The sequence below is a fragment of the Condylostylus longicornis genome, unplaced genomic scaffold (assembly GCF_029603195.1).
Source record: "Condylostylus longicornis isolate FDR11 unplaced genomic scaffold, ASM2960319v2 ptg000055l, whole genome shotgun sequence".
NCBI lineage: Eukaryota > Metazoa > Arthropoda > Insecta > Diptera > Dolichopodidae > Condylostylus > Condylostylus longicornis.
In genome coordinates, this window is record NW_026578024.1 from 11160370 (window position 1) to 11304548 (window position 144179).

Genomic DNA, 144179 nt, shown 5'->3' on the forward strand with positions numbered 1-144179 from the left:
ATGCAAAAAATAAAAAAAAAATTTATATATTGTAGTCTTCGTATTTATTTCTATATTATTATAATAAAAAAAACAACGATATCAATTATATTATTCGCCGAAAACAAATCTTCGAAAAAAATTAAGTAGTAAAATCTTCGTAGCGTCGAATTATTTAAAAATTAAACAAGTTTTTCAGATGAGTTATCCTTCGAAATGAAAAAAAATCAAAAAATAATTTATTTATTATAGTATTCTTATTTATTTCTATATTAATATATTAAAAAAACCACGATATCAATTATATTATTCGCCGAAAAAAAATCTTCGAAAAAAATTAAGTAGTAAAATCTTCGTTTTAGCGTCGAATTAGTAAAAAATTAAACAAGTTATTCAGATGAGTTATTCTTCGAAATGCAAAAAATAAAAAAAAAATTTATATATTGTAGTCTTCGTATTTATTTCTATATTATTATAATAAAAAAAACAACGATATCAATTATATTATTCGCCGAAAACAAATCTTCGAAAAAAATTAAGTAGTAAAATCTTCGTAGCGTCGAATTATTTAAAAATTAAACAAGTTATTCAGATGAGTTATTCTTCGAAATGCAAAAATTCAAAAAAAAGTTATTATAGTCCTCGTATTTATTTCTATATTATTATATTAAAAAAACTACGATATAAATTATATTAATCGCCTAAAACAAATCTTCGAAAAAAATTAAGTAGTAAAATCTTCGTTCTAGCGTCGAATTAGTAAAAAATTCAACAAGTTATTCAGATGAGTTATTCTTCGAAATGCAAAAATTCAAAAAAAAGTTATTTATTATAGTCTTCGTATTTATTTGTATATTATTATATTAAAACAAGTAAAAACGTTTCAGTCAGTATAAACCGATTGAATTATACCCTGCACCTTTCGTTATTGTGTAGCAATTACTCGAACACGTGAAGACATTCTATAGAAACTTCACGGATATGTCTGACCTATTATTGGACATCCGACTGTCAAGTTTCATGAATCTGACTTTATAATTTTTCCAAATATTTAAAATTAGCTTTTACAGTTGTATGGCAGGTACCTGAACCTGTCAAGCAATTCCATCAAAACTTCATATATCTGATCTACAATCGGACACACAACTGCCAAGTTTCATGAATCTGGCTTTATTATTTTTTCAAATATTTAAAATTAACTTCTGGAGTTATATGGCAGGTACCCGAACCTGTCAAGCAATTCTTCTAAAACTTCAGAAATATATTTGGCCTATAATTGGACACATGACTGCCAAGTTTCATGAATCTGACTTTATTATTTTGCCGAATATAAAAAATTTGCTGTTGAAGTTGTATGGCAAGTACCCGAACCTGTTAAGCAATTCCACTAAAACTTCACAAATATATCTGATCTATAATCGGACACACAACTGCCAAGTTTCATGAATATGACTTTATTATTTTTCCAAATATTAAGAATAAGCTTTTAGACTTGTATGGGAGCTACTCGAACCTGCCAAGCAATCCCACCAAAACTTTAGAAATATATCTGACCTATAATTGGACACACGACTGCCAAGTCTCATGAATCTGACTTTATTATTTTTCGAAATATTAAGAATAAGCTTTTGGACTTGTATGGGAGCTACTCGAACCTGCCAAGCAATCCCACCAAAACTTCAGAAATATATCTGACCTATAACTCGACATACAACTGCCAAGTTTCATGAATCTGACTTTATTATTTTTCCAAATATTTAAAATAAGCTTTTAGACTTGCATGACAAGTACCCGAACCTGTCAAGCAATTCCACTAAAACTTCACAAATATGTCTGATCTACAATCGGACACACAACTGCCAAGTTTCATGAATCTGACTTTATTATTTTTCCAAATATTTAAAATTAGCTTCTGGAGTTGTATGGCAGGTACCCGAACCTGTCAAGCAATTCTTCTAAAACTTCAGAAATATATTTGACCTATAATTGGACACATGACTGCCAAGTTTCATGAATCTGACTTTATTATTTTGCCGAATATAAAAAATTTGCTGTTGGAGTTGTATGGCAGCCACCCGAACCGGTGCAGCTATCCCATTATAATTTTTAGAGCATGTGTAAAATGTAATTGGACACATGTGTACAAAATTTTATATTTATAGCTTTATTAGTTTTCGAAATATTTAAAACAAACTCTTTGAGTTGTATGGTAGCTACCCGAACCCGTTGTCCGAAATAGTCCAATAACAATAGGGTTCGTCCTTGGCACAAAAGAAAAAACTTGTGAAAGTTTGGTGTCGATAGCATTATTCGTTTTTGAGTTATCGTGCGATCGGACGGACGGACGGACGGACGGACGGACATGTCTAAATCGACGCAGAATTTTACGCTGAGCAAGAATATATATATATGTCCATACCGCAGATGACTCCTTCAAGTAGTGACAAACTCCATACCAAAGTTAATATACCCTTCACGAAGTGCAGGGTATAAAAACTACGATATCAATTATATTATTCGCCGAAAACAAATCTTCGAAAAAAATTAAGTAGTAAAATCTTCGTTCTAGCGTCGAATTAGTAAAAAATTAAACAAGTTATTCAGATGAATTATTCTTCGAAATGCAAAAAAAAAACAAAAAAGTTATTTATTATAGTCCTCGCATTTATTTCTATATTATTATATTAAAAAAAACTACAACATTAATTATATTATTCGCCGAAAACAAATCTTCGAAAAAAATTAAGTAGTAAAATCTTCGTTCTAGCGTCGAATTAGTAAAAAATTAAACAAGTTATTCAGATGAGTTATTCTTCGAAATGCAAAAAATCAAAAAAAAATTATTTATTATAGTCTTCGTATTTATTTCTATATTATTATATTAAAAAATCTACGATATAAATTATATTATTCGTCGAAAACAAATCTTCGAAAAAAATTAAGTAGTAAAATCTTCGTTCTAGCGTCGAATTAGTAAAAAATTAAACAAGTTTTTCAGATGAGTTATTCTTCGAAATGCAAAAAATCAAAAAAAAATTATTTATTATAGTCTTCGTATTTATTTCTATATTATTATATTAAAAAAACTACGATATCAATTATATTATTCGCCGAAAACAAATCTTCGAAAAAAATTAAGTAGTAAAATCTTCGTTCTAGCGTCGAATTAGTAAAAAATTAAACAAGTTTTTCAGATGAGTTATTCTTCGAAATGCCAAAAAATCAAAAAAAAAAAGTTATTTATTATAGTCCTCGTATTTACTTCGATATTCTTTTATTCAAAAAATCTATGATATCAATTATATTATTCGCCGAAAATAAATCTTCGAAAAAAATTAGGTAGTAAAATCTTCGTTCTAGCGTCGAATTAGTAAAAAATTAAACAAGTTATTCAGATGAGTTATTCTTCGAAATGCAAATAATCAAAAAAAAAAGTTATTTATTATAGTCCTCGTATTTACTTCGATATTCTTTTATTCAAAAAATCTACGATATCAATTATATTATTCGTCGAAAATAAATCTTCGAAAAAAATTAAGTAGTAAAATCTTCGTTCTAGCGTCGAATTAGTAAAAAAGTAAACAAGTTATTCAGATCAGTTATTCCTGGAAGTGCAAAAAATCAAAAAAAAAAATTATTTATTATAGTCCTCGTATTTACTTCGATATTCTTTTATTCAAAAAATCTACGATATCAATTATATTATTCGCCGAAAACAAATCTTCGAAAAAAATTAAGTAGTAAAATCTTCGTTCTAGCGTCGAATTAGTAAAAAATTAAACAAGTTATTCAGATGAGTTATTCTTCGAAATGCAAAAAATCAAAAAAAAAGTTATTTATTATAGTCCTCGTATTTACTTCGATATTCTTTTATTCAAAAAATCTACGATATCAATTATATTATTCGTCGAAAACAAATCTTCGAAAAAAATTAAGTAGTAAAATCTTCGTTCTAGCGTCGAATTAGTAAAAATTGAAATAAGTTATTCAGATGAGTTATTCTTCGAAATGCAAAAAATCAAAAAAAAATTATTTATTATAGTCTTCGTATTTATTTGTATATTATTATATTAAAAAAACTACGATATCAATTATATTATTCGCCGAAAACAAATCTTCGAAAAAAATTAAGTAGTAAAATCTTCGTTCTAGCGTCGAATTAGTAAAAAATTCAACAAGTTATTCAGATGAGTTATTCTTCGAAATGCAAAAATTCAAAAAAAAGTTATTTATTATAGTCTTCGTATTTATTTCTATATTATTATATTAAAAAAAACTACGATATCAATTATATTATTCGCCGAAAACAAATCTTCGAAAAAAATTAAGTAGTAAAATCTTCGTTCTAGCGTCGAATTAGTAAAAAATTAAACAAGTTATTCAGATGAGTTATTCTTCGAAATGCAAAAATTCAAAAAAAAGTTATTTATTATAGTTTTCGTATTTATTTCTATATTATTATATTAAAAAAACTACGATATCAATTATATTATTCGCCGAAAACAAATCTTCGAAAAAAATTAAGTAGTCAAATCTTCGTTCTAGCGTCGAATTAGTAAAAAATTAAACAAGTTATTCAGATGAGTTATTCTTCGAAATGCAAAAATTCAAAAAAAAGTTATTTATTATAGTCTTCGTATTTATTTCTATATTATTATATTAAAAAAACTACGATATAAATTATATTAATCGCCGAAAATAAATCTTCGAAAAAAATTAAGTAGTCAAATCTTCGTTCTAGTGTCGAATTAGTAAAAAATTAAACACGTTATTCAGATGAGTTATTCTTCGAAATGCAAAAAAAAACAAAAAAGTTATTTATTATAGTCCTCGTATTTATTTCTATATTATTATATTAAAAAAACCACGATATCAATTATATTATTCGCCGAAAATAAATCTTCGAAAAAAATTAAGTAGTAAAATCTTCGTTCTAGCGTCGAATTAATAAAAAAATTAAACAAGTTATTCAGATGAGTTATTCTTCAAAATGCAAAAATTCAAAAAAAAAGTTATTTATTATAGTATTTATTTCTATATTATTATATTAAAAAAAACTACGATATCTATTATATTATTCACCGAAAACAAATCTTCGAAAAAAATTAAGTAGTAAAATCTTCGTTCTAGTGTCGAATTAGTAAAAAATTAAACAAGTTATTCAGATGAGTTATTCTTCGAAATGCAAAAAAACAAAAAAAAATTTATTTATTATAGTCTTCGTATTTATTTCTATATTATTATATTAAAAAAACTACGATATCAATTATATTATTCGCCGAAAACAAATCTTCGAAAAAAATTAAGTAGTAAAATCTTCGTTCTAGCGTCGAATTAGTAAAAAATTAAACAAGTTATTCAGATGAGTTATTCTTCGAAATGCAAAAAATCAAAAAAAAAAGTTATTTATTTTTTATTTAGTCCTCGTATTTACTTCGATATTCTTTTATTCAAAAAATCTACGATACCAATTATATTATTCGCCGAAAATAAATCTTCGAAAAAAATTAAGTAGTAAAATCTTCGTTCTAGCGTCGAATTAGTAAAAAATTAAACAAGTTTTTCAGATGAGTTATTCTTCGAAATGCCAAAAATCAAAGAAAATTTATTTATTATAGTCTTCGTATTTATTTCTATATTATTATATTAAAAAAACTACGATATCAATTATATTATTCGCCGAAAACAAATCTTCGAAAAAAATTAAGTAGTAAAATCTTCGTTCTAGCGTCGAATTAGTAAAAAAGTAAACATGTTATTCAGATGAGTTATTCTTCAAAATGCAAAAATTCAAAAAAAAGTTATTTATTATAGTATTTATTTCTATATTATTATATTAAAAAAAACTACGATATCTATTATATTATTCACCGAAAACAAATCTTCGAAAAAAATTAAGTAGTAAAATCTTCGTTCTAGCGTCGAATTAGTAAAAAAGTAAACATGTTATTCAGATCAGTTATTCCTCGAAGTGCAAAAAATCAAAAAAAAAAATTATTTATTATAGTCCTCGTATTTACTTCGATATTCTTTTATTCAAAAAATCTACGATATCAATTATATTATTCGCCGAAAATAAATCTTCGAAAAAAATTAAGTAGTAAAATCTTCGTTCTAGCGTCGAATTAGTAAAAAATTAAACAAGTTTTTCAGATGAGTTATTCTTCGAAATGCCAAAAATCAAAGAAAATTTATTTATTATAGTCTTCGTATTTATTTCTATATTATTATATTAAAAAAACTACGATATCAATTATATTATTCGCCGAAAACAAATCTTCGAAAAAAATTAAGTAGTAAAATCTTCGTTCTAGCGTCGAATTAGTAAAAAAGTAAACATGTTATTCAGATGAGTTATTCTTCAAAATGCAAAAATTCAAAAAAAAGTTATTTATTATAGTATTTATTTCTATATTATTATATTAAAAAAAACTACGATATCAATTATATTATTCGCCGAAAATAAATCTTCGAAAAAAATTAAGTAGTAAAATCTTCGTTCTATCGTCGAATTAATAAAAAAATTAAACAAGTTATTCAGATGAGTTATTCTTCGAAATGCCAAAAAATCAAAAAAAAAAGTTATTTATTATAGTCCCCGTATTTACTTCGATATTCTTTTATTCGAAAAATCTACGATATCAATTATATTATTCGTCGAAAACAAATCTTCGAAAAAAATTAAGTAGTAAAATGTTCGTTCTAGCGTCGAATTAGTAAAAAAGTAAACAAGTTATTCAGATCAGTTATTCCTCGAAATGCAAAAAATCAAAAAAAAAGTTATTTATTATAGTCCTCGTATTTACTTCGATATTCTTTTATTCAAAAAATCTACGATATCAATTATATTATTCGCCGAAAATAAATCTTCGAAAAAAATTAAGTAGTAAAATCTTCGTTCTAGCGTCGAATTAGTAAAAAATTAAACAAATTATTCAGATGAGTTATTCTTCGAAATGCCAAAAAATCAAAAAAAAAAGTTATTTATTATAGTCCTCGTATTTACTTCGATATTCTTTTATTCAAAAAATCTACGATATCAATTATATTATTCGCCGAAAATAAATCTTCGAAAAAAATTAAGTAGTAAAATCTTCGTTCTAGCGTCGAATTAGTAAAAAATTAAACAAATTATTCAGATGAGTTATTCTTCGAAATGCCAAAAAATCAAAAAAAAAAGTTATTTATTATAGTCCTCGTATTTACTTCGATATTCTTTTATTCAAAAAATCTACGATATCAATTATATTATTCGCCGAAAACAAATCTTCGAAAAAAATTAAGTAGTAAAATCTTCATTCTAGCGTCGAATTAGTAAAAAATTAAACAAGTTATTCAGATGAGTTATTCTTCGAAATGCAAAAAATCAAAAAAAAAGTTATTTATTATAGTCCTCGTATTTACTTCGATATTCTTTTATTCAAAAAATCTACGATATCAATTATATTATTCGTCGAAAACAAATCTTCGAAAAAAATTAAGTAGTAAAATCTTCGTTCTAGCGTCGAATTAGTCAAAATTTAAATAAGTTATTCAGATGAGTTACTCTTCGTAATACAAAAAATCAAAAAAAAAAATTATTTATTATAGTCTTCGTATTTATTTGTATATTATTATATTAAAAAAACTACGATATCAATTATATTATTCGCCGAAAACAAATCTTCGAAAAAAATTAAGTAGTAAAATCTTCGTTCTAGCGTCGAATTAGTAAAAAATTCAACAAGTTATTCAGATGAGTTATTCTTCGAAATGCAAAAATCAAAGAAAATTTATTTATTATAGTCTTCGTATTTATTTCTATATTATTATATTAAAAAAACTACGATATCAATTATATTATTCGCCGAAAACAAATCTTCGAAAAAAATTAAGTAGTAAAATCTTCGTTCTAGCGTCGAATTAGTAAAAAAGTAAACATGTTATTCAGATGAGTTATTCTTCAAAATGCAAAAATTCAAAAAAAAGTTATTTATTATAGTATTTATTTCTATATTATTATATTAAAAAAAACTACGATATCAATTATATTATTCGCCGAAAATAAATCTTCGAAAAAAATTAAGTAGTAAAATCTTCGTTCTATCGTCGAATTAATAAAAAAATTAAACAAGTTATTCAGATGAGTTATTCTTCGAAATGCAAAAAATCAAAAAAAAAGTTATTTATTATAGTCCTCGTATTTACTTCGATATTCTTTTAGTCAAAAAATCTACGATATCAATTATATTATTCGCCGAAAATAAATCTTCGAAAAAAATTAAGTAGTAAAATCTTCGTTCTAGCGTCGAATTAGTAAAAAATTAAACAAATTATTCAGATGAGTTATTCTTCGAAATGCCAAAAAATCAAAAAAAAAAGTTATTTATTATAGTCCTCGTATTTACTTCGATATTCTTTTATTCGAAAAATCTACGATATCAATTATATTATTCGTCGAAAACAAATCTTCGAAAAAAATTAAGTAGTAAAATGTTCGTTCTAGCGTCGAATTAGTAAAAAAGTAAACAAGTTATTCAGATCAGTTATTCCTCGAAATGCAAAAAATCAAAAAAAAAGTTATTTATTATAGTCCTCGTATTTACTTCGATATTCTTTTATTCAAAAAATCTACGATATCAATTATATTATTCGTCGAAAACAAATCTTCGAAAAAAATTAAGTAGTAAAATCTTCGTTCTAGCGTCGAATTAGTCAAAATTTAAATAAGTTATTCAGATGAGTTACTCTTCGAAATACAAAAAAATCAAAAAAAAAAGTTATTTATTATAGTCCTCGTATTTACTTCGATATTCTTTTATTCAAAAAATCTACGATATCAATTATATTATTCGCCGAAAATAAATCTTCGAAAAAAATTAAGTAGTAAAATCTTCGTTCTAGCGTCGAATTAGTAAAAAATTAAACAAATTATTCAGATGAGTTATTCTTCGAAATGCCAAAAAATCAAAAAAAAAAGTTATTTATTATAGTCCTCGTATTTACTTCGATATTCTTTTATTCAAAAAATCTACGATATCAATTATATTATTCGCCGAAAATAAATCTTCGAAAAAAATTAAGTAGTAAAATCTTCGTTCTAGCGTCGAATTAGTAAAAAATTAAACAAATTATTCAGATGAGTTATTCTTCGAAATGCCAAAAAATCAAAAAAAAAAGTTATTTATTATAGTCCTCGAATTTACTTCGATATTCTTTTATTCAAAAAATCTACGATATCAATTATATTATTCGCCGAAAACAAATCTTCGAAAAAAATTAAGTAGTAAAATCTTCATTCTAGCGTCGAATTAGTAAAAAATTAAACAAGTTATTCAGATGAGTTATTCTTCGAAATGCAAAAAATCAAAAAAAAGTTATTTATTATAGTCCTCGTATTTACTTCGATATTCTTTTATTCAAAAAATCTACGATATCAATTATATTATTCGTCGAAAACAAATCTTCGAAAAAAATTAAGTAGTAAAATCTTCGTTCTAGCGTCGAATTAGTCAAAATTTAAATAAGTTATTCAGATGAGTTACTCTTCGTAATACAAAAAATCAAAAAAAAAAATTATTTATTATAGTCTTCGTATTTATTTGTATATTATTATATTAAAAAAACTACGATATCAATTATATTATTCGCCGAAAACAAATCTTCGAAAAAAATTAAGTAGTAAAATCTTCGTTCTAGCGTCGAATTAGTAAAAAATTCAACAAGTTATTCAGATGAGTTATTCTTCGAAATGCAAAAATTCAAAAAAAAGTTATTTATTATAGTCTTCGTATTTATTTCTATATTATTATATTAAAAAAAACTACGATATCAATTATATTATTCGCCGAAAACAAATCTTCGAAAAAAATTAAGTAGTAAAATCTTCGTTCTAGCGTCGAATTAGTAAAAAATTAAACAAGTTATTCAGATGAGTTATTCTTCGAAATGCAAAAAAACAAAAAAAAATTTATTTATTATAGTCTTCGTATTTATTTCTATATTATTATATTAAAAAAACTACGATATCAATTATATTATTCGCCGAAAACAAATCTTCGAAAAAAATTAAGTAGTAAAATCTTCGTTCTAGCGTCGAATTAGTAAAAAATTAAACAAGTTATTCAGATGAGTTATTCTTCGAAATGCAAAAAATCAAAAAAAATTTATTTATTATAGTCTTCGTATTTATTTCTATATTATTATATTAAAAAAACTACGATATAAATTATATTAATCGCCGAAAATAAATCTTCGAAAAAAATTAAGTAGTCAAATCTTCGTTCTAGCGTCGAATTAGTAAAAAATTAAACAAGTTATTCAGATGAGTTATTCTTCGAAATGCAAAAAATCAAAAAAAATTTATTTATTATAGTCTTCGTATTTATTTCTATATTATTATATTAAAAAAACTACGATATAAATTATATTATTCGTCGAAAACAAATCTTCGAAAAAAATTAAGTAGTAAAATCTTCGTTCTAGCGTCGAATTAGTCAAAATTTAAATAAGTTATTCAGATGAGTTACTCTTCGAAATACAAAAAATCAAAAAAAAAAATTATTTATTATAGTCTTCGTATTTATTTGTATATTATTATATTAAAAAAACTACGATATCAATTATATTATTCGCCGAAAACAAATCTTCGAAAAAAATTAAGTAGTAAAATCTTCGTTCTAGCGTCGAATTAGTAAAAAATTCAACAAGTTATTCAGATGAGTTATTCTTCGAAATGCAAAAATTCAAAAAAAAGTTATTTATTATAGTCTTCGTATTTATTTCTATATTATTATATTAAAAAAACCACGATATCAATTATATTATTCGCCGAAAATAAATCTTCGAAAAAAATTAAGTAGTAAAATCTTCGTTCTAGCGTCGAATTAATAAAAAAATTAAACAAGTTATTCAGATGAGTTATTCTTCAAAATGCAAAAATTCAAAAAAAAGTTATTTATTATAGTCTTCGTATTTATTTCTATATTATTATATTAAAAAAACTACGATATCAATTATATTATTCGCCGAAAACAAATCTTCGAAAAAAATTAAGTAGTAAAATCTTCGTTCTAGCGTCGAATTAGTAAAAAATTCAACAAGTTATTCAGATGAGTTATTCTTCAAAATGCAAAAATTCAAAAAAAAGTTATTTATTATAGTCTTCGTATTTATTTCTATATTATTATATTAAAAAAACCACGATATCAATTATATTATTCGCCGAAAATAAATCTTCGAAAAAAATTAAGTAGTAAAATCTTCGTTCTAGCGTCGAATTAGTAAAAAATTAAACAAGTTATTCAGATGAGTTATTCTTCGAAATGCAAAAAATCAAAAAAAAATTTATTATAGTCTTCGTATTTATTTCTATATTATTATATTAAAAAAACTACGATATAAATTATATTAATCGCCGAAAATAAATCTTCGAAAAAAATTAAGTAGTCAAATCTTCGTTCTAGCGTCGAATTAGTAAAAAATTAAACACGTTATTCAGATGAGTTATTCTTCGAAATGCAAAAAAAACAAAAAAGTTATTTATTATAGTCCTCGTATTTATTTCTATATTATTATATTAAAAAAACCACGATATCAATTATATTATTCGCCGAAGATAAATCTTCGAAAAAAATTAAGTAGTAAAATCTTCGTTCTAGCGTCGAATTAATAAAAAAATTAAACAAGTTATTCAGATGAGTTATTCTTCAAAATGCAAAAATTCAAAAAAAAGTTATTTATTATAGTATTTATTTCTATATTATTATATTAAAAAAAACTACGATATCTATTATATTATTCACCGAAAACAAATCTTCGAAAAAAATTAAGTAGTAAAATCTTCGTTCTAGCGTCGAATTAGTAAAAAATTAAACAAGTTATTCAGATGAGTTATTCTTCGAAATGCAAAAAAACAAAAAAAATTTATTTATTATAGTCTTCGTATTTATTTCTATATTATTATATTAAAAAAACTACGATATCAATTATATTATTCGCCGAAAACAAATCTTCGAAAAAAATTAAGTAGTAAAATCTTCGTTCTAGCGTCGAATTAGTAAAAAATTAAACAAGTTATTCAGATGAGTTATTCTTCGAAATGCAAAAAATCAAAAAAAAGTTATTTATTATAGTCTTCGTATTTATTTCTATATTATTATATTAAAAAAACCACGATATCAATTATATTATTCGCCGAAAATAAATCTTCGAAAAAACTTAAGTAGTAAAATCTTCGTTCTAGCGTCGAATTAGTAAAAAATTAAACAAGTTATTCTTCGAAATGCAAAAAATCAAAAAAAAAGTTATTTATTATAGTCCTCGTATTTACTTCGATATTCTTTTATTCAAAAAATCTACGATATCAATTATATTATTCGCCGAAAATAAATCTTCGAAAAAAATTAAGTAGTAAAATCTTCGTTCTAGCGTCGAATTAGTAAAAAATTAAACAAATTATTCAGATGAGTTATTCTTCGAAATGCAAAAAATCAAAAAAAAAAGTTATTTATTATAGTCCTCGTATTTACTTCGATATTCTTTTATTCAAAAAATCTACGATATCAATTATATTATTCGCCGAAAATAAATCTTCGAAAAAAATTAAGTAGTAAAATCTTCGTTCTAGCGTCGAATTAGTAAAAAATTAAACAAGTTATTCAGATGAGTTATTCTTCGAAATGCAAAAAATCAAAAAAAAAAGTTATTTATTATAGTCCTCGTATTTACTTCGGTATTCTTTTATTCAAAAAATCTACGATATCAATTATATTATTCGCCGAAAACAAATCTTCGAAAAAAATTAAGTAGTAAAATCTTCGTTCTAGCGTCGAATTAGTAAAAAATTAAACAAGTTATTCAGATGAGTTATTCTTCGAAATGCAAAAAATCAAAAAAAAAGTTATTTATTATAGTCCTCGTATTTACTTCGATATTCTTTTATTCAAAAAATCTACGATATCAATTATATTATTCGCCGAAAATAAATCTTCGAAAAAAATTAAGTAGTAAAATCTTCGTTCTAGCGTCGAATTAGTAAAAAATTAAACAAGTTATTCAGATGAGTTATTCTTCGAAGTGCAAAAAATCAAAAAAAAAAATTATTTATTATAGTCCTCGTATTTACTTCGATATTCTTTTATTCAAAAAATCTACGATATCAATTATATTATTCGCCGAAAACAAATCTTCGAAAAAAATTAAGAAGTAAAATCTTCGTTCTAGCGTCGAATTAGTAAAAAATTAAACAAGTTATTCAGATGAGTTATTCTTCGAAATGCAAAAAATCAAAAAAAAAGTTATTTATTATAGTCCTCGTATTTACTTCGATATTCTTTTATTCAAAAAATCTACGATATCAATTATATTATTCGTCGAAAACAAATCTTCGAAAAAAATTAAGTAGTAAAATCTTCGTTCTAGCGTCGAATTAGTAAAAAATTAAACAAGTTATTCAGATGAGTTATTCTTCGAAATGCAAAAAATCAAAAAAAAAGTTATTTATTATAGTCCTCGTATTTACTTCGATATTCTTTTATTCAAAAAATCTACGATATCAATTATATTATTCGTCGAAAACAAATCTTCGAAAAAAATTAAGTAGTAAAATCTTCGTTCTAGCGTCGAATTAGTAAAAAGGTAAACAAGTTATTCAGATCAGTTATTCCTCGAAGTGCAAAAAATCAAAAAAAAAAATTATTTATTATAGTCCTCGTATTTACTTCGATATTCTTTTATTCAAAAAATCTACGATATCAATTATATTATTCGCCGAAAACAAATCTTCGAAAAAAATTAAGTAGTAAAATCTTCATTCTAGCGTCGAATTAGTAAAAAATTAAACAAGTTATTCAGATGAGTTATTCTTCGAAATGCAAAAAATCAAAAAAAAAGTTATTTATTATAGTCCTCGTATTTACTTCGATATTCTTTTATTCAAAAAATCTACGATATCAATTATATTATTCGTCGAAAACAAATCTTCGAAAAAAATTAAGTAGTAAAATCTTCGTTCTAGCGTCGAATTAGTCAAAATTTAAATAAGTTATTCAGATGAGTTACTCTTCGAAATACAAAAAATCAAAAAAAAAATGTTATTTATTATAGTCCTCCTATTTATTTGTATATTCTTATATTCAAAAAATCTACGATATCAATTATATTATTCGTCGAAAACAAATCTTCGAAAAAAATTAAGTAGTAAAATCTTCGTTCTAGCGTCGAATTAGTAAAAAATTAAACAAGTTATTCAGATGAGTTATTCTTCGAAATGCAAAAAATCAAAAAAAAGTTATTTATTATAGTCCTCGTATTTACTTCGATATTCTTTTATTCAAAAAATCTACGATATCAATTATATTATTCGTCGAAAACAAATCTTCGAAAAAAATTAAGTAGTAAAATCTTCGTTCTAGCGTCGAATTAGTAAAAAGGTAAACAAGTTATTCAGATCAGTTATTCCTCGAAGTGCAAAAAATCAAAAAAAAAAGTTATTTATTATAGTCCTCGTATTTACTTCGATATTCTTTTATTCAAAAAATCTACGATATCAATTATATTATTCGCCGAGAACAAATCTTCGAAAAAAATTAAGTAGTAAAATCTTCATTCTAGCGTCGAATTAGTAAAAAATTAAACAAGTTATTCAGATGAGTTATTCTTCGAAATGCAAAAAATCAAAAAAAAAGTTATTTATTATAGTCCTCGTATTTACTTCGATATTCTTTTATTCAAAAAATCTACGATATCAATTATATTATTCGCCGAAAACAAATCTTCGAAAAAAATTAAGTAGTAAAATCTTCGTTCTAGCGTCGAATTAGTAAAAAATTAAACAAGTTATTCAGATGAGTTATTCTTCGAAATGCAAAAAATCAAAAAAAAAGTTATTTATTATAGTCCTCGTATTTACTTCGATATTCTTTTATTCAAAAAATCTACGATATCAATTATATTATTCGCCGAAAATAAATCTTCGAAAAAAATTAGGTAGTCAAATTTTCGTTCTAGCGTCGAATTAGTAAAAATTGAAATAAGTTATTCAGATGAGTTATTCTTCGAAATGCAAAAAATTAAAAAAAAAAAATTATTTATTATAGTCTTCGTATTTATTTCTATATTATTATGTTAAAAAAACTACGATATTAATTATATTATTCACCGAAAACAAATCTTCGAAAAAAATTAGGTAGTCAAATCTTCGTTCTAGCGTCGAATTAGTAAAAATTGAAATAAGTTATTCAGATGAGTTATTCTTCGAAATGAAAAAAAACAAAAAAAAAAATTTGTTTATTATAGTCTTCGTATTTATTTCTATATTATTATATTAAAAAAAGTACGATATAAATTATATTATTCGCCGAAAATAAATCTTCGAAAAAAATTAAGTAGTCAAATCTTCGTTCTAGCGTCGAATTAGTAAAAATTGAAATAAGTTATTCAGATGAGTTATTCTTCGAAATGAAAAAAATCAAAAAAAAAAAAATATTTATTATAGTCCTCGTATTTACTTCGATATTCTTTTATTCTAAAAATTTACGATATCAATTATATTATTCGCCGAAAACAAATCTTCGAAAAAAATTAGGTAGTCAAATCTTCGTTCTAGCGTCGAATTAGTAAAAATTGAAATAAGTTATTCAGATGAGTTATTGTTCGAAATGCAAAATATCAAAAAAAAAAATTATTTATTATAGTCTTCGTATTTATTTCTATATTATTATATTAAAAAAACTACGATATCAATTATATTATTCGCCGAAAACAAATCTTCGAAAGAAATTAAGTAGTAAAATCTTCGTTCTAGCGTCGAATTAGTAAAAATTGAAATAAGTTATTCAGATGAGTTATTCTTCGAAATGAAAAAAATCAAAAAAAAAATTTGTTTATTATAGTCTTCGTATTTATTTCTATATTATTATATTAAAAAAAGTACGATATAAATTATATTATTCGCCGAAAATAAATCTTCGAAAAAAATTAAGTAGTCAAATCTTCGTTCTAGCGTCGAATTAGTAAAAATTGAAATAAGTTATTCAGATGAGTTATTCTTCGAAATGAAAAAAATCAAAAAAAAAATTTGTTTATTATAGTCTTTGTATTTATTTCTATATTATTATATTAAAAAAAGTACGATATAAATTATATTATTCGCCGAAAATAAATCTTCGAAAAAAATTAAGTAGTCAAATCTTCGTTCTAGCGTCGAATTAGTAAAAATTGAAATAAGTTATTCAGATGAGTTATTCTTCGAAATGAAAAAAATCAAAAAAAAAATTTGTTTATTATAGTCTTTGTATTTATTTCTATATTATTATATTAAAAAAAGTACGATATACTCGTAAATTATATTATTCGCCGAAAATAAATCTTCGAAAAAAATTAAGTAGTCAAATCTTCGTTCTAGCGTCGAATTAGTAAAAATTGAAATAAGTTATTCAGATGAGTTATTCTTCGAAATGAAAAAAAACAAAAAAAAAAATTTGTTTATTATAGTCTTCGTATTTATTTCTATATTATTATATTAAAAAAAGTACGATATAAATTATATTATTCGCCGAAAATAAATCTTCGAAAAAAATTAAGTAGTCAAATCTTCGTTCTAGCGTCGAATTAGTAAAAATTGAAATAAGTTATTCAGATGAGTTATTCTTCGAAATGAAAAAAATCAAAAAAAAAATTTGTTTATTATAGTCTTTGTATTTATTTCTATATTATTATATTAAAAAAAGTACGATATAAATTATATTATTCGCCGAAAATAAATCTTCGAAAAAAATTAAGTAGTCAAATCTTCGTTCTAGCGTCGAATTAGTAAAAATTGAAATAAGTTATTCAGATGAGTTATTCTTCGAAATGAAAAAAATCAAAAAAAAAATTTGTTTATTATAGTCTTCGTATTTATTTCTATATTATTATATTAAAAATATCTACGATATCAATTACATTATTCGTCGAAAACAAATCTTCGAAAAAAATTAAGTAGTAAAATCTTCGTTCTAGCGTCGATTTTCCCAGACTAGTAAAAGACAAAAAAGTTAGTTAGATCAGTTATTCTTCGAAATGCAAAAAAAATCAGAAAAAAATTATTATTAAACTTCTCGTACTTTCTTCGAAATTTTTATATGAAAACAAAATCTACGATGTCAATTACACTCTTCGTCAAAAAATTTTTAGTAGTAAAATCTTCGTTTTAATAGCGAGTTTCCCAGACTAGTAAAAGACAAAAAAAGGTAGTTAGATCAGTTATTTTTTGAAATGCAAAAAATCAGAAAAAAATTATTTATTAAAGTTCTCAGATTTTCTTCGAAATTTTTATATTAAAAAAAAGAAAATCTACGATGTCAATCACATTCTTCGTCAAAAAAGTTTAAGTAGTAAAATCTAGTTTCCTAAACTAGTAATAAAACAATATAAGTGATTTTTATCAGATCTTATTCAAAATACAACAAAATGAAAGATCTTACAATAGTATTTCATAGTGTTTACAAATAAAGTAGAAATAGCAGTTTATGCTAAGGTCAATCACCTCTATCAGGACACCAAGCTTAAATTATTTGTTGAAGGAACAAAATACACAAAAATAATACTGTAATTTTAAATACATTACATTTGAAATATTAAAATTGTTTTTTTTTTTGTTTAATTTTTTAGTATTCTAGCTCGATTTATTTAGTTTGTTTTCAAAGGCCTCCTATACTCAATATAATTATTTTTCTTTACTTTTTTTTTGCTAATTAAAACAAAAATTATTTTTTGATATTTATTTTGAAGGTTTAATTTTTTTTTGTTGTTAAATTTTTAAATCAAAAATTTTTCTCTGTAAATGTCGTATGCATTCAAATTTACAATAAATTCTTTATTTGTTTCAAATTTTTTTTTCTCTAGCTAATTTGCTAACCGATTTTTTCTAAATTTAAACGTTAAATACTGAAATAATATGTAGAATTAGTAGAGTTTAAAATATTATACAATTCCATTCTGACAAAAAATTTTAAATACCCCTTTTAATTTGCGTTCAAATTTGGAAATTATTTTTGATTTAATTTCTTGGCATATAAACTTGGTAGCCTGATAGATTTATTATTAGTCATTAGATAGGCTTTTGTTTAAGCATCGAATTTAAAAAAATTAAAATATTTTATTATTGTAAAATTGTAACATGCTTAAATGCAGTATTTACGAGTATGATAAACGATGTGTGTAAATTTAAACAAACACAATCGTTCTTACTACGTTTCCTTCAAATGAATTATTTTTTTGTTTGTAAAATGAAATTTAAAACGTAAACTTATAATTTTTTTTGAACTAATTTAAGATTTTATACTTTGAAAATGCAAATTTTCTTACGTAAATTTTTATTCGTATTTTATTTCAAATTTCAAACAAAATTATTGTCAGTATTGGGCACATTTTGAAGGTTATACATAGCTCATTTTTTTTTTATTTTTAATAAATAATCATTTTTAAATTGTTGCAATATTTTAAAGAATATTTACTTAACAATTACTACAATTTTTTGTAATATAATTAGTACGAACGCTCAATTAAAAAATCAAAATTAAATTCAGTAAATTTCAATTAGCATGCAAATGCGTATTAAAAGTATATTTATTTATATATGTATGTAAAACTTACCGACTTCATGTACGTCACTCAAATTAGGAAAATACTATATGAATATAGTAATTTTACTTGTTATTTGCTTGTAATGATGTAATTTAGTTATTTCCAACAATTTCAACGGTTTATTAAATATTAATGTTTTTTTCTTGAAATGCAATTTGCATGCAGATTTTTAACATACAGCAAAGGGAACCAAAGCTGCGACGTTATTTTAATTTTAATTTTATGTTGAAATTTTGTATACATATATAAAATTTAAATTAAAAGTCAATAATAATTTGCAATACAATTAAGCATTTCAAATTTTTATATCAATTAATCAAAAATTAATTACCTCCACATTTAAGCATTATTCGATTCCATTTTTATAAACTATAACGTCACATCTTATAAGTGGAGATTATATATTTTTATAAATTGTGTACAAGTTATTAATATTATTCGTGATTGTGCCTATTTTAAAACAGAAAGTACATATTTTGCATTACTTAATATTGCAATATTTTAAAAAAAATCTTATAATTTCTATTAGAAAAATTTTAATTTTAATGACCATTTTTTTTGAATTTTTTATTAAGTAAATTTTTATTATGACCGACTCAATAGTTAATAGTTAATTTCAAAGTCTTTCAATTTACTTTCACGATACTATAGTGACATTTTATAATGTCATGTGAAGTCTATAATGTCATTCTATAATAATATGGTTAAGTAATTTCTTTTTTGTTATTAATCATTGCCAATTTCATTTTCACTTGTAATTTGTTGCAATAATTTTCATTTTTTAATAAATATCTGTTTAAAAAAAACTCTTCTTACAACTAGAAACAGAGTTTTACGCATTTCTTAATAAAGACCGTCGGTCACTATACGTATAGCGAGGCTGCTAGATAATTTTATGTTTTAAATAACCTTCAATTTCGACTGTAATAAGATCTCTTAATGTTTCTATAAGCAATTTATATAATTTTAATAACAAAATTTATTTGACAATAATAAATTTGGCTCTACCGAACCAAATAATTTTCTCACAAACATTTCAAATAAGTATATTTTCTATATCGCATTACAATTATGTAATCTATGTAAATGAAACAGACAAGTAATTTTATTTTAGATAATTAAATCATGATGATCATTTCAAACTAAGAACTTTCTTAGTTAAAGCAGTCTCCTTTTTAGCATGAAACAGTTCTAAGTGATGCGGAAAGCATTATTATGTAGATATATGTATATACACAATAAATCCAATAAATTTTTCCTTTACCACACTCCTTAAATCCTTATCCGAGGAGATACTTCTGAATCCTATTATAAAAAATAATTAAATAAAATATTGTTAAAAATAAAGTTTTTGGATTGGTATCTCCTCACCCCAAATGAATGAAGAAAGAGTAAATTTTGAAAATCTATAAAAAAAATTTTTTGTAAAAAATATATTTTAAATTTTTTGAATAGTTTTGAAGGTACATACAGAAGGAAGATGGTGCGTGGTATTAATAATAAAAGAGTAAGTACAATCAGATTCACTTAACTAAATTAAACTTCATACAATGTTAGTAAAATCTTATTGTACACGATATTGGATTAGCTCAAAAACTTTTCTATAAGCGTTTACATATAATTGTAATATTCACTCTAATTGTAATACACTTATTGACAATTTATTCTATTTGTTTTAAACATAAATAGAAGTTAAACACTATTTTATCTTTTTAGTTCATCTTTTATGGATTCAACCCGAATCTTTTTATAATCTGGAACAGGAGTTTTCATGATCCATGAACAGGAGTTTTCATATGCGGAAAATTACATCTGAAAATCCACAAATCCACAAATCCACACTCTGAATTTTTATATTTATTAGAGTTAACTACTAAAATGGATGGATACACCTGCATGACTGAGTCAAACTAGTAGATGAACGAATGTAATTTTATAACTTTAGTTTTGCCTTAGGAAATAAAAAAGAAAACAATGATATGATAAATTTGTAAAATAAAAAATGTATTGTAAATGTCCTAAAAATTTTTTTTTATTTTATTTAATTTTTATCTTGATTTTAAAAGCAGTTAACTCAAGTCCAAACTTATAAACCCCAAAGTTAGATTATACATAGTTTCTTATAACAAAAAATATTCTCTTCTAGGCAGGGTAAGGTGCTTCCTATTTTACTGAATTTTTCAAAATTATTTGTCTAAACGTTATGGGCACTCAAAATCCTAAAAAAAATCAACTTGTAATAACCAATTGTGTCAAAAATTCATACAATTTCTTAATTCCGTAAATATAGAAAAAGAAGCTACTCACTTTTACTAACATTTAATAACGTGGACAACCCAAATGAACAGTTAAAAAAATAATCCTTAATTATAAATAGTATTACTTGAGCTACTACAATATTGATGACTTAAAAGAAAAACGTTTTCAAAGAAAAAGTTTCCATATGCGTTTTCAATCAAATAATGATATTTCATTAAATGTAACAGCTTTTTGAATAGAAAATCAATCAATATTCAAGAACACTTATTTTAGATAAAGGTTTTTCTTAGGTGCTCACATAATTTTGCTATTTCACCATAGAAGGAGTGGTACACGGGCAGGGGTTCCAAATTAATTAACTATATGTAATAAGATTACAAGAACTATACAAATGAGCACAAAAATATATCGTTTGGGTTGCATCATCAAGCCGTAATTTTTCTAACACTAGCTTACTAGCCACTTTTAACACGGTCATCAATTATTGTATATAACAATATAGTAATTATTTCTTGCTCTTACCAGGTAATAAGGCAATTGGTTATATATACATATGTAAATTTAATCTGTTTTAAGATACATGTATATTTATAAAAGAAAGGTAAAATGATTCATCAAATTGATTAAATTCGGTTTAAAATTTGACTGTGTTGTCGGCTCTATTTGACACAAAAAGAGCTCTATTTGTTAATCATCTTATTCCGACATATTGCTATGATATATTTGGTAATATTTGTTTATATTTAATGCACAAGGTTTACGAAATATTTGACCATTATAACGAATCCATTTATTTGCAACTAAAATTGAAAAATAACATTATTTGACCTTTTTTTTTGTGTTATGAGCTTTACCCCATTTCGAACCAAATATAACGGGACAAGCTGCATGTCTCACTTTATGATCAGATAACCCAGAAGGTAACATGTTAAACCAAAAAGCAGCAGTTCCTTTCTTAGGTTGTACAGCAGTATTTATGTGTGGAAAAACAGTGGATCCACCTTGTTCAACATCTGACATCTTTGATACAATTAATTTTTGAAGTTAAACTTAAAACAAAAATGATATTACAAAACTCACATAAAATAAGAGGGTTGCAACCCTATTTCCCCAGAAAAGGCCTACATAAGCTGATTCCTAACAAAACATGAAATAAACTTATTTTCAAGGAAAAATAACTTTTTATAATTTAATTACATTGTGTTCTGGTTCACTCAAAAAATCAGGATGAACATCATAATGGCCTCCTACTCCGTAGTTCATAACTTGTAACGCCTCGGAAGTTTCCATCGTCATATCTGTCATATCTTCCATCCTTTGATTTAAAATAGTTAAAAGTGGATCCATGTCGTCATACAGCCAACTATGTTTACCAGTTCTTTTGTGAGATAAAATTGATTTAGATGTCGTAGCATTCCAAACTGTGGCGCGCGACAATAAATCTATACTCATTGATTGCAACATTTCGATTTCATTTTCATAGATAACATCATGAAAAATCATTACGTATGGATTTATATTTTTGATTTCCACTTTGATAGGAGCTAATTTTAAAAATGGATGAAGACCATTTTTATAAATGCAGTACAATTGTCTAGTTAATTCTGAAGATTTCCTTGCTTCTCCCCGACAAGCAATTCGGTAATACTCTTTTTCTTGCAAAATGTTCTGTAAGTAAATAGTACATACATACAAAGATATATACAATTTTTCCAACATTTCAATATGAGCTTAATTATTTAAACCCAACTACAAAAGATCTTAAATTTTTTGGCTAATTTCGGCTATTGTGTTTAAATATGCAATATAACTTACGATTTTTGTTGTGCTCATATACAAGCGTAAAACCTTTTCATAACTGTCTAATTGTTTATAAAGATGTTCATATTCTGGGTTTTCGCTAATTGCTTTTTGTATTAATTGAATTGCCATTTCAACATGCGGAACATCATCTAAAAACTATTCATTTTGAAACATTTTACATGATACAAAAAAATTTGCATTACCAAATCGAAATTTTGAGTGAGCTAAGAAATCCAAAATAATTGATATGGGAAATGGTTTTTCCAACGAAAGTTCTCTTTCATCAATAATTTGGGTTCTGTCATAGCGATCATATGCAAGATTAAACCATTCTTCAGCTGCTGTTTTTTTCCCAAGCTTAAACAACTTAAATCCAATTAAGAAGCAGTCAGAAGACTTAAGGTTTCTTATTTAATCAAGAAAAATAACAAGTCAAAATTTAAAAAAAATTAAATTTTGTAGGTCTTGATATTACTTGTGAGACACGCCTTCCAATTTCAAAAATGAACCTGAAGCAATTTCTTTGGCTGAAAAGCCATAAACATCTTGCAAGCGAAAAATAGCTTGAGCTGCACCTTCTAGGTCAATATCAGTCGGGAACTTGTGGGTGTTAGCAAAACTTGAGATGTTTCTTGTAAAACCTGTATCAGACCATTAATGAAACATTTACTGACACAGTTAAAATATATTTTATTTACAAACCAATATAATTCGACCCTAATATGTTATTTAACCTATATTGTAATCTTAGCTTTCTTTCCAATGTGATTTCTTCGTTGATATAAGAAGGTCTAGTACTTTTTATCTCGTGCAGTTTGCTTTAAATTCAATATTTACATACGTTATAAGTTCGCACGTACTTCTATTGTCTCAAAAGTAAAGAAGCAAGTTTATGGTCTTACCTTCTTAAAGCATTCAAAATTCTAGAAGAATATTCCAGGAATATTTCTGAATTTTCAATATAGAGTTTTTCTGTTATAAATGCTTCTTTTAAAGCGGTTATAGATGAGTGCAAATCATCAAAATCCTCCAATCCATGACCAAACGCAATAAAAAATAATATACCTAAGCATAGTTTGAAATTTAACGAGATAAACATCATTTTGAAATAATAGTAAGTATGTATCTAATTAACTGTTTTTATTAAAATAAACTAATGTTAATTTTTAAGAGTTAAAATTAAATACGAAATGTTAGAGAAAACTTCTAATTTTCCTGTTTATGTTTCATACGTACTAAACATTTACAAATAACAACTGTTTAAATAGAAAATTCATACCAAAATATTTAATATATAAGAACCTTATACATTTAACTTATATATAAGGTTCTTCCTGCTAAGCAAAATCTGAATCAATCTTATGTATACATAACAAATGTTACATATTTTTTAGCTACAATTGGAATTTTGTATTTTGTCAGCTAAATTATCTTATTCAGCAATGCTTTAATTTATTTTTCAACCATTGAAGTCAGGTAATTTTTTCATTCACCTCTTGTATTTAATTATTTTGTTCTTTTCCAGATAGGCTTTAATTCTTTCGTGTAGATGCATATGTATGCATTTATTTAATTTATCTAACAGAATTACTTATTTTTTCAACCGAATTTTCTTAATACATCGTGTATATGTAAATATTTTTAAATACGTATTCTTCTTCTTCTTCTTCAAAAAAAACGAACAACTTTTTTTAAATAGTGGACTAAATTGGATAGAATGGTTTTGGCTTCATATATTTTATAATTACAATATTTTAGACTCCATTTGCTCGTCATTCGCTACTGCATACAAATGCATATTGTATTTGGATTGAGAAGATTTTTTAATGAATTAGATTAACGAATTAATTTATAATCAAATTTCAGCAGATCTGAAATTTTCAAAAAATTATTAATCGAAAGTGCAAATTATTTTGATAGTTTAAAAGTTAAAAGTCGTGAATTTATTTATGGCCGCAATCGAACGTTTTGAAATCAAATATCTGTCATTAAATTTCATATAAAATACCAATACAAATGAAAGACTACAAATCTATCAAAATAATTAAGGAATGATTTTACGGTATTAAAATAAATAACTTAATGTAAGTATCTAAAAGTTATTTAAATTATTTATACCATATTAAATTTAAAGTGCAGATATCATGACACAGTCGAACCTGTATAGTTGCAAACGCAAACCCGGTTAAAATTAAATAAAAGTTTTAGTTTAATATTTTTTCAAATACTTTCAGCCAGACAATTGCAACCCAAATAAACGCAAGTACCCTTCTGATTGCAAAGTATATTTTAAAATAAAATATGACAAAACATAAAAATAAAACCAGTTAATTGCAAAAAACAAAATTTAAAAATTGTCAGTTTTTTCATTAATAGTGACATATAATTCACATTTCAAACAATCGCGTCATCTACATTTACGTTTTAAAGCACCAAACATTTACAATGAACATTCGTTTTTTTTCAGCCATTTGTTTTTTTAAACAAGCTATTTATGTATGTAAAACTAAAGACCGCAACTAATAAATGCAATTAAGTAAATAAATTGACCCACTTAATAGCAAAAATTTTGTATTTGTCTGGTAATCTTATCATTGCAAAAACCGATACAGTAAGAAATATTCTTGTTCTTTAGTTTGGCAATTATCCGGGTCCAACTGTATTGATCACTTTGAAATACTCTTCAAAATAGAATCAAATAACACATTCTTTTCATAAAAAATAATTAACGATCGTGTTTTTAATATCATAAATTATGACTAATTAATAATTATTTTGCAATAGAAAAAATAAAAGATAATCACTGACAAACTACACAAAAATTTTAATTTTACTATGATAATTTATGAAGTGGTACTTGTTACACTTTTATTGGAATATGGTATCTCCATACAGATGATAGTAATCATTTTTATTGGTCGTACATCGTCTATGAAATATTTGACCATTATAACGAATCCATTTATTTGCAACTAAAATAGAAGCATCATTATTTTAATACTTCATTTTCTTTCTTTTATGAACTTTACCCCATTTCGAACCAAATATAACGGGACAAGCTGCATGTCTCACTTTATAATCAGGTAACCCCGAAGGTAACATGTTAAACCAAAAAGCGGCTGCTCCCTTATTGGGCTGTGCAACAGTACTTATATGTGGAAAAACAGTGGATCCACCTTGTTCAACATTTGACATCTTTAACATGTAATTAAATTTTGAAAGATAAACTTGATAGAAAAATGATATTTATATAAAATAAGAGCTTACATAAAATAAGAGCGTTGCAACCCTATTTCCCCATGAAAGATTTGCATAACCTGTTTCCTACAATTAAAAAAAAAAATACAAATCTAGTTTCCAACACAAAAAAATTGTTTAATTTATAAATTAATTACATTTTCCTTAGGCTCATTCAAATAATCAGGATGAATATCATAATGGCCTCCTATTCCGTAATTCATAACTTGTAACGCTTCGGAAGTTTCCATCGTCATATCTGTCATATCTTCCATCCTTTGATTTAAAATATTTAAAAGTGGATCCATGTCGTCATATAGCCAACCATGTTTACTAGTTCTGCTGTGAGATAAGACTGATTTAGATTCCTTTGCATCATAAACTGTAGCACGTGACAACAAACCCATACTCATTAATTGCAACATTTCGATTTCATTTTCATAGAGAACATCATGAAAAATCATTACGTATGGATTTATATTTTTGATTTCCACTTTAATAGGAGCTAATTTTAAAAATGGATGAAGACCATTTTTATAAATGCAATACAATTGTCTAGTTAATTCTGAAGACTTCCTTGCTTCTCCTCGACAAGCAATTCTGTAATATTCTTTTTCTTGCAAAGTGTTCTGTAATTAAATGATACACACATACATACATGTACATATATAATCTCTTTTCAACATTTCAATATGAGCTTAATTATTTAAATCCAACTATGAGTGAACTTGAATTTTTTTGGCTAATTTCGGCTATTGTGTTTAAATATGCAATTTAACTTACGATCTTTGTTGTGTTCATATACAAGCGTAAAACCTTTTCATAACTGTCTAATTGTTTATAAAGATGTTCATATTCTGGGTCTTCGCTAATTGCTTTTTGTATTAATTGAATTGCCATTTCTACATGCGGAACATCATCTAAAAACTATTCATTTTGAAACATTTTACAGGATACAAAAAAATTTGCATTACCAAATCGAAATTTTGAGTGAGCTAAGAAATCCAAAATAATTGATATGGGAAATGGTTTTTCCAACGAAAGTTCTCTTTCATCAATAATTTGGGTTCTGTCATAGCGATCATATGCAAGATTAAACCATTCTTCAGCTGCTGTTTTTTCCCCAAGCTTAAACAACTTAAATCCAATTAAGAAGCAGTCAGAAGACTTAAGGTTTCTTATTAAATTAAAAAAATAATAAGTCAAAATTTAACAAAAATTAAATTCTGTAAATCTTGAAATTACTTGTGAGACACGTCTTCCAAATTCAAAAATGAACCTGAAGCAATTTCTTTGGCTGAAAAACCATAAACATCTTGCAAACGAGAAATAGCTTGGGCTGCACCTTCTAGGTCAATATCAGTCGGAAACTTGTGGGTGTTAGCAAAACTTGAGATGTTTCTTGCAAAACCTGCATCAGACCATTAATGAAACATTTAACTGACACAATTAAAATAAATTTTATACAAACCAATATAATTCGACCCTAATATGTTATTTAACCTATATTGTAATCTTAGCTTTCTTTCCAATGTGATTTCTTCACTGATATTAGAAGGTCTAGTACTTTTTATCTCGTGCAGTTTGCTTTAAATTCAATATTTACATACGTTATAAGTTCGCACGTACTTCTATTGTCTCAAAAGTAAAGAAGCAAGTTTATGGTCTTACCTTCTTAAAGCATTCAAAATTCTAGAAGAATATTCCAGGAATATTTCTGAATTTTCAATATAGAGTTTTTCTGTTATAAATGCTTCTTTTAAAGCGGTTATAGATGAGTGCAAATCATCAGAATCCTCCAATCCGTGACCAAACGCAATAAAAAGTAATATACCTAAGCATAGTTTGAAATTTAGCGAGATAAACACCATTTTGAAATAATAGTATGCTGTAGTTAACTGTTTTTATTAAAATGAATTAATGTTATCTTTTAAGAGTTGAAATCAAAAATTCAAACTGTTAAATAAAGCTTTCAAACGTTACGATTATGATATAGGAACACGTACTAATTATTTATAAATAACAACTGTTTAAACAGAAAATCTGCTAAAATATTTGACAAATGTATATAACGTTCTTCCTGTTTTGCAAAATGTCGTTTCCACACAATCTCACATACTTTATTAACATACTATCAGTTTTTAGAAATACAAAAATAAGTCGAAATATGGTGAAAACAGAGAAAAGACCCTTAATGCCTATTCCTATTATTTTAAATACATATATGTATAATTAATTCTCTAAGATGTATACCGCAAAATGCTACATCTGCTGGATTGGATTCTGTTATGGTTCCACACACATCATGATCGCATATTGTCTGGTTTTCAGCTATAAGGTTAGCAAGAAATGTTGTATATCATAAGGCTGAAGTTTTTTTTTTTAGTTTTTTTTTTAATTCCGCACACATCTTTTAGCCACGCTCGAATTTATTTTTCAACAACTGCCCTAACGAATACAAAAACTATATGATCAAAAAATTGTAGCAGTATGTAGAATACTTTAAAAAAATGTTGGTCTAAGAGACTTAAATCACCTTTGACGTTTTTTGCCACCTTTTGTAGTGAAGCTCAAACTAAGAGTTTTAATCTGTTTTATAACATACTTCATTAATCTGAGAGAATTACTAATTTTTTATCAAGAGAATTTTTTCACCTTTTCCCAAAGTCAATAAACTTTTTCCAAATAAATAGCGTACTAAATTAGGTACAGCAAAATTATATGTTAAATTATAAATAAGTCATTTAAAAAGGGATGGTGTTGTTATCAAAATAAATAACTTGAAGTAAGTATCAAAAAATTATTTAAACTACTCGTATGTAGATAATGTTAAATTTAAAAGTTTAAATTTTAATAATGAATCACTTTAACCTAAATTAAACATTCTTTTCATGTAACATAATTCACGAGCATTTTAATATTACAACTAACAATAATTATTTTGCAATAGAAAAAATAAAAGATAATCACTGACAAGCTACGCAAAAATTTTAATTTTACTATGATAATTTATGAAGTGGTACTTTGTTACACTTCTATTGAAATATGGTATCTCCATACAGATGATAGTAATCATTTTTATTGGTCGTACATCGTCTATGAAATATTTGACCATTATAACGAATCCATTTATTTGCAACTAAAATAGGAACATCATTATTTTAATACTTCATTTTCTTTCTTTTATGAACTTTACCCCATTTCGAACCAAATATAACGGGACAAGCTGCATGTCTCACTTTATAATCAGGTAACCCAGAAGGTAACATGTTAAACCAAAAAGCAGCTGCTCCTTTCTTAGGTTGAAGAGAGATGTTTATATGTGGGAACACAGTTGCGCCACCATGCTCAACTTCTGACAACTTTTTTAAAATTTTTGCAATTAAACTTAACAAAAAAAAATGAAATCAGCCAACTTACATAAAACAAGATAGTGGCAATCCTGTTTCCCCAAAAATGATTAACGTATCCTGTCGTCTAAAACAAAAAGTAAAATAAAAATTATTCACAAAACAAAAATTCCTTTTCTATATTTTAATTACATTTCCCTTAGGCTCATCTAAATAATCAGGGTGAACATCATAATGGCCGCCTATTCCATAATTCATAACCTGCAAAGTTTCAGAGGTTTCCATTGACATATCTGTCATATCTTCAATTCTTTGATTTAAGACATTTAAAACTGGGTGCATATGTTTCGCTAACCAGCTATATTTGCCTGTCCTTATATGAGAAATTATTGCTTTACCTGCTCGAGCATCCCAAACATTAGCACGTGATAACGAATCTTTGCTCATCGATTTTATAATTTCAATTTCATTTTCATATATAATATCATGAAATATTAATACGTACGGGTCCACATTTACAATTTCTACTTTCAAGGGTGCTAAAATAAGAAATGGATGACGACCGTTTTTGTAAGTACAGTACATTTTTTTTATAGATTTTGAAGATTTTTTAATAGTTCCACGGCATGCAATTTTATAATATTCTTTTTCTTGCAGAATATTCTGTTATAGAAGAAAATTTAAACTTATTTAAATAAATTCCATAAATCAAAAATATTAATCTATTGTAATTCTAAAAATTTTTGTAAATATACATAAGTTAATAGAATCTCTAAAATAAATGTACATTCTTATTATATAAACAGATCTTGGTTTTTAAAATGGATTTGTCTATTTACTTACAACTCTGCCTACTTCCATATACAAGCTCAAAACTTTTTCGTAACTAATTAATTGCCTACGAACATGTTCATATGATGGATCTTCGGCTATTGCCTGTTGTATTAACTCAATCGCTATTTGCGTATGTATAATATCATCTAAACAAAAATCATTAAAAATTTTTTTGTGTTAGTAACAAAATTTGTACATATGTATCTAAGTATGTATTTACATATTACCAAATCGAAATTTTACATGTGCCAAGAAATCTAAAATTACTGCTATGTGAAACGGTTCTTCCAACGAAAGTTCTTTTTCATCAATATTTTGTGTTCTGTCATAGAGATCATAGGCAAGATTAAACCATTCCTCTGATTCATTTCTTTTCCCAAGATTAAACAACTTAAATCCAATTAAGAAGCAATCAGAAGACTTAAGTTTTCTTATTGAAACAGGAAAAAAAAAAGTCAGAATTTATCAAAATTTAAATTTTATAAATTTCGATATTACTTGTTAGAAACGCCTTTCAAATTCAAAAAGGAACCTGAAGCAATTTCTTTGGCTGAAAAACCGTAAACATCTTGCAAACGATTAATAGCTTTAGTTGCACCTTCTAAGTCAATATCAGTCGGGAACTTGTAGGTATCAGCAAAATTTGAGATGTTTCTTGCAAAACCTGCATCAGACCATTAATAAAACATTTAACTGACACAATTAAAATATATTTTATACAGACCTATATAATTCGATCCTAGTACGTTATTCAATGTATATTGTGATTTTAGCTTTTTTCTCAATGTTATTTCTTCACTGATATTAGGAGGTTTACTACTTTTTATCTCGTGCAGTTTGCTTAAAATTCAATATTTACATAAGTATGTTATACTCCTATGGTTTCGAACGTAAGATAGCAATTTTATAGTTTTACCTTTTTAAAGCATTCAATATTTTAAAAGAATATTTAAGAAATATTTCTAAATTTTCAATATAAAGTTTTTCTGTTCGAAATGCTTCTCTTAAAGCAGTTATGGATGAGTGCAAATCATCAAAATGTTCCAATCCAAAACCAAATGTACAAAATAAAATTATAGTAAAGGTTACTTTAAAAATTACTAGGTTAAACACCATTTTAAGAGTATTATGTACTCAACAGTTTCTATTAAATTAAATTTAAAATTACAAAATTAAACCTTCCGACTATTAAGTTTATGTTGTACACGTAATTAATGAAGCAACAGAAAACACTTGCTTAAATATAAAATCTACTCTAATACTCAATACATATAAAAAATCAGTAATACGAGTATACTAAATACTAATATCTCTTTTTTCAAAATATTAGAAAAGTGGCCCCCTATTATAAAACTTCTAGTAACGTTCGATTCTATCGATCATGTAGCAGTCATAATATGTATTTGAATTTAATAATTTACAAATGTTTTCAAATTTGGATCAAGCGCAATGTTTGAGAATTAAAAAGGTCAGTTATATAAATAATTTTCTTTTTGATAGAAGGACATTTTGTTTTAATATTTGGAAAAGTTTTCAATTTTAGAGAAAGAAATTTAAGTTTTACAAACTATCAGTCGAAATTGTACTAATTTAATTCTTGATTTAGTTGTCAGATCGGGATTAAAAGGGTTAGAATGTTGTATTGTAGGGGAAACTGTTATTCGCTTAAACAATAAAAAAAATTAAAAATAAAAAAAAGAAGCTGAATTAAGATAATGGTAAAATTTTTTGTGTTATTCCACAACAAGTAATAAGTTCTCTTGTTCGTTCATGAGAACTTTGGACTTACAAGTAATGTCTATAGGCACTATAACTTTTGGAGTGATAGGGAGGGGAAAGCGCAAAATGTTCTTGTAGTAAAAAAGTTTTATTCGTTTTGTAAACACATTTCCGGACGGATACAGTGTGACTATGTTATAAGTACACTTTTTTCCAAATTCATTCATTGGAAATGTGCATTCATTGATTTTCAAGTCTGTATGTACTTATGTATGTATATTAAATGAGTTAAATTTATGGAAAAAAAATTGTTCACTATACTAAAACTTAATATATAAACTCACCATTTATATGGTAAAATTTATACGATATAATATATGGATTTATTATAAGACCTATTCGACTTTCACTTCCTAATACAACAATTGAATTTCGAAGCAGAATTTATATAAAAATTGATGACTGCAGATTTACTAATTTTGAAACAGATGCGCTCTAGAAACAAGTTATGCATGTATAAAATTCCATAACTATAAACTATTTTACACTGAAATAATAATTTAAAAGTGATTTGCTGAAAGCTTTTAGTTATTAATATTATTTCATATTATATAGACAAAAAAAATGAATGTGATTCGGTGAATAAAAAGAAATGGGAATTTTATAAGTAAATATGTACATCGATACTTATACATACAAACATACATACAATATGTAGGTAGGTTCACATTATGTACATTGTAGTGAGTAGGTAAATTGTATAAAAAGCCTTATACAGTAATTTTTCTAAGTTTTTCCAATCAAGTTGTATTGATTGGATCAATATTGAAAAATTACTCGAAAACCAAGTTTAAAAAACTAAATCGAGAAATCAAATCTATTTATATATACCAAACTTTAATTTCTAATGCTACGCTATCGTCAAATGAGGTCCTAAATTTGTAGCTAAGTATACATATTTTAATTACATATTGATAATTATTCACATCCCTAATAAAGTAAACTTGTTTTTATAATTAATAGAATGTTAGTTTTACTGTATAGTCGGTTTGCACTGCACGTGCTTCGGTTGTAAATTTAAATAAAAAATTCAATTTATTTTTTAATTAGGTACATACCTACCTATCCGATAATGGAGTTATAATTAATTATCAAACTAAATGTACAAAATTTACCTATGTATATTCATCGAAATCGTTTTCAAAATAAAATTAAAATGCATCTAATCAATAATAGAATTATGATTACACTAACTCTGTAATAAAATAAACAAAATTTTATATTCCAAGTCCCATAAAATATATTTAAATATGTTTTTGTCGTTCTTTAAATTTCCTAATGTATTTTTCGGGCTGTCAACTTTTGTTATAGCGACAAATTGTTGTTCAAGTCAATTAGCTAAAAATTTAAAATGGGGCTATGTTCCATGTAATGATCGTAACAATAATGATGTTATGATTGGAACTATAGCTTCGCTTCATAACAACCAAAGAAAATTAATAGAAAGAGTCTCAAATTCAGGAGAAGTTCCCAGAAATTTTTCGTTTAACTCTTCAATATCAAATAAAACTGAGAGAAACAAATCAACTTTACGTAAACAAGGTAACAATGAAATAAATATATTATATACATATGTATGTACATATGTACATATGTACGTATCAATTTTTTTAGGAAAAGGTTCGTCACTTAAGCGTACGCGTAAAACTCATGCAAGAAAATGCACACAATATTTTGATCTTTTATTTTGTTTAAATGGTGGTCGTTGCCTGAATTATGTGACTGGGAAATCTTCCACAATATCATGCCAATGCCCAGACGGTTACTACGGTGAAAGATGTGATTTCAAATATACTGCTTATGATAAAACAGAGGTACCTGATTCAGAATCTTCTCGTTTATCTATAATAAATAAATGTGAACCTGATTTTGATTTATTGTTCTGTCTAAATGGTGGAAGTTGCTTCAACTATCTTATAGGAGACTCATCTATAATATCGTGTTTATGTGCTGAAGGATATTATGGTGAAAGATGTAATTATAAATACACATTCGAAGAAGGATTTGTTTCGTACGAATACTACGATCATAATCATCGAAGTGGACATATTATACGAAAAGCAAAAATCTATATCACACCATTTATTGCAGCTTTATTGATAATTATTGTATTATACGCCACTATTGGTGTTACATTTGTCGATTCGATTCGACAAGCGTACAACAGAAAATTTTTTAATCGAACTAAACATAAAATCTTCAATTTTCAAAAAATGAAATGCTTTATTTATTTTTTTGCTAAAAAAAATTAATTTAAATTTATTTAACTTTAATTTATATAACTTTTTTATTTCAACATGCGGCGCTGCATAATTTTAATTTGATTTTTTGTATAAGTAATGTAATCCGTACTTACTTAGAAATAAGTAATGTATTTAGGAAAACTTAGTTCATTTACATACTTACATATTTATATTTTCTGCTTACCGTCATGACTTATAAAAGCAAATTAACGTGTTTCTTTTTTTCTTTTTCTTCTTAAATACTTTACATTTTTGTAAACCTAACATTCATTTCAAATTTATGTAAACACGATTTTCGTTATTCAAATAAACGTGCATAAAAGTATTATTTTTAAAACTGTTTTTTTGACTTTTTGATATTTTTACTAACATTAATCTCGCTGTTTGCTATTGTGTTATTTAATTAAAGGATTTTACTAAAAATTACGAGTACCACAAACCAACCATAATGCCTTTTTCCTTTTGTTGAAGTTATCTTGGGGAAACTACAATTTATCAAATTTTCGTAAATATATTGAGGTATGTATTGATAATTGTATGTATATTATATACCTGTAAACAAGTGTTTTGAGGGCAGTTAATATTTTGCGAAATCATAAAATTTAATAATTTGTTTTGATTGAAGGATTTATTTTATATGTTATATTTTAACAAATATATTTTACCTATTCTAAATTTTTATATCATAATCATGCATATAAATAATTTCACCCTTAAAAATATATTTTAACAATTAAGCATGCATTTAAATTATAGAAGTATTTTTAGTGATAAATAAAATATCAATGAAAAATTTGAAATTCGTTATAATTTTATAATAAAATATAATTAAAAACTCATGAGTTTAAGATAGTGCCAATAAAAGATACAATCATTACATTTTTATAATAGCTGCTAAAACTTTAATTCAATGTATGGTGACTTTAGCCACCAACACTAGAAAAACGAAGGAAAGTGTTTTTTTCCAAGTTCGCAATTGTTAAACTATTACGTGAAGCCGTTGTATTGTATTTCGATCTAGAGCACACAAATCGAAGTCAAAAGTTTTATTCGTGATTTCAAACCGTCCGGTTGCCGCTATTATCTCCACCACTTTCTGCAGTTCATTGTTATCTTGTAAAGTCATAATTTTTTCTTGTAATTCCTTAAGTTCTGATATATAATCGAGGTCAAATCCAGAATTGGAAATATTTCCGCTGTTAATATTTGTACGGGAAATAGGGTTGTGATGTTGTACATTAGGAACTGAAGAATTTGATATTGAAGAGCTACTTGATACAGAAGGAGCCCTAAATGAATCTGATGTTTGAACGGCATGTGGTTGATGTTGGGTTAATGAGGATACTGGTTTTTCATACTTTTTGGAATCAACCACACTCTTTTTTGAAACTTTCGGCTGTGATTCGATATTATTGCTAGATGCGGTAGATGACACTTTTATATCCGCCCCTTCCCGACTCTTACGTTTTCGTTTCTTTTCCTCTTTTTCTACTTTTTGGTCTTTATTTTTTTTATCCTTTTTCTCTGCAGAAGATGTTACAGTTTCATTTGAAGATGGCGGAAGAACTGGCAACGCACTTGAAAATGGTTTATGCACTGTAGTACTCGCATTATTTTGAAAGGTTTTATTTTTATTCAGCTTTCCAACAAAACTGTGACTGGAATTATCAGAATGATGAGTTACCTTATCTGTGTCTGAATAGCGACTTTCGTGGTCCGAATTGAAAAGAGAATCGTGCAAACTTTCTGTGGGACCTAAATTTGAACTTGAAGTTGCGTTTGATCCTATAAAAAAAATTGATTGCTTAGTATGAGAGGCATTTATTTAAAAAAATAGGTACTTATTAGCGTTATAAGTACAGTATATATAAGTAAGTATAATTATGAAAAAGAATTCTAGTACACTTACCCACATCCTCATCTTTATTTCTTTTAAAGTCCTCTTTATTAAATTTTTTCTCTCGTTTTTTGTCTTTCTCCTTTAATGAAGAAGCTTCTTTATCGCGGCTTTTCTCTTTGTCTTTATCTTTACTTTTTTCCTTTTTCTTATGCTTATGGCGCTTTTCCTCACTCTCATGCTTGTCAGTCACTTTTTTGGTAATGGATGTTGAGTTAGTTGTATTAGAATTTGAAAAATAATTAAGTGTCTCAGTCATAACCTTTTGCTCTGCCTTTGATTTGGATGGTGGTTTAATAGAACCTGAATCTAGTTTGTGAGTTTTGTTTAATTCAGTATTACTAGAAGTTGCCGAACCAACTGAAGGGGTAGAAGATGTTGCTTGGTAGTTGGTCGCACTTGATGTTCTTGAGCTTTGTTCAGTTTCTTTCTGGGCTTTATTTTCCCTTTCTTTTCGACTATCGCGTTCTTTATCTTTGTCATGAGATTTTTTTTCCTTTTTAGATTTCTTAGAGCTGCTGCTGTTGGTTTTTTTATCAGAATCGTTTGTTTGTGACTGATTTGTATTTTGGTGATGTGGTTGAGGTTGAATTGGAAATGAAGTCGGTAAGGCTTGAAGGGAGGTTTTGCTTTTGTTTTCATCTTTTCCAGTCGTAGAACTCCAAGAAGGACTTTTTCGTGGAATATTGTTTGCACCAACAACAGGGCTTTGCGTTCTGGGTTTTTTACGCTGAGGACTTTCAGTTCTGGTTTTTGACGACTTCTCATTACTTCGATCTCGTTCTTTGGAATGCGATTTATCTTTCTTTCTCTCTCGATCTTCTCGTTTTTCATGTTTTTCATCTTTTTTGTCTTTTCCTTCCTTGTTAATTTTTTCTTTATCTTTGTGTGAGCCGTGCTTATGTTTTTCTTTCCTCTCTACTTTATCGCTTACCTCAATTTTTTCTTTCGAATTTGAATTACTCAAATTTGAAACTATCTTATCAGGTTTACTTTGACTGGAAACCCTTGAAGTACTTGAACTTTGAGCGGTACTTGTATTTACGGATTTCACTTTTTGTTCCTGCGATGAAGATGAAGACTTTAATGAGGTAATATTCGGATTAGATGTAGGATTTGGTGTAACAGTTGTTTTCGTAATAGGTTTACCAAAAATATTCTCAAAATTTTGAACTTTACTTTTTTCTTGCCGTATTTTATGACTTTTCTTTAAGGAATCTTGTGCAATATTGCTGCTACTTAAATTTTTGGGCTTATGTTGAAATTCAGACTCAGTGTGGCGATTTCTTTCTTCATCAGTGTTTCCCAGTAAAACTCCGCCTCCTCTTAAAAGTTTCTGGCGAAAATCTTCGGATGGATTTTCAAAAATATGTTTTTTAATCTCGGACTTATGTACTGGAGGACCAGAAGGTTGCAAATCTATATCATATTGATATGTCTGCATGGTTTTATTTTTAAAATGTATATCTATAGGCAGAATAAATCCCGCGTAACCTGACTCCTTAAGCACATACGGAGGTTCTTTGAAAGCTAAATATTAAAAGAAATATTTATGTATTTCCTGAAATATAAGTAGGTAGTTAAATATATATATTTCTTACTTACTTCGTTTTGGTTTTGGGAATGACTCATGTAAATTAAAAACAATTTTTTCAATATATGAACTTATATCAGCTTTATCAACGCCTTTTACATACAACTCCCAATCATGAGTAAAACGATTCTCTGCTTTTCTTGTTTTTAAAACTGCTTTATGTCCGATCTCAAATTGCACTCTAATAGACATTTTAGGTATTACAATTTTCTTTTTACTCTAAAATTTGAAATGATATTACAACTTTTTATTGTTTACCCATACTTTTTTACCATTTGCAATAATAATTTCACTCTATTTAAAACATTTTACTGTTTTTAAAAGTTTGCCTTATTTTTAATTGCAATCAAATTTGAAAATTTGTGTTAAGGATTTCTAGCTCGCCTTTAATACCAAAAATGTATACGTATCAGAATATAAAAATTTTATCGATTTTATAATTTTGTAAACATAAGTTTGGATTTAAAAAAACCTTATTTCAAATTAATGTACCCAAACTAAATGATAAAAGTGTGTGTATATATATTCCCAATTAGACACCTTTCCATTTAAAATTACTACAAAATCCTCAATGTTTGATGTATGTTTTTGGCTTTCTCTAGTTTTTGAATTTTCAGAAGTACACTTTTTATCCTCTTTTGACAATTCTCTCATTCTTCTGTCATTTACATTAATAACAAAAAAAAAACAATAAAATATTAATGTACACAATTTGATTTTTGAAAGCAGAAATGCATGAAAACACCGTTGTTGCAATTAAGTAGTAAAATATCTAAGTATTCTTAAATAATACCGTACTAGATTACATAGGATATTAACACAAGCGGTAAGATATGTCACTGATATCAGTAAGGCGACAAATAATAAATTTGTTAAGTTCTCTTCCTTTCATCTCAATGAAAACTTTCTCTGAAAACTAACTTTAATAACTTTCACGAAACAAAAAATAAAGGCTGACTTAAATTTTAATAAAATAATAAGCCCCAAGACTAATTTTTAAATAACTTGATTTAAAAAAAAAACTGAAATTATTTTTTGACAATGTCAAATTATACATAAAAATTAAAATAATGTTATTTTTTAATTATTGCCTCGTGAATGGGCCTATAAAACGTTTTTACTTTACATTTTTACTTTTTATTTACTTGCAATTACGTACTATTGATAAAGAATCTCTCAGTTTAAAAACAAACAGCTAATGGCTCGAAAACAGAATGTGCAAATTCAAATGAGACAGCCCAGAATCAAGCGAAATTACCGTCACGAATTTTATCGCCGACGGTAAAATAGCCTAAATAGTAAAAACCTATTTTGTTTTTTCGTCATTATCTGTTGCCATTTATGTGTAACATTATATGCAAAATATTGTACAAATGATTTTGCAGTTCCCCTGTTGCTCTGTGTTAACACCGGAAACCGTTTGCTGAAAATTTTGGAAATCGTTGCTTCGGTTATGTTTTTACAATTAATTTAGGTTTAATTGCTACTATAATCATAACTATATTAAAACTAAAGCAGCAGCGCTTTTTAACCTTCAACCAGAGTAAATGTCACAAAAATTAATCGACAACAGCTCTGCAGAGATATTTACAATCCGAATAAGACCGTAAATCATAAACGATATTAAAAATGCAATGCTACAAATACTGCATTTTATTAATTCTTTTATTATAAGCTAGTATACCCATGTATGCAATCATAAAAATATTTGCGTACATTTTAATTTATAGCGCACTTAACAGATTTATCCGTTAATGCGTTTACTGTTTTTACGTTATGTTGATGACTTTTAGTGTAAAGCAGACCAAAAGCCGGTAAACAAAATTAAAAACGAAAACAAAACAGATCGTATGAAATAATAAATTAATGTCACAATCACAAGATGGTACATATAAACATTTTTTAATCTATATCTATCCCAAGGTTCAACAGCGTATTACCATAAAAAAATTATTAGTTATATACAAGAGTTCTATTATAAAGGTATAAATGTAAAAAAGGTTATTCGCTTTATCTAAAATGGCAATCGTTCAAACAGGTATTTTATTTTGGATAAATCCTATTATGTATATAAGTACATACACATATTTAAAATACTGTATAATTCGTGTTTTAAATTTAAATTAATTTAAAACATGAATTATACAGTATTTAGATATGTAGGTACCAACTTATTTTAAAATTTTTTAAATGCACATTTATTTATAAACGTTAGTAGATCACATGATCTTTTATTTAAAATTTTTATTAACAATTGTTTTTGGGACAATAAGTATATTTTTGGACTAAATGCAAATAAATTTTTTTTTTAATGTTCACAATGAATTAAAAAAACATTACCAGCATAAACCTGGATTTAAAACGAAAAATTGTTTAAATTGCAGTACTTGGTCCTGTTGATCCAAAACTTTTAGGAAGAGTTTTAACCCATGAGCATATGTCATTAGAATTTAAAAACTTCTATTGCGCACCTCCAGACGATTTAAAACATTTTTTAAATCGAAAAATTACTTTAGAAAACTTTGGGTTTGTTAATCAATACCCATACTCGTGCGATTATAATTTGCACTTTTGGGACTCAGAAACACATAATGCTGTAGAAAAAGATGTAGTTTTATATAAAAAACTTGGAGGAGGTACTATTGTGGAAAATACTTCACATGGCTTGCGTAGAAACTTAGAACTGATGCACGAAATTTCTAGTTCAACCGGTGTGCACATTGTTGCCGGGACAGGACATTATGTAAGTAATAAGAAATATTTATATTTACTAACTTTTAATAAGTTTACATTCAATAAAAGGTGCACTCAACACAGTCCCCATCTACATTGAAAATGAAAATAGAAGATTTAACGGATATGTATTCTAAAGAAATCATTACAGGTTTTGAAACAAAAGACAAGGGCATGATTAAATGTGGATTCATTGGTGAAGTTGGAAGTAGCTGGCCAATTCACGGTAAGCGAACTAATATAAACTTAATAATCAAATAAAAAATATTTTTGAATTATGTACGTATTAGACTTTGAAAAACACTGCATAATGGCAACTGGAGAGATTCAAGAAGTATTAAAATGTGGAGTATCTTTTCATCCAGGAAGGGATCAGAAAGCACCATTTGAAATTATGCGCTTGTATTTAGAAGCTGGAGGGAACGCTAACAAGTGTATTATGTCGCATTTAGACAGTGAACACTTTAAAATTTTTGAACTTAATATTGATAGTTAATATTATAATTTTTTAAGGAACATTGAATATCGATGAAGTTTTAGAATTTTCTAAAATGGGATGTTATTTACAATATGATTTATTTGGAACACAAACATCATATTACCAACTTAATCCAGATTTTGATATGATTTCTGACGCACAAAGAATTAACAACATTTTAAAATTAATATCTGAAGGTTTGGAAGACAGAATTTTACTCTCCCATGATATTCATACTAAGCATAGATTGGTAATGGCAAAATGTCTATCTAAGAATTTAAAAAATCATTATGCATTTCTTCTTTTTTTATTATGTTATCAGACTTCTTTTGGTGGTCATGGATATTCTCACATACATTCCAATATTTTACCTCGACTATACGGAAAAGGTTTGAAAATTCTATTAAATATAATATGTTATATAAGTATAAGTAATAATTTTTGATTTCATTTTAGGTTTAACTCTTGAACAAGTCGAAAAAATAACAGTTACAAACCCTGCAGAATGGTTGGCTTTTGTTGTTTGAAATATATACATATAGGAATCATATTTATGTAGGTGAACAGCTTGTACTCACATTTTGCGCATTTAAATTTGAATTAAATTTGTTCTTTCTGTATACTTATTATTCAAAATTATTAAAACGTTTTTAATTTTATGCCTTGTAGTTATAAAATTAATTTACAGAAGGATTTATGTTTATAATAATATTTTATAAGGTTCATCAACCAAGAATAAGGTTCAATTTCTTATATACATACGTACAAACGAAACTAAGTTGAAAAGGCGGATATGTTATATAAGATTCTAACAATTGAGAAAAGATATAAAATGAAATCTTAGCAATTTTAACTTGAAAAAGAAAAAGGAATTTACAACGGTCTTGTTCAGAAAAAGACTGCCTTTTAAATACACCGTCTCTTACAGCAAAAAAAGAATCTTCAGCAAAATCTGCAAATTTTTAAAAATAAATACCTAAATAACTTAAATATTTAAAAGTTGGACATTTTTCAATTTTCCAGCTTATTGCTATTAAGCTGCAAAATACAAACTCCATCGGTTAGGTACATACACACATAAAACATAATACATATGAATTAAGAAAATAAGTTTTTGGTGAACCAGCAAATATATCTCGAATAGTTTTGACGTTTGAAAATGTGACGTCATTGAAGAAATATTTTGTTTTAAAAAATTACTTTATGCAAGGAATGAGTACATAAATAAAAAAATACAAATTATTTAAGTTGACAGTTTATTTATTAACTGTACAACATAATTCTAACGAAACTTGATGCAGGTTCAAATACATATCGTGAGGTTAATATCACAACTAGATAGCTCTAAAATTTCATATTTTTAGATAATTAACCTAGGAGTCGTAAAATCGAATGCTCTTCCTTTCATCTGCGATCAATATCTAATTTTAAAAGTGTTCTTAATTATCTGAAAATTATAATATCAAAACTAGATAATTTTATGATAAATTATTGCTAATTTTGTATCCTTACAAGTCAATATCTCTAAACCAATAATTGCGAGTTATGTAGATGTGGCATTAACCTCACGATTATCATTTCCCTGGTGTAAAGTTATTATCTTAAGTTTTAACTCGCTAGGTAATTCAATACATCATGTTCTTTAAAAATTTTTATTCAAGTTCAAATTTCGCGGTATTTTTTCAAATATTTTAATTTCAAAATAACGTCAATAATAAAGATTTTTTGAGACTAATTTAACCGATTTTTGACGTATTTTATATTTTCCAGGAAAATTACTTGAAACAAAACAATTGAGAGATGTGTGGCATCTCTTTCAATATTGCATCTGGCCACTTTATTTTATTGTCTATACCAAAATGTCTAAAGCATATGATAACTTTTTATTGAATTTATTAGCACTGGTACATAAGCAATTAGCATGGAAAAAATTGAAGAAAAGGATAATATAATTTACAAATTGAAGAAGTATTTTGGTTACTCGAAATTTAAAAATCAGCTTCAAGAAGATGTTGTAAGGACTTTCTCTGAAGGTATGCAGCATATTTGGATTCATACTTTGTATTAAAATTTTAAATTTGAAATAGGGACGCACGATGTTTTTGTTTCAATGCCAACTGGATCTGGAAAATCTTTGTGTTTTCAATTGCCAGGATTGTTACAGGACAATAAAGTAACAATTGTGATTTCACCGTTATTAGCTCTTATCAAAGATCAAGTGGATCATCTTGCTAAGCTAAAAATTCGAGCAGATACTTTGAACTCGAAAATGAGCGTTAAAGAACGAGAAAATGTTTTGAGAGATTTAAAAAATGTACGTACAGAAATACGTTTCCTTTATATAACTCCAGAACAAGCTGCAACGAAAACATTTCGTGGTGTAATATCATCACTCTCAAAATACGATAAAATTGCAGCTGTAGCGGTTGATGAAGCACATTGTATTAGTCAATGGGGTCACGACTTTCGTCCGGATTATTTAAAACTTGGATTACTTAGGGCAGAATTATCTGAAATTCCATGGATCGCTTTAACAGCTACAGCTTCAAAAATGGTAACAGATGATATTATTTGCTCTTTACAATTAAAGGAGCCTGTCGCAATGTTCAGAAAACCAAGTTTCCGAAAGAATTTATTTTATGACGTAGTTTTTAAAAATTCAATACCTGATGATTTTACCCACCTAAAAAACTTCATAAAATTTGCTCTTTACTCAAATGATTGTGATTCTACAAAACAAAGTAAATCATCAGGGATAATTTATTGCAGAACTAGAGAAGCTGTCGAAAAAATGGCTTCTTGTTTAACAAAAATTGGAATAAAGACTTTGCCTTATCACGCAGGTTTGAAAAATCGTGAAAGATTTCAAATTCAGGAGGATTGGGCCTCGGGAAAATTCGATGTTATAGCAGCTACAGTCAGTTTTGGAATGGGCGTTGACAATGCATCGGTACGTTTTGTAATTCATTGGGATATTCCACAAAATGTCGCAAGTTATTATCAAGAGTCGGGAAGAGCTGGTCGTGATGGTCTTTTGTCTTACTGCAGAATTTATTATTGCCGGGAGGATGTGAGGTCAATAAATTTTCTTTTGCAACAGCAAGTTGAAAAATCTAAAGACGATTCGGCATTGCAGCAAGCTGAATTGGCATTTAAAGAGTTCCAAAAAATGATTAAATATTGTGAAAACGCATTTTGCCGACACACATTGTTTTCAGAATATTTTGGTGACCCGAAACCTGAATGTGAAAAGCAGTGTGACTTTTGCAAAAATCCGGCTAAGGTTGAAAAAGCAATAGAATTCTTTCAAAAGTTGACTGTAAGAAGCGAATTCAAAACTGATATATCTTTAGAAGATTCTTCTGATTTGTATGAAGGCTCGTTTAAAAATAAAATTTATATAATATTTTCACTTTGAAAAACTTTATTTTAAATTGATGTATTTTTAGGTGGACGCGCTAATAATCAGTATTACGATGAAATCAGTGATGATGACGAAACTGAACATAAATTGGATGAGAAACATAAAATGGAAACAGAACTGTTCATAAAAAAGCAGTTCGAACTTCGTAAACAGTTTAAATCTGCGAAAGAGCTTGACATGCAACCTTCGACTCAGATATCCAGAGTAAAATTTCCGCATTCTACAACAACAAAAGTGTCCGGTCTTACAATTTCCTTACGGGAATCATATTTAACGTCATTAGCAGATCTCATAAGTGCAAATATCGAAAACTCTATGGAAAACACTGAGAAAATTGAAAAATATAAATACGTTGATTTTGAAGATATAGCGAAAGAAATTGAATATGAGTGTTTTACAAAGAATAAGGTTCTAAGTATGTATCGTAGAAGTATAGCGCAACAGGTAATAAGTAAAATCTTGGTTTACGATAATTATTACGTGTTTGTTTTATAATTTAAGATGATGGATATAAAGAAACATACTAGCCAAACAAAACTTATTACTGCGGTAAAAGAATTTATACCTAAAGTGGTTAATTCTCATGGGGGCCATAGTAAATATCATAGTGATAAATTGGAGTTATATTTAAATAGCAAAAGCGAACTCACGAAATCAGAACCAAAACGAAAATTCAAAAAAGAAATAGGAAATCAAACAAAAATTGATACATTTTTTATAAAAAAGAGGTGCTCTACAGATGAAGAATTTGAAGATATGTTAGAATCTTCCAGAAAAAAATTTTCGAAATTCTCAAATATAAATACTTTTGATGTAGATAGTAATAACTATATGACAGATTCTAGTATTGAAGCAGATTCCGAGGTGAGAAGAAGAAAAACAAAAAGAAAACATAGAGATGAAAAGCATAAGAAACATTCGAAACGGAAATTTTCTAAAGAATTCTGTGATAGTGACTTCGATTGTTGTACAATTTCTAGAAAAGAATTTAAAAGTAAAGTTTCATACATTGATGATGACGAAACCTCCAGTGATGAATTTCAAAATATTACATTTAAAAAACATAAGGCAGAAATCGTGAAGGATGGCAAAAAAGTTGAATCAGATGATATGAAGTATTCAGAAAATATAAGTTTAAATAAAACATCTCCGGATGATGAAACTTATAGTACAAAATCTAGTGATTTAGACGAAAATGAATCTAAATCCGATATAATACACAAATCAGATAATTTAAGTTCAAGTCCATCAAATTCGGAAATATTAAATGATCTAGAATTTTCAAATTTAAGGCAAAACAAATTTCAAAACCTTTTTGGTAGCGTGGAAAGTTTAAATAATAAAAAAGCTAAAAAAAAATCAGCGTATTCAGATGGAATTAGCGAAGATACATCAAAAGAGAATATAGGTAATAGTACATCGGTGGAAAAAATGTTGGATAATAGCTCCAACATTAATGCTAATACTGAAAATCTTTCAAAAGCTTTAGAAAGATTCCAAACCTTAAATAGCAAGCATTTTTGCAATAAAACGGATTCTAGAGATATGAGTTTTGATAACCAAATCAATGATGCGAATAATGTGTTAGAAAATCTCCATTCTGAGTTATCGAGTTCATCTCCACAAAAATATTCAGATCTAATTGAAATTAGTGAGAGAATCAAATCAGAAGAAAAATCCAAGATAATAAAAAAAAGTCAATCTCAAAGTGGCTGCGATACTTCTAAAATGAATATAACCACAAATCATACGAGCCTAGTGTTGGGATTGCCTCTGGAAGAAGCTAAGAGATTTAAAGAAAACCTTTCAAATATTGTAATACAGTGTTTGATGCCGTACTATAAACGAGAAAAAATTGTTGGAAAAGACACATTCAAGAAGGTAGCAAGAAAAATCACACATTTCTTCTATAATAAAACCTTTGGTAAGATTTTGATATTGCCAATATGTTCTGAATCGCTTAAAGTTACAATTTTTCAATTATTTTGCAGACAAAAGAATTATTCAAGAAAAAATTGCAGTTTGTATGAAGCAATGTTCAACCATTAAATCAGATGTAGATATCGATCACATAATAATAAAAATTTAAAATGTATTTAATCTTTTTATTTACAATGTATTTTATTGCTTAAGGAAATACATTATTATTTAAAGTTCTAAAATAAAAAAAACTGCGTTTTTGTCTTTCTATAAGATACATTTTATAAAGTTATATTATATAAATTATAACTATTTTCCTCTCCCAGTAATTATTCCTACGAGTACAAAAATGAAAATTAGAATTTCTAATTTAGAAATATTAACTCTTCTTAACTCTTTTAGGTAAGGCAATTTTTTGTACACAAATATTGGCGAGTGATTGCATTAGTATTATGTAAACGGAGAGTCGAACAGAACGTGAAACTATTTAAATATACTCTGTTTAATAACAAGAAAGAGAAATTAGAAAGAGTATCAAAAAGAGTATATTAGGAACTGATTTTTTTAAAATAATCTTTAAAAAGCGCGGCTCCTTTTTATCTGATAGTGGTTGTAAGGAGCATAGAAAAGAGCTGAACATACGCTCATTGCACATTCACGTGTAAACAAGCTTGTTACACGACAGAGCGACAAAGTAGTAAAACGACATCACCATTAAATGAAAAAAAATTTATTAAAATGACATTTGACAATTAAGGCGGTTTAAATATTTTTGGATATTTGGATTTGAATTGTTTTGTCATTACAGAACTGTAAAACTTGTTGAAAATTTAAAAACCCTAGCACATATCTGGACTGCTACATACACTACTGAACTCAACAATCTGAATTTTAAATTATTTTACCAACATGTCAGCTGATAATATAAAAGTTGCTATTAAAGCAAGACCAGTACTAAAAAAAGAGAAAGACTCTAACGTTTATTGGAAAATTTCAAATAATTCAATTCAACTAGTTGAAAGTCAAGCAGAACCTTTTTATTTTGATCATATATTTGATCATTGTTCTTCAAATGAAGATATATTTAATACGGTCGTAAAACCTATAGTGAACTCTTGTATGGAAGGCATAAATGGAACAATATTTGCATATGGACAAACATCATCAGGGAAAACATATACTATGTTGGGTATGTATTTTTTTGTGCTTCAAGAAACTTGAAGAGAATAATAAACTGATACAAGAAATAATCAATTTTTAAAAGATGTGAATTCATATAAAATTTGTTTGATTTTTAGGTGATGAAGAAAATCCAGGTGTGATTAATTTGGCTGTAAAAGAAATATTTAATTTCATTCAAAAATCGTTAGAGAGATTATTCTTGTTGCGTGTTGGTTATATAGAAATATACAATGAAAAAATTTACGATCTTCTTAACAAAGACAACAAAGATTTAAAAATTCACGAAACAGCTGGAGAAGTAACTGTTGACTGCACTGAATTTATAGTAACCAATGAAGAAGATATATGGAAACATTTGCAAAAAGGAAATAAACTCAGAAAGTGTGGAGAAACCAACATGAATGAAAGATCCAGTCGCTCACACGCCATTTTTAAGCTAACAGTGGAATCTCGGGAAGTTCAGAAAAGTCAAGTGCATGAAACTGACACTGAAGCATTCCAAATTAGTAGTTTAAATCTAGTAGATTTGGCCGGCTCCGAGAGGGCTGATCAGACAGGTGCAACAGGCTCTAGGCTAATAGAAGGTAGTCACATAAACAAAAGTCTTCTTTCATTGGGAATCGTTATAAAAAGTTTAAGTGAAAATGCAGAGTCATATTCTTACATTAATTATCGTAATTCAAAATTAACTAGAATACTACAAGCATCTTTAGGAGGTAATGCACTTACAGCTATTATATGTAATATAAAATTGACAACAATTGATGAAACTAACTCAACGTTGAACTTTGCAATGAGAGCAAAAACTGTGAAAAACAAGCCTCATGTAAATGAGGTCATTTCAGATGCTGCAATGATGAGAATATTAGAGAAAAAAGTTGCAAAATTACAATGTGAACTAGATCAGGAAAGAAAAAAAAATAGTAAATTGAAAATTTTAGAGCTTGAACAACAAATCAAAAATGAAACTCATAAGATTGTTAACTCAGAATCTTTAAAAAAATGTCAATTTGATCGTAATAGACGAAGAACGTGGTGCCCATCATCTGCTGATAGTGATTCTACGCAAAATACTCAAAAAAGTTCTCAATACGAATCTAAGAGGTCTTTAAAATGTGAACCAAAACTTTTAGCTAGTAGGATTCCTAATTTTCAAACACCATTAATTACTTATAGAAACGATACCAATTGGAATTTAACTAAAAACGAAGATGATGATCTATTTAAAGAAAGTCCCATAATATTAAATGATAATGTTAATTATTGCGAAACACCTAATTTTAATAGAAATTCAGAAAATTTAGATTCTTCACCTTCAGAGTCCCTTCAAGAAAAGTATGAGATGTTAGAGAGAAAGTATAAAGAATTGGAAACGTTTACAAATTTGGAAAACAAAATCGGCGTTGATCATGAATTGGTAAATTCACTACTTTCCCAGTTACAAGCTTGTCGTTTGGAACTTTCAAATAAGGATGAAAAAATACAAAACTTAATGATTGCTCAATTAGATCTAGATACAGTTATTGAAAAATATAAAATTGAAACAGAAAATAAAGATGCCATTATAACTGAACTCCGGGAAAGCTTATTACAGAAAGAAAGAAGTATAGATTTGGAAATTAGAGACAAAGTAAGCATTGAATTTGAATTTGAACAATTAAAGCATAAATCTAAAATTCGTGAGGATGAGTTATTAGATCTTATACAAGAGAAAGATGAATGTCTAAGAAAACTTGAAAAAAACAGGAATAATATTGAAATATTTCAGCAAAAAAGTTATAAGATTAATAACAATTTTTGTAAGTTATGTGGTAACTGTGTTGAAAAATTATATAATAGCAAAGCGACAATTCCAAGTCCTAAAAGAGAGGAAAATGAAATAGCATTTGCTATTAATCGAAGCAATCATATCTTGGAGAAAATGTGTAATAATTTGAAGTCTAAATATTTGAAAGCTGAAGAAACTTTTCATGAAATTGAGCTTGAATTACAGAAAACTAAAATTGATCTTGAATGCAAAAGTTTAAAATTAACTGAGTTGAGTGTACAAAATGAACAGCTCGTGAATTTAAAATGTGCTAATCAAATAGAAAAAAAGGAGCACTGTTTACTTCAAAAGAAATTTCAATCACTTTTTGAAGAAAAACTTGATTTAGAAGCAAAAATAATAAAAAATAATGAGCAAATTAATGCTATGGAACAGGAATGCTCCTCCCTAAAAATTTTTATATCTTCATTGATTGACAATATAAGGAAACTGGAACAAGAACATGAAATAGTACTCCAAAGCATTTGTGAAAATATGCGAATGGCTCGTATTGAAAATAAAACGGTTTCAGAGAAATTAAGTATTTTGGAGTCAATTTTACAAGAAAAAAATAGGTAAGAAATGTATAAAATTATTGCAATAGAAATATATGATTATTTGTTTTTGTTTTAGGAAATTAAACACTTGTGAAAATATAATCCAAAAATTCTCTTTAAATATCCCATTTTTCAAAAATCAACTGATTCAAATCGATTCATTACTACGAAATGAAACAGCCCAAACGAGTGAGAAATTTGAAATATTAAAAAAACAAATGCATAATCTTTTTATTAATGAACGCAAAATACCTTTATTAGAAAACACTTTAAATAATTCTGAGTTTTCACCAATCAAACAATGTAAATGCGCTGAAAAGTTAGACTGGGGCGAAATTTGTGTTTTGAAAAACAAAGTGGAATTTTTTGAAGAGCAAACTAAAGAACTGCAACATAAAAACGATAATATGAAACTTGAATTGTCGTCATTAAGAAATGAAAATGAAAATTTATCGGAAAAAATCTTAGACACGGTAACCAGTTTAGACATGTTAACCTTCGAAAATAATGAAATGAAAATATCAAGTGAGATACTTAGTAAGCAAGTGAGTAATTTGCAAAACGAACTTAATTTAAAAGCTACTGAAACTCAAGGTTTAAAACTCCTCAATGACAAGGTTAATCTCAAAATTAAAGAAATTCAAATTCAAAACGAAAATCTTTTAAAACAGGTGGACAAATTTCAACTTACTGAACATACATTAAATGAGAGAAATCATGTTTTACAATGCTCTTATGAAAAAATTGTTTTGGATAATAGCAACAACAAGTTAGAGATTGATCAGTTAAAATGCCAACTACAAAACCTTAAAACAATGAACGAAAATTTAGTTGAAAAACTGAATGAGGCAAAAGTTTTAAATGAATCATTGAATACCGAAATTAAACTTAAATCAAAAGAGTACCAGGACGTACAAGAATCCCAACAAAACTTATACACTATAAACAAAAATGTATTACTCGAATTAGAGGATTTAAAAAATAAATATAAATTTTTGAATCAACAGTTTGATAATAAATGTGATGAGTTGGGAAAAATAAAGGCCGTTCTGAAAGCTGATAATAACAAAGCAATAAAAGAAAATAATGATTTGGTCAGTGAAAATGAAGAATTAATTTTAAAACTCGAAAACATTTTAGGTAGTTTAGAGGGCATAAAGAACGACAACCAAATTTATTTAAGTGAAATAAGCCATTTAAAAGAACAGAAAGAAAAATTACAAAATGAAGTCGAAGAAATTAAAAAGCAATTACATTTTTACAAGGTTTTAGCAGGTAGGTACTTTTACAAAAAAAAACACTTCCACAGATGTTAAAAAGCTTTTTTTAGGTACGAAAGAAAAGGAGACAAACAGCCTAAATTCAGAAGTTGATAATTTAAAACACAGAATTGAAGAAATTAAATCCAAAAAGGAAATTGAATTAAGAGGGTTAGTTGAAAATAACAAAAAGTCACTAGAAAAGTTAAACCAAGAATTTGAGAAAGAAAAAAACATCCTTGAAAATCAGATAAAAAATTTACAAGCTCATTGGAAGGATATAGAGAACGAACGACTTTTAGGGAAGAAAGATCAAATTGAAATTGCTGAAATGGAAACAACCATAAAAACTCTGCAAAATGAAATTATTAATTTAAAAGCGAAAAACGATGATATTTCAAGCGAATTTTCAAAAACTAAAAACGAATATTCCAAAATGCAAATTGAGTTAAATGAAATTATAAAGTTTAAAGAAGAGAATGAAAAGTTGAAAAAAGATATTCTTGATACTAAATCATTGCTCTGTCAATATGAGAAAGAAATCCAGTCAAATAAAATTTATCTTTTAGCCCACTCAAAATCAAAAGAGGAATATAAAAGAATAATAGATAATTTGAAAACCGAAGTTACTCAGTTGAAACTAAAAAATCAGACGCTCTGTGATGAAATAGAAGCGAAACAACAAAGGCATACAGAAAGTTGGAGAAAACTTAGACGACAAAGCTGCCATGACGAAACCAGATCATTTTTTTCTGAACCATTCAAAGAAGTTTCCGTTATGACTGATCCAACAAACGAATTTTGTAATTGTAAAGAATTTGCTGATTTAATTTCTGAATTAAAAAAAACTCTTCTAATTAGGGATAGTCAAATAATTGCTTTGAATTTAAAACTTAATAACAATATGATGATAGACGAAATTCAAAAATTGAAAAAAGAGTTACTTGAAAAAGAAAGTGAAAAAAAAAAGTTGAATGATGATATAAGTACCTTAAAAGATAAAATTGATCAGCAGTCTAAGAAATATTCGGAGCATTTAAGACAGGTGATAATTGAGGAGAAAATAGAAAGAAAAAAATTATTACAAGAACAAGCGAAAATGTATGAAGTGAAGCTACAAAATATTGTTAACGAAAAGGAAAACACTCTTCAGTATAATACAGAGTTAAAAAATAAACTGAGAACACAATTAAATAAGAATGAAAAAACAATGCAAGAAGTAATAATAAATAAAGAATTAGAACAAGAAAAGCTTATAAAAGAAATTCAGCAGTTGAAAGCAGAGATTAGCAAATACGAAAGAAAAGTTGAAATGAAAAAGAGTTGTATTCTACAAGAAAAAAACGTGCAAACAGAAGAATATAAAACAAATGATGTAAAACATTTGCAAGAACTTAATCAAGATTTGAGAAATATATGTCGACATCGGCAAGGTAAAATAAATGCATTAAAAGAAGAAATTCAAAATTTAAAAAAACGTATAGTGTAAGTGGCACTGATCTCCAAAAATTTCCAAGAATTTTTCTAAAAAAAATTATTCTACCTATAACATATACGAGTACATCATTAAAATTTTATTTGAATCTTTTAAAAATTAAATTGCAGTATTTTCATAATTAATATTAATAAAAACCAGACTTTTGTCAAATCTTTCAAACTCAGCTCTAATAAGAATGAGTCCCTGATAATGTAAATTTTTGTATTATTTATTGCAATTAAAATATACTTATATTAACAAAATTCTATGTTTATTTCATTCATTTTAGATTTTTATTTTTAATTTTTCATCGTTTTAGAATGAATAATCTACCAATACTGACTAACCAGACTGATTTTAGATGATGATCTCATGCAAATATTGCCTTAATAAAGTCTTAATTGTATTTCGCTAAAAATGTTTTCATATTTTTAATATTTCGGGCCTCAAACAAAAATATTAGCTTTTAGGTGAAACATCGGTTTAAGTTTTATTCTTAGTATCAAATCACTGAGTGATAGTGATATTTATCGTAACAGTTTCAAAAACTGTAATATGAGCGCAAATCATTTATACTAATTGGTTTGTGTTTACAATAATAATATCGAACTTTTAACGATAATAACTAGTGATTCGATACTCAGATTAAGCCCCAATATAATTTTATCTTAAGAATTTTCTATATGTATAATCAATTGAGTAACTTGCTCTTAAAATTAGATTCGAATATGAACTTAACAAGATTAATCTTAATGAAAATTCCGAAAGTGATTATTACACCGTTTAGAATGTACTTGTTTCTAGGCGACTTGTACCTACCTGCCATTCGTGATAAAAGTTTCATTCATTTTTATGAAATAATATTGTTCCATATTCACTTCATATAAAATGTGATTATTTAATTTCATATCACATTCATATAAAATGTGATTTTTATTCAATTGCTTAAAAATAAATAAAAATGTGAAATGGCAAAGAACCAACAAAAATTTTTTGAAAAAACTGACATCTTAATAGTAACATTTTAGTTTACCTTAAAATTCAATGGATTACTTCAATGTCAAAATAAAACGGTAAAACCTTTTTTTAGTTGCGTTTTCTTTTTGCTATGAATGGAGTTCACAAATTGAAATAATTTGTCCTATGTACATGGTATAAAAGATAATATATTGCGAATTGTTGTGAAACGCTTTTGCTTTATTTCACGCCTGGCACTTGGTAAGTTCATTGGTTTATATATATTACTGCCACCTAAAACCCTAAAAAAAGAACAAAACTATTTTGCATATAATGTCACACAAACATTGAAACAGATGATGTCCAAAAAAAACCCCAGAGTGAAAATAGAAATTTAAGCGCCAGCGGTGAAATTCGCGGCGATCATTTTTTTATTTCTGTTTTCAACTTAATTTATGTCAGAATTCTAGTAAGATATTGATTATAATTCACATACTATTTTGACACTTTAAGTTATTAAATAACAGCATACACTTTATAGCTTTCATTTTTAAAATTTATATTATCTCTCAAATAACAAATTTCTTTTAATAAAAGAAAGATTAAATAATCAGATTATTCTCTTACATACAATCCTAAATCTTATCAGATTCAACCTCTGAGTTAAAAAACGAAAACGCTCTGACTCAACCCTATAATATGTACTATTTGACATTAGCAAAAGTAAATAAAGTCATGCTTCATTTTGGCAAACAAAGTTCATTGAACATTAGTTTCTTTAACAAAAATATTTTGGCCTTTTTTAGCTACAGTGATGTAACCATTGAAATATGATGTATTCACTACATATTTGTATATAGGTAATAGCTCACTGCCCAGTACAGTTAGTTTTTTTTGTGCGTAGTGCGTATTACTATTAGGAAGTACTTACATATTTTTATTTTTATTCATAATTTTTATTTAAAAATACTATTTTTAATTGCATTCGGGAAAAAGTTTTGACATGTTTGGAAAATCATTCGGTGTAATAATCCTAAGAATAATATTGTAGCAAATAAATTTGTTTACTATTTATTGTAGAGAGATATACAATACATATATATACATATGTACATACATATAAGTAAATAATTGAGATAATTTTAGTCGCTTGTGTTTTTAAGATTTAGTGTACTTGAACTTGGAAAATGCATAATTAAATATATATGTATATATTAATGTATATAGCTATTGCTTATTTACATACAAACGTGCATATATGCAAAAAAGTAATCTAACCTACAATTGCATGAATACTATAAATTGACCTAAATTTTAATGGTTGTGCGAAAGTATTATTAACAGAGACCCTATTTATTTTGTGTTTCAATGTCAAAACTGCTTAGTATAAAATCAACATCAAAGTTGATAAGATTAAAAAGTGATTAAATATGCAAACCAAAAAGTTTTTTTTATTAAAATTTTAAATCTAGAGTGTTAGAAACTAGCAGAAACATTAATTGAAATTATTAAATTTATCATTTAACTTATTGTTATTATATTAATTATATATTGTACAACAATGGCAAATGCCGATATCTCTGAACAAGAATCTCAAGTTTTATTTAAAGAAAATAAAGCTGAAATTAATTTAACACTGCCATACCAGGATGAATTTAAAGTAAGAGTGTTTTCAAATAAAAATACAAAATACATATTATATCCACCTACATACAAACATAAATTTATATTTTACAAAATTTCTAATGTACGTGAATACATGGGTACTAAAAATATGTTATTGGTACGCACTAGGCAATTAGGAGTATTTCGTCTATTTTTTATGTATTATTAAATGGTATTAAAACTCGCCAAAATATTTTACTACGTATATACATATTTACAACCCTATATGTTTACAAACACATGCAAAAATAATTTCGTCTACTGAATGTTAAAAACGTGTATATTACGTAAATAGCTTTTTTTAGCTTTTTGAAACAAAATTATCAATATAGTATTCGGTTTAACAATAGTGATCTTTTAAGTGTTCGGAATTCGGAATAATATGTGTACATAAGTATATTAGGGGGTAATATGTTGTCATTAGGTTATCAAATTACTCCAACTGAAAATATAAGTTGGGTTTTGTTAGTTGTCGGTATGTTTACTTATTTTCTTTTAATTTTTGAATATGTCAATTACTAATGATGCTATACCAAAAATTTTAATTAATTAAAACTACGGCTGACAGATACTCTTACTACGTCAGGATTAAAACATTTAGATATTGTCTAGTTCAGTGGTTGTTAAGCTCTTTTTTATCCGTGGGACTGCAAAGAAATAAATTAGCTCGCATAGTTCGTGTGTCTATAAATTATGTTTTTATTTGAAACCTTTTTTTGTTTTATGTAATGTAATTATATACTTAATTCAATAATAGATCTTTGATGGGTTGTTATTCAAAATTTTTGTGATTTTCGGAATAAAATCAATTCTGAAATTTAAAGTTCTATATATAAAAACAATTCTTTCCAATAATATCCATCACCTCAAAAGATTCGACTAACCGAATATGGGTGACAGTATCCTTTAAAGATCGAGTAAAATATAGAAAAAATTTTCTTTTTTCCACCTAAGCACTTTTTAGAAGAGGACGAGTAAAAATCATAGTGATACAGAATTTAATATTGACGACTGTGTTATAAATGCAATGTTAATTAAATATCAGTTTTAAATTTTTTTTTCATTATTTAACAAATTAAGTAATGAATTCTATAACGAACTATTCTATTTTGCTTAAGTTTTTAAAAGAAGAAGTAAAAAAAAAATAATTAAAATTATATTATTAATGTAAGTATTTATATTAATAATATTTTATAAATATTAAACCTATAAATATTAAGTTTTCATTTATATATATTTTTAATTACAAATATACATTTATTAATTATAAATATACATTATATAAATATTTTTGAGCTTTAAAAGAATCCTATTGAAAAAACACAGGTCGACTGACACAGGAGAACTGAGGAATGTCATTAGTATAATATAAAAAAATTTCTTAATATTTAATTCGAATCGTTATCGAATAATGTTATTGAGATAATTACGGTACTCTTAGAATTCAAAAACACCCTAACTTAATTCACAATTCGCCAAAATTTTTGCCATAAATATAGCAATGTTAAAAAAAGGAATCTTAATGAGGGGCTGAACATATAAAAAAATCCTTAATGAGTACCTCTACATAAATATACTTACATACTTTTTTAGGTATAAATCTGTCAAAAATATAAATATTTTTAAATAATAGCTAAATTATATATGTAGCTATAATTTAGAATTTTATTAGATTTTTCAAATTATTTGTTATCACAAAAATTTATTTGTTATCAAGGCTTTCATCGGTAAGCTTTCTTAGCAATATGCAGGCTAATATAAATTCATACTCACGCTTCGATTATGAATTCTGATAAAGTACAACTAAAGAAAATAGTTGTGATCAATATTTTGAGAAATATATTTAAAAATGCAAAATATTTAAAAGATATTTTATTTTTCGACAAAAATTTCAATGGTTTGATTTTATTTAATAAATATACATACTTACATACATACATATATACATAGAATAATCCAAAAACAATTAGGTATGTCTACTAAACTATTTTTTGTATTTTTCAGGATAGAAAGTCTGCTGGATGGACTTTTTGGGTTACTACCGTTGGAATATTGACAACAATTGGTTCAGCCATACCAGTTGGATATACAATTGGTGTTATAAATAGTCCATCAAATGTAAGTTCTATACATTCAATGTTGGAAAATTAATATAATTTTTTTTAAAAACATTATTGGTTTTGGAACATTTTAAAAATTGAAATGTGACGCGATACAAATTTTTAGAAAATCCACAATTGTAATTTTATTGTTTTTGTTATTTTTTAGTATATAAGAGATTGGTGTAACCAAACATTTGTAGAAAGGTTTGATATTACCCTAGAAGATGGTTCACTTGATATTCTGTTATCTGTAGTGGTTTCTATATTTCTCGTTGGCGGTGCTATCGGAAGTTTGGGAGGGGCATGGGCAGCAGATCGATTTGGCAGGTAATTATAATACGTATATACCTATGTCAAAAAAATGATTATGTGCATTTGTGCGCCATTCATAAATTCGATTTATATGCCTTGTTTATTAACTGCTAGTCGTTTATTATGTTGTTGCATGTTGGGTATTGGAATACTGCAATTTGTAGAACGTGTTTAACATCTTCCAATATTAAATTAATAGTTAGTTTTCTAATCGAGAAAATACATTGGTAATAATATCAAAATTGATAATTTCTTAATTATAAGATTCTTCATAGTTTTAATACATATTAAATTAATAAAATTAGTTTCCTTTCAATAAATTAATACGGTCCATATGGTTCAGAGTGCCTATTTGTTATATACGTAAAAATCGAAATAAATATTAAATTAAATTTATTTAATTTTTGTGTATCTATAGTTTATGATTTATATTGTAATTTGTGAATTTAAAAAATTTATTCACTAACTTTTTTAATCTTTTAGGCGAGGATCATACTTGATATGTTGCAAATTATTTATTGTGGCATCATTTCTTTTTTACTATTGTCGGAAGGCGAATTCTTTTGAAATGCTTCTGCTGGGAAGATTAATAGCTGGTTTAGCTTCAGGACTTTGTACAACTTCTTTACCTATGTATTTAACAGAGATAGCCCCTCTGGCACTACGAGGCGCTTTGGGTATGTTTACAAAAAATTTTTTGCTTTTAGTTATCTCAAAACCAGTTAACATAGTGTAATCAAAAATAAAATTTTAGGAACCTTCTGTGCTATAGGTGTTACAGGTGGGGTTGTTGTCGGTCAAATAGTAAGCTTAAGGTATGTTCTCGGCACTGAGGAATACTGGCATTATGCTTTAAGTGGCTATATATATTTAGTAATTATTGGTGTGATCTTTGCTTATTATTTTCCTGAGAGTCCAAAATATCTCTATCTCGTCAAAGATAGAATAGACGATGCAAGAACGCAATTGTACAGACTTCGAAAAGACAATGAGGAAGATGTTAACTTCGAATTAGAAGAAATGGAAGTGTATAAATCACAAAATGTTCACAAAGAATCCATGTTAAGTGTCTTGAAAAATTCTAAATTGCTATTACCTTTGATCATTGTTGCTGTAAGTTAAGAAAAATAATGTTAATTCGAAACAATTATATATATATATATATTTTCTTAATGTTAGGCTTTTATGGGAGGTCAACAATTGTCGGGAATAAACGCAGTAATTTTTTTTTAAATTTTTTATAATTTTAAAAGCACAATTGTTGTTTTTTTAGATTTTTTATTATTCTGTAACAATTTTCAAAAGAGCTCTACAATTAAGTCAAACTGATGCAGAATGGGCTAATTTGGGAGCAGGTTGTGTTAACTTATTTACTTCCTTTTTAGGACCCTATCTGATGAAAAATTATAATAGGAGATCTCTTATGATGTTTTCATGTGGAATCGATGCTATACTACTCTTTGCTGTCGGGATAATTATATATTTCATAGTAAGTCTATAGTAAGGTTAATAATAAAAAGGTTAAAAGGTTTAAATTTCAAATTTGAAAGTTTTTTGTATAAAAAAGAATAAATTTTTTAGAATAACTCAACCTTCATGCATTGAAATTTACGCGATTCCACTTTTTTAGTTTTAAAGATTTTTTAAAGGATAAGTAATGTAACGAATACTACTTATTTACAGAATGAAAATTCTTGGCTTCCAATAGCATGTGTTGTGGCTATTTTACTTTATATATTCTTCTACCAATTTGGATTGGGACCTATACCTTACTTTATTGGTTCAGGTAAGTTTTGGGTTTTGGATTTTAATTTTATTTAACTTCGGGTTAATATGTGCAATATATGTATTTACCGATTATACAAATGTATTATTTATTTTAAAAATAACTTATATTTTATTTTTAATTTACAGAACTGTTCGAAACTGAGTCACGTCCAGTAGCAATGGCAATGGGTAGCTTATCATCATGGTAATTATTTTTAATTTGTTTTTTATGTATACAAATGTATTATAAAAATCTCTTTATTTTATTTAAGGGTATGCAATTTTATTATTGGAATATCATTTCCAAGTTTGCAGTCCGCATGGGGAGCTTTTGTGTTCATGCCTTTTTCGATAACATGTGCCTTATTATTCTTGTTAACAAAATATTATCTTCCAGAAACAAGAGGTCGTAATGTATCTGATGTGGCTAAATTGGTATCTAACGGCTTCAGATCAAAAATTAATTAATACAAATTTTTAAAAACAATAAATTTATATTTATGAATTATAAAGTTGTTAACATAAAATTTTTTTACAAATTTTTACAAACTACATATATGTGCATATATTTGCTTAAATTTTATATATTCAGACAATAAAAAAAGTGCAAAATTATTGCTTTTTCATTATATAAATTATCTTTTGAATTTATTGACAAAAAACATGATAATTGTATCATAAATTTATAATTTATATTATGTAATTAAATTTAGTCATGGAAAATATTTTTGTAAAAACAGAACTAAGTTGCAGTCGTTTTAAAAACGAAACGGTTAATTTGTACAAAATACATACAAAATCGGAGTTCTCTTAGTAGTTTCGGTAAGATCTTTTAAGCTCTGTGTACATTTGTACATTTATAGGCATTCTTATGATTTTTAAAGGGATATTAACTTAAATCTTAAGAAAATTTTTTGTATCATTATAGATTTAAATTTTGTATCATTACTTATGATGTATGATTATATAAATGATATAAATAATATAAATGATTATATAAATGATACATTTCCAGATACGTAAGTAGAACAACGTAACAAGTATTTTTGCAGCATTTAAAAAAAAAATTTTAAAAATACTTTAGAACTTGAGTATAAAGAAAGATTTGTTATAATCTGGTTCGAATTGAGGCAGGAAAAGAGAGAGACATCACAACAGGCCTGGTGACTTAGGTGTGAATTACGGGAAGCTTGTTTAACTTAACCAAACGTAACCTATATAAAAATTTAATTTCAACTTTTAATTTTATTTTTCATTTGCTTAATTTTTATGCCATTTATATATGTACATACGTACATATGTATGTGGAAATTTATATTGAAAATTACCAATCCAAATAAAAAACATTTTTCTCAATCTTCTTGTAAGATTGAATAATTTTTTACTCAATTAATTTTTATTTTGTCTTTTTTTTTAAACAATTGCAATTGAATTAACTTATGAAGTAATAACATAAAAAATCGTTATAGGCACCAGATGTGAAAAAATAATGGCATTGCATATCATGAACCTTTAATTAGTTTAATTTATTACTTTATGGGTTTTTTCTTTATACTTTTTTTCTTTTTTACATTGCTTTGGTATATATATGCATTATACATTAAACAATTATGTATTTCTATTTCTGTGAACATGACTGTTACATTTTTTCATGATCTTGGCCTTTCAGTGATTTAAATTATCAAATGAAATTGAAAATATATCACAGTAATTTGTTTTTTTGATTTCAAAAAAATTGCGCTCTGTTGCAAACTTAATAAAAAAATTGTTTTTTTTTTTCTTTTTCTTAATTAAATGTTTTATGTGCATATGAACGATTGGACTGGAATGAAATACATGCTATGAATATGGTTTGCTTGAGTAATACAAAATGATAAAGATGTTTATACATAATTTAATTTAAATGTATTATTTCTTCAGTATTGTTATTATACAATAAAATAATTAAATAATTGAAAAATTTAATTAATTTTGTAAATTATTAATTAAATTTAAAGTTCTAAGTAAAATATAATACATTATATATTTATACTTTAATAATGCCTTAAATAAAAGTGTTTTAATACGTTAATCTGCCAGATTATTTGTTTTAATTGGAAAATATTCGAAATGTGGTAAGGGACATGTAATTCTTATGTGATGTAAATAACTGCTTATTATTGAATACTACTAATTTTTTAAGCGGTTTAACACAAAAACAACATGATTTTTATTTTTGGTCACTTTTGGTACTTAGCTTTTAAATTAGAAAATTATCAAATTTTTGTTAAAACTGTTTGTTCCTTAAAATTTCTTCAAAAAAACTTTTTGTTTGGGAATTCATATTTTCTTCTATAGTCTTTCATAATTGGTTAAGTCTTTTTTACATACTTTTATACATATTCATTTAGTAATAATATGTTAAATGTTATAAATTAAAAACTAACCAACCAAAGTAATAACTAAAACAAATTAATAGAATTACAGCAAAGCCGCCAGTTAACAGTATACTCGTAATGAAATAAAGCATCACATAAATTAAGAAAAAATTAAACCAAATCAATGCTACCGTAAATTCTGTGCGTCATTGTCTTATGCATCCTATAGTCCGCATTATAAGGTGGAACATTGAAAAGCTCTATCAAGCTAAAGTTATTGGGATTCCCACTGTAAGAAATTCGACTCAATAAAACCGGGGCAACCAAGTTACCCACAACAAGTAGATGTAAACTACTCTTATCCGCAGGTCCAGAAATGCAAAGGAGGCAAAACAATATTTATATTTTATTTATGTAAAATATTACATACATATACGTTCTTATATCGTATAACAATATTAACTGCTCTAAGTAATTAAAATTTAACTGCTCCAAGAAATTGTATATGTATTATTATAAAGTTGTTTTCAAAAATCAATTAATATAAAATTATACTCACTTAATAAAAAATATTTAATAATTATTTGTGCAACTGCTCAATCAACATTGAGAATTTGAGAAAAAAACACTCCTCCAAAATCGAATTATTTTTCCTGTTTTCATTTATTCTTATAAATCAAACCATCATGACATCACTATTACAATTTATACATAATTGTATGTGCATACCTATTAATACATTATATTATTATAAATGCATAATATTATAGCTATAAGGCACTTTTCAACTCGTAATTTTACTTTCTTTCGTATACATACATACATACATACATTTATATATACTTTTTTTCTTGTTTTTGTTTTCTCATATGAGGAAATTACTTTCAATTTCTTTTTACATCAACAACATTCACCCAGATATTCAACATAAGTATGAATCTGATATTTTCTTAAAAAGTTTGTTTGGGTTTTTATATTATAGACACCGAAAAGTTGAAATTTAACGTGGGGTGAGAGGATTTTAAATGCATTTCTTTAAAGCACAATTATTACATAATATTTTCATATAACTTTTCATTATAATTGAAAAACTCAACAGATATGTAAGAGATGCTAATCTGTTGAGTGTGCAGTGTATAATGCAAAAACAAAATATATGTACATACATATGTATATTAAAATTAAAAAATCTCTAACTGTAAATTTTGGATTTTGTGACCAGTAATACATAAATATATGTGTATATGTATGTCAGATAACTTTCAATATTTTATTTATTTGTAGGTAATAGAGTTAGAAGATCAAATTCAAATGCAATGAAAAACTCACAAACAAAGTGTAATGGAAAAAGTTTAAAGACATAAAAAGAAAATTTTTTACATGCATATCCTATACTCGATATGAAATGCAGTACATATTCAGGTTCATTCCGCAGTCTTTGTTAAAAGGGAAATTAACACAAAATTTAAAATAAATGACTAATATTCAGAGAGATTGTGAGATTTGAACCTGCTAACAAGAAAACTTGTGTATAAAAACTGTTTCGAATAGAGCTGATTAAAAATTGGTCATTTGGTAATATTATAAATAATAAAGCCGTGGTTACTGTTTAAGGTGACCGAAACTAGGTGAGGTAAGAATTTTGGTAAATTCTTAAACGTCAAATTTTACAAAATCTGAGTTGTCTGAGTTTACGGATACTCTACTACGTTTTTACTCTCAGTCAAAGTTTAAATTCTTAAACGTTTAAAAAAAGTCAATTAAGCGTCAAAATTGTAGATTTTTTTTTTTACATGCAGACAGTCTGACGCAGTAATTCAGTAAATAAATTTGATGTGTTGAGTGACTATCATTACGTTAAAAATAATATAAAAAATATTTTTATTGTTAATTTTTAATATGTAAGTATAAAATTATTTTAAATCTAAAAAAAAATTTTTTTTTTGTTTTGACGTTTACGGATGATCAAAATTCAAAGTCAATTACGGGTAAAAAGTTTACTAGATTTCTGTCCGTAAAAGTTTTAGTTTCAGACAGTTTGCAGACTAAAATCAAAATTTTGACGTTAAAGAATTTGCGGTTTGTCTTGAATTTTGAATAACTTTAAGCAATAACTTATTGAAACTAAACTATAGAGTTAATAACCAGAAAGATGAAATCGTCCATTACAAATTCATAAATTTAAGCGTAAGATATAATTTTTTTTAATCATTGTTTATGTATGTATGAACAGTACAAATGTTTTAATTATTAATGAAAATTAAATCATAAGAAATAGAAAAAAGTTTTTGTCCAATATATTTAAAATGTGATGTGAAAAGGTTGCGTTTCTAACCTTTAAAAGTTAATGGGAATTGGAATTTGAATCGTTATTGTAAATACAATACAATATAAATTAAGTATTTTTTATACTAATTGTATCATTAGATATAATACGATTAAAATATATGACTAATAAGATTAGAATGTAGGTTAACAAGATTAATCGTTTCAATGCTGAATGCTGAATAGTTTCGACTCGATTTTTTTGATTATACCTAAAAATTTCAGAGTATTTTAGCAGATTTTCGACGGTATACACCCACGAAGCATATTTTTATCAGATTTCCATTAAATCGTTTCAGTTTTATTTACTGCATCATTGAATTCGCCAAATTTCTTGTAACTCCTTTTCAACTTACAGCTTTTGTACGGTGCTTTACGGAAATATTTTTTTTTTATAACTTAATTTTTAAAATAAAGGACCAATTTTTCGTCAGTCGATTTGATTAGATTAATCTTCTTAAATTGGATTTACTAGGATATTAGAAGATTCGGCTTTTATTTGTATTATTTGACCGGATGACTTATATTTGTAATTCTCTTTTACGTAGAAGTTTTTAAATTAACTTTTGATCAACTTTTTCACTTGCTCGGGAATATTTTCAATAGTTTTGTGGTAAGACTTCGACTATGCCCCTTCAGTTTAGGCACCAATTAGCTACATTAATCTTATCGAAGTTTAAAAAAAAATATTTTTCGATTTTATCCCAAAATTTCATTGTATTCCATTAGAAGTTTTAGTTAAACTTAAAATTAATCTCATGATTTCAGGTTATTTATACGTCATAAAGTTTAATTAATTTTTACGGAAATTTGATATTGGAATTTTATAAAAAAAAAATTTCCATTCAAATTCAGCACTCCACCCTTGATGTTTACTCGTTTATTACTCTCTGTATTATGTGCATTACTGTTGTTAACTTGCATATGCAAGTGTTATTGAACAATGAAAGTCAACATTCAAACAAATAAAAGTTTAAGAATTCTTATACTGCAGCAAAATGAAATGCAACTTCAAAGGTAAACAGTAGAAATGCATAATGTTTAATAAATAAAGAGAAAAAAATTAAAAGTTGTCAAAAAAAATTTTTTTTTTGAGTAAATTACAATATACAGGTACGGTATAAGAAAAAGATAAATAAAAATCAAAATAATATCCGAGTATTAAGATATTTTAGTATACGAGCAATAGTTTTATAATTTAAACAAAAAAAGCTTTTTCCATCACCAAAAAAATTTTAAACTTAAAATATGAGAGATCGATCCAAATTCGATGCAATTTGTTTTTTTTTTTTTTAATTTTTTATAATCTCTTTAATTTTGTGGCGAACCTGGTTGCAAGTAGTTGAGTTTCGCGCAAAGCGCGCGCGTTTTACTTATTTATTATTTTTTTTGTTTTCGTTTACAGTTTCCTAATTTGTACTTATGTTTTGTTTTTTTTTGGGTTTTTTTTAATTTATAATGAACTATAAAATAAGATATTTCAAAATTAAGGCAATATTTTTTAATTTAATTTTGTTATAAAGTATATATACAATATTAAAGTGAATATTGTTGAAACCGGAAGAGAATATTGTAAAAAATTAATTAATTTTTCAAAATAAAAAAGTGTAAAAGTAATTAATACACATTTTGGTAATATTTGCAAAATTATTTCTAAAGAACTCATAAAGCATGTAAAGTGTAAGAAAAAAAAAAAAACAAAATACAAAATATTGTAGGTTACTTACCGTTATTTTTCATACCACTGAAACAATATAAATTTCAAATTGCAATACAATTTATTCAAAATTATTACAAACATATTATTTTTGTAAGAATTTCAATATTTTTTTGTTGATGCAACTATGTATATTTTAAAGAAAATTTGATAATAATTGCAATAAAAGAGAAAAAGAGAAGAAAAGCTTTCAAAAATTTGTAACAATAAACTCGTAAATTACTAAAAAGGAAAAAATTCAAAAATCAAAGAAGAATTGAGAAACAATAAAAGCAATTTTTATGTGCAAAAAAATATAAATTTTACATAAAATTAATTTTTTTGCGAATTATACAAAACAAAAAAAAAACAGAAATTAATTTATCTAATAATCAATATACCGTGATTTTTTTTTTAAACGGAATAAATATTGCGTTATTTAATCTGCAAATTGTACAATTTTATGTAGAGCGGGCGGTTGTAGACAAAGGATCGATTTTGTAATTTCAGATCGACCTCATTTAAAAATCATTGGATAAACATACATATATGAAATAAGACTAGAAATTAGGTCATTCAGTTTGAAAAATTTACTTTAATTAAATTACCGGTAAAACGGCATTCTTACCGGTAAGATAAACGGCATTCCAACTAATCTTTATTTATTTACTTTTTCTTCCAACATTTATAAAATTATATTTATTTTCTATTCAGCGCATTATAGGGTCAAGCAATTATACCTTGATGCAAAAATAATAATTAAATTTACTCTTTATTCTATATAACAAATTAAATTTTAAATGGTTAACAATTTAATTTGAGGTTATAAAAGTTTTAACAATAAAGCTAAAATTTAACATTAAAATTGTAACATAAAAACTTATCCTGTAGTAAATTAAAAATAAAAAAGTTGAAACCATTCCAACATTATATCTGTTATAAAAGATTTATACTGGCATAGGTAATAAATAGTAAATTTAATCTAAAATTAAAAACAAAGATTTTGCCTTAAAATAATAATTATGCTGATATTTTATTGCATATAAAATTTTGCTTTTATCCAATATTTTGTTTGCATTCACTCTTGTTAAATATTACACAAAAAAAAAACATATATTATTGTATATACATACATATTACAAATCTCTTTTACTTTATGCATATATCTAGTTAAATATTGCAAAAATCCAGTGTAGCGTGTTAACCAAATAATCACCTTGAAGAGATAAATACCACATTCACATAATAAAAATATTAAGTGATCAAGACTATAATAATTTCAAATAATATTAAAATAATATTATAACTATATAGTGTAGAAGGTAATAAAAAAATAGTAAACTAAAAAACAGAAAAAGTACTTGACAATAAGTAAATACAAAATTGCCTGTAAAATAAAAAGATAAAATTAAAAAAAAAAACCTCAGGTGAATTTACATTGTTAAGAATTACAAAAAAAAAAAAAACAAAAATCAAGTAAAAATAATAAAAAATTTATTTTGAAAAAAACAAAAAAAAAATGAAAGTAATTATTTTAAGTTATTTAATATTCTTAAGCTTTTATATAATTGAATCGGCAACCCGATCGTCATTCAAAATTAATCCAAATATTGGGTTGATAGCGACTACTACAACAACAACATTAAAGATTAACCACAATAATAATAATAATAATAAAAATAATAATAATAATAGTAGTAGTAGTAAAACGGTACTTCAAAAACAAAAAAATATTAATATACAACAAATAAAATCGAGACAATATTTTCAAACACAACCCACAACAACAATAGCGGCAATACCACAAATAAAAAGAGAACCAAAAAATATTGCAATTTTGAAAACAGAATCAAAAATAAAAACCCCTACTACAACATCACGGTATAATAATCAGCGTATTGAATTGCCCACTTATCCTAATAATATTGTAAAAAACTCTTTGTTTAACAATGAAAACGAAATTGATTATAATAATAATAGTAATCAGGCAGATAACGATGCAAATCATAATGATAAATTAATATATGGAATGAAGACAACAACAAAAATATATAAAAATTTTGGTATATTGTAATTTATGTATATGTAGTATTATTTAATTGTTTTAAATTAAATTTTATAATTGTTTTATATAGTTCAGCAAAATTCTATTATCTTATACCCTATGTAATAGTACAAGTATAGTTTTAATTCAAGGAATTCTTTATAACAAGCATGCAATACATTATAAAATAATTATTTCTAATTTTTATGTGAATTATTTCGCGCTGTCCAAATATCTTAAGTCTCATATTTAGCGTGAATGGAAAATAGTACCAAATCTATTGTTCAACTCATACTCGTATTCATTTCTTTCAAGCGATAAGTAATATAGTGAATGATATCAAAAGTTGTAGTGATTTTAAACAAGAAAATTGAGTGTTTTAGAAAAATTTTAAAAATTATTTCATATTTAGGATAATTAATAATAATAATATAGTTAATTTTATAGCGATTTCGCTCCATATTTGTAATGGAACTAATTCATATACTGGTGTAGATGTCCTACAGTATCAATGTACATGTGTATTGTACTCAGAGAACATTCTCAAAAGGCTCATAAGGGTATTTAAAAAAAATAAAAGATAAGCATTTATTTCAAGATATTTATTGTTTAAACTTACGGCCCAAATTTTGGATTATATTATAGTTTTTTTTAGATATTATTAGTTTCAATTTGGGAATTAACAAAAAGTCTTCTTTATAAGAGTCTACCGTTTAATTAAAGTATCACCTTTTTCCAAGAGAAACTCAATTAGAAAAATTTTTTGAATAATTGGACTAGTCTCTCTTACATAGAATTAATAACTAAAATTTTGAAATTAACAAATTCATCTTAATAAAGGTTGATCTTGAGAACCAAACAATTGTGGTTTTAAAATAACAAATATGATTAATAACCCGACATTTGTTCAGCTTTATAAAAGTTTTATTCAAATACCACTCTTTTTTTTTTAAATGCTTTTTTTTTTGTTTTAAAAAATAAAAATTGCATAACAATTACTTAATTACGTAGTTATGTATTTTAGCATCAAAGAATAAATTTGCAATAAATAACTAAGTATATGGTGCCATAAATAAATGAACACTCATATTACTTATGAATTCTATCTACGTTAAAAATATTAGTGATGATAAATTATGAATAAACAAAAAAATATTTCATATTTTTTTTAATTCATCATCCATTTTAAAGAATAAAATATAAAAGTTTCTGAAAACAATTTTAGAGTTTGTTTAAAGAACAAAAGATCATAACAATTTCATTTAATTTGGTCAAGGTAAACACAATTCTATAAAATTACAATATATTTTTTAACATTATTTGTGAATTTTTTTTATTATTAAATTAATTAAAATTTTGAATAGGATCATAAAAGTTTTATTAATTAAACTTTGAATAAAACTATAAAATCTTATATTTAAAAGAAAATCATAAAATACTTAATACTGAAGTATTAAAATATTAAATTTTTTGTCCTATAGAGAATTTGTTACAAATTGCACTTTGTATATCAGTTTAAGAATAATAAAAATTAATCTTAAATAGGGAAAATTAAAAATATAAGTTTTAACTAACATAAGTTTTAAATATCTAAATTGCAATTATATGAAGCTGTGCGCAGTATATAAATTACTTTACACTTTACTCTATATGAACAATTATTGTATGCACATTATTGCAATAGAAGGTAAGAAGAGTATGTCTAGTTAGAATTGAGCATTACAATTCATTTATAGACTCAAGTAAATTCAATTTTTAATTCAGATTTAAGAATTGGAGAGAAAATTACTCGTATGTTTATAATTTTGATATCATTATCATTGTATTATGCTTGATATTTTATATTATTATTGATTACTAATATTGTTAATAATTTCTCTGCACACATGATTGTGTATAATGCATTTTTGAAAATTTTATGTATATCAACTTAATTATGACTAAATCTTACGTAGATATTTGGAATACTTACATAAAAGTTAAACCATAATTATTTTCTTAACGCATAACATTATTATGAATGTAGGTATATACATTATGTTAAAGCTTTTTTTAAGAAAAACGAGTTTTAAAAACCTGCATTTTAACCTTGATGCTAAAAAGAAGTACATACATACTTAAATATTTAACCCAAATTTTAGAGTTCAGTAAAATAAAATTAATAAACTAAATTTGGTATGAAAATTTATTAACAAGGTCATTGAAATTGGCGAAATGCATTTAATTATAGTTGTCACTGCTATTTTTTTTTTAAAAATTCACATAAATATCTATTTTTAAAAACTTCGGTTAAAGTTAAAGATTCAATACAGAAAAAAAAAGTTTGCATCTAAATTATATAAAAATGTTGATTAGGAAAGCTTAACCATAAATGTTGATTTTGTGTGATATAAATAAATATTTGGAATTAAAAATTATTTATTTTATTCGTTAATTAGCTAAATATATACGCCTAAACTTGTAAAATGAGTAAATTCATCTTTTAGACCCACAATGGTACTCTTAATTTTATTTACAATCGTAATTATGTAATTAAAAAATTGTATTTGTTGTTAGCGCTGAATATTCAATTCTAGTTTAAATGAGACTTTATTTTATTAGAGAGCAATAAGTAGGTAAGGTAACAGTAATAGGCCCCAAAACAAGTTTTATTATTCATAAATTATTATAAATACATGAAGATCTTATATTGCATTTTTATTTATAGAAAATTCAGCGAAAGATATAGACAAGTCGAAAAAACGTCAAACAACAAAACAGAGAAAAGCGAAGCCGGACTTACCAACCAAATCACCTTTTTTATCATCAGATGACACTAATAATGTCCCTAAGAAATACATTCCAACAACAACAAACAAACCAAGGACAACAACTGCTTTGAAAAAAAATGTTTCCAATAGTCCTATAAAATTTCAGCTGGATCAAAACCAATCTTTATCAAAATCATTTTTGTCGAATGATTCTTTAATTTGTCCAAAAGAAACTGAAGCTCATTTTAATTTATTTGCTCCAAACTGTAAATCTCATTCTGATTGCACGAGTTGGAATAAAGAATTTCGTTGCTGTACAATTTTTAATAGTAGAAATTGTCATAAAGGTGTTCCAAGACCATTGGAAGAATCTTCTCATTCACGTAAAATTATTATTTAAGTAGTTATTTGACATAAACTTTTCTATGTTAAAATTTCCTTTTAGCTATTTTGGGAATTATACCTAGAAAATGTCCAGAAAGACCATTAGCTGAACTTTTCTGGGATTTAAAAACTTGTGATACTGATGATGATTGTTGGCCGAGAGTTTGCTGTCCCGATGGAAAAAATAGATATTGTAGGACATCTACACCAGAATATGAATCAGTTCCGTTTCAAATTGGAAGACCACTTGCATATGGTAAAATATGTAACTTGAAAATGCTTAAAATAAACAAAAAATAACTATTGATTCATATATTAGTGTCGGAGTACTTAGAATGCACGCCACCGCCGCCACCAATATTCGATTTACATCCAAAATCATGTAACTCAACTTTGGATTGCTTTCCTAATGTATGTTGCCAAGAAGCTGGTAAAAAGAATTGCAGGCCAACAAAGAAATCTGTTTTATCATTTATGGCCAATTTTTTCAATACCGGGTTGGTAAGGCGTCTAACAAATAATTTAGTGATCAAGAAGTAATTTTTTTAAAAAAAATTGTTACGTATGTATAAATGTAATGCAATATATTATACTAATATATACTGAATATTTTATACATTTTTTATCTATTTATTCAAATTATATTTTAGTTTAAGCTAATAAAATTAGAAATTATTAAAGCTGCTGAAGTAAATAACCGATTTTTTCTTACGGTTAAATAAATTACTCATAATAATTAAATATACTTACATGTATATGTACACTTTCGTGTTCCCAATAAAATGAGGCTGATTTAGTATAAATTGTTGGCATTAGATCTTAAGAGTAAAACATGCCAAAGTACTTATTCCGAAACCTCGAACTTTATGCTAAAGGAATTCAACGGTTCTATTGCAATACGTTTTTGAAGTAATAGAACAATTTTTGAATGTTTCTATTTAAAAATTCAAACTGTTAAATTTTGCGTTTAAAATATTTTTATAAATCGACATTTTCTAGTAAAAATTATTTGCTTAATTGCTAAGTGTTTTATAATTATTATTTAAAAAACATTTAATTCTAATTGAACTTTTTCTTTTTTTAAATTATATGAATTGTTTAGAATAATTATTTGGAATTCATTAAAAAAAGATTAATTCCTCTCAATAATTAAAACTTAAATATATCACAAAAAAAATTTTAACATAAAAATTCGAGTTACTCTTATTGCGGAAAAAATAATTGAGCTATGGCCATTCTTTACTCTCATCTTTCTGTTTATTATCATCATGAATTGTTGGAAATCGTAAACCATTTCCACTTGGTTTGTGTGACGAGGGAAGTAAAACATGTCGCCATATTGACCTTTAAATAACGAGGGTATAGGAAATTATTACTTTTAAAAAATCGTAACTATCATCATATTACTAACCTTCCACCCTCTAAGCCTAAAAACATTTTCCAATTTTGTTTTGTGCCAAAGTTGTAAGGATTTATATATTCTCGATTGACTTTCGCTAATCTTTTTCTTTCTGAAGCATTAATATGCGATTCTATACTCGTTTCGCCATTTGATATTAATTTTCCATGCCAAAGCGTTAATAAACCTAAAGCTATAACAACAGCGACGCAAACAAAAGCCATAAATGTGATAGCACGTTTTTCAGAGGACGTTCTTGTACCTTCAACGGGTATAGGCAAATCATGCTTTTTTGGTTCAATACCTAAATCTTCATAGTTTAAAACGTCGGTCTAAAACATTTATATATAATTAAACTTTTAAATTTTTCAATTTTACATGTATAGTTTACAATAGGAATCACATGTCCAGTTAAATTGAATTTGACAGGATGCCCAATCAAAGGCTCAGTTTCTTCCCAACTTTCCTCATTTGAAAGCCATAGATATTCATAGCCAATTTGAATGCCAAAAATTATAATAAATAAACATCCAATTGTTGTATAGGACATATAAAGAAAAAAGTATCGATGATTTGAAAATCCGACACAATTATTTAACCAAGCTAAAATATGGGAAAAATATAAGAAAAATTTCGTATAGATAATTTCCATAGCATTATTAATTACGACAATGGTGATCCATGCTTAAGACGCATTTATTACATACACTACAGTGATGTGTTCTAGGTGGTTTAGGTAAAATACATTTTTTGCATATTGTTACAGCTTCCACAAGTTCACCCTGGATTAAAAATATGTTTATATTAATTAAAAATGAAACTTAATTTCTATAACATACCTCAGGTGGATTACCTGGTGGTGTAATAACAGCCATAATATAATGAAATATGACATTTAAAAGAAGCCAGTTTCCTATAATAAGTAGTATAACAGTCATTTCAGGTGATTTATTCCACCACCAAGGCAAACCAATCCAATAACAAATATAAACTACAGCTGCAGTTAACACGGCTACACCGCACACAAAGAACTATAAAAGAATTAACATTGTTATAATTCACGTTATCCAGCAAAATTGTTTGAATTTTAACTTACTGGGCCTAATAAGTGAGTGTAATTGTCAACGAACCAAAAAATCGGTTCCATGCAAACATCACTGGCGTAGCTTTGGTTCATATGTTCATTATAAGTCAGCGACCTGATGCATAATTTAAATGTATTTATTTTATTTAAAAAAGAATACCTGAAATTTGAACCACGGGAAATTAAATGCTTCTCATGTACATTTTTTATTAATAAAAATTATCGATTTATGTATGTAAATATGTGGGATTTGCCTTACACTAAGTTTTTTGGTTTCCAGAATATCTTAACCATTTTTCCATAAATTTCTAATAAACTACTTATAACAGATCATATTTTGTATTTGAAAATAATATTTATTTATCATTGACTAGAAAAAGCTACACCGATTTAAATTCAATTTAACTTTTGTAAAAAATTTTTTGTAAACATTTTTCTTTTGTTTTGACACTTTGCTGATTGTAAAATACAATCTTAAAATGTTTATCAGGTACCAGGTATTCTAAAACTAATCAAAAAATATTTGTGGACAGTAGTGAAATTTAGGGATAAATTAAATGCAGTATACAGTATACAATGACATATCCACGAGCGTATTTAGTTATGAACAGTTGCATTTACAACGCAATTCATGGTAACTCTGTCCAACAAATTTCCTCATAAAATGTTCTAAAAGAGAAAAATTGAGCTTTATATTTGGTTTTCTGCATTTACAATTATCAAATTGTGGTCAAGCACAATTTTTTTCTTGCGTCACAAAAAATGTAAAATCTTTGATTAAGTTATTGTTTTTTCTTAAATCAATTTGAATTTGTCTTTTAAGAAACGCCAAACTTTTGCAAAAAGAAAAATCTTCTGGCAAAAAAATAATTTGAAAGAGTTTTGATCAACAACTTAATTCAATAGTAAAAATACGAGTAAAATAATGTTTTAAAACGATTGTAAGCTCAATTAAATCTAAAAGCATTTAAATACGAAGCAACTCCAAAATATTTTATAGTTCCACACAGCTTTTGAATAATACATAAGTTCCACAAATGTCAAATTAATTTTGACAATTGATATTTTTTTTATGCAAAATACAAATTGAAAATTTTGTAAGTGCGAACTATTTTTATTTTTTAAAGTATTTACATTTGATTGATTTAAATAAAATAAAATATTTTACAATAATTACAATTTAATCCTAATGTTTTAACGCAATTGCTTCTAAGTTTTTCAACAATTGAAAATAAAATACTATGGATGAATCTAATAATAATGGGGAAGGTAAATTTTCGTTTATTAGATGTAAAATTATTTGTTTTTGATTTTCCTATTTAACTTCTGTGTATTTTACTTTTTTTATATAAATTTTGAAACTATAGAAGGAAATATATTGGATGTTAATCAAGAAGAAAATAATTCAAACGAAGAAAGTTCTTCCAATCATTCAGCGGGGGATCCTGGAGGATCGGTTGAAGATTTGTGTAAGTATACATAATACCTAATATTATACTTATTGCATCAATTATTTTGCGCAGTAAGATTTCCACATAGATTACTTTTGGATTTGGATGAGGAAGAGCCGTTAACAGCACGCAGAATAGGTGAAAATATATTTCAAGAGATTCGAAGACCAATACGTTTAACAAGACAGTTTCGTATACGCCATCATTCACAACCTCTTAGTGATGATGAAGATGAACTGCCAGATCCTGATCCAGAAAGTGCAGAAAATTTTGATACAGATTTACCGGCAGAACATTCATATTTAGGGAGTAATTTGTCAAGAGTGTCAGGAGTTAATTATCTGGAAGCGGGAAAATTATATAGAATGTTGTTATTTAATCACAAAACATTATTATTTCCGGGTGAAACTTTACCTATGATTATACCAAATTATATGTTTGATCCAGGTTTAGATCAAGATGGCGATGGAATACAATTTGGTTTAATGTTTCCATCAACTGGAAGTGATAATCAATTGTTTGGGGTTACGTGCCAAATATTTGAAAAAGGGACTGATCAAATGGGGCAAATTATTTTAAAATCGAAAGCACATCATAGATTTGTTCTTCAAAGAAAAGATAATCCTAAGTAAAAATTAAATATTTTCATATTTCATAAATTTTTAAATTTAATATTTTCAGTTTTGATGAAATTCCACCGGAATCGTAAGTAATATATGTTAAATACTGAAGAATTTTTTTTAATAGAAATCTTTCTTCGATAAAAATAGAAAAACATATGCGTTTATTCGTATATTGCCCGAAATTTACCTGCCAGATCCTTTAAATTGTATCCAATTGGGAAGTTTAAATAGATTTCGTGGTATAACTTCAATGGAAAAAACCTTAAAAAAATATCAAGCAGCAACAACTTGTTTCCCAAGTTTTGTTTACGAACCGTACAATATGAGTACAATAATAGAAAAAGCTAAAATTTGTTTGGAATCTTACAAAATGAATTCAATGCCGACAGATCCTGTTTTACTTTCTTTTTGGCTTGGAAGAAACTTATTACATAATAGTAAAGAACGCTATAAACTATTTTTAACAAATTGTGTTAATACACGTCTTCAAATTATCGATAAATCTTTAGATAATGTAAGCTTAAAAATCTCGAAGTCTCGTTTATTCCATTAATTATAAAAAACTTGCTTTTGTAGGAAATATTTTTCTGTTGTACTAGATGCGAATCAAAAATCGCTAATTGTAACTCTCTTTTTGCTATGTCAAAACATGGTGTACAAACAAATTATATAAATCCTGGTATTTAAAATAAATTTTTTTATTTCAACTATAATCATAGATATTATCTTTTCTTTCAGCTGGATGTATTCACGAGACGAATACAGTTTACAATTTAATTAAAGACTCGACATACCCGACAGGCTTACCAAGTGAAGAGTTTAGTTGGTTTCCTGCGTAAGCAATATTTCGGATTTATATTTTTCAAAACTGCTTATAATTTTTTTAATTGTTTTAGTTACTCATGGCAAATTATACTGTGCCGACGTTGTGATATGCATTTAGGATGGAAGTTTGCTTCAACAAAGCCTACATTGATACCAAAAATGTTTTATGGTTTATCGGGAACAAGTTTAAAAGTTCTTTTAAAAAATGAAGCTGACAAAGAATTGTATCGCTCATAATTTAAATAAAATAATTAATATTTAAAGTGTTTTATATCTTATAAAAATTGTCTAATATATGGTTTAATTACATATTTATGTAAATATAACATAGATTTTTTTTATACCTTGTTAAATATCTAAGAGGGTTCTAAAGGATGCGGACAATTTCTGAAACGACAAAAATTTAAATTAATGTTGATCCAAATTTGATTGGAATATAAATTACTTCTTTGCAAAAAGGACAAACTCCAATTGCAACACTTAAAAAAGTTCTCCCCTCGGTTGAATTCGAAAACCATCTTCTGAGGCAAGACACATGGTATATTAAGTTGCATTTTATGTTATCGCAAGAGCAAATTGGTACATGAGAGTCGTCATCCAAATAACATAAACAAATTTTGCAATTGAAATCATCATTTTCTGAGTTAATGGTAGCATCTTTGCAAGGAAATAACATTAAATCAAATATCTTCAATAAATTGCTATAAACGTCTAGTTCACAATCCCAGTTCGGGACGTTTTTTTGATAAATATCGCGATATTTTTCTACTTCCAATGTGGGTCCATAAAAATTTACACTTATAGAATTTGGACATAAAGGATTTAAAGTAACTTTTATATATACGTTATCTGCAAGTTTAAACATTCTCCAATTAATTTTAGTTGTTATAACAGTCGGCTCGACTATCCAACAGAGATCATCTAAAGCGTTTATATATTTGTAAAATAACTCGAAATTTTCTAAGAGTTTCAAAAATTGCTTTAAATAACCCACTATAGTTGATGGAGAGCTAAATAAATTCTTTGTACATAAATCATCTTCAATCATATCAACTTTCCAGTCATCAGAGAAATTTGGTAGACTATGATCATTTACTTCAACTACGAAATCTTCTATTTTTAATTCAAGATAATGTTCGGGATATACCACAAAATTATCAAATTTAACAGAACTGAGATCATTATCCACATGCATTTTAATATCGTTCAATTCATTTTTACAGGCTAGAATTTGATTTAGTATATTTAAAACTCCTTCCCCATAACTAATTTCTTTCTTAAAATTTAAATTGGGATTCTCTTCTTTCCAAATTTTTGGTAAGTTGCTTAAAAATTCTTCTATATTCCAGTTCGGATCTATATTTGTCTTATTTGAAATGTTAGCAATATGTAGATTGTTTTTAAGAATACATTTAAAATTCTTAATCTTTGGGAAATTTGGTAAAGTAATTTCAATGGTGCATGGTGATCCCTGAAATTAATAAGATTTACGAAAATAATATTTAAGTAGGAATGTTTTTAATTTACCTCTATTAACATAGTCCCTTGTAATACTTTTCTCTCAATATTAATGCAGTGCAGCTGGGGAAATTTTAAATATAAATCTAATAAGTCTTGAATCATGTCAAAAAACTAATATTTTATCCAATATGAGTATGTGAAAAAGTGCAGAATCTAAAGTGCCGCAAAAAATTTTAAATTTTATACAATAAATATGTATAAAGATGACACACATATGTATGCAGATAAATATGATCGAAGCACAATAATATGTGTTAAGCGACATCTTGTAACAGGAAATAACAACTAGTTAGATATGTAAACAAAATAAGGCTCTCAGAGCATTAGCGGTCTACTTGCAAAAATGACATTTCGAGTAAATTGCGATTAATATTTAAATTTTAAGAAAATTTTTAAAAGGCAAAAACAAACGCATGTCAAAATAGAGAGAAAAGAGGGGTAAACTAAGTAATTTAAAAATATAGAACAGTTCTTTATGCCATTACTGCTCTATTAAACATTATAACTTATTTTTGCAAAAATGTTGGATAGGCTTCTAATGCGCTTAGAGCCTCAAATTTATCAAATTTTGATTTTTGGAAATAATTTAAAAAAAAACATTTTAACACAGAAAATCGTTAAAATTTAAAATAATTTCTCAATTATAAGTGTTTGAAATTCCTGCTATTATTTTCCAACTAATATTACAATACGTCCAAGTAAGTTTTTTTGCTAACCTATTTTGGGATATTATGTTATGTTAGTTACAGCTTCTTTGAAAAATATTGTCGGTTTGACTTAAGAAAAATTATGGGAAATTTTGTTGAATATCATTAATGACTAGAATAGAATAGGATAAATTTGAAAATATTAAGATCAAACCAATGGATATATTATCTATATCCAAACAATAATCAATAGAGAAATTATAAAAAAAGAACAGCTACAACGAAAATGAACAAAATTTCTTAACTAATTAAGTTAAAATAGCTACTTTATTGAGTCAAGCATGTATTATCCACACTAATCCCAATACATACCTAGTCATACCTACATATATACTTAGAAAATATATAGTCAAAAAAATTAGTTTTAATTACGCTGATTATTTTAACCATTATCTTTGTTATTTAGAATATTTAAAACTTTTGTTTCATTTCTTACATATACATATATTATGTACGTTTTATTTAGTAAAAATAGTTTATAAAAAGTTTTTCCCTTTATGTTAAATAATAAAAACTTTTGTATTATTCACGTATATAAAAATATCAAGAATAAATTAGAAAACTTCTAATCAATGTTCTTCCGACTTCTCAAATTAATGAGTTATATCGCACATCAATGCAGCATTTATACTCGTATATTGCATAATGTCTAAAAATATAAATATTATATAGATTTATATGTAATATTATGCTATTTATTACACAACGTCAATTATGTTAACTCTCGCCATTTTTTCGTAAAATCAGTACCCCAAGTTGTAGTTTTTTTATTTTTATTATTTGAAGTCATTTTCTGTTAGTTAGCAAGAAAGTAGCAGTAATCATTGTCATATTTTCGAAAAATGTTTCATTGTACTTAAGCTATAATTTAATTAAATAGGAATTTAATATTAATATTTTTCAAATTCATCAGCAAAACATATTTTATTTTTCTATGCACGTTATATAACTACGTATGTTATTTTTAAGATTCCTCCTAAACATATGCAATATTATGTGGTAGTAGAATAGAATTTAATAGGAAAAAAATATATAGATTTTGGCATAGATTCATTTTCATAGGTATTTTCTTATATACACTTTTAGTTTATAAATTTCAGTAGAGTTAAGTGGTGTTGTTTTAATATATTAAAATTAGTTTTAATGAGTGGGTTTGTCATTGATCACAGTTTGGACGTTTGAATTATTGATATTGATTGAGTTCACATAATTATAATTAGTGAATCGTAAAGGCTTTCCGAATTTCTTTTTGAATTTTGCGTCATTTTATCAATTTTTCTTTAAAAACTTAATAGATTTTTAAAAATTTTAACTTAATTTTATTTCTCTAATTTTTATCCATCACTTTTAAATATAAAACAAAATCAAAATTATTTTATTTTAAAACAGAAAGATAAAATGTAATATAAAAAATTTCACAAAAAAACAATGAAGATAAATTCAGATTATTTGAATTTTAAATAAAATTCTTGAATTAATAAAGTTTTATAACATGTTTTTAAAATTTAAATAAGAATAAGGATATTTTTAGTAAATATTTTTTTTACATGCTTGCTATACTTACATAATATAAACAATATTAAATAATAAAATAATAGCTATATGCACATATCATAAAAAAAATGTTTTATTTAACTTAATCTAAAATATTCTGAGCCTAAATATATGCAACAGGATACAACAAGTTGTTCTACACACTAACTGTTGATATACTTTTGATATAAATGTAAAAGATTGCATTATTTTTTTTATGTTCGATATATACATATGTAAGTATATATAATATAGAAAATAATGTATGACAAAGAATTTGGTAAATTATATGCAACAAAATATCTTGTTATTTTGTAATCCTGTTTAAATTTCTTGTAAGTTGTATATGCTTTCATGTTTTTGCATCTGTTATAAAAATTATATTTGAATTTATCTATATATGTACACGTTTTGTAAGATAAACAAATATATAGAGAAACTATACTTTTTTTTATAAAAAGGAAATTTTTCGTGTATAACATGCATGTGTACACAGAACTTTTGTGTATGTATGTAGAGAGTGATGCAAACATAACCTTAGAATATATTCCACACATTACAATAATCAAGTACATCATAAAGAAAATATTTATTTAGTCATTTTCAATATTTTTGTCTTTTTTTTTTTGGAATAGTTTGAAATTGCAAACTTAAATTTTAATTTTACAGGGTGCATCCAAAAATTATTAATATCTTTTATTTACCATATTATTGGGGTTTTTAGTAGAATCTCAGTTTGTATTTTTGCTTGCATGTGAATTTCTAGGCTTCAGTTTCTCCAGTATCGAATTTAGTTATAAATATTATATTATTATTCTGATATTTTAAACACATTATTTTTTTCTTATTAAAATTCTTTTATTTAATTACTACACATAATTTGTAATGTTGTCCTTTATATGAATTATTTTACTATTTAAGGAAAATTAACGAACTATATATGGTTTTCATTAAACCATGTGTCCACCAATCTCCCGAAGGACTCGATCTCTTTATGCTACGATCACTAAAATTACATAGGTAAGTAGTAGATTTTGGGCAAATAATAGATCTCATAACTTATAAGAGGATAAAATATATTTTTTATAATATATTTGACAATAATTCCTTCAAAAAGGGTGGAAATAATGGATTAATAATGATCATGTACATATAAACTCTATATAAGCCTACATATTATGAATATTCCTAGAATTTGAGGTGAAAGCATGATTTAGAGGAGTGTGTGTGTATTATGTATATGCACATATGGAAAATCTTGTCTGACATGCCCAATAATAAAGCTTTACATTAATAACAGCCTTATTTTAATTAAATATTATTAAGAAATGTTGAAATTACAGAATTAAGAACGTTTGGACAGCTTGTAATTCTGTTGAACAAAATTCAAATGTTTTACCATGGTTTAAAATATCAGAATTAATGCAATATTCCAAAAATAAATTTAAAATATGAAATTGTGAAGAACTGTAAATATATCAGAGTTGGAGTCACTTTGTTAAGTTTCATTTTTTGTACATACATATAAGTATACATACATTTACACAAATAATTGATAACTAGAACACGTAAGACTAAAGAGAAAATCAATAAAATAAGAGTATAATTTTTTTTTTCATAATAAAAAACAACAAATATTTATTGTGAATGATAGTCAGGAATTTATGTTTTTAAGGAAGTATCATATCTTTTATATCCTTTAACATTATGGTAATAACATGACTTACATATAAAAAAATAATAAATGTGATTCTTATTTTACATACTCTCTTATGTTATTAAAAATAAATATGGATTACAAAATGTTGGCACATACATACATACCGTATGCCTAAATGTGCGTGTACGTGTATGCTTGGTTATATAAATGTATTGTGGAATTAATTGATGCCCAAATATGTGCTTAAAATATTTTTTAAATATTTTTTTCCGAATTATTTTAATACGCTCTTATGTATTATCTTCAACTTTCAAACTGATCCCTATACTATTCTAGGCTACAATTCTGTAAGCAACGTAAAGAAACGTGAGAAATTAATAAATATAAAGTTGACGTTCGATATGTATATGTGTTTCGATAGTTGTCCATTACCTATACGAGTTCTGTACTTAAAAGTTATTGTAATTTCAATTCATTATTAGAATTTTGAAGATTTTTTAATAACTTTGATTTTACAATATTAAATTTCACAGTAATTGCTTGGATTAACTGAATTTTTTGGTAAACATTACCCATCTTGAAATTTTTAAAAGTTTGTTGTTTTTATAATTGAGAATTCCTAAAATATTATACATACTACTCGTATAAGATTATACATTTTTAATACGTTTTTATAAAACAAATTGATATAAAATATTACATTAAATCGGATTCACACTGTTATAATGACTATATCTATATAAATATTCTACTAATCTACTCTACTACTCTCAAAAATCAATCATACTAAAAAAATAAATGTTAATTTAAATTTCATCAAATTTGATTGAGGTGCTTACTTTATTGCAACAGTCCTATAGTGTTACAGAGTTGTTCGACGCGTCACAGAGGTATAATTATAGCAATTAATTTTTCATTAATGAAAGAGCTATGATAAGTTTAATTATTAAATATTGTTTATCACATATACATAGTCAGTTATATTATTATTCACAATTTCTATTAAAATTTTTTTTTCCTTTCTATTTGTATAGTAAATTTTATTTTGAATTTTAAATTAAAATCAGGAATGACATTTTGTCATTCAATTACAACACCACGTTGTAGCGACAAAAATTAAATTTTCTAAAACTTCACCACTGTCGTTTTTGCCAATTGCAGCAATATGAGTTACTGCATTTAAATCAGTAAATTGAATAATATTTTGATATTTAGTGACAACTGTAGCTGCCGTTGTGTGACAGTAAAGTGAACAGCTTTTAAATTATTGAAAATATTAAATTGTTATTACACTTGGTCTACAATTTTCATTCACAATTCATTATATAATTGCATGATTTATTTTTCAATTTAAAAAATATGTCGATATTTCTTGAATAACAAAATTTTATTTTAAAAATTTGGTAATTTTTTTAAATAAAGGTTTAAATGTTTAATTTATTTAGAACAGCAGACGTTATTTAGTTATTTTTGATCTTTCATTTAAATATTATTCTCTTTTTCAGAGAGTATTGTGAATATACACATATACATGCATATTTTCTTATAATATAAATATTATGCATATTTAATTTGACAGTTTTGTAAATTATGTGTATATACGTATATGTGCAGATATGTTTGCAGTTTATATAGAATTACTTCCTCAAGAACATATAATAATAGCTTTGAAGATCATAAAAAAAAAGTAATTCCATCCTTACTTATTGTACATATTCCATATACTCTCTATAGTCTATAATATATACAAATATTTTCTTTTTTCAATTTTCCAATGTCAATGCTAATAAATACGGTAATGCTTCAAATATTGTAATCGAAAGGAATAAAATCCATAATAGCTGTATAAGAAATTTTCCATTTTATACAGCTAGATATGATTGGAATTGTAAAAACACAGAGCCTTCTTTTAAAAACTAGTTTTTGTTTTTCTTATTATATAAAATATAATATGTAAATATCAAAAGAAATAATATAAAAAAGAAAAATCATAAAAGAAATAACGAAAAGAGCCAATAACGAAAGGAAAACTCATCTGGGAGTCAAAAAATTTCTCTTATGAATAAACCATTTCCATCATTTTAATATAAGCAACAGACACTATTATAGTAAATAGAAAATAATCAAGGCAATGATATATAACCTTATTTATATATATATATACGAATTCGAATGCACGTATAGATAGAGAATAAGAACATTATATACTGTGCTTATATAGTATGGGAAATATAATAATCATAACCACTTATAATATAATATTAATATATATATACACGTACAACACATACTTAATCAAGAAAATATAGTGAAAGAAAATTTTCTTGGGACTATAATGTTTTCTCAACCATTTTGCTTTTTAAGTTGTGTATAGAAGGAAGAACTATATAACGAGGCAATATTTTGCATGAAGATTCTAAATCTAGGGAATTTGTTCAAAATAGTGTGGAATATATTTCAAAACGGAGTCAATTATGTTATTGATATTAGATTAGTTATTATCTATCTAATTATGTTATTAGATATGTTACTAGTTGTCTAATATTCTAGGTTTACAGCACAGAAATTAGAATTTGTAAAATCTTAACTCTCTGGTATACTTCGAGCTAATCTGAGGTATTTTAGTCAAATGTAGAATTAATGCAATGGAACGATAATCAAAATTCATTGGGGTGCACCTTTGAATGTTGTAGTTACATAGTATGTCACTTATACAGTATGCATATACAGGTGTCTGTCATTTTGACAAATATCTTATATTTTTAAGATAACGTGTATTTTACAGATATGTATTGAAAGATGAGAAAAAAAAGAGAAAAATAAATTTTAGAATCAGGCGGTTCATTACCTTAAATTGATTCTATACCATTTCCTTGTTGATATTGATGTAGGTTTAACAAATAATATGTACACATTTTATATAATGTATAAATTATGTACTAAACTAAAAGAATAATCTTATATTACAGTTTAGGTAACAATTTCTTTATAAACGTTTTATTATACGAGTATTTTATATTAAAGTGTTTTTTTAAATTTTTTGACAAAAATTTTTTGACAAGTATGGTATTTTGATATTTAAAAATTTTTCATACAAATTGACATGATTGTTGTCAATGTCAATATAAGAGTATGAAATTATCATTATAAATGAAAATTAAGTTCAGTGTAATATAAAATTTGACAAAAAGAAGGTAGAACCATTCAAAATATTATATTGATTTACTAATTGTAATATTATATAAATTTTTGTAAAACGTAAAATGATGACATTTTCTATACAAATTTCTAAATATAAATTTGTTTTAATATGGTGTTACGACAAGAATCTTTAAATATGGTTTGATGGAATCTTACTATTCTTTATTGTAGATTGTTTAAGGTTTCACAAGTATTTTTTGATACATAAAAATGAACAACAAAAATGAGCGTAAAAAAGCAAATGGAATTTATTTGCTTCCATTTTTTAGATTTTATTTCTTCCTAAAGGAACTGTTTTAATATTTACCTTACAAATATTATTTTCACAAACCAACACAATGGACTCGGTTCGTGTCTTTAATTTTTATATTTTGTAAATTTTTACAATTAATGTTATGCTATTTTGGAGTTTTGTTTTGAACTCATCTTAATTGGAGCACATTTTTTCTTTAAAATTAAATATTTTTATTGAAATTAAATATGTGTGTAAAATTATTTCCACTTCATATTGTATAACCCAACCAAAATATTAGTGTAGATATAATTTTCTTTATTATAAACACTTGTTATATATTAAAAGTATTGAAAAATCTAGGTTTATATAATATACCATTTTTATGCTTATGTTCAACATGGCTTAAAGGTCTATATAATTCTGATTTAAATTATTTTTCCTTTCTTCCTTCAAAAAATAAAAAAACAAGAGAAAAATCAACAAAGCATGATTAAAAGAAAAGAAAAACTTTATTGAAAGTGTTTTAGGGATGCACGGTTCGTTGAATTTCAGTTTTGCACCATTTATAGAAGATTTTTAATGTATGAATGTATGTGTGTAGGTATAATATTTATTCTATATAGAAGTTTATGTTATTTTATGTTTGTGAATGCTATGTGAATATAGAAAAATAAAAAACAAGAAAATTATGATTTTGTTTTTGATAAATTTTTATAAAGATTTCAAATTTTACACAATAAAGAAAATATTTGCTACATTTTAATTATTTAAGTATGTATTTAAATATTTTTAAGATAGCACTTAAATTGTGATTTTATTAAATTTTGAAATTTAATTATTTAATATAATTATTATTTTATATTATGATATTTCATTTTTAAATTGATTTTAATTAATTTTGTTGTAAATGCAACGTGTGGAAGCTCTGAATTCAGTAAAAATTTTGTCAAAACCAAATTGCATCATTTTTGACTAATTTTTAAAATATAAAGGAACCTGATTACGAAATTTTATTATTAGAAAAACTAGAGAATATCTTTAAACCATCTGGTTGAAAATTCAAAATGAAAATCGTGCTATATAGGTCTTCAAGATTTTATTTCAAAATTTTTAAATTATCGTACTGAAAAACACAAATTTGGGGGTTAAATTCACAATTTTTTATTTGTGTAGTCTCAATATATTGTTGTGTAGTCTCAATACATTGTTGTGTAGTCTCAATACGTTTTAAAAACTCAATGAATATAAAAATAAAAAGAAAATCTGACTTTAAAAAGAAAATTTGAAAATAAAATTTTAAACTAAATATTTTAAATATTTCCAATATCTTATAAGATTATGTGAATCTGCAAAAATCTGCAATTTATTTACGAAATCGGAACATATTTATAATTCACAATATTATCTAATTTTATACAGAAAAATTCATTTTATAAAGTAAATGAATATAATTATGATTCATGGAGTAGATAATTATTTCAAGTAGCAAAAAATTTATAACAATATATGCTATGAATATTGTTTAATTAAATATTGCAATTACTTTCTATAAAATAAAATTATTTCATTTGCATTTGAAAACAATGATATTGCCGCAAGCTAGAACAAATATTATTTTGTATTCAAATTTTAAAATTATTTAAATTATTTAAAATATATGGAATTAAAATTTTAAAATTCAAGAATTTTAGTAAAATGTCTTTGAATTCAAGTATATGTATAATAATGTAAAACATATACAAGTAATTTGTATAACAAAATCATATAAAAAAAAAGTATAAATTTAATTTCACTGATTTCACTGAATTAAATTTTTTGAATTACAATTAGGTATATATACATGTAATCTGTATATATTTGCAATTATACTAATATAACACGTACAATTCTATTTTTTCCTTACACTTTTTTTTGTTTTTAAAATTGAAGTATACAATATTCTTTTAACTGCAATATAAAACGATTTGATTTAATAAATTAAAGTAGCGCAATACGTAATGAAGATTTATTTTATTTTCAGTTAATATTTTAATTGAAACTTTCTAAGGGATCATTCATCTCTTACACTAAGGAACAATAAGTTTCGAATAAAATACACAATTTAAATGTATAATCGTATAACTATGATTCAAATATATACATATAATATGCATATACAGTTTATGTACATGCACCAAATTGAAATGCAATCTCAGTAGAAAAGTATCATATATATTTTTGCTGTGTAAACTATATACACACGTTTATATACAGATAGGTAATATATTTATTTTACAAATTGTAATTTTATTATGCATATACAAATAGAATTTTAAGACAAAAGCAAACGGAAGCTTTATAAAGTTGTTTGAATTTCGTGTCTTTTTGATTCGAATATCCTTTTCGAATAGTGAGAATAATATGTATGTATACGTACAATAATATAGTGTGAATTTGTGTGTTTGAATTGCATGTACAAATGATCTACCTGTGTTATTTCGTTATTTCTTTTTTTTGCAATAAAATTAAATTTGCTTTTAAAAGAATAAAGTGAATTTTGAAATACAAGTGAATATTTACTAAAATTTTTTTTATAGTGTATTTTTTAAAATTGTGAAGTTCGTGGAATAAATTTTCATTTGCAGCTTCGTATATTAATTTAAAGTATTAAATGTCTCTTTTCTCTATTGAAAAACAATTAAATAAGAAAATTTTTTGCTTTGAGTAATTTTTTTGTTTTTGTTATAGCTTGAATTTGTGTTGCTGTTTTGTAAATTTAAATTGTTTTCGTTCTCTCTTATATTAATTACAGTTCTTTATAATAACAGTAACTTGTAAAGCAAATTATAAAAATTAAGGTTGGTTTATTCAAAAATTTTCTAATCAAAATTTAACTCTTGTAAGATTTCTTAAGCCCGAAACAGTTCAAATTATCAAAAAGCTAGAGACTGAAAATATGTTTTTGTCAATAAATAATCAATTACAAATAATTTTTAAAGAAATTTTTAATATTTTTGTTTTATTTCTTTAAATTATATTTGAATATTTGAGTGAAACAAACATTAGAGTTCCAAATTAAAGTAATGTGGTTTTATTTTGAATATACTCCTGACTTCTCAGTTATGTTAAATCAATTTAAAATAAAATAAAAGCAAAAATGTTTAAGCACATAATATTGTAAAAGTTACGCCTAGTACTTATGCAATTAAAACGTCAACAAATCAAAAGGGATTTAAAAATGAAATTTAACTAAGTTTAAAAATTAATTGTTCTAAATTACATTCAATTTTTTTTCTTAATAAATTTTCACGAAATTGGATTTCGAATATTGGAAAAATTTAAATATATCGTTTGCTTTTTGTATTTATGTATGTATGTATATTAAAATATAAAAGCTATTCCGATTTTAAAAATTGTTAGAAAATTTCTTTAAAATTTTGATCGATAAGTTATAAAAGATTTTAATCGTTTGACATTCTTAAATAGCTACTTGAGTTTTTTAAATGTTAACTTTGAATTTTCTTAATATTTTATCTTAACATAAACAAACATACGTGAATATAATCGCATATATGTATATATATATAAATGTTATCGATTATGGAAAATTTCAATGATTGATAAGGAAACTTTTACAATTACAAATTCATGAATTAAAGCTAAAATTAAAAATTTTAAAGTTGGGAGGATTTTTCTTTTGGAGTAGACGTAGTGCAATATGATAATTAGAGTATGTATTTGACAAAAATAGGTAATCATTATAAAAGTTAAGTTAAATTTAGTCGTTCATTTGTACTTTATCGAAAAACTTTTGAATTTATTATTTTGACTGTTTTCACTTGTAAAATAACTTGTCAATTTTCAAACTTGTGGTTGAAAGCAAATGTCTTGATTTATTTGAAAAATTTATTTGTTTAAAATATTTTTTAAATAAATTTTCACATTGATTATTGGGTATTTAGTCAAAGTGGAAATTCTTCGACAGAGTGTTTTGTGGGATTTGAAACTTAATACGAACATATATAGGTGCACGTATATATATAACATATGAAATATAATCACAAATATCTTGATGTATATAAGAGCATATAATATTCAATATGAAAACAAGGACAATATTATTAAATAAAGTTTTAAAAGTGAAGATTCTGTAATACACAACCATGATTTAATAAATGTGTTTAAATTTAAAATAAATTAACTATAATGTATATGTTGTCAAACTTGCAGCAAAAGTTCCTGCTCATAGAAATTTCAGTTTTACTCTGTTAATTCTCGTGATATTAACGTATGTTGACTACCCCGTTCATGATATTATGAGTGGGCTTTGTCTTTGTTATTGAAAATAAGTGATACTTTTGGCTCTCTTTTTTACAAATTTGAAATTTGGACCTATTTAAATAGAAGTATCATATACAAAATGCAGTTTAATTTCACATTATTTATGCTAAAATAGTTTTCAAAAATTTTTTAAAAAATTTTCAAATATTGGTCCTATATCTCCTTAGATGAATATCAAGGCAAATTGTCAATATTTGATTTAATTATTATGTTCAATTTTTTATTTTGCTTTTAAATGATTTCTTACACAAGCTCATATACTTGGTCTTCCATTCTTTTGACTAAATAATTTTTGATTTTTATACCCTACATTTTAGTGAAGAGGTTATAAACTGTAGTATGGAGCTTGTAATCACTTGAAGGAATCGTTTGCGGTATTAACATGTATGTATATATATTCTTGTTTAGCGCATTGATTGAAAAATGATTGTTTGTCCGTCCGTTCGACTGTACGATAATTCAAAAACAAATAAACAGGACTTCGTTTAATAGCACAGTAAAATTTTCAGAAATTGTTTCGTTTCTATTAATGTTTTGATTGCCATTGTAATTTCACTTATTCGAACAACAAGTTCGGGTGAATGCAATACAACCCTAAAAGTTAATTTTAAATATCTGAAAAAAAAATGAAGCTGGTTGCATGAAGTTTGGTAGTCAAGTGCTCAATATATAGGTCGGACATATTTTTGAAGTTTTTATGGTATGAATTGATAGGTTTGAGTTACTGTCACAAAATTCCCAAGGGTAATTTTAAATATTTTAAAAACTATAGCTTTTACAATTAGATTGTCAAGGTGTAGGGTACTCGTATAATTCTGTTTGTTAGGATGAACTGTAATGCTTTTACTTACTTGTTATATATATTTATTTTACACCTATATCCATATATAGCACTTTAATGTATACTAGATAATAAGCCCATGTATTTATACTTGTATATATAGATGTAAAAGAGATTTATGACCGTATAGAAAAAGGTTTGAGCACCTTTTAAAAGAAGGAGATATTAATATAATTTGGGTAATAAATTTTATTCTGTTCGACAGATGAGGGAAAAATAATATGTAAGATTTTTTTTCTCCTCTATTTTCTTGTTAATTTTTTTTTTCATTTTTTTTTACACTATAAAATAATTTTTTTCGATAATAATCAGGACATAGAACATTAGGCTTTTTGAGTGAAATATAAAAGAAAAAGGAACATAATAATAAAAAAGAAACAAAAAATCATAAGAGAAAAACACAAAAAATGGCAATCTATTAAGTTAAGGATGCTGTTAAACTGTAGAATAGAAACTTTGAATATTAAATACAATCATATTATATAATAATGAAAGGAGAAATTTTTAGAATAATATTTTTTCTTATATATATACACTTTACGAGTATAATGTTATTGATTGAAAATGATGGAGAAAAAACATTGTTCCTTGATAAAACTTTCATAAAATGAATATATTTTGATTTTAACAAGAAGAACAAGAAATTATTTATGTATACATATTGTTATGTACATATATACATATATAAAGAATAGAGTGTTTTAATCATGATTTAAGAAATTGATTTTGGCAGACAGGATATAAAATTAAGAAATATATTTATTTTGTTAAGAGATTGCGTTAAAAGAATTTCACAGATGTTCTAATAATAATGATTTAATATAATGGATATACCATGGAATGCAAAGTATATATATACATATATATATTAATTTTTAATTGAATTTAGAGTAGAATGAATAAATTAAAGAATGAAGTATAATAGGAAATATATAAGGTGAGATAAAATGCATGTTATTTTAAGAAATCATTGTAAATAATCCAAAAATTTATAATCAACGCATTAATATTTTATAATCATAAATAAGTTATAATAGTTGAAAATAAGGATATTTAATTGAATTAAATATTTTAATAGAATAATATTGAATTGTTTTTAGTGTTACTTGTTTATATTTCGTAGCTGATGGATCTGTTATACATATTTAATTTAGTGAAAGGTTTTAACTATTGAATTACGATTTAATAAATCTATGAGATTTGTTTGATAGCATAGGCTTTTAAAAATGTGACTTAATTGCGCAGAGAAATTTAATTTGGGGTAAAAAACAACTTGTTTGTATCACCACATATATGAAATATTTCCTGAACGACGTGAGATTACTTAAAAATCGCGTATGTCATCAATTAACTTTTAGAGCTAACTTTTTAAATTATTAGACCATGTTATTAAGAAATAATCACACTTCACTAATATTTTGATTTTCATGATCATTTTACTTTTGAAAACGGATACTGAATCTACATTTAAAATCGCTGTCAAAATATCTAAATTTACTTTGAATAGTATTAATTGATTTGCGAAAGTGTATCGTTAAACCGAATAGGAGCGATAGTCTATTAAATTTATGAACTACAAAAGACGCCCCAAAAATACTGCTGATACCATCATAGAGAAAAAGTTTTACAGAAAGCGACTGTTTTTAACATTAGAGTTTCAACATCACCCACTGTAGCAAAATTTTGATAGTATCGACATGGCCTTCTGATAGTCTTGAACTCGAGTCTCTACACAATTCTAGAGCTGAGGAGACATATGCTTCAACCCTGACAAATATGCTAAGATCTGTTTTATTATACGTTAACTGCATATAGCCATTTATACAGTTATAAGATTCAAACAGTTCATGTGATCAATTGGCTAAAAACATTTATTTTTAATGCTACCAATTGTGAATTTAAAAACTGTAAAGCATAACTCATTTTATGATGATAAAACAAAATTCAATTATTTACTGCGTTCGTTATATTAGAGTATAACATATTATATGAGTGTTTTACAACTACAACAGGATATACAAAGAACTAATTTAAAGAAGTGGTTACGCATATTTTCCATAATATAAGAATATTATGGAAAATAAATAGATAATCTTAAATTTATAATTTTGTAGATTATTTGCAGCACTGGAGGTACTACTCCTGTATAACAGAATTGCCATTTTAAAATGGAACACAACAATTTTAATTTTGTGTTGTCCAATATTTTTCAATAAAATTTGATCAATTAGAAGAATATTGAGCAAATATTAAGAACTATGTTAATAGTGATCAGATATTTGCATTTATTTTGACATAAGAATCAAGAATACTGGAAAAAAATTAATCAGCCACCCATGTGAATATATGCTGGGGTTTTTCAATAATCATAAACATTATTTTTTTTTAACATTCTCATAATATTGTTCGAATTACGAGTATAAGTACTCGTATATACATAAGTATATATATATATGTATATTATAAAATATATTGTTTAATATACCTTTAAGTAGCTACTTAAATGTATCTTTTTCAGTTGTGTTTTTTTGCTCTTGTACTTATTGTAAAGTATTAAACCGAGGTAAAATAAAAAGTTTTCTTTTCTTCTCAATTCCCAAAAACCTCTTTTAAAGAATGTCTGAAAAAAAAAGAATACAACCAAAATGAAAAATTTTCTTATACACACTTGTTTTCTTTATTCATTTAAGGACTTTATAAGTACATCTTTGTGTCTTCTCTTTGTACAAAAAACGATGATGATATGTCCAAGTCCAATACCCTTTTATGATTTCTATTTTTTGAAAGAATATTTTTATTTTTGAACATTTTTATGTACAGGGTGACAAAAGGTTACTTTTTATCAATTAAACTTTGGGAGCAGTGTAATTTGGCCTTTACCTTTAAAATATTTTAGCAGCACTAATAATTTTAATTTGTAGAGTCAGAATTACAAACGAAAAATTTAATTATTTTTAGTCAAATTCCGAATCCTTTTTTTCTCCTTTTGTACCTGGAATATTATTTGAGAGATAATTAATATTGTAATTACATATGTATAGGACGGAATACATATTCACCTCGATTGAAATTAGCTATTGAAACACTTATTTTAGGTTAGGTTAGATTATAGATAGTTGCGGCAGTAGTAAGATTGACTTAAACCAGATGGGCTTGGTTTAATATCGTTTTAGCTCGATTTACTTAGTTTCACATGAAGCAGCCTGAGCCTTTTTTAAACCGATTAAGGTTAACCTTCACCAATGCAAAGCACGAGAAGAGAAAACGTCATTTCTTCTTCGTAGCAGCTCATATAGAGATATATAATTAGCATCTTCTGTGTTAATTTAAATTTTAACATTGTGTTAATTTGTGATATTGTGGACTAAAATTTTATAATGATTCCAATTTGAAGTAATATCCACATCAATTTTATGAAATATCCATCATTTGAATATCTATAATTTTTTCACTTATGTTTCATTTATTTGCATCGATTCAGATTATTCTAATTAGTTGGCATTAATTAGAGACGGGTGCATTCATTGGCCATTTTAAGGGCTCTCATGTAAAATGTTATTCATTAATTTTTGAATTTGACTAAATCACATTTAACCCCCTGTGTGTGGTACAGACACACTTAACACCATATATACTTTATGTAAAATTCGTGTTATATCCGGATATTTTGAAAAAAAAAAATTGGCTTAAAAAACTAACAAACCATTTTTTATAAGTTATAAAAAAAAGTTTTCAATTCTTTTAAACATGGCTATATTTTTGTATTTTTCCGGGCAACTTTTCCTCTTATACTTGTTGTATTTTGATACTCTGATTAGAGGACTATAACCAAACTTTTTTTTACTTGTTTTTTTTTCTTATTTATTTGTCACTTATTTTTTCTTTCTTCTGTTTTGTTTGTTTCTTTAAAGTATTGGCCCCTTATTAGGAAATATCGTTTTTTTTTTTGTTATAGAAAGGATATGTCAAAGATCTTAAAAATTTTTGATGGTTTTTACATCTTTGCAGCTATATTGATCTACAATATGTATGAATATTTATTTTTACTTATTTAAACATAAAAAAAATATCGAAAAGAAGAAAGAAAAAACTATAAAAATAACTAAGATATTCCACTAATGTCCTTTTTAGTTTAAAATACGTAAATAGCAGCTAAAAAAGAAAAATAAATTGAAGAGGGAAAAAGAAAACTTTTTATAACTTATTTTTTTTTCTCTCAGTTAAAACCTGTTTTTTTCTTTTAGTATCCGAATTCCGAATCCTTAATATAGAAAAGAGAAGAAAAAAAGTAAAGTCAAAGAAACCGAAAAATGTAAAAATTTAAAAGAAGAAGAAGCAAAAAAAATAAATAATAATGAAAAGTTGATTTACAACCGATTTTGAAAAGAGTAAAGGAAATGATGACATGTAAAAATAAATATGTGAGATTTTTATAGTGTTTTGGGAGAGAATGTAAATAATATTTTAATGAAAGAATAAAGAGTAAAATGAGAAAGAGAGTAAGGAAATGTTAAAGAGTTCTTTTTTTTAAACATAGGTGGGGATGGGGTTCGATTTGATTATTTTTTTTTTGGATGAAATGTAAAACGAAAATGTCAATTTGAAAGGAAAGAAAGAGAACAAAAATAAAAAATAAACAAGAAAAAAAGGAAATTCGGATATTATAAAAGGTTATGATCTATAGAATCTAAAGGATAATTTAAAACCCCTATTATAGTTTGAATTTTCTTTTTCATTTTTCTCTTCTATTTTATGATATCCATGTATACAACATACAAATATAGATTCCGTGCATGATTATGTAGATATAATGGTTTAGGTTATGCTTAGGTTTTGTTTGCTCTTTTCGCTTTTACATTGGTGCGTATGTGTATATGGGGTTTTGTTTTCAAGATTTTAATGATAGTAAAATGATGGTTTTATGAAACATGAAGTGTTTATTTAGCAATTTTTTTTTGTTTTTGCTTTAGAATCCCTATATTTCTAAAAGTTTGAAACTATGTTACCATAATATTATTTTTTCAGAAATAAATATCAAAAGATATAAAATGTATTTTTTTTTTGTATTTAAATAGAAGTGTGAAAGTTTTCATTTATAATGGTGTCAAATTTTTAGTATTTTTAAATTTAAATATTGAACTATAAATTTGTTTTTAATATAAAGAAGAGGATGCCTGCATTAATTTGAACTATTATAAAAAAAAGGAGAATAAAAATAAAGTAAGAAACATAAAATTTTTTTATATACCCTCAAACTTTGTTTGAAATCGATTGCAATCCGAATTTCGAAGCGAATTATTAGGCTATTGCTGGGTATTGAAAGCGGCAAACACGAAAATTATTGAAGTACTGGCATTTCATAAAGTCCGAGAACGGGGACACGTCTTGACTTGACAGATTTTCTGTATGAGTACGAAACCGTTTCGTGAGTGTATGTTTTTTTATTATAATAATATATTATGTGCGAGCATAGATAAAATTTTTGTATGAAAAAAATATTAACAGCTTAATACGTTTCGAGACAGTGGGGTGTAAACTAAGTTTTGATTAATAAGTAAATTTATTTTTGGAATAAAACCTGGTTTAAGTGTAACACAGATGAATGATAAATTAAAACATAATTTGGAAAGTTTTTATTAAGGCTAAATTATAAATTCTATATTCAATATCCAGAATCGCATTAATTGGAAAAAAATCTAAGTTGAAATTTAAAGTTTTCATTTTTAAACAACGTTCGCTTTGCATATGACAAGACCTTTGCAGTTCGTCATAATTCTGATAAATTTCATTAATGAAAATAAAATTTACAAAATGATCTCCTGGAAGATATTGGTTTCGACTTAAGCAATATATCATTACGAAATAAATTTGTAATTCATATTGATCACATTTTCTTGGTTTACATAAAAGCTGGTAAGTAAAGGTTTACATTGCTTGAAGGCAATAAAAATTAAACAAAATTTTTGTTGTAAATATTTTATAATATTTGTAACATCTTCGGCATTACTAATTTTTACATAATCTTGGCACTGTTTCCAGAATTTTTATTATTTAAAGGTGTTAAGTAATAAAATTCACTTTTTATATTGCAAAATTTTATTATTGAAAGTAAGCATATTTTTAAGAAATTTCTATGGAAATTCGTAGCAAAAATTTTTTTTAAATACTCTATTTTGTAAATTTAAGTTTTATTATGTAATAATTTATTATCACAGTTAGATTCAAATTCTAGGACATAGTTTCTTTGACTTTCATTTATAATATAAAATCATAATTAAATTGTGTTTTTATTTAAGAGTAAATGCAATAGAAAATATTGGTATAATTAAATTAGTCGAACTTATTTTACCCAAAAAACTTAAATCAGAATAAATTTTATAAAATTTATTTTAACAATAATAGCAAAATAACATTATATTCAAAAAAAAAACATACTCCTACATGCACACACATAAAATATTCTAAATTAGTGCCAATATAACAAAAGAATTTGTCAAAACTTTTGTGAATATACCAAAAATTTTAAAACTTCTCAACATTTGACGCATCCTTTTTGTGAATAACAACAAAAATCAAAGAAAATAACAAAAAGGAAAGTATTAAGAAAATTAGGAAAATTGAAACCAAAATGTAAAAAACGAGAATTATATCTTATTATTTATGGTTCTCTAATGGAGTGTAACTAAATTGTCCAGAGAAAAAGAAGCTCCAAAAGAAAAGAAAAACTTTTTAATATCAAAAAAATCAAAAGTAGAAAATTTCATTATTTTTTCTTTCCTTTTATTTAAAAAAGTTTATAACACAAGTTTTTTTTTCCTTTCTTTTGCTTTCCTTAAACAAAATCGTTTTTAGAATCAAATTTTAGTTGACCGTAGAAAATTTAATTATTTTTTATATTTAAAAAAAAAAGGAAAATGTGAAAATTAAATTCAGATTATAATTTTCGTCAGATTTATTATGTTTTTTTTTTGTATGGAAAATTGCAAAAGCCTACGCAAAAAAAAAATTATTTATTTGAATAAAAAATAAGTTTTTCTTTCTCGAAATCAATTTTATGTCAAAATAATTAAGTTTTTTAATATAGTTTGCAAGATTTATTTAGAATAGAGGCACAAATCATAATTTGTTATATGTACATATGTACATAAATGGTAGGAAAATGGTGTTATGGTTATTAACTAACAATGTATAAAAATATTTAATTCAAATTCGCTTCTTTCGTAGAAATTTGCATATAGTTATAACTTATAGTTAGTAAAAGTTAAAACCTCCTAACACACAATTGAAGTCAACAGTTGAAGTGATTACAGTTTACTGAGTCTAAGCTAAGTTCAATAAGTTGATTTTCGTCAAAATCAAACGAATTAACTGATTTGAATATAGAAGATTTCATAAATTTTTTTTTGTATTCAATAGGTTTTTACTATCCAGAGATATATTTAATATATATATTCGACTATATGTTTGGGATGACGTGTTAAAATAAAATTACTTCATAAATATATGTATTAAAAAGTTCCGAAATGATCACAATTTCAAGGAAGTCGCACATATTCAAATTTCAAGGGTGCTCTTATTCAAATTAATGATTGGTTTTTAACATTTTTTTTTGTATTGTTTTGATTGTTTTACATAAATATCATACCTACAGTAATAAATCATATACTGATCTAGTCGCTTTCGAGATTGGAGCCGTAACTTTCGATAGTAGTTTATATTTACCGGCGGCTCCGAATCAGTTGATGTTGAGCTGATTTACTAAGCGGTTGAAAAAAGCTGATTAAATATTGAGTTGAAATTCAGCATATGCAATAAATTGAAATACGTACAGTTAAATTCATACTTATATTATTTTGACTTTGTATTCATTGCCGAAAATCTTAGCATTAAGTTTTTTTTCTGTATAGTTACGGGACTTTTATTTAACATTTAAAAACCAGTAACTTTGCCGTAGATTTTCATATTAAGATTTTCATTTGTTATCAGATTTGACATTGATTTGAGATTTAGCAATTTTTCAATACGTCAAACTTGAATTTCTTCCTCTTTAAGTATTTTTAAGTACTAATTTCGTTTTTTTTTTGGTACTTTTGCGTCGGATCAGTCTTTTATACATTAAAAATTTATGTATATTTATTTATTTTGAAAAATTATTATTAAAAAATTTTGATTTATTATGTTTTCATTCCAAATAAATGCAATATTTAATAATAGCAAATCTATAATACCGTAAAAATATTATTTCTTAAAATAATAATAACTATAATAAGTCAATAAGGAGCGAAGCACTAATATAAATATTTTTATTATGATACTTCATAAATATTATACATATAAAAGTTTGCCACCCAATTTAATTTTGTACTGATGTTTTTTTTTTTTAAAAAAAAAAAGAGAAGTTCGCCAGTAACTCGTAAATATTTCATATCATTTTAAGTTATAAAAACTTTATCAAAGTTGTGAATTCTTGCAGTTTAAGAACTCATTTTCAAAGTGCAAAAGAGAATCATCATATTATTATATAATGTATAAGTAATTTTTTTTTGTAATAAAAAAAGAGCATTAAGTGCAATTTTTTATTTAACTTTAACGTCAAATAACAAACTGTTATACGTACATATATGTGTTTGTGATATCAATGTACAAATATTATGAAAGTTAAAGTATATAAGTCAAAAATTTTTTTCTTCATTTTCTTTTTAAACTTATTTTTTAAATTTAAAAATTATTTTTAATATAAAAGCTGGGATTATCATAATTTCATACACACCAAATACTTATATAGTTTTGCTTAACTTTTATGAAAAATTATTAAAATAGAAACATATTTATAACTTTATATACATACATATATAATATGCTCTATATATTTGTGTAATAACTTCACATACTAATATAAACAAAAAAGAATTTCGACGGATGATTCTTTTATACTCATTTTACAATGGGGTTCAAGTGATGAAACATAATATGTAACAAAATATCATAAAATTTTTTAAAGGATATATGGATTGGAAAAACTATATATACTTACAGAATGCATATAAAAGTTCTCGAATTTGCTAAAGCCAAAAAACAAACTTTGTCGACGATTATTGTTATCACAAAAGAAGAAAAAATCTTTTAAAAAAGTAAAGTAAGAAAATTTTTACAACATATAGGATAAAAGTATCAAAATTATTTTTCAAAAATTATCCTAGGATAAGGAACGTTCTTGTATGAGAAGAATGCATGGGTTGGATCAAGAATAGTGTAAATAAATCGCATCATTTAATCGTTTTGTTTTATAGATGGTTGTTAAATATTTTATGAAAATAAAAAATATTATGATAAGTTTAAGAAGTTGGTGATTTTACATTAGAATTTTATTTGAATGTATATACATTGTATTTTACTATATATTTATTATGGTCGTATTACGATACTATTTATATCGTATAAATCGTATCGTAATAATATGCTGAAGATGGATTTTCGATCATGAATTATAGACTTATTTTCATAAAACTTATGGGGGTCACTCTACATTCTTTTGCATATTATTATACAGGGTGTCTCATAACAAGATTAGGACAATAGGATTTTTTTTACTTTTTGAAATTTTAAGTATAACATAGACGCGGAGTGTTCTCCAGACGCATTAAGAAAATATGATTTGGAAACTTCAGAGTAAGAGCTTTCTAATAAATATCTACATTAGTTATATTCTGGAGCTTACGTAACATTGGAGCTTTCTCCAATTTTTGACACAACTGGCAATCTTCAGCTTCAATTTGATATATGGATTATCACGCTACTTGATCTGGTTTAGGAGTTACTGAGAAAAATAGAGTACTATAAACCCTATTTTTTACCAAATTTTTTTTTTTCAATTACTTAGAAAAATGTACAACAACCGTTCAAAATGGTGTCTCCGTTCTTGTTATGCAAATGTTCAACCTAGTAATCGAGTTTCCTTTACATTTGCTAAAGTAATGGCCCGGAGAATATCATATGGATCCTCTAGTCATATGGATAATTCAGTTTTGATTTCAATAATCTTGTAAAATTAAATGAGTACAGTAGGATCCAATAGTTTATAGAATTTTAATAATAATTTTAAAATTTTTTAAAATTAAATTTAGAAAAGTTGCATTTATTTTTTCTTTATATTTGATTAATTGAGTGTTATATAAATTAATATGTGCTCTGTATTCAAAAGTTTGTATTAGTGCATTATAAACTTCTCATTACACAGACGAATATTAATAAATCAACGCATATGAAAACCACCAACAAATAAAGAAAACAACAGAAAAGAAAAGAAAAATATTAAAATAAATTCACCGTCTGCCTCTTTTTTTTTGCAACCCAAAATTAATGTTATTAATTTTTCAGGAAATATTCAAGAGCAATTTTATATACAATATAAAAAGAGTAAATAATCCTTATAAATAAATCTTTGTTGTTTGTCAGTTGAATATGTTACACCATTTACACTTTATTTTCAACCAAAATAAGGCAAAAAGAGAACAAATTTTTTTTAATATTTTATGACTCTTTCCCTTTTATTCCTTAAATCACATTTAATTGAACTTAATAAATTATTTTTGAAAAATATAAAAACTAAAATTTGAAACTAAATATTTATATATGTGTGTATGCAAGTATATATGAACCGAATTGAAATCCTTGAAATTCTGCATAATACGAGTATTCTTATAACTCTTAATACATAATGTACGTGTATATAATGTTTGTATTTACTTGAGTTAATGTATACATTATGTGTGTTGTTAACATCTGTACATATGTTATTCATTCTTAATTAAAATGTGTGTGTCTGTTATAACTGTTATAACTGAATAAATTTCAATTAAATATAAATTCAAATAAATTTTATTTTCTTTAATACGTTTCTATTTGTATATATGTATGTACATATATGATATACGCTGATATTCTATTTAATGCTTAAATACGTTTTCATAAACATACAAAATCTACACATATAGAATTTGTATGAAAGACAAGTACTCCTATGTTAGTTGCACATCATTAACACGTACAACATGTGATATGATGCAAGATTTGTTTAATAAATTCAAGAATAAATTAAGCGTTTTAAAATCATTTTTAGCTCATTAATAATGCATATATTAAAGGGGTTTATCGTATACATATGTATTATAATAAACAAAGTTCAATCACTGTAATTTGTGATGTGCAGACAATTTTAAATCTTAAGTGTATATTTATTTATGTATATATAGATATACATTTACAAGTATATAGATTGTATGTGAATCATAAAAAATTTTTTGTCTAATTTTTTTATAATTTAAATTTGAATTAATGGGAAAATACATAATATAAAATAGCTCGGGTCACATTGGTTTTAAAAATTTATTTGGTGATATAAGATGAAATTTTGAGTGAACACGTGTTTTTTTTTTTTTGAGAAAACATTGTATGAGAATCCTTTTCACTTCTTCCACTTTTTTTTTTACTTATTCAGTGTGGAATACTCCAATAATTAATGGTAATTTTCTGGTCTACTAACAATTATTGATCTGTTAAGCTGGTCATAAACTTATTTAATTTTTGTGTCCGAAATATTGGAATCTGACTTGATATTTATGTTTAAGAAAAAATATTTTCTTACAGAGTATATTTAAATATAATTATAGGCATTCTTTTTAATATATTACAAAAAAAAATTGGAAAAAACCGATATCAGATAGTATAACAGATATCTGTTAATATTACTCTGTCTGTAAGACTGTTAATATTTAATTGATCCCTCAAATCAGCCTTTGAAATAGCTTGTTTTTCTTAAATTTTTTCTTGTTATAATTTTTGTATATGACAATTTACAATTATGCATTTTTCTGAATCCCTTTATCAGGACCTGAGCCCCACAGGGCTGATTTGCAAATAATCTCTCGGATTAAAAGGTGTAGCCTGTAAGATCGCATTTGTCCACTTTAATAAAGGGGACTATGACAGGACTTCAAAGGAAAGTCGAAATCGAAACAGAAAGCAATTTTTTTTAATTTTCAAAGCTGCAATCTCTTTTTTGCTTTCAAACATAATAGGGCTGTTTTAAACGACTGGGTTCGAATGATCGATCTATTAATCAGGAGTGATTATACAAAATTTTGGTTTCATTTTCATTTGTCAAATGCTGTTAGAACGTTATTTAAAAAATTTATAACTTATACGTACCTTAAAACTCCTCCTAAATTTATGCAATAAGCCAAAGAGAGCTTATTTGAGGTCGACTGAATATTATTTTCGTTATATTTATATCAATCTCTATAAAAATATAAGATCTAGGTTTAAATTGTTACATAGAATTATTTTGTAACTCTTGGTTGATCAACTACACTTTGTTTTGTATGACTTCAACAAATTTATTGTGGTTTTTTCCCCTTCTGAGAAGAGAATCGTACGTCAAGAAAATCGTGGATAATCGTTTTTATAATAGAATTAATGAACTATACTTATATATAAGGTGAAAATTTGATTCCACGGATGATTTGTGGGTTATTTAATTACGATATTTAATTGATAACTTAATTGATATTAAAATTATGTGGTACACATTACATGATATGATTACATTGAAATGAATGAGATGATTACATTGAAGTATTAATTTAAAATATTAAATTATTCATAAAAATTTTCTTATAGGTGAATTAAATCAAAATGCATGGAATCATGTAAAGTATGTACTATAGAATGGAAAATACTATTGACTTCGTAATTATATCTAAAACACTCTTTCTTTTTTATTCATTGATTGATTGATTTACCAAATATTAAGTGTACGCGTTGCTTTAATAATATTGTGGTGTTTTAGAATATATTTATTTAACCAAAATTGATGACAGGTTGTTGAAATAATCTTTAATATAAAATAGTTTTTATTGATTTATGGCTCTTAAGAATTAAAGATTTTGAATGATATTAAATTTTATATATTACACATACATTATTATTCAAAGAATAATATTTTAACAAGTAAGTATATTCTTCAGATTTATTAAAAGTGATTGAGTTCTTAAGAAATAATAACATTGTATAATATAAAATTTCTAATTTATTTTGAAAATTTAACAAATTCCATGTAATTGAATTTAATATAGAGAAAATTTCATTTAATATTTTGTGATTCTAATATTGTAATGCAATATATTTGAATTCATGCTGATATATATAAGAATTCTTTTATAATTTTGAAAAAAAAATTTAATATTAAATTTCATAGAATTAAAATATCATAATAAATTTTGAAATATCAAAAGAATTGTTATACTGGTTCTAGAAAATTTAAACAAAATAGATTCTTTTAAATTTTGTAATAATCTTTTTTTTCATTTTTAATAAATAAAACAATAAAGCTTATAAAGGTTGAGTCATATATAAGTGTACTGATATATACCGTTATACAGATCCTCATATAAAATCCTAGTTCTAAGATTTCCAAGATTCACTTTAAATCTCTGACACTCGAGGTTTTCTTTAAATATCTGTAACTCGGAATCTGTTTAGCTATGCGATTATTGTGCCTATATAAAAGTTTTACCTTCCAATAAAGGTTTATACAACGGTATATAGTAGTGCACTTATATACGAGACACTCTATATGCTTGAAAATTATTGAATATCCTTCCGTTTCGAAAGCACCATAAGAATGTGCTTTATTTAATTTCAAAATGGAATTCTGAAGATGAAAAGAACAATTGCGATATAAAAGTTACAATTTTCAAAAAGCGAACAGAGGTGGCACTTAAACACACCTACTCACATATGCATATACAAATGTTTCACATATGCATATTTATATTGATGCAAGCAGGAGTAAAATATTTTATTTATAATTTATAATATGAATATTTTATTGCATACTTTCAGGAACTAGAAATGCAAAACTATATTATAAAAAAAACAAAAATATATAAAAGGTAAACTCGTGTATAAAAAGAAAATGTGAAAAATAAAGTTATCAGAATTATTGATTTTTTATTTTTACCTTTCAATCCTGAAAGTTAAATTTAATTTTTTTTTGCTTTTTTCCTTTTTAATATAGTGTAAAAAAAAATGCAGGGAAAAAAAAAATTGTTTTATCTTATGTCATAGTTTTCTTCTTTTGACTTCATCACAAAATGAAGAGATTAAGAGAAAGCAAAAAAAAAAAAATGGAAAAACTGAGAGAGAGAGAGAGAGCAAAATATAAAAAATGGTATAAAAGTTCATTTAATCAAGGATCAATTTTTTCAATGAACATTTTTTGTTCTTATTATTATTTTTATTATATATTATTATTATTCATATAACAGGATTTTAATGGAAAAATGATGAAAAAAATAACATAGAGTTGACACTGTAAATTGTATTATACACTCTATATGAAGTTTAAAATAAAGTTTTGAAAGGACTAGGGCAAAGAATTTTGAAAATAATTTAAAATTATTCATTTATTCACAAAATTTTCTTATTTAATTAAATTTTATTAACCTTATTGTATAATTTTAAAAAATTTATAAGAAATTTGAGTTGATTCTGTGCTCTGAAACTAAATTTTAGCATTTAGGCCTTCCGTTCGATTTTAGAAGCTTCAGTTTTAAAGGTCATTGGGTTAACTTAGGCAGGCGGCCTGCCTAAATTTTTTCACATTCTAATATTTATCTCAAATAATTTCCTAATCAATGTGTAATTTGTGGAACGACAATAAGAATATTTATAAAGTAATTTAAAAAATAAGAGTATTTAAAGTTCATACAAATTTAAGAGAAACAATAATATTCTCGCATGAAATTTATTTGAGCTCTTAACCTTCTTTCTATTTGAATTCTTAATTTCTTTCCTGATAACTTGTTACTGTGAACGTAGAACGATTAAAACAGGATCAATTGAAAAATTTCTCAAAACATTAAAATAACTTGTGTATTTAAAAAATATTACTCAAACACATTAGAAGGACTTTCTAAACGTTTAAGTTTAAATTACATATACCCGCTTTTTTCTATTAACCTTATTTAAAATAAATATAGGAAAAATATAAGAAAAAAAAATATAATAAAAAAATCAATTCAATACAGAATTTTTTCTTTTGAGATCCTTTATTTCTAAATTACTAAAGATTTTTGGATTTGTGATTAGAATTTTAAATTAAGGGTTCTTATGGGATAAACTTATGAATTTTTATTAAATATGTATATTATATTTTAATTTCATGTATTGTTATTAAGTATGAATAATAAATACAAGCGTGATATCATTTGCAAATATTTTGTGACTATTTTAACAAAAAAAAAATCAAGAATAGGAAGGCATTTTGCACGCAATCATGCTCGTCGTCAAAAAAATAATGTTAAATATGTGCAAAAATTGTAAAAATAAAGAAAAATTCAAACTTTGATTTTATATTATAATTTGTGTTCAGTATTACAAATTAAAATATTTTAATGTATTATTATTTATAGTAATAAACAGGACGTGTGAGATGATTTTTAGTAAATTAATTGAAATTTATGGTTTTTAAATTATTTGAAACAGAAAATTGTAAAAATAATTTGTAAGAATTTGAAATTTTATGAACTTTCATTTTGATAATAAACACTATAAACTTAAAGAGAGAGAGAGAAGAAAACTTTATAGGAAAGAAATTGTTAAATGCGTAAAGTTTACAGAATTTTTAATAAAAATTTAACGAGTACGGGAAAAGTGCTTAATTGTTGACAATAGCTTAAATTTTTCAGAAATTCTTTATTATTCTAATACTACTCTGTTCAGCAAACAAACACCTCAATCTAGTGAGCTTTGTGTTAAAAATGCTCTTAAAATTTTAATTATTAATTTGGAATTCATAGTTATTAAATTCCTCGTTATTAATTATTATTGTATCTTCAAATTTTGATTTATGTGTCTCATATAATTTTAAAACGGAGCTTTGAGCTATAGGCTTAACAAAATATGGTAACTCTTTTCAATTGAACTGAAAAGAATAATTCAGTCGTATCTAAGAAATTTCAATGCATAGATTTATTTAGTTTTGCATAAACGTCTCTATATTACTAGGGTCAATACTCTGAGAAAATTATGTTATGTTTGTTTAAGTTCTTATAACAGCTAACAAGAATACCAACTTAAGACTAATATTATTATATATGAAAGTGAAACATATATGAACTATATAAAACCTGTGCATTCCTTACGAATATTACACAGTTAGTCCTTTCCTTTTCTCGTTTTTCTATTAATTTTTAATTTAATTACAACATTTCCTGCGATCGTATTGCCATTACATTTTAATGAACTGTTCTACAATTTAAAAAATTAACTGTTATATAAAAAATGTTAATGTTGTGTATTGTTCTTTCTTAGAATAATAAAACTCGTTGTGTATAACTGGGGCTCGTTAATTTTTTGCAAATTAAATCAAAAAAGTGCTCATAAAATTTCCTCAATTTTTCTGCGAAGTTCATGAAAGGAGCTTCAATTGAAATTACCAATAAAATTTACTAAGTTGTGTTAGTAAATTATTGAAGAATAATTTTCGGTATTGTATCAACATACGAGCACATCATTTAGTTCTAAAATTAGGCATAACCCTAATGAAAATCTACAATTTTTTCTTCAAAAATTAAATCTAAAATTAATTTGAATTTAATTTACTTGAAATACATTTTTTCAATTTATGATAATTTAATCCTTAAAATTTCCAAATTTTTAAGAGACAAATATTTTTTTTTTGGTAATAAAAAATAGTCCCAATATGAATGTCATAAAATAATAACAAAATACTCATAATTTATTTTATTAAGAACATAAATTTCATATAATTTTTCATTTGAAGAAGCTTCTTATTTAGCCTTATATTATGAGAGTGCGAATAATGTTTAATGATTTTTGTTTTTGTTTCATTTCTCTCCTTATTATCCTTGCATATATATATACACATCTTTATTAATATAATAATAAAAAATTTCATCTCATCAGTTTTCTCCATATTTTTATACACAAAAATGTCTTTTCCATTTTTTTTTTGTTTTTTTGCTTCCTTCTGGTCATTCATGTTTTAATATTATTTAACAAATTTTACTAAAATATGAAGGACTCTCTAAACGCTGTCTCCTATATAATTTTGTACATAATGATAATTTTGAAATATGTTTTGAAATGAACATTGTTATTTATATTAAAAGAAGATGTATGTATGTATATAGTATGCAACGAACAGAAAATAAAGAAAAAAGGAACAGAAAAAAAAAATTGTAATTTGCAAAAGGATCTCTGGTGTGACTACACTAAAGATTTTTGATTATAATGTATACAAACTGAATATAAAAAGGTCATATCGTAAAGTTAAGGAAATACTCTTATTTGTCAAATCCAATTAAAAATATATATGTATATAATATGCTTATGGACACTGAACTTTTATTTGTATATATATATATATATGTATATATATATTTGAGAGTAAAAAAGGACTTCAATTCTTTATACTCTTAAATATGAAGTGAAGTACATATTTTATTATTTATAATATATTTTTTGAAATTGTCATAAAAATCTAGAGAATTGAATAAGATTTTTTTTCTGGTGTACGTACGTATAGAAAACGTACATGCTATGTACGTTTTCTACTTCAATACAAACTTATATACGTATCAGATTTAGTAAAAATAGAGTACTAAGAGTAAACTATACGTTATTCTATGTACAATGTGTTAACATTTATGTGTATAACAATAATTAAGCTAGTGACCAGTGATTCTAAGTTTCAATTATTAGAATGTGAATTCAAAAATGCAAGGTATACAATTAAAGAATTCTAAATATTTAAATTACCTTTATTCAATTAATTTATAAATTATGATATTTTAAATGTTTTTCTCTTTATTTTAAAAAATAAATAAAATAGGCGGAGAAAGGTTGAATAATATTTAATTTAGGTTGAAATATTTTAAAAGGAGGGCCGAATATAACGTTTTATTTGGGTTATCATTATTGCATTCCCAATAAAGCAATTAATTCTAGTGCCGATGTATTTTGTGAAAGACGCTACTTTAATACATTAACGCATGTGTGTTAATAATAAATAAACGTTCCAATAAATAATAATTGATAATATTAATTTCGACATCTTCTTCTTTCTACTAAAATTTGCGTATGTAAGGAAGAACAACATAAGTAACGTTCTTAAATTTCAGTGGCCTTAAAAATTTCAATTAATATTTCAAAAAATCTTTAAAAATTTTAGTTGAACAAACCTGTTTTTTTTAGTTTAGAAACCCTGTTATATCCGTATCTCTGCAAATTTTGCTAAGTTTTTCCCAAACATAACCACTTAGGGAATTTTTCTCCCTTTAATTTGAAGATCTAGAATATTTTCTGATTACTGAACAAAATTTTGGTGTATTAAATTTTAATATGCGTATTCTTATACGAAATATGACAATATTTTGCATTTTGTAACTACTTTGTATTTCCTTAAGTGTCTCATTCACGATTTTAACCTTTATATTCACAGAGTGACTGAGTATCTGAGTAACGTAACTGAAACAATTAGTAAATTCTTATATATGCAATACGGTGACTAAAAAAGTGAAATTTAAATTTTTTTCTGAAATTTTTCTTATATTGAGAAATATTCTAAAAGTAAGGAGAACGAATTTATTTGAAATTATATTTTTTAAAAAATTTCTAAAAAATTTAAATAAGTAGACATTTTGACAACTATTTAAGGACCTTACCATATTGTATTGCTGTTTTGTATGTGTGTCATAATTTAAACCTTTTAACTTTTGTGTAATAAACATTTTTATTTTAATTTAATATATGATGATCATTCTCTTTTTATTAAAATAGAATATGTAAGATATTTTTTACTCTTGATTTTATTTTGATTTTTTTTTTCTCTCTTTGGTTCTTTTTGTTTAAACTTATATAGAGCAATGAATTTTCTAATTTATAGTATTACTACAAATTTCAATGTTTTACTTGTCTCTCTCTCCGTATCCTTCTCTTTGTGCTATGTAAAACAAACAGTATAAAAGCGACACCCATATAAATTTTATGCTATGGTACTATTCGATTGTAAACATCATGTAAAATAAAACCACATGTGTACATATTTACAAATTCTACATATGTGTACATTTTTAATGCATATGACATGATATTTACTTATATTATATATTATGTACAAATATTATAGAAATATAAATGTGTAGGTAATGGATCAAAACAGCTTTTTTATTTAATCAAAACATACAAAAGTGATAAATTTTTTTTATATTTTTATGCTCGTATATTTTGTGTTTTTCTGTTGAAAAAAAAAATAATATTGTGTGTAGCCATTCTATTCATTTTCAACAATAGAATCCTTATACATATAAAGTCCTTTTTGGATCAACAAAAGGAAGAAAAGTTAAAAAATATAAAAATCATATATTTAAGGGTAGCTTAAAAATAATATTTTTCTATTTATTTTTATTATGATTTTTTTGAGAATTTTTTTTTTTTGTATTTTTTTTTTCTTCATTTTTAGCTTGAAAAATGTTATGCGGGTGACGGTAGTGTCGGTAACATATCCAAACAATTTTCATAAAAGAAAAAGTGTATGAAATGTACAAATATAAAAGAAAAGAAAGTAAAAAAAAATAAAGGATATTTAAGGGTCCAGCAATAATAATGTAAAGTTCCGGGTGGTATGTACATAAGTATAATTTACAATCTATAATATAAAATGTGGACATACATATAGTATGCATTCATATATAATATACGTATATATAATGTAAATGATTATATAAGGTACTACACTCGTATATGAAAAAAAAAATTATTAAGGAGTAGCCGAGGTTGATTACTATATTATGTGAATAATAATTGTAAATACCATATATTCCCATAGTAAGATGTTAATGCACAAGTTAATTGGTATTAAAAATTGAAATAACGTTTGAAATGTTCATATACGCACAAACATAAAATTTAAAGCAAAATGTATACGCAAATTATAGAATAGCGCAATAAAATCAAATTTAATTTTATATTCTAATGCAAGAAGAGTACAATTTTTTGTATATAAACTGTTTATTCGAAAGACATTTTTTTCATTCTAAACAATTTTACTTTTGATTTAAAAAAAAGTTGTTTTTGATTAGACAACATTATTTTTAATGAAAACTGCTTTCTTGTTAAATTTTCTTAATACATTTTGCTTATGAATATTGTAGTACAGTTACAAAAGGGAGATGGAGCCTTCAACGCTGTCTTTCAGCTCTAGGCCAACAGAAGGCTCTCCGGCAACCGTTCACGATACACTTCTCCCAGCTAAGTCTATCCAATACCCTTGACAAAATTTAGCAGATAACCCAAGGCGCTCCCGGGAGCTCCTCTAATCTATCGAACTAATATCCACTTAAAAAGCGTCTTCTCCTTCGCATCAGAATGGGATGCAAATTAAAAGACAGATATTTATTGAGATTTTATTAAATATTGTCGCGGGGAGAAATGTTCATTGATATTGTAAAATCCTTCGTGAAAATAATTCAACCTGCTTCAATCTGATGCCTATACACAGATTTCCAAATAAAACCTCCTACTCTGCTATCAATTTTTTTAAAATTTAATATTTAGAATTTTAAAAATTTAAACCCCTGGTACTTAAATGCCACAAAATTCTATTGTCCACATACACACATACATAAATTGCAATATTATACTCATAGTTGCTGTATCTTATTTTTATATCCTATACATACATAGGTTCCTATTTATAAAATTATCTTAAATTTTGTTTATGCGTAGGATCTTTAACCATAAGAACGCGTTTTTATAAAGTCCCTTTTTTTTTGCTTTTTGAAGCATCCACTCAAAATTATATACTTATAGACATTTTTTTTTTGTAATATATTTATACAACCATTATCATAAATTTAATTAAAGCACAATTTAAATACAAAAATTGTTCATTATGTGTTTTAAAAATGTCATAAATTTTAGAAAAAGAAAGCACATTAAAGTAAGGAAAAAAATGTATTATAGGCTTACACAGTCTGCTTTCTCGTACATGATGTGGTATGTGTTCGCATATGTTTGTCATGTGCGCCTATGTGATAAATCCCTTTTTATATGTTCATTTTATTACAAACATATTATAAGTATATCCTTTTTAAATATACGTATATAATTGAAAAATTATTTTCCTGTTTTTTTAATGCAAACGTCTGTCTATCAAGTATAACAAGAAAAAAAATTTACTTTAATTTTGAGCGAAATAAAATATTTCCTATATAGCATAATTTTTCCTATTAAAGTTAAAGTATGATGGGTGAATTAGGTGTATGGAATTTCCACTAAGACTTTAAGATACAAGTATATTACAATTTTATACTTATTTAGGACCTAATTGAAGTTACTTTTAAATTTAGTGCTTGAAATATAAATTAAGATAGTGGAGGTTTTAATTATTACAACTTAATTTTCATGCTATTGCCTGTTCCTTTGAGGCTGTAATGGAAAATTTTTTTATGCACCATTTAACATAAATTGAAACAACATTTAGCGGAACACCCATAATTTTTATAATTGAATTTTAATATAATTGGTATTTGAACTTGTGAAGATCTTCCATGTTTACCAGTATATTTGGATTTTCGTCGATTCTTCAATTTGAATCCGGATCCGACAGTGAAATTTTATTTAGTATAGGCATGGCTGAATTCTACTCTTATTTTTGAAGCTATCTTTTGGTAAAATTTGAAAATAATTAACAATTGCATGAAATTGTAATAAACCAACCCATATTTAGGAATCTTCCAAATAACAATTTAACCGGGATTGATCATTTAAGGAAAATTGTGTAGAAAATTAATGTTTTTTTTTTCTTAGTAGAAAATAACATATTTAACTCATTTGTAGCAGAATTTATTTCGTGGTTAAACTTTAAAATGGGTTAAACTTTAATTAAATTTATTTGCAATCCATAATACAACATAAAAAAAAAGAAAACTATTTTATTCATTTGGTTTTTTTGTCGGAATTTCGAAATTCAGGTCAACCTTTCTATTTAACAAAAAAACGCAATAACTTTTCTATATTGGTCAAACTTTGTTAAACTACATTTACAAAACTATTTAATATACACGATAAGTTCTTATGCATATATAATATTAAACTATACAAGTATACAGGATGTTCGAGACTCGATAGTATTTTTGAATAGAGTGTCCCAGTTATTATTGGCCTCAATGTTTGTTTTCTTTGAAAATATTTTGAAAATGGAAAAGTTCATGAAATAAGCTTATAAAATAATTCTTCTTCTACCGATAAGTCATCGATATAAAAAGCTGTTAGAGTTTGTAAAATATTTGAGTGCAGAGTCAAAATTTGCGAATTTTTTTTAAAATAAAATTTCTTTTAACTTTTCATTTTATTCACAATTCCATTTTATTACTGAACTATTCGACTTTTTAATGAAGTGACTTTTATTTTGATATCACTGACAGCACCGGATCTATCATATATGCAGAAGTAAGCATTTAGGGAGACGAAAAACAGGAGCGCCATTGAAACTTAAGAAAATCTAAATTTTAAAAAATCAATTTTTTTTCATCACGTACTTTTTAAAAAAATATTTTAGTTCTATTTTCAGCAAAATTATCTGTTGGCGCAACATTTCAAAATAAAAAGCTGAAAGTTCCAGGCTTCGATTCTATCGAAAGTTTATCTAGCATACAGCATAATTAAAAGAAATTGTTTTATTATCCACAGAGTGCACGGTTTATGTATATTTCTCATTGCTTCCAAAAGAGGGAAATGAAATACTTTTTAGAAACCGCGTAGAGCGCCAAACAAGCTAAAACCATGCTTGATCTAAAATGAAAAATCTGAATATTTCTCAGAAAAACCAACTTTGAGATTCAAAAATTCTAGAGAGAAGTCGTAATATAATATAATTATCACCCTGTTTCAGGAATTTCCGTCGTATCTCGGACTCCTTGTAAAGATAAATATCCTACAACTAATTACTTTCACTATTGTGCGTCATCAAACAAAAAAAGGATAGTGTAACAACTAAAAATTATCCCAAAAAAAAAGTTCCTTGTTTTTTAAATTTTATTAAAATAAACTTATTTTTTAGAAAAAAAGAGCAAAACTAAAACATATAAGTGTGCAGTTCATTTACATTGTATATGCGTATATTTTCTCATAAAATACAAAATTAAAGGATTTTAATGAAATTTGGAAAAAAAAATTCAAATACCCCAATTTAAAAAAAAATTGTGATCCCTTAAAAAATGGACGCAGAAATTATAACTGAATTTGTAATTGAAACTAGAATAAAAAGAAAGGGGTACTTTATATACATTGTCCTAATCATGAAAATTCATCCTTGTATAAAAATGTCAACTAGACCTATTTCAATTTTTTTTTCATTTTATGACAAGTAATGTAGATAACCTGTCACAATAAATTATTATTATTGTGTTATGTATGTATGTGGGATTGTATGTGCGTATAAATTTATAAATGAAATGCTAAAATTGATATTTCAATTTTTCTCTATAAATGTTACTTGGATATTAAATAGGAAAATATATTGGAACATATTTTGATTAAATGTTTAATTTATTTTTGGTTTTAAAATTTCAAGTCTTTTCATTTTTTTTTGTCAATACTAATTTGAATTTTTTATTAGTCTTTTTGGTTTGACAGGACATTAAAAAATTTTCAAAAATATTTTTTATTTCTTTTTTTTCTTTTCAAACGCATATAACAATATTGAAATTTATGAGTTTTTTGTGTCAAAATTATTGTTTCTTGTTTGTAATTTTGTGCAAAATTGAAAGTATTTTGAACTTAGAAAACTTGATGGTATTTATAGAGAATTTATAAAGTTTTTGATTGTTATTCACAATTGACTGAATAGAGTGTCGAACAGTTTAAACAATATTCGAAATTGTGCTTCAACAAATGTAAAAATTCAAAATTATTAGTTCATTATTTTAAATATATGAGATTTGGAAACAATTTGTAAACTAAATAATTTTTAAGAAATTTCAAAAATTCATTCAGTAATAATTATTGCTAAATTCCAAGCTATAAACAATTAACGCAGCTCAAAAGATATCAGTAATAAATTAGTTAAAAGTGCATTACAAATTAGATCTGTCTTATCATAAACTAGAATTACATTAATTAATTACTTAAATGTTGATTCCCGAAAGTATAAATGTTTTTTAATTATAGTTAATTATTTTGGAAATTGCAATTACTCTTGTGTACTTTTTACTATTCTCTTAAATTAATCCGATTTAGAATGGAAATGGTATTTTGTAAAATAAAATTTTCATGTTGAAATAAAAGAATGAATTAATCTAAGTATCTTCCTGCTTTGTAATAAATTGTTTTGAATTTAAAAAAATTTTACTATTCGAAATAATTTGCGAAGAATATTAATTATATACACATAAATCACTTTCAAATATTCCCTGATAAAAAAAATGCTTAAAGTTTGAACAAATTTAAGTAGTTAGTTTACCTGTGAGTTTCTTTCATAGGAATTCGGTTGTAATTCGGGAACTCCGGTGTAAATGAAAAAATTGTGCCATGAAACATATAGGGTACATTTCGAGCAGTATGTAAATATAAAGGCTTCTCGACTTATATAGGAAATGGTTAGAACAAAAAGACTGAGACGAATGAGACCTTTTGATTTAGCCGTGCTTCTCTTCACGAAATATAAACGCAAAAACACGTTAAAACAAAACTTGTTAGTTTAGTTCGTTATTGCTACGCAAGTGTTCTTAGTCAGTTAGGAAATTATGACCAGATCAGCTGCGTTTTCTGTTATTTTAAAGTCTTCTACTATTGATAGATCTGACGACGTTTTGAGTCTTTGATGTCGATGAATTTTAACACTTGCAACAAAAATTCCTGTGAGTTCTTGTGTAGCAGTAAAAATGATACGAAAAATTTTAATAATAAAATTTAAGAAAAGACAAAAAGTAGCTTAACGTTTTACGATTCATTAGAGAAATAATCCGATAAATTGACATCTATATTTGAATTAAGATGCAATAAAAATTGTTGAGACTTATGAAATAATAAGATTTCGAGAAAGTATATTCAGAGTATGGAGTTTATTCCCAAAAGAGCGATGAACAATTAAAATATTTTTTTAAAAAATTATTTTTCTTAGAAAAACAAAATTTTGGTTTTCCATCTTAAAGAGTCTTGAAAATTTGCATACAAATAACATAGTAAAACTATTAAGAACATTTTACTTTTATTCCAATTTTCTTTAAAATATTTCAAAAATTTCAATATTTCAATTTCAATCACATTAATTACATCTTATGTATATAAAATAAAACTAAATTTTATTTCAATTAAACTTTTCATTTCTTATTTGTATTTAAAAAAAACCTATCCACTAAGGAATTAAAAAGTTACATGCAAATATGCATAAAGAAAATTTGTGAATTAGAAATCATTGAATCCTACTCACCCATTCCATCCTATTTAATAATAATTGTATGAAAGTTTTTATGGCACATTCAAATTTGAAAAAAAGAAAAACTCCCTACACCCGAAATAAGAGATTCAGAATAAGCTCTTGATTTCAAAATAATCTCTTGATAATTTCACAGACAGGTTTAATATGATTTTTTTTTTTTGAAATATTTTTTACAAATTTTATTGAATTCTCATATATAAAATAATTATTTATTATTTAGAAATTCTCTTGAGAGTAATGCAAATTTTTTAGTCTTTTGAAATAATATTTGAAATATTAAAAATTTGAAAAATATTTTTAAAATTTATGCATATTACATGTTAACAAAAAAAAGGCTGAAATATAATAAATAGATTTCCAACGATTGGGGAATTAAATGTTTTTTATATACATATGTGAAAATGTGAACATTTTGGACCTAAAAATATTTTTGCCGAGAAGCAACATCATAATGTAGTTAATTTTTACGTAACTACGTATTAAGTTAACCACTTTAATACACGATAATTGTGAATTTAGCTCTATAACTTTCTAATTTAAATGAAAAAATTGTTTCAAATTTTTACCAGTAAATACAATAGCATCTTATTAACCTTCTTTGGGAATTTTGAATAACTGTATGAGTAATCAGTTTTTCAATCTTAATGAATATTTTAGAAAAATTGTGATTTCCAACGAGTTTTTAAAATTTTTGTGGAATTTCTCGTGAGCTCTTCAAAAATCATTTTGAATTTCATAGTAAAAACATAGTATTAATGTAATTAAAGTAACTTTAAGAGCTGTTCAAAATTGAAGGAAAAATAAATCAGCTTTTTTTTAAGGTTTTCTGCGTAAAATAACTATTTTGAAGCCTTAAAAAAAATTTGTTTTGTTTTGGATTTGGACGCTACTTCTATACCAAAAAAAAACAATATAAGAATGGTATGTGATGGCTGCTAGAGGCGTTTCATTTTCCACTATAGCAACAGTGTTGATAGCTTAATAGTTGTTAACAAGATTTTCTTTTTTCTTACGTCGTTCATTTCTACGCGACAAGCTGTCGAAAGATAATTTGAGAAGAAATGTTTTAAGTTTTTATAAAAATTAAAATTTATTTTAAAATTAAATTTGCATTTAAAAAAATAATTAGAAAATAATAAAAGGATAAAAATAATGAACTTAAATAATCAAAATGAAAATATTTTTATTTCGTAACTAGGAGAAATTCAAGTCATCTTGAAACGAGGTTCAAAAGTTCGAACGGAATTTGAGAAACATTGATAATAATTAACTATGTTGAGTATCTGAATACAAGCATGCTTGGTGGGAATTCTATTGTACTGAATCAGTAGAAGGACGTTATAACAGAAACAGCAGGAGCTGAAGATGATTAAAAGTTTGTCAAAAGCCATCCTGCCATTAAATAAAAAGTAAAAAATTTAAATTTTTTTGTTTTATTAAAAATAATTTTAAAATTATTTTATTTGTTGAAAATAAAGATTTAAAATTAAAATTAATTTAAAAATTAGGGAAAATTTTCCTACTAGTGAAATTATTTTAATGTTGCCTTTAACTTTCTGGCTTTCTATTAGTGCGATTCTTTTCATTCATGTTCAACTATTAAAATACTCAATTAGTGTATAAACTTAAATGTTTGTTTTAAAAGCTGTGCATTTGAAAAAGAATGCAAAAATATTTATTTAAATTACAGAGAGATTTTTTTTTTTTGCTCATAAATAACAATTTTTGCATATTTGAAATTAACAATATTGCTTTAAAGTTTTCGTTTTTCTCTTTCTGTAAACTAAAATATGAACAATATATACTGTAAAATCAATAATCCTGAAAACTTTTAACATTAAGGATAAATTTTACACAGCGTATATGCTTAATAATAATAATTGTATATGTATAAATATACTTACATACATACATCTATTATGCAATATTTTTGTTAATAAATTCTCATTGATTTTCTCTATTTTTACCATTTTATTTTATAAATAGTTGTTTTTGAGATAAATTGTGTTTTTTGTTCTACCATAATATTATGTAAGGAAGAAATAAACTATACTGCAACTAATTCAAAAAAAAGGGATAAAATAAGAAAAAGTTTTTTTTTTTTTAATTTATTTTGAAATTTTGCTCTTTTATCTACTCTATAGTTATGTAATTTTTATTATTATATATATACTTTAATTTACATTGAACGCTAGCAGATACTAGTATGTAGTATAACTAATCGAATTTATTCAAAAATTCTTGCATATTATGAAGAAGGCATCTTAAATGCAAACAGTATTCCAATAGATCCTCTATCTATTATTTGCATATTTTGTATAATATTTTCTCCATTACTATATAAGATCTTGTATATGAGTTATAGAAAAATGTGTACGATATAAGGTGGACTTGATTTTATTTTGAATTCTCCGAGTCTAGTAATGCGCTATGTTATACATATATAAGAATTTTTTTTCATTTTGCAAATATTTATGCTTCTTTGGATGATGCATAATTAAATGCAATATTATTATATAAAAGAAGGGCTTCATAAATTTTGGAAAGCATTTTTTGCAAAAAGAAATATTTCTATTAATAGCGGAAATCTTCTTATAACCTATATACAGTCTACTTTGCCGATATGTACATAATACGAAAGGGACAAAGAAACGGAATCGAACTTGGTTTGAATGTATATTAAGAATCTGACAATTATTCTGATCCATATTGCTATGAAAACATTTTCTCAATTTCGAATTTTTGTTCGTTGTCCATCGCATTGCACTTAATAAGGTAGGTATTATGGTTACATCAAATTGCATAATATCAAAAAAAAAAAAAGAAGGAAAGAAACTATTTTAAACATGATGTCAGCCTGCGTATTTGTCTATCTTTCCGTCGATATGTCTGATCATTTTGGTATTTTAATTTGGCAATATTTGAATAATATTAAATGTAACTTTTGGACCACATAGAGTTGGAGAAATTTAACCTTATATAGAGGTCTATTTTACATTTTTGATCACATCAATGGCAATAACTAACTAATGAATTATCTTGAACCTTATATTTCAGATCTGCCTTTCGGAAGAACGATTTAATAAATCGTTTGGAGCAATCGAGTAAAATTAATTAAACTTTTTGAATCGACTCCAGCACAAACAATTTGGTGTATAAAAATTCCAATTTGTTTGGCGAAATATCTTTAGATTCAGGAGACTTTTTTCTCAACTTATAAATCGTCCACATTATAAAGACATGAAAAATTTTTTTACTCTTTATTTATTATTGTTATTATTATTTTTATAGCAATAATAAATATGAAAAAAAACAACGAATAGTTATTGTTAAACGAGCATTATCAAGGATTTATCTAAACATTATCCAAATAATGTGCAAAGTACATGGTACTCTATACATATTTTTTTAAAGAATGCGAAAACTTCATGCCAGTAGAACACAAACACACAAAACGAAGTCCATTTATGCATGTATGAACATCATGCATATCTACATAGAATTCCGAAGAACTCAGAAGAACACATTCTACTTATGTGTATTATTTTTAGTTTACATGCAAAAAAACTTCTATTATTATTTTTAAGTTTCCATTTTAAAGCATTTTTCCAAAAAAAAAATATATTAGAGGTCTTATTAACTTTACATTGTCCTTTATTCCTTCTGTCTATATCCGTCGTATGCGTGGTAGAGCATGGTTACGGCAAAACCTATTTTTTTTTGCAATTTTTGCTTTTAGATATAAATAAATTATATTATTATAACAGAAATTTTGTTTCCATCTCTATTCCATTTTCAGGTAACAGGTAAAGAGCTTCAATTATCTGGGAGTTGAAGTGACAAGTGTCCGAGATTAATACAAGCCAGAAAAGGCGCTGTAACATTGGGATACTCATGGGATGGAATATGGAGTAATAAATACATTTTACTGGAAAATAAAATACGTATTTACAAAATATGCGTACGCCCTATATTAATATATGCCGTCGAATCAATATCTGACACGTTCCAAAAAAAACAATTATTAAGAACAACTGAAATGAAAATATTAAGGTAAGAGATCAAAAACGCAGTGAACGCAGCAAACATTGAGACGATGACGTGATCTCTCCAATGTTGTCAAGACGACATTGCAAAAATTGCCATGTCTAGCAAATGGAGTGGGAAGAGACCGGTAGGAAGACCACCCAAAAGGTGGCACGAATGTTGGACCTCAACCTCACAAGATCAATAAAAGAGCTGTAAATAATATTTAAAACCTAATATAAGAGGAAGAAGAAGACTTTTGCAAAGGAAAAGTGCTACTTTACAAATCATTGGTTTGACCCGAGTTTTTTTTTAGATTTTCTGTGTATATTTATGAATTTGTTAGAAATACTAGATAGTAGATATCATTGCCATATTAATATTATGTAAACAGATTGTCTAATATTATCCTAGTGAAAAGGAAAATAATAATAATAAAAAATAAAAAGAAAAATGAAATAATAATAAATTTGTAAATAAAACTTTTGACAGTGCCGGTTATGTTGAATAAAATGCAATTTTGTTTATCTTTTCGAAAATTCTCGGAAGTTATTTTGTATAGTTATTTTTGTGAATAGAAAATTGTTTCTCCATTTATTTTTTTGTTATAGTTTTGTTTTTATTTTGTGAAAATTTGTATTTTAACCGAAGAACATGCATACGGTTATTATGTTGGTTAATTGAAATTTAATGACTTGTAAAAATTTTTTAACAAAAGATTTCACTTAATGTTAAAAATGATCTTTATTGTAGAATTGAATATATGAGCGCAATAATAATGAGTTCAACAACAATTGTAATTTGATTATGCATTAAAAAAATTTGAAAATTTGAATTTTTAATTTTTCATATCGTTTTACATTATGTGGATTCGGATATTTATATATATTGGTGGTTTTAACATTAATAATGTAAATTTTAGGAAATTGTTATACATTTAATTTATATGTATTTACGAACTTTTGGAGGAATAGTAAAATAAAATGCAAGTGCGTTGTAAATAGGAAGGTGTATACATTGTGGGATATTTTTGAATAGTACAGTAATAAAGAAAAATTTAAAAATAGTGATTTCCATGAAAAATGTGCTAATCAATAGCATTTTGCACCTACAAAGTATACACGGTAATCAATGAGGGTATTGGAAGTTTTTTACTTTTATAATGCCATTTTTGTGTTCTCAAACGCGAGATTCATTAAATTTGGGAAATATTCTGATTGCCATCTGTAGGTAAAATCAGAAACAAATTATTTCTCTAATAAAGCATTATTTTAATTGGTTTTGATTTGGCTGAACTGGTCGCATTTATAGTTTATTTTGAAGAAATTTTTTTAAAAATTGTTAATTCTTTTGTTGGAATATAGTTTGCAGAGTATCAAAATGTATTTGAAAATTCTATATTTTTGAAGCAATATATTAGTATTTGAGATTTGAAATTTAGTATTTGTATAACTTTTTAAATTAATTTCAGTCTGTTCAATAGTTGCCAATGCATAAGTCTGATATATGCAATTGTTTCTTGATATAATATTGTATAACAATTCTACTATTCTTTTCTACTCTCACATTAATAATTTATTTAATATACAAACCAATAGAAGTTGAAGAACCTTTCAAAATCTTTTACTTTTTAAAAATCTTATAAAAATTTGGTTTTTTGTTTTTACCCTTAATTTTATTTCAATAAAATATTAACGTTAAACAGTTAAATCAAATAATTTTAACAATGGTGTGCTTATTTTCGGTTTTTTCATTGCTCTTTTTCATTCCACCAAATGGTGTTTTTGCGTAAAATTTAGATGTATATATGCACAAATGGATATAGAACGAAAAACAATTAAAGAATTAAAGTATTGTCCTTATATTATTTATTGGAAAATGAAAAAATTCCCCTTCTGTTTTCATTTTCTTCGTTATTTCAGATAATTTGGTGATAATAGCTTTGAGTAATAAAAATTTTATTGGAATTTTCCATTAAAAGTTGATCAAATGAAATTGTTTTCGACATTTTTCATTGAAATTTTTATAAGGACTCATTAAGATTTTTTTCTTTTTATGATTTGTGATATTTTAGATGATTATAAAAAGTTAATTTCTTTAAAGGAGAATACAAAATGAGCCAGAGGGAGGGGGACAGAGAAAGAGCGAAAGAGTACTAATTAAAAATTAAAATTTTATATTTTATAAAAAAAAGTGAATGGGGGAAGAGGGTGAGTGGTGTCAGTTAATTTTAGAAATTGAATAAAATAAAAAATTGAATTAAATTGAATTTCAATTTGACTACGTCTACATTTTAGTTAATTTGTATACGGTGCATAATATGATGGCAGATGGAGATGGTTTTTTCTTGAAATTAATTTTGTAATTTAATAACTATTTAATATTCATATTCAATTTTTGAAATTGATATTTTTTTAAACATGATAAAGATTATGCGAATTTATCTTCAATAATTGTTACAATTTTCCTTACATTACAAGTGTATATGATGAGTTCTTGTTTGAGTAAACGTGAAATTGTATTTGGTTTGTATGGAGATATTTCCTTCTCATTAAACAAAGGATATTGCAAATGATATTTATTAATGCATTAAAAAGAATTAAAGAAATATTTTATACTCGTAGTAAGAAGAAATTCTGTGAAAATCTCAATTGCCAAGATTCTCTCATTCTCAAGTCGAGTCTCGAAAAATTTTTCCTCATTGAATTATGTTATTATCTAGTACGTATATTTAATTATTTTGCATATATTTAGGATGATTTTATTTATTTTTAGAATTCTTAGAATTTTTCGCAAACAATGTAATATTACCTATTATAGAAATAAGAAGCACCATATAATTTGCTTTAATTATTTTAATTCTTAACAAAAATGTAAAATAAAAATATTAAGGCAAAATATTTTTAGAAATAATTATTTAATTATTTGAATACAAATGTACTTTGTAATCGATTTATTACGGTAATTAAATCATCAATAAAATAATCGATTGTTTATTTTTGGGCTTTCTGAAAATTTATTATTATTTAAATAGTGCAAAAAGCATAATAACTTCAATAATCATTTAGAGATTCCGATTCCCGCTATCAGAAAAGGGAAAAGCGTTATACATTTGGGTTGATATTATATTTTTTTTAATTAGTGGCTATACTGTTATATTGCTATACTCGATGCGATCTTCGAAATTTTATTATTATATTCCAATAAAATATTGAAAAAGATTTTTAGAGCTAAAAAGAGAAAAAGATTAATATTAAATTTAAACCAATCTTAGCCATCTTTTTATAAAGTAGAACAATCAGTGAAGATTTTTGCACATTAAAAATTTAATCGGTCATAAAATTGATAAAAAATTCTATCTTATACAATTTTAAATTATACTTTTATTTTTCTCCTCAATTTATATCCTTTTTTTTAGTAAAAATTGTTGCTACCACAAAATGAAATATAGCCAATAATTTTTCAGATTTATACAGTATAAAATATAAATATTTTTTTAGAAATAACGTGAGCACTAAAAGAACACTTTTATTTTACGGAAAAAATCGATTTTTTATCTATAGGTACACTCATTTTTTCTCATATATTTGAGATTTTTTTTCTACCCTGGAACTTCATTAAGGGTGAAATATTAACTCATGATGGCATGATGGCTCGAAAATACGAATAATTGCAATCGACACCATGTTTTCACAAGTCATTTGTTTTTTGCCAAGGAAGGCTGCTATTGTCATTGGACCGATTCGGGCAACAGGTTCGGGTACCTCCCATACAACTCAAAGAAACTTTTTTAAATATTTCAAAAACTAACAGAGCTATTAATTAAAAATTTTGTAAGGGTGTATCCAATTACAATCTAGATATATTTTGAAATTTTTAATGGTATATGGCTACACTGGTTCGTGTAACAGCTATACAATTCAAAAAGCTAATTTTAAGTATTCGGAAAAATAATGAAGTTAGATTTATGAAACTAGGCAGTCGTGTATCTAATTATAACTCAGACATATTCCATGACGCTTTCATAGAATAGTTTCACAGGTTTGAGTAATTGCTATACAACCGACTGAAACATTTTGTACTTTACTTTGCTTTACTGTACTTTGTACCTATTATCAGTTACCAGTAATCCTGTAATCAATTTCATGTAATATTATTAAAAGTACTTACACATACGTACATTTTAAAAAAAAGGTAGAGATTTCTTAAGGAAAAAAGAAAAATTAACTCTTATGTAACTAGAAACTTTTACAAGAATTTTAAGAAAATTTTTTATTTTTATTGCATAAAACTGTAAAAGGAATCTATATGACTGCATTGCTGTCTATAAAAATTGTGATTTAATTCAAGGTAAAATATTAGTTTAATTTTCAAATGAGGCGTATGTGTAGAAGGAAAATGTGCAGTCGAAGGTTTTCGATTGCAACTTAAATATTAAAAAAAAAGTTTTCAATAAAACTTATTACATGAATACTTGAGTGAATTTTTTTAATGTAAAATCTTGAAATATTAAACTCAAATTTAGTGAATTTTTAAAAAATTTCAAAGTTACATAAGTGTTCAAAGTCATATCAAGTGTTTTTTCTTTTCATGAATTTCAAGAATATTATGAGTTTTTTTTAATGTTGTTTTAATATCCTATTCCATATTACATATGTCATTTAATATTCTATGTAAGTATGTATTTGGTTTTAATATTGTGGTTGGAAAAATTGAAATTTTTAATAATTTTAAAGGTAATTTATTTTTTTATTTGTAAATAAATGTTACTTAATTTTATCTTCTAAAGACTTTATATAAAATAAATGAAATCATCTTATATTTTCTGTGTGACATAAATTTTTCTGTAATAAATAATTACAACAAATAAAAATTTCATAAAGTGGCATACGGTAATATTGGCAGTAAGATCTAATTTAAAGAATCGACCAAAAAATTATAGCAAATACATGAAAAATAAAACTAAATGAAAGTAAATCTGTACATGTAAATTTCACAAACAAAAGTTAAGTAGACCTTTACTATTTAGTAGACTTTGATTATAGTATCAATCCTTTATACATGTTCTTTCCATCTATATAAAGAAGGGTGAACATGTAAAGGAGAAAAGAATAGAATTCGAAAACAAATATAGAGAAAACTATTGGCTCCTGGGTCGTAGGTCTAGATTGGCAATATACAATAAAGTGTTTAGACTATACTAATCGTGTTATATAATTTTAAGTTACGTTACACCCGTAAAAACGAATATTCGAAGGCTATTATAAATTTATCACCTGCTTTGTAAAGCTACAAAATATTAGTCAGAAGTATAAGCACAAGTATATGTTTTTTATCAGTTTCTCGTCCATCTAGCTTCGATTATATGTCTATACGGTGACCAAAATTTTACAAATTGTCACAATTTTTTAAAATATTAATAAATTAATTTGCTTTATAAAGGTTACCGTTGCACAAGCATTTACTACTTTATAAATGCTTGCACAAAACATTGTATTTAAATGCTAACATGTACTATGCAAAATATTACGAGTTAACAGGTATGGCACGACCAACTTTATCTGCTCTTTTTTATTAGATTGCGAAATCAGAAGTTTATTCTCTCTATTTCTTATTGCTATGATTCAATAAGAAAAAGAGAGAATTGCTTATTGCTTGCTCTTTGCTTTGGTTAAATAAATCTTAATCAGTACATTCAGTATTAATATTTAAAATCAACAATTATTTCACAAAATATATAAACAAGAGATTTATTGAAGGACAAATAATGAAAATAAAAAATTATTGAGCTTATTAAAGACCAAATTTAAAAAAAAATTTTGTAAGTCCTAATTTGAATTTGAGAAAAATTTTCAGATTGTTTTTTATTTGAGCTTTAATTAAAAAATATTATTAAAAAATAATGTGCGAACTTTGAGGTTCTTCCAGCAATTGTATAGGTTAGCATATTAAAAGTAGTAAAAATAACAAAAATTTTAAAATATTTGTTAAAGTCTATTAAAATTTTGAAACTGAAACTTCTTATTGCAATTGTTAAAGGAAAACATTTTTAAATATTTTTCAGTGAAAAACTTTTCAACTTTAATAGGCAATAAGTTTCTCGATATACGATATAAATTTTTAAATAATTCTTTGAAGTGATATTTGTTTTTTTTTATATTTGTTACTTTTAAAATTGCACACTATTAAAATTTAACAAAAATTTCAAGGATAAAATAGAAAGAGAGCCCTTTCTCATTATATTTACATAACTGAAAAAATTTTCAAGGAGAATTTTTCTTATTTTTTAGCACTTTTTCAACAAAATTAAAAAAAAAATTACCAACTCTCCCCGTCTGTCCTTCCGAACTTAGAAACTTATATTTCTCCCTAACGATACGTAAAAACGTTTTTCTGTAGCAAAAGCTGTGTGGCTCCAAAAAGTTTTAAAAATACCGTTTTTTTTAAATTTATTGTATAGAAACTACATTACATTATTTAAATTATGCAAACGAAGAAAAGTAATAACTTCTTTCAAGTATTGCAAAGCAGTCAAATATTGCAACAACAAAATGGCAGCCGACATCAACTGTTATCTAAGGTTTCTTTTTCCAAATTCTTACATTTTTCTCTCTTAAGCGAGACAGGCTAATGAGAATTGGCCTCTTAGAACCCTAAGATTTTTATAACAGTTTGCAGAAATTATGAAATGGTTTATTTTGTCGGGACAGATATTTCTCCAGTGAGTAAGCAAAATTTCGTATTTTCGTCTTCTATTTTTGAAAAATTGCTAATATTTTAAATTACTATTAGAGCAAAAAAAAATACAGGTAAAAATTATTCGTAATTAATTAACTCACTGTAACGAATTCGACCATAAAATTAATGCTTCCTTAACTTTTGGTTCTCTTTCCTAAAAGTATGCAATATAATATTAAATAATTACGGTGTATTAATGAAATATAATTTAAGTAGTCGATTCCCTTTTTACATGTTTAAGGGAAAAGTTCTACTATAAAAACCTTTGGTTTGATCCGAAATTTATTTGCTCTCTTATTATTAAGTTGTTTTTATAAACAAATTTTGAAAAATCATAAAGGGAGAAAAAAAAATTTTTTTTGTTGCTTTCTCTTTTGTGTATTATAAAAATCTAAAGTTTTAATGTTGCCAAAAGCACCAGGTGCATTTATAATGGTTACCAAAACTTTTATCCTTTTTATAACATTTAATTTTAATATACTTTATATTTTCTTATATTCAAATTCATGTACAATATACAACAACCAAACAACTTATTGTAGGCAAAGAAGAAAGATGTCGGCTGAAAAAGAAAGCATTTTCTTTTGTTTTGTGGTGAAAATTTTCTAAGTGGAGGGAACATGCCTCCTATTTAAAGAAAAAAAAATTGTTTTTTTATTTTTATTTTTTTTTTCAAAGTTCGAACAAAAAACTTGTAAATTTCAGAAGGAAAACTTTTTAAATTATGAACATCATAAACGTTTTCGTGTTCTATACAGGTTTGAAGTCGGTTTTTATACCCGTACGAACGTATGTTCGAAGGGTATACTAAATTTGCCTTACCGTTTGTAACGCTAAGAAATAACGGTGTTAGATATAGACTCAAGTGTATGTTTTTGATCAGCGTCAAATTCTGAGTTGATTTAGCTTTGTCTGTCCGTCCGTCCGTCCGTCCGTCCGTCCGTCCGTCCCAACGATAACTCAAAAACTAATTGAGCTAAGTTCACCAAATTTTCATAAATGATTTATTGTAGTAAGTGCCAGAACCCTATTTAAATTGGACATGATCGGGGTACCGGTTCGGGTAGCTGCCATACAACTTCAAAATTTATTTGGCTATATCTCAGAAACTATAAAAGTTATGGTATTGAAATTTCACACAAACGAATATATTAGTAGGGCCAATATGCCCCATAAAAGTCGTTGAAATTACTTGGCTCCTTCTGGTACCTGCCATACAACTTCAAAAGTTATTTGACTATATTTCAGAAACTATTAAAGCTATGGTATTGAAATTTCACACAAACGAATATATTAGTAGGGCCAATGTGTCTCATATAAGTCGTTGAAATTACTTGGCTCCTTCTGGTACCTGCCATACAACTTCAAAAGTTATTTGACTATATTTCAGAAACTATAAAAGCTGTGATATTGAGATTTCACACAAGTGAGTATATTAGTAGGGCCGATGTGCCTGATAAAATTCGCTAAAATTTCTTGGCTCTTTCTGGTAGCTGCCATACAACATCAATAGTAGTTTGGCACAACCAGTATTTTGAATAACACATAGTACTGAAATTTTGCATAAATTAATATGGTAATACGGCAACTTAAAGTCATAGTCTGCCCCATAGTTAGTTATGGCACATTAGTTATTCGCACATAGGATAACAAATTCGTACGGGTATCACAGAGTTGACAAGGTCAACTCTATTTTTTTTCTCGTTTTTGTATAAATTGCACTATTTATTCATTTTCTATACAATTTAAAATGTTTAAATTAAAAAAGAAAATAAAAAAATTTTTTAGAATATTTTTTAATATTTTGAAATCTATGAGAATTTTTTTTTAAATAGGAATGAAAAAATTTTAAATATTGAAATTTTATAGATTTTGTTTTTTCAGCTTTAATTAATATTTTCTTTTGTGTAAGTTGTATGTAGGAGCTTATTGAAATTTAGAAAAAAAGTATGACAAACCAATTTGAATTTTCATGTATTGGTCATTTGCGAGAACACATAATTTACTTGAAGATATTCGCTCTCCAGAATGCTTGTAAATTTTTTGTTTATGTAAAGATTATAGTCGTGTTGACAAGCAGTGTAGATACTTGTATATGTGGTATGACTATGATTAACAAAACTTTTATTAAGCGGAACTTCACCGACATCAAGAGTCTTTTAGAACGTAATTCTAAAAAATGTTTCCTAATAAAAATTTTAATAAAGAAACAAGGCTTTTTCAACCATATTCTATTTGATCACATACGATCACCTGTTTTTCCTTGCGTAATCTATATTCAGCCCTAGTAAAACATCCAGAAGCAGTCCGAAAATCTCTTCGAACCAAAATTGTAGAGTTCACCACAAATAGACTGTTAGGATCATTTCAACAAATAATAATTCATTCGATTATATTTGAAGACCATCCATTTCTACTCGAAATTATCTTCAACACGAAAAGTGTCAATGACAGGATATTGACTGCTCTTCATCGGTATGTCTTTTCGGCGTCGCTTGTTTCAAAGATCTGGCTCTGTTAGAAGTTTATCTGGATATTTTCATTTGTCTATATATATATGTTGGTCTATATATAAAAAGCTGTGCGGCAAAAACTGCCTGACTTTCAGCTTTTTATATATAGACCAACAATCCCAACTATGAATATTGGAATGAAATTCCGATTGCAATCAAATATCTCAATCAAAATTAAATTTTATAGTAAAAATTAAAAATGGTTAATGATTTTGTTGAATTCCACAAATTCTAAATTGTCTATTAAAAATATATAACCTAATTGAATGTTTTCCCAAAACTTTCCAGCGTAGTCCGCGAAAATATTTTAAAATTTATTAAATATATTCAGTAATTTTTCAGTAATCATCATTTGGATAGAGTGACGGATGTGCTTTTAACATTCTTTACGTATGTACATGTGCAGAGTTATTCAACAACTTAAGACTGAAATTTTGATATTATTTTTGATTAAACTGCAAGCCGTTTGAGTGCTAGAAAATTTTTTTTTTCCAAATTTTCAATATACATTTATGCACATGTAATTTTTTTTTTATTTAACTTTAAATTTTAGATATTAATTTTTCCATTCTTTCAACACATTTCACATATATAGTTTTGAAGTAATTAAAAAATAACATTATATTTGCATTAACTGCAACAATAACAATATAAGATAATGAACTCAGAAAATGGCATTTATTAATTGAATTTTAAATTATATGAATGTTTTGAATATTTAAAATGACAGTCGGAATTGGATTATGGTATATGTAAGTAAATAAGAATTATAAGTAATATTGTTAAGATATTCACCTATTCATATATTTATTTATTTACACGACCTTATGTGCATACAGTAATTATTTATTTATGATTCTGAATGTTGTATGTGCAATTACTCACATAGGTATTGCATATGCAATTTATTGGGTTTTGTATAGAACTCATATAATCCTTGAAATTTCATCATAAATAATAGAATAAATTAATTTTAACTTTACACCTCCTCAAGGTAAGATAAATTAGGTGGAAAATTATATTAAAATATTACAATGTATCACACACTTATATATAGTTGATAATACATAAAAACAAAATATTTAATTGTAAATGCAAAATGTACAGTGCATGATAAAAATAGTTGGTTCATTCATTTAAATTTTGCAAATAATTATAAATTTTAGTTTAATATAAAAAATTCAAAGGGTTGATGTAAAATTATGTGTCTATTTTCTTCAGTCCGACTATCTATCTGTTTACAAAACTTCTTTACCGTTCAAGGTGAAAAAATCAAATTTTCGTAATGAAAAATTTCAATGAAAATATTGTTTCATTTGAAATAATATTCGCATACCTCTCTTGCTACAGTCACTCTTTGGAATCGTAAAAATGCAATCTTTTGACAAGTTATTTTTAACAAATGGAAAATTATAATTAGCCCGTCCTTATCAGGGTGCTTTTTGTCTTCTTGTTAGTTAATGCTTCAAATCCGGGTAAACATTATTTAAAAACGTTCAGACGTGCGAATGCACATGTGCGTTTACAGGTACATATTGGTATTAAAGAATCAATATATTTTAGTGAGTTGTGCTTTCATTATCTTAATTTTCACATGCATTTTGAGCTTGCAAATTCCTGCTTTTTATAAAATTTCTTAAAGTAATCAATCGTCGAAATAATTGACATAAATGACGGACAGAAGTCCGAAATTTCGAGGAATATCACAATTTTTTAGCTCTGCATGTTGTGTGTATAGTTCCAAGCTCAATTCTAAGTTACAATATTTGTGATGCAGATCTTTTAGTATACGAAACGACAGAGAGATTCTTATACGTTGAACAGAGTACGATACCGTTATTGAAATTTAAGCTCTTATGTCATACAAAAGTTTTTTAACGCATTGTAAAAACTTAATTATTTATTTATGTACATAATCAGTGAAAATGTATATATGTATTTGTAAATATTTATGTTCTTACATTCATACATTATATAGATTTGTAAGGTGATATCAATGTTTTTTTTGTATACTTTATATGTGCAGACTATATTAAATATGAATAAGTGTAATATTAAAATAATTGCACTTTGTTCTTTGGACAATCTACGATATTTTGTAATCTAAAGTTTAGTAAATTTTTAATCACCTTATAAGGTCAACCGATTAAAAAACTGTCAATGGGTATTTTTTTTTTTTATTGACTGTACAGTTTTTATTTTTAGTTTAATGAAACTATTTAAATTTTTACTTAAATTTTATTAATTTATGATTATCTATCTTCGTATATGTTTCACCCTCGTTTATTGAATCATATGAATGACCAGAGCTCTCATTTTACCTATCTAATACATGAGTTTAGTGTTCAGGTACGTTGTGCGAACTTATTTCTTATTTATCCTAATATAATTTATAAGTAGTCCAACGCTAATTTCATTAAGTTAACAACACCCGCTGGCTTTAAGATGAACACAAATGAATCTAGTGGTTTAACCTTAACCTTAACTTATATTAACTATTATGAGTAAAAAAATTAAAATTTTCTTTAATTTTAAATCGTCTAATTGTATAAAGAAAATAATAGTTAAAAATTACTTGGCAAACCATTACAAAGTGAATATGTCACTTAATTAACGCAGTTGATCTGGATAAGCAATAGAAATGCCGAGTGATATTTGTTCCCCTATAGTATTGGTTTCTTACATAGTTTTAGGGAAATATTTCTACGCCTTTTCCTCGCTGATTTCCGATTGCAACAATCTTTGTAATAAAAGCGAGAGTATTCCGACAAAAATTTTATATTGAAGCCAACATTTTTTCAAGCAGTTTTCTACTAAGTACTCACCTAATATAGACACAAACCTGGTAATATTGGTTTAAGTGTGTCAAATTTTTTGTGGTGAGAAAATTTTAAGTAATTTTGTAATTCACCGATAAGGTGAGTTTGAAAACCGTCTCTACTAACCATTTGCCTCTACAAGGTTAAGTAATAGTAAAATAAAATTTTTAAAATTACAGTACGTTTAGAAAAAAACAAAGGTATAGAGAATTCAAGCGATGCGAAAATAATTTGTTTAATAAAGCGTTTCCTTTAATTTTGCTACGTGTCGGTATTCGTCTGCCGATTGTTCATGTTGTTATGTAATATTTTAACGAAGTACAGCACATTGTTTAATTCTAAAATTTTAAATTTGCTCAAGTTCTCTTTGCCAAATTACTACAATGTCATACTTTATTATGTACTTGTCGTATATGCATATGCATACAGATGGAATTGGAGCAACAGCTTGTTGAGTTTTTCATTGCAAGTGAGCAATAAAATTTATTTTGCAAGTGTCGTAATACATGCAGGCACAAATCCTTTGAATTTATATGCCTTTATCTATGTATGTGTATGTGAATTATCAAGTTAAGAGTATATAAGGATTTATATTGAAATTAGCCTAAAAAAAAATCATCGGGGTATATAAGAAATTGTTAAATGAGAAATAAAAATAAAATTTCAAAAACATTTTTTTTTTAAATGACACTCAGGGGGAAATTCATTTCGCTTTTATTTTTGTTTTTTTTTCAACTTAAATATATTTTTATTTTCATTCATCTCTATTATAAAGTTTTGTATAACAGTTGAAACTATAAATTGAATTAAAGTAAGTCGTTAAAAAAAATGTGATTTTTTTTCCTCATTTTCTTCGCACATAGAATAAAAATAATGGAGCACAGCTGGTAGAATGATTATGTTAAATTTGATACAGCCAGAACAATCGAAATAAATATTTCCTTAAGGAAATAGAAAATTATTATATAAAATATAATATAATTGTAATTTTATTGTATATAATATAATTATATTATTTAAGAATGTTTGCGTAGATTATGGTAAAAGCATTTTTACAATTTAAAGTTTTAGTGTACAACGGATTTTACATTTATAGGTTAGTTTATAAGCTCATAGAACTTGAACAAGAAATAGATTTTTCTTTAAAATTTTTAAATTGTTTCAAATAATATTAATAAGATTTAATATGTATACAAAGCCTTATAACACTATCTCCAGTAAAGCCAAATTTTTTTTAACACGAATTGTTTTATTGTTGTATTTTGCATCATGAACTAAATTTTTCTTGTATTTTTGGCTCTCCATTACACGCAACTTTCATAAACTAAAATTCTCCCTAACACGAAATATTTTCTCTTCATTGTTTCTATAACATGAAATTTTGCAATTACAAACCAAAATAATTTTCCAAAACCAAATAATTTTTATTAAAACAACCTTTTCAAAAAAAAAAAAATTCACAAGTTTAGTCATATGGGGTAGTATTGAAGAGTCCATTGCGAGATCTGTTTTGGGAGAGTTTTAGTAATCAGCTTTGTAAGGCTCTACTGTTATACAGTTCGATTCAAGTGTTAAAGCTCTCGGGAGGTGATTCATTGGAGTTTTTTGGAAAAAAATTGTATGGATGGGAAAGTGGAACTCGGACGTCTATGGGTAGTTTTGGAGGGTTAAAAAAAATTGGATTAATAAAAATCATAATTATAGCTTCGAAGTTGTTGCAGCTGGAACAAAGTGGTATTGGGAAACTTTTATGTCAGTTAATAAACCTATATTACAGTATGCCATTGTTTTGTGTAAGACTTACCATTTTTACGTAAAAGCTGTTAAAACACAAAATTTTAAATTGAAAAAGTGAAAATTTTTCTAAAAACGCTTCTTAACTACAGTCTTACATTTATACCTACATATATATAAATGTTCTCTGTTCTATAGTATATATGTGATTGATATATACATAAATTTTATTATCAAATTTATAAATTTAAAATATTTTCTACATATAATAGTTTAATCGATTAATATTTTGATTTAATGTAATTGAACTGAGGTTAAAGCACTTCAAATTATTTTTATATATTTGGTTACAATCAACCGTCAAATATTTCAATTGTGATTGAAATTCCATATTAATACTACAAGGTATTAAGTATATTGTGTACTGCTTTTGTATAACATTATTTTTTATAATATATGTATATGGATGTATAATAATGGTATGTAAATGAATAAATTTATACTTTTCCAATATTATAAGGAATAAATTTATTCCTATATAATATTAAAATAAAAATATCATTGTGTTTGCATTTAAATTATATTCTAAAGTATCCAAAATTATGCTACTCATTTCAAATAAACTTTTGAATATAATTTTCTATTTAACTATTTTACATACTTATGCATGTATATGTGCGACTATAAGTGTTGAGTTATTGAATAATTATTGTTTGAATGCTATACATTTATGTACCACAAAATGTGAGTCCTTGATGTTCATTTATCTATATTACTATGAGTAAAGTTGTATATGTATGTGTGTATGTATATGAATATGTAAATTATTATTTGAAAAACCACAAAATTTGAATACTTTGAAATTAAAATATTTTTTTTTTTTTATTCTATATTTTCTTTGTTTTCGACTATACAATTATATTATTGATTTTGGAATACACACAAGAAAAAAAATAAAACTTTTACCATATTATTATATAAAATTCTTTCAATCTTTCAAAATATATTAAAAAAAAAAAGTTGGTAAAAGTGAATCAGAAACACCTGTTGTTTCCCCAATAAAAATGAAAATCGATTACATAATACACATTTTTTTTTTCTTTTATGAATATTTTAGAATTTTTATTATAGAAGAAAGTAGAAATTCATGTGTGTTTGAAAAATCGTAATGTACTAAAAAAATGAATGTATATATATAGTGTGTATATGAGTATGTGTATACGTACTTTCGATTACGGTATTGCTCATATAAAGAATTTCTATCCACAATGTCAAATATATATGTAACTTTTTAGCTTTTATGATTTTAATTTATTATGAATTAAATATTTAATATATTATGGGTTAAAGGATATTGGCATATAGATATATGCACGCATATGCATATGTATTCCAAATTAGAGGTTATGGTACCATACACATACACATAACAGAACGGTTTCGTGTAAATGAATATTTTATAGAATATGTAAAATGTATGCAAGTACATGTGTATATGATTTGAATTATATTGCTTTCTAAAATATTTTCTTATAAAAGCATAAATTTTTGTTATAAAAAAAAAGAATATGAAATTATTAATTAAAACTTGAAATATAACTCCTGCGCGTACTTAACGCTTGTATATACATAAATGAAAAATTATTGCAATTATGTATAAGAAAATTTATTGATAAAATTAACAAGAATAAAAAAGTTATGTTAAATTAAGGAAAAGTACAATTAAAGAATTTTTTTTGTTAAGTTTTCATTTTCCAAACTAAAATTTTAACATAAAGTGATTATGTTTTGAACTTGAAAATCTTTTGGAATTTAATAAGAATTTAGAAAGAAATTTTTTTTATAGTTAGTTATAAAATTTATTTTTTAATAAAGTAAGTAGTACTAGTTGTAGTAGTAATCGTATTGTAGTATTAATAGTAGTAGTAGTAGTAGTAAATGAGGTGAACCGCGTTTGGCCACCCACGTGGAGCCCATAGATTAGGCCAGCAAAAAGGCCCATTATCAACCCTCAAATTAACATTCGACAACTCCTATGTAAACCTTAAAACCATTTACCAGAGCCAATCAACTTCCTTGACAAATCCTTGAGGTCTTCCACATCCGCAATATCCTGACATTCCCGACAGAGATCTGTTGTAGTGGCTATTTCCCTCAAGAGATAATGATCTGTCAGCACCACGACCGGTATGCAGAGATGACCTCTACCGTATCCCGCCTTCGTCCCCTTCTGATCCGTAAAAGATTCAGTGAAGGTAAAACGCTATAGTGTTCTAGCCACTATGTATGTACGAACCCCTGCCCACAAGATCTCGCATCACCTTTTATTTTCCTTATCTATGATGCCAATGAATTTCTTCAGCGGCAGACGCATCGATCCATTCACTAGGTTAGCCCCTCCCAGCACGCCGTAGTTGATCAGATTGAATTCAGTCTCAATATATATATGAACTTTTGGGGGGCTTTTTTTAACTGCTTTTTAATCTACTACAACAATAACAAGTGCACTGTTTTATTAAATTCTTGCTCTATACTACTGCACATAAATCCTGTAAGTGTACAATAATAACAACATTACGTAAAAATGTGATGCAGTGCTTTAAATTTTTCATAATTAAATTTCTAATGGAATAGAAGTTTTGCTTTTCTTAGAATTTCAGGTTAATTTTTGTATCATGATTCTAGAAATTTTATATAGCTTTCATAATATCCGTTCATATACTAAATATTATCTTTAAATTAATTCTAATTAGATTAATTGGAAAATATTATTAAAATTGGATTAGCAGAACAATAATTTCAAATTTTAAGAGTTTAAAATATTGAAAAAGTTTTAATTTTTAAAAAACTTTTAAAAGTTATGAATTTTAAATTACGATGAAAATTATTATTTTAAAATTTAAAAATTACGAATTTATTATGGGAACATATAAGATTGCCAAAGCAATTTAAATTTTAATAGATCTCATAAGGAGAAAGGCTTTGTTTTAGCATTTTCGAAGCAGAACACTCACTTCTAAACTTTCAAAACATTGAGATGGACTCGATTAAATTTAAAGATTAAATTTTATATAATTTTTCTTTAAAAGATTCTTACAGTATTCAAGGTCAACTGACAGTGATACCAAAAATTAGAATGTTCATCGTAAAACACCCTTAAAAATTGGAAAGAAGTATTTCAAATGCATTATTTTATAATATAACACTTTCACTTAACTAGACAATAAACATTGCGGTTGCTTATGTGCTGGCCACATCAGAGTTTTTTACTTAAATTTTTATCAGAATCTGTGGTTAAATTCTCCCAACCAATTAGAAGCACCAAATCACCATTGTTTTGACATTTCTAACTGTTAAGTAATAATGTTCTACTTAAACTTTTTCAAAATAAGCTCACTGTGAAAAATATAGCCTCACTCCAAAGTTAAACGTCGTTTCGGAAAAAATCCTATAATGGTTCAAAATGTAATCCCATAATAGTTCCAACTTTTTGACTTACTCAAATTTTGTAATAGTTTGTTCGCTTAAAACATTTAAATTATAAATATGCATTAAAAGTAGAAACATAATCTATTTTACTAAAACACTATTGAGGAACTACTTTATATATTAAATATGTGCAAGCATATACGTGTGCATGTAGCATAATGGTGAGATAAAATATGCAAACGGCTTTGATTATTCTTATTACTTCGCTTTTATTTTAATATTTATTATTTTTAGATTTTATTGAAAATTTTACTAAGATAAATTAAAGCCGGAAGGAATTGAATATCTTTTTATTATAAATTATGTAAAACTATAATAAAAGTTTTCCAATTTTATATGCATGAAAACTTATCCTTTAAGGATTAAAATTGTTTTTATTGGTTGTTTTATTTTCAAAACTTGTTGCAGTTTTAATTTATTTATTTTTTTTTATAGAAGGGTTTTAAATATTTATTAATGTTATTATATAATTTTATAATAACGCTTGGATGGGTAGTAATTACATAATAATTTTGGATTTAGTTATGGTTGCGAATATTTTACATAAATATAATTGCAAAACTTAATTTTAAAAGGTTAATGAAAATATTTGAAAATATTTTAGTTTGTTTATTCAATAATATTATTAAAATCGGGTTTTTTTGTAAGTTCTTAAATAATGCATTTGTTTAAGTGAAAATATTTGGAACGTATTAAGAATTTTTGTTTTGTATACTTTAACGATCAGATTAGCAAATTAAATTGTGTATATGAGGGTTTGTTTTCATTTTATAAAATCATTGATTTCATATTTGTTGTTAGATTAGGTTAGGTTAGGTTGACACGGCTATCAGAGGATATTTTTGGTACAAGTAAGCCTTTTGTGATACCACTAGATTTCCATATCGCCACCCTCGCAGGAACCAGCTTGATTCCTTTGTAAACCGGTTTAAATTCCTAAAACTTACATTCATTAGGTTGGTGGCTCGCAAAGGAATGCAACATAGGAAACCTCAGCCTTTCCCGTGGCAAAGGAGAATATGAACCACCGTCTTTCCCTCCTCTCCGTCACAGCAGAGAACGTTAGCGGGGCGATCAATTCTCCTGACGTTTTCTCCGCCGAAATAGCCTAATCGTTCCGCAAGCTGTTCCATTTATTGCTAAAATTTTGCCAATTTTGGAATAAATTAAATGCGTACTATTGTAAAGACGAGCGTTCACCAAAGATGATTTTAAGATGACCATATAATCGTATAACCACAGAGGAAATGCGCACAGTTATGGATTTGCAAGGCTACAATAGCTTTAATAATTTATTCTTATGATAATACCTTACCATGCAATGCTAACTTTTTATTCTGTAAGTTATACTGTAATTTAATAAAAGCAGACGGCCTAAGTCAAAGTGGCATAAAATTGTGGTATCTAAACAAAATATCTAAATTTAAATATTCGTATGCAAGTCTATAATCTATAGCAAACTGTGTTTTCTGTCTTGTAACACACAAGTTTTGTAGTTTTAATCTTCAATTTTTTTCGAAAATGTTTTAAAATCTTTAAACTTGATTTACTCAAACCTAATAATTTTAATTTAGTGACTTTGTTTTGTTATAGAAATTATGCTTATAACTAAACATTATTCCAGAGAAATTTGCAATTTCTTTACTTATTTTTTTAGGAAAAATTATTTAAAGTGCACCATTATACAAGTATAATATCGTTAACTTATTACAGAAGAGTATGAAAGCAATAGTAAAAACTATGTAAAATATAGAAATTGCTAAAAAAAACAGAAAATTGTTGAATTACAAATTTATATCCTTTTTTTTCTGTCATTTACTCTCAATACTATTAAACACATTTTCTAAAATTTTAGCGGAATTTACATTTTCAATATAAGGTTGAGTCTTTTTAGTTTTTTCTATTTTTTTTTCATTTATAATTTCTTCCTTAGTGAATTCCTTATACTTTTTTACATTTATTCCGTATACCAATACAGTTAGTTTTCCTTTTTTTACTTTTTGGAAAATTTTGTAAAGCAAAAAATGAAAACCAGTTTAAAAATTTTCTAAATGACTGAACAACAAAGCAATCAATAAACCTTAAAATCTATAGAGAAAAAAAAGAGAAAAGAAATAAGAAAAAGAGTGAAATATTTTTTTTATTTTTAAAATCATTATATTGAATCTCTGTATAACGGTTCTTTATTCGTATAACATCATAGAATTCAAGTGAAATGATATCGAAGAATTTCAAGTATTCCAAATTGCATACAGTAAGGGAGGTATTGTAATTATGATAATATCAAATTTGACAAATCGAATTTTCAACAGTTGACATATTGAATTTTCGTTTTTTTTTTGTGACGGAGAAATGTAAATAAGCTGCTGTTTATAGCGTGATATCGGCTCGTCTGCTGTGGTATCCGTTCTTTATTTGATCATTACTAATGAATTATTAAACGGAATTTATTAGAATGTAATATTTGAATTCGGTTTGTTGACAAAATATTTTTTTTAAGAGCTAAGCTTACATTTCTCATCGTACATTTTTATCTTTACTATAAAAATTTTCTAGCTTTTTTTTAGAATTTGAAATAAGTGTGTTTAAAGAACATTTGCACAGCCTTTTGTAACACATTCAATGAACTAGAAAATATATTTACCAATCGCTTATAAGCTGACCACCTCAAGTTTTTTTGCTATAGCAAAAAATAGTACAAATTGGAAAAACATGAAAACCAAAAGCGTTTATGCTGTTTTACTCTATTCATCTTTCAATATTTGATTTTTGGCTTACATTTATGGTATTTAATTTTTGAAAAAGCAAAATGAATTATTATGTTTTTTCTCTCTGTAAAAACATTTATGGATTAAATGGATTTCTTACGATAGGTACAGGTAAATTATTGAAAGAAAAAAAATGGTTTACCATTAGCAGGTGCTCTAAAACAGAAAACTCTCCTTTTCTTTTTCTTTCATAGAATATTTATGTGGTTAATTATATTTTGATAAATTTATGGTGATTTGTGGTTTTTTCTTAAGGTACATGAAAAATTAACTTTTTTTTCATATTTTGATTTTAATCTTAAGTTGAAATACGGCATAGGGATTTATTTGACTTTATTAAATTGTAATCAATTTAAAATCCCTTTTGATTTGTTCAGAAAATTAACTAATATAATGTTATATTAGTCTCGAGTGGATTTCTTAATAGAGAGGTTGAATTCGAATTTACATAATTGTGTTAAGAGAAAGCTAATATTGAATATTATTTGAAATTTTTTTGGTTTTGAATTCAGTTAAGAGGTTTTATTAAGAATTTATGGAAGTATAGACAAATTTATAAATAAATTAATCATTGTACATATTTATATAATACATAATATTGTGGGGTATGAGATAGTGGAATTGTATTTTGTTGGCATAATTTTTTAAAAAAATAAACACTCTCTACATCTACAATTTAATTTTTTCGAATTTATGTATTTATTATCAACGAACGTGATGTTCTTAATTTTAATAGAACTTCGTGTTATCACATGACGAATTTTGGTTTCTACAGCATCAAGTATTTCTGGTATATTATCTTTGCAAATCATTGATTTTCATCACTCCCGACAATAGGAAAATTTGTATAGAACCTAATCTTGGGATTTTTAGTGTTAATTTAACCGTCTGTTTCTAAAAGTCGACGGCTGCGGTATCAATAGAATAATATCTTTTTGATAAATCTTAAAAAGTTATCAAAGCACGGCAATTCCATTGACATTTTTTCTGATTTCTCTATCTCAATTAAAAGAAATTTGTTAATAAATTTTTGAATATAGTGGATGATTCTGTAGTGGATAATATTTGAAATTTAAGAATCTTGCACTGCTGTAAAACTTTTGTTTGATTTAGTAATTTTATTATATTTCAATTAAATTAATTAAGCCAGTTATACATAAAACTCAAAACAATTATGCATAATATTAAAATTGGTTATGTTTTGTGACAATCAAATTAGTACTTGATCTAATTTAGATAACGTAAGTCTCTATACTGTTGACTATATCGAAATTTCAAAAAATATACAGAAAACTTTTTAATTTTTTTAATTTTTTTAAATTTCTTTAATTTATTATATTATACGAGTATTTTTTATCAAAAAACTAATTATGTAACATTTATAATGCTCGTTATTTAGGAATTTTCATAGAAAATTTTATTTGTTTTTTTTTTTCGAATTCTCATTATATTACAATTTTTCGCTCTAATATTTTTCTATTCATAATTTAATTTAAAATGAATTAAAAGTTATATATGTATATTAAATGTAATTATTACACAATTGTACAGAAAGTAAATTATATAGAGTGGCTCAGAATTGATGGTAAATCTCTTCCTTTTTTGTGATAATTAAAGTTTTTTGAAAAATTTTCAGTTTTTACCTAAAACCTAAAATGCTTAAGTATCAAATTCCCGAAAATAATAAGTCTAATATCAACCACTGATAAAAGTATTTTGTAGGTCTATCGACTGTAAAAATAATTGTGAACAACACATTGCTCTAGCTCTTGCAGTTTCGAAGTTGTTGAGAGTATTTAAGAAAGTGCTAGTATTCTTCATCCGAGAACTACAACATCAACTTTGGACAACTCTGTATGTATATGATGTATATGTAATAAAAAAATAATTTTAAGTTTAAAAAGTGCAATAGAAAAATTTTTTAATTTTTACTTTTAAAATAGCACATAAAAAATATATTAACATAGAATATGAAAAATATTTTAATTTTGTGATGCACATGCAAAAATATTTTGTGCTCTAAATAATTTTCTACTTCTTTCCTCCATAATTTTATAGTACTACACACATATACTCATACGGTTATTGTTGTGTTTTACTTCAATATTGCATACGAGACAGTGAATTTATTTTCACTTATATTTATGACTAACGTACTCTTTTTTGGTCTATCTATGGGGACAATAAAACTGAAATGAAATAATTAATATATTATAAAAAATAATTTTTTTTTTTGTATAATATTAAAAGTTCAAGTTGAAGATTAATAAAGTAAATGTTATACTCTTGTAACACATAGACCATCCATTCCATGTAATCCATTAAAAAATTAAATCCTTTTTGTAATATGCTTAAAATTTTTTTTCGTTCCGGTGCTATTTTTAGTACATCATCACATTTATATATTTACGTAAGCATACTAAAAGTTTGTGTCACTTTATTTAGAATGCAAAAGAAAAAATTCAATCTCTTCAATGTTTTTTTTCTGAATAAAATAATTTTAGTTTCCTTCACATTTTTGTGTTTCTACATACATACAATTTAAATTTATGTCAACTAAGTTCTTAGTAAGTAGAGTGTAAATTAATATTCATGAGTAGTTCTTATGTGCTTTTATTTTTCGTTTTTATTGGGAACTAGTTAGCTAGCTATTTCTATTTCTTGATTTCAAAATATTTTATAATTTCAAATATTTGGTTGTTTAACAAGTTTTATTTGTGATTTGCACGCCGTTGAATATCAGAAACTTTTTAAAAATGTCATTTTTGGCAGCTGTTTATTCTTTCTTTCCACAATTACTATCACCTAACGTAAAATTCAATTTTATATCAATTAAGAGTGAACTATTTGTGAACGTACAGTTTGTTTAATCATTTTATTTGCAAAAATTTTCAATTCTTGTTTCCGTAGAACTTCCACAGAATATTTTTTCTTAAATTCATAATTGCAAAATTTTTGCCTACTTTCAGGGGTGATTTTTTTTTAACAAACTGAAATAATTAAGTACGCACTTTTAATTCTTGTTCTTTTACATATGAAAAGAATAACATTTTGATAACGAACAATATTTATCATTAAATGGAAATTCTTACCAAGTCAAAAAAATTCAGGAAATATTGAAATGAAAAAAAAATTTTTTATAGCATTTTATTGGTATTGGTAGTTATGCCTGACCTAAATTTAAATACAACATTTTATATTTACCTTTTATTACCTCTCTACCTACGAAACTCTTTCATTCCATTTAATGTTATATTTTCAAATATAACATCTGGAAATTAATAAAGGCGAATGTTAAAAATTTACTATTGAAAAATTTTGTTATTATATTAAGATTTTCTTAAAAGGCTCTAAAAGACTTTTCTTGCGGTGAATTTTGACGTAAAATTTTTATTAAAAAAATTTCATGTTTAAAAAATATTAATTTGTTAAAATCATATTGATGAAGGCTGTTGTAACGCAATATTCGACGATGTTCTCTTAACAAATTGTAATCTGCTTCTTAATATAAAATATTCTATGTCAAAATTGGTTTAAACAATTCTATAAAATTCACAACTACAATCGCACATTCAAACTGATCAGCTTCAAATAAAATATATAGGAGAGCAACAGTTTATATTGCAATAAATTTATTTTAGTCATATATATTCAGTTGTGCCATTTTGTTCTACAGATGCGGCACATAAAATTGTAATTTTGCATATACAACTCTCTTGTATATGCTCTCATTTATATCCCAGATATTTACATATTATTTATTTGAGTATTCATATTGTTTTCGAATAGATTTGTATATTTGTGCTTCCATAATATTTCTTATCTTATATATATAAATATATACATTTTTATTATGCAACTAAACCTTATATTACATGCATTTATATATTATAAAAATCAACATTATTTACTAAATGTAATATAATAGTTTAACAATAGAATACTTTGTGTATGATTTTTATTTTACTTGCAAATCTTTCATATAATATACAAGGATACATATTATATTATTATATATAAAATATTCTAATTCAACCTGTGGCAAGGTTAGCTGTAGATAGCATATTGTGTAAACTATATATATATATATATGAATACATAAGCGTATGTATTCTATATAAACACCTGGTTAATTGTCAACATGTTGAATACATTCTCATACATTATTATTTATATTAAAATTTTGTACTTTATTATAATAAATTGCATTTAAGTTAAAAATGTACATTATGTACATAGATATTTGTGTAAAATAAAAAGAAGAGGGTGGAGAGAAATAAAATATACGTGGAAATGTGGTGAGTATTGTGGATTTTATTTAACTTTTATTATAGCCAATTTTGAATTTTATTTTATAAAAGTTCCAGTACATTAACTGAAATTGTATAGA

General features: G+C 25.4%; 12 protein-coding genes across 17 annotated transcripts; 6 read left to right on the forward strand and 6 right to left on the reverse strand.

The window, feature by feature from the left end:
• Window positions 1-21540: 21540 nt before the first annotated feature.
• Window positions 21541-23749, reverse strand: LOC129611995 (prolyl 4-hydroxylase subunit alpha-1-like). The gene is made up of 9 exons (XM_055525435.1): window positions 23550-23749; window positions 23350-23465; window positions 23123-23288; window positions 22851-23053; window positions 22660-22796; window positions 22042-22512; window positions 21925-21981; window positions 21699-21864; window positions 21541-21644 (listed from the first exon to the last, which is right to left on the reverse strand). Exons 1-9 carry the CDS (start codon window positions 23747-23749, stop codon window positions 21541-21543), a joined length of 1620 nt encoding a protein of 539 aa, XP_055381410.1.
• Window positions 23750-25641: 1892 nt separating this feature from the next.
• On the reverse strand, window positions 25642-27755 carry LOC129611997 (prolyl 4-hydroxylase subunit alpha-2-like). The gene is made up of 8 exons (XM_055525437.1): window positions 27556-27755; window positions 27356-27471; window positions 27130-27295; window positions 26859-27061; window positions 26668-26804; window positions 26043-26513; window positions 25915-25971; window positions 25642-25842 (listed from the first exon to the last, which is right to left on the reverse strand). Exons 1-8 carry the CDS (start codon window positions 27753-27755, stop codon window positions 25642-25644), a joined length of 1551 nt encoding a protein of 516 aa, XP_055381412.1.
• A 1164-nt stretch (window positions 27756-28919) lies between these two features.
• Window positions 28920-29819, reverse strand: LOC129611998 (prolyl 4-hydroxylase subunit alpha-1-like). The gene is made up of 4 exons (XM_055525438.1): window positions 29416-29819; window positions 29305-29359; window positions 29081-29246; window positions 28920-29023 (listed from the first exon to the last, which is right to left on the reverse strand). The coding sequence occupies exons 1-4, from the start codon at window positions 29817-29819 to the stop codon at window positions 28920-28922; spliced, it is 729 nt and encodes a 242-aa protein (XP_055381413.1).
• A 3016-nt stretch (window positions 29820-32835) lies between these two features.
• Window positions 32836-34373, forward strand: LOC129612041 (uncharacterized). Its single transcript, XM_055525484.1, has 2 exons — window positions 32836-33389; window positions 33462-34373. The coding sequence occupies exons 1-2, from the start codon at window positions 33098-33100 to the stop codon at window positions 34097-34099; spliced, it is 930 nt and encodes a 309-aa protein (XP_055381459.1). The 5' UTR covers window positions 32836-33097; the 3' UTR covers window positions 34100-34373.
• A 353-nt stretch (window positions 34374-34726) lies between these two features.
• On the reverse strand, window positions 34727-38227 carry LOC129611754 (protein AF-9). Of its 3 annotated transcripts, XM_055525057.1 has the most exons (5): window positions 38074-38227; window positions 37854-37965; window positions 37593-37800; window positions 36000-37517; window positions 34727-35875 (listed from the first exon to the last, which is right to left on the reverse strand). In XM_055525057.1, the coding sequence occupies exons 2-5, from the start codon at window positions 37854-37856 to the stop codon at window positions 35070-35072; spliced, it is 2535 nt and encodes an 844-aa protein (XP_055381032.1). In that variant the 5' UTR covers window positions 37857-37965; window positions 38074-38227; the 3' UTR covers window positions 34727-35069. The 3 variants fall into 3 exon arrangements, with proteins under 3 accessions (XP_055381032.1, XP_055381034.1, XP_055381031.1); XM_055525059.1 differs by having other exon boundaries at window positions 37593-37965; XM_055525056.1 differs by having other exon boundaries at window positions 37854-38227.
• A 1201-nt stretch (window positions 38228-39428) lies between these two features.
• On the forward strand, window positions 39429-41451 carry LOC129611943 (phosphotriesterase-related protein). Its single transcript, XM_055525368.1, has 7 exons — window positions 39429-39619; window positions 39966-40324; window positions 40384-40540; window positions 40605-40769; window positions 40828-41042; window positions 41115-41181; window positions 41249-41451. Exons 1-7 carry the CDS (start codon window positions 39601-39603, stop codon window positions 41317-41319), a joined length of 1053 nt encoding a protein of 350 aa, XP_055381343.1. The 5' UTR covers window positions 39429-39600; the 3' UTR covers window positions 41320-41451.
• Window positions 41452-42678: 1227 nt separating this feature from the next.
• On the forward strand, window positions 42679-46377 carry LOC129611757 (ATP-dependent DNA helicase Q5-like). The gene is made up of 5 exons (XM_055525062.1): window positions 42679-42825; window positions 42880-44169; window positions 44242-44660; window positions 44718-46140; window positions 46208-46377. The coding sequence occupies exons 1-5, from the start codon at window positions 42714-42716 to the stop codon at window positions 46303-46305; spliced, it is 3342 nt and encodes a 1113-aa protein (XP_055381037.1). The 5' UTR covers window positions 42679-42713; the 3' UTR covers window positions 46306-46377.
• Window positions 46378-47018: 641 nt separating this feature from the next.
• LOC129611999 (uncharacterized) lies at window positions 47019-59856 on the forward strand. Its single transcript, XM_055525439.1, has 15 exons — window positions 47019-47325; window positions 47435-49700; window positions 49759-50957; window positions 51013-52426; window positions 54182-54191; window positions 54904-55035; window positions 57045-57158; window positions 57309-57469; window positions 57938-58131; window positions 58209-58567; window positions 58634-58672; window positions 58728-58943; window positions 59138-59240; window positions 59369-59426; window positions 59494-59856. Exons 1-15 carry the CDS (start codon window positions 47046-47048, stop codon window positions 59687-59689), a joined length of 6741 nt encoding a protein of 2246 aa, XP_055381414.1. The 5' UTR covers window positions 47019-47045; the 3' UTR covers window positions 59690-59856.
• A 5593-nt stretch (window positions 59857-65449) lies between these two features.
• On the forward strand, window positions 65450-71457 carry LOC129611900 (probable myosin light chain kinase DDB_G0279831). Of its 4 annotated transcripts, none has more exons than XM_055525318.1 (5): window positions 65450-65535; window positions 66770-67662; window positions 70351-70776; window positions 70839-71033; window positions 71097-71457. In XM_055525318.1, the coding sequence occupies exons 2-5, from the start codon at window positions 67119-67121 to the stop codon at window positions 71315-71317; spliced, it is 1386 nt and encodes a 461-aa protein (XP_055381293.1). In that variant the 5' UTR covers window positions 65450-65535; window positions 66770-67118; the 3' UTR covers window positions 71318-71457. The 4 variants fall into 4 exon arrangements, with proteins under 4 accessions (XP_055381293.1, XP_055381291.1, XP_055381292.1 ...); XM_055525316.1 differs by having other exon boundaries at window positions 65476-65583; XM_055525317.1 differs by having other exon boundaries at window positions 65517-65617.
• A 300-nt stretch (window positions 71458-71757) lies between these two features.
• LOC129612032 (palmitoyltransferase ZDHHC16) lies at window positions 71758-73691 on the reverse strand. Its single transcript, XM_055525472.1, has 7 exons — window positions 73520-73691; window positions 73273-73420; window positions 73016-73207; window positions 72844-72958; window positions 72568-72779; window positions 72189-72508; window positions 71758-72121 (listed from the first exon to the last, which is right to left on the reverse strand). The coding sequence occupies exons 1-7, from the start codon at window positions 73552-73554 to the stop codon at window positions 72004-72006; spliced, it is 1140 nt and encodes a 379-aa protein (XP_055381447.1). The 5' UTR covers window positions 73555-73691; the 3' UTR covers window positions 71758-72003.
• A 655-nt stretch (window positions 73692-74346) lies between these two features.
• LOC129611835 (protein cereblon) lies at window positions 74347-76479 on the forward strand. The gene is made up of 8 exons (XM_055525221.1): window positions 74347-74529; window positions 74628-74729; window positions 74784-75339; window positions 75393-75416; window positions 75482-75848; window positions 75911-76013; window positions 76073-76169; window positions 76231-76479. Exons 1-8 carry the CDS (start codon window positions 74502-74504, stop codon window positions 76394-76396), a joined length of 1443 nt encoding a protein of 480 aa, XP_055381196.1. The 5' UTR covers window positions 74347-74501; the 3' UTR covers window positions 76397-76479.
• LOC129611836 (E3 ubiquitin-protein ligase FANCL) lies at window positions 76402-77836 on the reverse strand. Its single transcript, XM_055525222.1, has 3 exons — window positions 77687-77836; window positions 76605-77630; window positions 76402-76546 (listed from the first exon to the last, which is right to left on the reverse strand). Exons 1-3 carry the CDS (start codon window positions 77780-77782, stop codon window positions 76508-76510), a joined length of 1161 nt encoding a protein of 386 aa, XP_055381197.1. The 5' UTR covers window positions 77783-77836; the 3' UTR covers window positions 76402-76507.
• Window positions 77837-144179: the final 66343 nt, after the last annotated feature.

Excerpts from the sequence above, each read along its gene's own strand:
- LOC129611836 (XM_055525222.1), bottom strand. The coding sequence starts at position 77,782 with ATGATTCAAGACTTATTAGATTTATATTTAAAATTTCCCCAGCTGCAC. Across the intron at positions 77,631-77,686 it reads AAGGGACTATGTTAATAGAG|GGATCACCATGCACCATTGA; the intron begins GTAAATTAAAAA and ends TATTAATTTCAG. Across the intron at positions 76,547-76,604 it reads TTTGTCCTTTTTGCAAAGAA|AAATTGTCCGCATCCTTTAG; the intron begins GTAATTTATATT and ends TTGTCGTTTCAG.
- LOC129611943 (XM_055525368.1), top strand. Across the intron at positions 40,325-40,383 it reads TTGCCGGGACAGGACATTAT|GTGCACTCAACACAGTCCCC; the intron begins GTAAGTAATAAG and ends ATTCAATAAAAG. Across the intron at positions 41,182-41,248 it reads ACCTCGACTATACGGAAAAG|GTTTAACTCTTGAACAAGTC; the intron begins GTTTGAAAATTC and ends ATTTCATTTTAG.
- LOC129612032 (XM_055525472.1), bottom strand. The coding sequence starts at position 73,554 with ATGGTTAAGATATTCTGGAAACCAAAAAACTTAGT. Across the intron at positions 72,780-72,843 it reads AAGCATGGATCACCATTGTC|CTTGGTTAAATAATTGTGTC; the intron begins GTAATTAATAAT and ends CCCATATTTTAG. Across the intron at positions 72,509-72,567 it reads CTGGACATGTGATTCCTATT|ACCGACGTTTTAAACTATGA; the intron begins GTAAACTATACA and ends TAAATGTTTTAG.
- LOC129611754 (XM_055525057.1), bottom strand. Across the intron at positions 37,518-37,592 it reads ATTCCCAAAACCAAAACGAA|CTTTCAAAGAACCTCCGTAT; the intron begins GTAAGTAAGAAA and ends TTTAATATTTAG. Across the intron at positions 35,876-35,999 it reads AAATAAAGATGAGGATGTGG|GATCAAACGCAACTTCAAGT; the intron begins GTAAGTGTACTA and ends TTTTTTTTATAG.
- LOC129611998 (XM_055525438.1), bottom strand. The coding sequence starts at position 29,819 with ATGTACTGTACTTACAAAAACGGTCGTCATCCATTTCTTATTTTAGCA. Across the intron at positions 29,360-29,415 it reads AAGGGAAATGTAATTAAAAT|GACAGGATACGTTAATCATT; the intron begins ATAGAAAAGGAA and ends TTTGTTTTAGAC. Across the intron at positions 29,024-29,080 it reads TATATTTGGTTCGAAATGGG|TTGCAAATAAATGGATTCGT; the intron begins GTAAAGTTCATA and ends TTCCTATTTTAG.
- LOC129611997 (XM_055525437.1), bottom strand. The coding sequence starts at position 27,755 with ATGGTGTTTATCTCGCTAAATTTCAAACTATGCTTAGGTATATTACTT. Across the intron at positions 27,472-27,555 it reads ATTTTGAATGCTTTAAGAAG|CAAACTGCACGAGATAAAAA; the intron begins GTAAGACCATAA and ends TTGAATTTAAAG. Across the intron at positions 25,972-26,042 it reads TGAATGAGCCTAAGGAAAAT|GAAACAGGTTATGCAAATCT; the intron begins GTAATTAATTTA and ends TTTTAATTGTAG.
- LOC129611995 (XM_055525435.1), bottom strand. The coding sequence starts at position 23,749 with ATGATGTTTATCTCGTTAAATTTCAAACTATGCTTAGGTATATTATTT. Across the intron at positions 23,289-23,349 it reads ATTAGGGTCGAATTATATTG|GTTTTACAAGAAACATCTCA; the intron begins GTTTGTAAATAA and ends GGTCTGATACAG. Across the intron at positions 21,645-21,698 it reads TATATTTGGTTCGAAATGGG|TTGCAAATAAATGGATTCGT; the intron begins GTAAAGCTCATA and ends TTTCAATTTTAG.
- LOC129611900 (XM_055525318.1), top strand. The coding sequence starts at position 67,119 with ATGAAAGTAATTATTTTAAGTTATTTAATATTCTTAAGCTTTTATATA. Across the intron at positions 67,663-70,350 it reads AAAAATATATAAAAATTTTG|AAAATTCAGCGAAAGATATA; the intron begins GTATATTGTAAT and ends TTTTATTTATAG. Across the intron at positions 70,777-70,838 it reads GGAAGAATCTTCTCATTCAC|CTATTTTGGGAATTATACCT; the intron begins GTAAAATTATTA and ends ATTTCCTTTTAG.
- LOC129612041 (XM_055525484.1), top strand. The coding sequence starts at position 33,098 with ATGTTTTTGTCGTTCTTTAAATTTCCTAATGTATTTTTCGGGCTGTCA. Across the intron at positions 33,390-33,461 it reads ATCAACTTTACGTAAACAAG|GAAAAGGTTCGTCACTTAAG; the intron begins GTAACAATGAAA and ends CAATTTTTTTAG.
- LOC129611999 (XM_055525439.1), top strand. The coding sequence starts at position 47,046 with ATGTCAGCTGATAATATAAAAGTTGCTATTAAAGCAAGACCAGTACTA. Across the intron at positions 47,326-47,434 it reads GAAAACATATACTATGTTGG|GTGATGAAGAAAATCCAGGT; the intron begins GTATGTATTTTT and ends TTTGATTTTTAG. Across the intron at positions 58,568-58,633 it reads TACCTTTGATCATTGTTGCT|GCTTTTATGGGAGGTCAACA; the intron begins GTAAGTTAAGAA and ends TCTTAATGTTAG.
- LOC129611835 (XM_055525221.1), top strand. The coding sequence starts at position 74,502 with ATGGATGAATCTAATAATAATGGGGAAG. Across the intron at positions 75,849-75,910 it reads TCGATAAATCTTTAGATAAT|GAAATATTTTTCTGTTGTAC; the intron begins GTAAGCTTAAAA and ends TTGCTTTTGTAG. Across the intron at positions 76,014-76,072 it reads AACAAATTATATAAATCCTG|CTGGATGTATTCACGAGACG; the intron begins GTATTTAAAATA and ends CTTTTCTTTCAG.
- LOC129611757 (XM_055525062.1), top strand. The coding sequence starts at position 42,714 with ATGGAAAAAATTGAAGAAAAGGATAATATAATTTACAAATTGAAGAAG. Across the intron at positions 44,661-44,717 it reads GTAGAAGTATAGCGCAACAG|ATGATGGATATAAAGAAACA; the intron begins GTAATAAGTAAA and ends TTATAATTTAAG. Across the intron at positions 46,141-46,207 it reads CTTCTATAATAAAACCTTTG|ACAAAAGAATTATTCAAGAA; the intron begins GTAAGATTTTGA and ends ATTATTTTGCAG.